This window comes from Prionailurus viverrinus, chromosome E2 (assembly GCF_022837055.1).
Source record: "Prionailurus viverrinus isolate Anna chromosome E2, UM_Priviv_1.0, whole genome shotgun sequence".
NCBI classification, from domain to species: Eukaryota; Metazoa; Chordata; class Mammalia; order Carnivora; family Felidae; genus Prionailurus; species Prionailurus viverrinus.
In genome coordinates, this window is record NC_062575.1 from 23,912,200 (window position 1) to 24,056,378 (window position 144,179).

The following is a 144,179-nucleotide window of genomic DNA, read 5'->3' on the forward strand; positions in this document are numbered from 1 at the left end:
AGGTAATTGACCAGAGACTCAACAGGGCATCAATAGTCAGTATAAACACCAATAGGCCTGTTTCCATTCATGCTCTACCTGGTGGGCTGCTCTTCCTCTTCCTGGGAACTCTCCCAGACAGGTTCTGTTGCATGGCAAAGGGATTCTCTTACTCAAAATGCACTCTTTGGGAAGGCCACCGTAGGAAGAAACTTGAATTTGAGAGATGGAGCATTAATTTTCTGGTCCTGAAAAAGAATGATACCTGCAGGATGGAAAAGGTACTGAGAATCTGGTAGTACATGTCACCAGGATAGCCATTACCTCTTCTTCCTTGTCAGATCATCTTTCCTCTTTTTTTGCCTCTAAGATTTGTGTTGGGATGCACATAGTTGAGCCATGAAATCATCTCATCACCACTGTTAAAAGAGGAACTGATGCATAGTAAAAATTTTGAGTTTGAGCAAAAATCAGTTTGAACTGGGCAGCACCATACCAGGAGTAATTAGGAGTGCTCCACCAACAGCAGCTGGAGGAAAGGGTGAAAGCAAAACAAGGGAATTATTTGATTGGCTATAACTTCAGTGTTTGCCATATTTGGAAAAAACTAGTTGGTTATGATTGGTTGCTCTTACGTTTGATTTCTTAACCTTGAGGCATTTACAGGTTTAGGTTTTTGATTGCTTATGTGGGCTACTAAGATATTAGAATCACCTTTAATGGCCTCCTTGTTAATTAATTTAACACCACTATAAAACACTTTTAAGATTCATAGCATGATAGTGATTTTGATGAGTAAAATAATCTAAAAACTGGGAGGACTATCAGATATAATCTATTCTGAAAGACGAGCTCTATTAGATTCACTTGGAGAAGCTGTAAAATAAATGAATACTTACCTACCTCCTTACCTATCTACATTCATACACACGTACGTATCCTAAGACACATCATTATCTCAGCTATGCTGGAAAGTGGGACCAGGAGACTATTTTTAACAAGTCTCTCTGGTGATTTGATGCCCTGACAGGTTATAGAACTACTGATATAATCAAAGATACTCATTTTACAGATGGGATGAGTGAAACCCAGAATAAGATAACTCCCTAATTATTGGCAAAGACTATATTCTGTGTATTATTCTGGTAACATTTCTATGACACAAAGCAATATCTGTATAATTGTGTCAGCCTTCTTTCATTTTTTTGGCATGGTTAAGTTTTAAGGACCCCAAGTCCCTCATCTTCTCGTCAAACTTTACTTTCCAACAAGTTATGGTATTTAAATTTCTACACAATTCATACAGTAATAATTTTAGGGATATGCATGCTTTATCTAAAACAACATCTTTCAAACAAGAAAAGATCAGAGGATTGCGTAGAAATAGGATTTAGAGACAATCGGGAAGATGGAATGAATATAAATGGTTCTTAGTAGTATAAACCATGACAATATAATTTTTCCTTGAAGTGATGCTATTCAGAAGCAATAAATTACTGCATAGTGTTCTTATGGTTCATACAATATTTAAAATTAACAAAGTCCCATTGAACATGGGGGTCATTGCTACTTAAAGTTTGTGAAGTACTATGTGCATTTAAGTGAAACAATAGAGAATCCATATAAAACTTTTATTAATGGGTGTTTTTGGTACATTTTGGCAAGAAGCAGATACCAGTGGGGGGTTGGTAGCAATAGCTGATGGGTGCCCTGACTATTCTGTGCATCTGGAGAGATGCCCAGGAGAGTCAAAGTCCAAGGGGGAAGTTTTAGATATGTTATATGGAGTTCAGATGTTCCTTCATTTGCAATTTCAGGTTCCTCTTTACTAGTTCAGAGATCTTAAGGAGACTGTTAAACACTAATAACCCTACCTTTTCCATTCTGTACTATTTCACATTGGTGTTACAAAGTTTGAGGTGCTACATGCAAAATGTTTTAGCATGATGTTTACCACCCAGTAAATGCTTGTTAATGTCATTACTATTGCTGTTATTGTCATTAGATTAAGTTAAACTGAAAGAGCAAATCCACCTAGTTGAAGAAACTTGAGCATCTGTTCCTAGTGATTGACTTACAAAGTTGGCAAATTCTCCTGCCATTTTCATCATTGGACTTTAATCTTACCAGCATTTCTCAGCTTGAAGATATGTGGATGGGTGTCCATCTGATGGATCAGCCTTTTTGATGCTCTCAAATAGAGTCACATGTGTATACATGTGTATATTCCTTCATTTATCTATTTTTCTTAGTTGAGACCAGATTCTACATATTATGCTGACAGGTTTTTATTTAAATTATACATATATAGTTCAGGGTCAGCCCCCAATTCATCATTTTCAACCCTCAATAAAACTAAATTTATGTGTATATTAATATATGTTAATATATATTAGATTATATATTATATGTTATATATAGATAGAGAGAGACTATACTCTTTATAAAATTAGCTCAAAATGTATAACATACCTAAATCTAATACATGAAAATATAAGGCACCTTTAAAATAGCATAGGAGAAAAATCTAGATGACTTTGGGTTTGGCAATGATATTTTAGATGCAACACTGAGACACGATACATGAAAGAAAGAATTAATAAGCTGGACTTCCTTAAAATTAAACATTTTTAGGGGCGCCTGGGTGGCGCAGTCAGGTTAAGCGTCCGACTTCAGCCAGGTCACGATCTCGCGGTCCGTGAGTTCGAGCCCCGCGTTGGGCTCTGGGCTGATGGCTCAGAGCCTGGAGCCTGTTTCCGATTCTGTGTCTCCCTCTCTCTCTGCCCCTCCCCCGTTCATGCTCTGTCTCTCTCTGTCCCAAAAATAAATAAACGTTAAAACAAATTTTTTTTAATTAAGCATTTTTGTTCTACAAAAATACTCTCTGGGAATGAAAAAACCAAGCCACAAAATAAGAGAAAATATTTGTGAAAGATATCTGAGATAGGACTTTTATCCAAAATATACAAAGAACTCTTAAAACTCAGCAATAAAGGGGCACCTAGGTGGCTCAGTTGGTTGAGTGTCCAACTTTTGCTCAGGTTACAATCTCGTGAGTTTATGCCCCACATAAGGCTCTCTGCTGTCAGTGCAAAGCCTGCTTTGGATCCTCTGTCCCCACCTCTCTCTGCTCCTCCCCTGCTTCCACTCTCTCTCTCTCTCAAAATAAATAAATATAACAACAACAACAACAAAACCTCAACAATAAAAAGTCAATGAACACCTGACTGTGATATTGTGATACAATAAATTAGCAAAGCCTCTGTAATTTCCTAAGCAATAAAGGGGCTAGGAACATTTTCTGTTATAATATTTGAACTTTGACCCTAGCTCCTGACCCAGAACTCTGTGTCAGGAGCTCTTAAATCCCTTGGAATTTCTTGAGCAATAGGAGCATCTTTTGTTCCAGTAAGGCAGTTCTCTAGTGGCGTTCTAGATAGCTTCATTCAGGATGGGGCTATTTACCAGAAAGACCAATCATGATTAGAGGCTTGAGCTGTTAGCTCCACCCTTCATTCTCCAGAGAAAGGAGAGAAGCTGGAGATTGAGTGAGTAACTGACCATGCCTGCATGATGAAACCTCTATAAAAATTTCTGAACCAAGGGATTTGGATCACTTCCAGGTTGGTGAGCACTTGGAGTGCTGGAGAGGGCATGGAAGCTCTGCTGCCTTCTCACATCCTTTGCCTCAGGCATCTCTTTCATCTAGCTGTTCTTTTCATAATAAACCCCTATCTGGTAAGTAAACTGTTTTCCTGAGTTCTGTGAATTATTCTAGCAAGTTATCAAACATAAGAAGTGGGTTGTGGGAATCTAATTTGTAGCCAAGTTGGACAGAAGGTTGTAGCTAACCTGGGGACCCACTACTTGCGTTTGATGTCTGAAGTGGGGAGCAGTCTTGTTGGAGTGCACCCTAAGTCTGTGGGGTCTGTCTTAACTCTAGTTACTGTCAGAACTCAATCGAATTGAACTGAACTGAATTGAAGCGAAGTGAAGTGCACTCACTACTGTCAGAGAATTGGTTGGTGTGTGAAAAACATCCACACATCTCATGTCAGCATATTGTGAGTATGAGTGAAGGAGAAACAAAAATTTTTGTTTTGTTTTTTTTTTCTCTTACACCAACTAAAAATTGGGCCAAAGACTATAACAGACACCTCACCAAATAAGATATACAGATGGCAAATAAACATATGAAAAGATATTACACATCTTATGTCATCAGAGAAATGCAAATTAAAACAACAATGGGATACCACTACCCCCTGATTGGAATGGCCAAAATGCAGAACACCAATTACTGATGAATATGTATATCAACAAGAATTTACATTCTTTGCTGGTGGGAATGCAAAATGGTACAGCTACTTTGGAATACAGTTGAGCAGTTTCCTACAAAACTAAGCACAGTCTTTCTCTATAATCCAGCAACCATGCTGGTATTTACCTAAAGGAGTTATAAACTTATATGCATACAAATAAATGCACACAGATGCTTATAGCAGCTTTATTCATAATAACCAAAACTTGGAAGCAGCCAAGATGTCCTTTAGTAAGCCTGGATGTTATATCCAGGCAATGGACTACTCTTCAGTGCTAAAAAGAAATGAGCTATCAAATCGTGAAAAGACATGGAGGAAACTTAAATGCATATTGCTAAGTGAAAGAAGCCAATCTGGAAAGTCTACATATTGTATGATTCCAACTGCATTACATTCTGGAAAAGGCAAACCTATGGAGACAGGAAAAAGATCAGTGGTTGCCAGGCTTTAGGGGGAAGGGAAATGGAAGGATGAATAAGTAGAGCACACAGAACATTTTCAGGGCAGTGAAACTAATCTGTATAATACTATAATGGTGGATACAGGTCATATCATATATGTCATGTCATATGTCCAAACCCATAGAACATACAACACCAAGACTGAACTCTGATGTAAACTATGGACTTTGCATGAATAATAACATGTTAATATAGGTTCATTAAGTGTAACAAACATACAACTCTGATGAGGCATGTTGATACTGGGGGAATCAATGTGCATGTTGGGCCAGTGGGTATATAGGAAATTCCTGTACACTCTTTTTTAATATTTATTTATTTATTTTGAGAGAGGGAATGCAAACGGGGGGGAGGAGCAGAGAGAGGGAGAGAGAGAAATCCCAAGTAGGCTCCACGCTGTCAGCACAGAGCTGGACACGGGGCTTGAACCCACAAACTGTGAGATAATGACCTGAGCCCAAATCAAGAGTCGGACAATTAACTGACTGAGCCACCTGGGTGCCCCAGAAACTTCTTCTCAGTTTTGTTGTAAATCTAAAATTGCGCTGAAAATACAGTACATTAAAAAAAAAGCACTAAATTTCCTCTTGCTGTCAGTCACTGTCTTTTATCTCTTCAGTCATAAGAAGGATCTATCATCTTTTTGTTTTCTTACTCATCTTTTCTTTGAAGGCAATAACTCCAAGCTTTGGAAGGACAACAGAAACCCAAACTTGAATACTCTAGACAGTTAAAAAACGGCTGTCACAGTTCTCTTGGGAGGAAAGGAGATCACAAGGAGTACAGTGTTTTCTTTCAATATCAGACAATTAAAATTAGACATGATCAACGGTGAAAGCTATAAAATGAGAAAGGTATGCCTTTCAAGAAATAATCGGAGTCCAAAATGTAGACCACAATGTTTAGAAACTGAATTCTTCATTTCTGTGAAATTTCAAGAAAGCCTAGCATTAACATGATTACTTCTGGGTGATGGAAAGTGAGAGCAGCTATTTATTTCCTTCCTTTCTCCTTCATTTCTCTCTTCCCGTTTCTTTCTTCCTTTCCTTTTCTTTCTTTTTCTTTCTTTCTTCTCTCATTCTTTCTTCTCTCTCTTCTCTCTCTCTCCTTTCCTTTCTTTTTTATTTGTTCCAATTTTTTATAGTTAAAAAAAGCTATTTAACATAATTTCTAAAAAACTAAAATGTGCATGAGTTACTGAGGGGAATGATGGAAGACAGTGCCAGCATCTTGAGCTATTGGAGCAGATGACATCAATGTCCCTGCCAATCCTGTGATTTTAAAGACCTCCTGACTCCCAGCCCCAACTCTCTCCTCTGTATCTCCCTGCTTCTTCAGATGACACAGGGAAGTTAAAATCTATTCTTGGCCCTATTTGGACTTCAATAAAGCAGGTTGGACTAGAAAAAGAGACAACTGTGCAACTATTCAAAAAGTGTGATGTCAGATTCCTTAAATAGGTGGGAAACAGACATAGTATTCAGATAGAAATGATCAAATATAACCAAAAAAAATCTTTTCATTTTTAAGTTTTGTGGCTGAAAGTCAAGCTGCGTCTCTAAAATGAAATGGCTTCAAATGTAGTGTACAGCACCATTAACCTAACCTCCTAAAATGAAAACCAGGGTCCTCTGATCAAGGGCATTATTCTTTTATTCAGAAAGTCACCATGGGAACAATCAGTAAGCAAAATATAATGCTATCAGAAATTTAGAACTGTGATTTGAGAAGCAGTAAAGTCCTGTCAACTGTACTGATGAGGGAGATAAGACAGAAAAATCTTCTAAGCTAACTTAAATTATGACAGATGAGACAAGATACATCTTGCATTTGGAAGTGATAAATATATTGGTCAGTGGCATTTGAAGATAGCAATTGATAATCATTTTGATTCTATAACAGTTAAACATAATTCACGTATGCTCAATTTATTCAAATCCTCTTGGCTAAGGAAGATATAATTTGTAACATACTAGACTTAGTATGAAATCTGACTTTTGTGGATTATTTTTTATTATCTTAATATGAATTTAGGCCAAGGGTCCCTGTTAGATAACCTCACTTTGGAGACCAAATGACTGGCCTTTAATCTTGTAGTTAGAAATCCAATCCTCTCATTGCTCTAGAGTTGACTGGGTCTGAGGACGTCATGTCAAGGTAACAAAAGTCACTGCAGATTGACCTATACAAACAGAAATGCAAATATATCCATTCAATTTTTATTCAAGTAACAGCTACTGAGCACCTATCCTATTCTCTATAATGAAGCATAAGATACTCTTCGTATGCAATGTATTTGCCAATCATGTAAGTCTCACCTCAGGGAAAATATGTGGGAAGCAAATTATCAAAGTTGCTTGGTGAGCATAAAATTTGCATGCAAAAATAGTTATATGATTTTAATGTTTAAAGAGAACAGGTTAGGATAACCTGAAGCTTTCATTCTCTAAACAGTCACAGTTTTACTGGTCAAACCAGCGATTGCAATCGTGGCTCCTTCTGTCTTGTTCATGTGCCATATTCCCAAGGCAATACCTCATATATCTTTTAGTCTCATCATGGTGTGAGCCAGAGATGTGTGAATAATGCCTTCAGGTTGACAATTTTGCCATAACATCCAATGATTAGGTTGTTCTATGTGTTTTTACTGAATTTTTCTAGATGAAAGATGGACTGGAAAATGATGATAGTCTTGAGAAATTCATTTCTGTTCCATTCTCACAGCCTCTGTGTCTGGGCACTTGACTGGGTTTCTGCCTCTAACACAAAGAATAGAGGCATTTGTATAACAATGTGGGCCTTTGAAATGCCTATTCCAGCTGCATTTCAGAGAAAGCTTGCCCCAGCTGTAGAATGAATGCCTCAATCAAAGCTTCAGCTGGGGTCCTCTCATGAAGAATGGAGTCTTTCTGGAAAAAGGAAGGCCAGGAGGAAGGTGCTTCATGGGACCAAGAAATACTCTTGCATTTTGTTAACAGTGAGGCCAAATGGCCAAGAATCTACCAAAAGTCATTGAGGAAAACATGTATTAAGGTACAGTTCATTTTCACATGAATTATAGAAGCATTCTGTTAACATCCAAGTAAATAACAGAAATTCCTGCTGGCAATTTGTTTTGAAACAAAGGGGAATTTTCATTTTCCATAAATTTATGTATTTATAGACAAAAATCAGTAGGTTCATTCATTTTGATGAAATTATGGTCTCTTCCGTAGGTTTAATCCCAGGTGGTGTATATCTCTTTTTGTTTATGAGATAATAGAAAGTAGATTCAAATCAGAACATAAAACAGGAATAACACTTAGGCACATAGGAAGCAAAAGAAAAAAAAAGTAATTGATTAAGAAAACATATGACAATATATAGATTCAGAAATATACACCAAGTATTCATTTTCATCAAATGAGAGAATGATTGGACTTGGAACACTTTCACCTGAAAACTTGAATTTAAACACTAGCTTGGCAGACACAGCTTCTCTTCTGCTGTCCTGTCTGCTGCTCCCGTGTGGTATATTCAATTAACTTCCGTCTCCTTTGAATGAATGAATGAATGAATGAATGAATGAATGAATGAATACTAGCTTAATAAAAATAAAATTTATTGGGGCGCCTGGGTGGCGCAGCCGGTTAAGCGTCCAACTTCAGCCAGGTCACGATCTCGCGGTCCGTGAGTTCGAGCCCCGTGTCAGGCTCTGGGCTGATGGCTCGGAGCCTGGAGCCTGTTTCCGATTCTGTGTCTCCCTCTCTCTCTGCCCCTCCCCCGTTCATGCTCTGTCTCTCTCTGTCCCAAAAATAAATAAAAATGTTGAAGAAAAAAAAAATTAAAAAAAAAATTTATTTTCATTTGAGATGAGTACTGAGTTCTCTTAACTTGCCAACATTTAGGCATTAATTCCTGAATTGCTATTGAGGGAAGGGTCAGATTCATGATGTCATAGATGACATAGCAAAGACTCTTGAGTTGACTGAACTAATTTTCTATTTTAATTATCTACAAAAGCACTTCTCAGATTTTAATGTGCAAAGGATTATGTGAGAATCTTGTTAAAACAGATTCTGACTTATCATCAGGCCTGAAGTAAGACCTGAGTTACTGCATTTCTAACAAGCACCCAAGTAAGGTTGACTGTGCTGACCCACAAACCATACTTTGAATTGCAAGGAACTAGAAGACGCCTCTCTCCTTTAAATTATAATATAAACATAAAATAATTCAACTTTCAGAAATAAATCTATAAAATATTAGAAAAAGATATATGTAAAACTTATCAGCCTCAAATCATATACTTAGAAGAAAAGTTATGTTTGTGGACATAAATTAAGATGTATTGATGTTGAATAAAGTCAAATTCGAAGTTTTTAATTTCCACTTACATTAGAATTTGTAGCTACTAAGGATTTTTTTTTCCTTTCCAAATTTAAAAATGTATCAACTTGTGTGTCAGAATGTAATGAGTGTGCTTAAAATATCAAGCTAATTAAATTAGTGAGGATTTTTATTTATTATTTATGTATCTGAGGCTTTGTACATGCTCTACCCTTGCTTCTCATCATTGTTGCATGCAGCATATCCAAATTTTTCTAAGCTAAAATCAAGTAAACTCTTCCCTTATGTTCCCTGGCAGAGTCATAATCATTTCTACCCTGCTTCTTTAATTCCCTATCATGGCATAGCTATTTCTCTAGTTATCTGGTATCTCCCTGATTTTTTTTTTTTTTTTACATATTCCTTTGACACAGATTTCCTCATTGGCCAAACTCTACTCAGGCATCCCTGGACTCTTTCCATTATGCCTGACTTTTTAACTTTGTGTGTGTCTCTGCATTTTTCAATTTTTGCACTGATCCTGCAAAGTCTATTGAACGTGACTGTCCCACCTCCACCCCCAACTTTGATATGTGATTAGCTTTGGTATCTGATCAGGTACCTTAAACTGCACCACTCCCTGGGTGATGTCTGATGACTCTGGCCTATCTTCAGCGAGAATATTCTTAACAATCTTCGACCCACTGATCCCCAGCCTATTTTTTGACTATAAATCCCCACTTGCTCATTCAGAGTTGAGTCTGATTTCTCTCTCCCACCTCAAGACCCCATTGAAGTGGTCCCTACAGTGTATTGCCATGTCCCCTTTGAATAAAGTCTCCCTTACCATTTTCAAGAAGTGTCGTGAATATATATATATATATATATATATATATATATATACACACACACATATATATATATACACACACGCATATACATATATACATATATATTCAATATGTATATATGTATTCATATATATGTATTCAATATATATATGTATGTATATACATGTATATACATACATATATATATTCTAATGTTCTTTCTGACTGGATAGTAAGCTCTGGATGGCAGACTATGTGGAATGGTTAAGAAGTCATCTGTTGTCCTAGGTTTACATTCTGTTTCTATGTTGCCATGATGTCTAGTCTCAAAAATGTATCATCTTGGACAATACTTTGTGATGTGGATTCTGGTACTGTAACTCCATTGGTGAATTCTGCAACTACTGAAAAGGGCAAAGAAGCTCAGACCTTTACCACTCAAAGCCAAATGCTCACTCATCAATAAGAAGATAGAATAGAGGAAAACAGGGGCGCCTGGGTGGCTCAGTCGGTTGAGCGGCCGACTTTGGCTCAGGTCATAATCTCGTGGTCCGTGAGTTCGAGCACTGCATCAGGCTCTGTGCTGACAGCTCAGAGCCTGGAGTCTGTTTCAGATTCTGTGTCTCCCTCTCTCTGACCCTCCCCTGTTCATGCTCTGTCTCTCCCTGTCTCAAAAAAAAAAAAAAGTTAAAAAAATTAAAAAAAAAGAATGGAGGAAAACATAAATATTTCTTTGTTGTTCCCCTGTGATGGTTTGCAGTGCCAATTTTACATCCACTGGAGGCCAGAAATCATTCCTGGCATATTTAAATAATTCACATTTAATTTAAACATTGGTATCTTAGGCTTAAGTATGCTTCTTTTTTGGTTTCTGTTTGTTCTCTTGATTTTTTATTTCTCTTTTTTGTCCTGCCTTTCTTTAGATGACTTAAACATTTTTACAATGTCTTTTTATTTTTCTCTAGTGTTTATGAGTTTATCTCTTTATATAGTCATTTTCTTTATACACACACACATATACTCACACACATGTACACACACATATGTGTGTGTGTATGTGTGTGTATACATAATCTCAAGGCTATTGGAGTCATCATTTACCACTTCACATCATTTTGCCTTGTTTACATTTCTTAGCTTTCCAGTGTTTATAACATAATTATCCTGAATATTTCTTTTACATACATTGTGAACCATATCAGACAGTATTATAACTCTTAAGTCAACCATCAGACATAATGTAGAAACTCAAGAGAAAGATAATTTTGCTGTGTATATAGAATTCTGGGTTAATGTCTTTTCTTTCAGCATTAAAAATGTGCTACTCCCTTCTGGCTTCCATTGTTTCTTTTCTTTTTTTTTTTTTTTAATTTCTTTTTTTTTTAATTTCTTTTTTTTTTATGAAATTTATTGACAAATTGGTTTCCCATACAACATGCTAAGTGAAATAAGCCATACAGAGAAAGACAGATACCATATGGTTTCACTCTTATGTGGATCCTGAGAAACCTAACAGGAACCCATGGGGGAGGGGAAGGAAAAAAAAAAAAAAAGAGGTTAGAATGGGAGAGAGCCAAAGCATAAGAGACTGTTAAAAACTGAGAACCATTGTTTCTGATAGTACATCTGTTGTCATTCAAATTGTTTTCCCACCATTTTTCTGTTATCATGTTTTTTCTTTGTCTTTGGTTTTCTTCCTTTTTTTATTTTTCCTTTTCTTTCTTTCTTTCTTTCTTTCTTTCTTTCTTTCTTTCTTTCTTTCTTTCCTTCCTTCCTTCCTTCCTTCCTTCCTTCTTTCCTTCTTTCTTTCTTTCTTTCTTTCTTTCTTTCTTTCTTTCTTTCTTTCATGTTTCTTTATTTTTGAGAGAGAGAGACACACACACAGAGTGCAAGCAGGAGAGGGGCAGAGAGAGAGGGAGACACAGAATCTGAAGCAGGCTCCAGGCTCTGAGCTGTCAGCACAGAGCCCGACGTGAGGCTCAAACTCAGGAACAGTGAGATCATGACCTGAGCTTAAAGTCAGGCACTTAAATGACTGAGTCACTCAGGCATCTCTATTTATTTATTTATTTTAATTTATATCCATGTTAGTTAACATATAGTGCAATAATGATTTCAAGAGTAGAATTCAATGATTCATCACCTACATATAACACCCAGTGCTCATCCCAACAAATGTCCTTTTTAATGGCCCTTACTCATTTAACCCATCCCCCAAATCAAAACCCCTCCAGTAACCCTCATTTTGTTCTCTGTATTTAAGAGTCTCTTATGTTTTGTCCCCTTTCCTGTTCTTGTATTATTTTTGCTTCCCTTCACTTATGTTCATCTGTTTTGTATCTTAAATTCCACATATGAGTGAAGTCATATTTGTCTTTCTCTGACTAATTTTGCTTAGCTTAATACACTCTAGTTCCATCCATGTTGTTGTAAATGGCAAGATTTCATTGTTTCTGAAACTGCCAAGTAATGTTCCATTTTATATGTATACCACATCTTTATTTATTAGTCGATGGACATTTGGGTTCTTTCCATATTTTGGCTATAGTTGATAGTGTTGCTATAAACATTGGTGTGCATATGCCCCTTTGAAACAGCACACCTGTATCCCTTGGATAAATACCTAGTAGTGCAATTACTGGGTTGTAAGGTAGTTCTATTTTTAATTTTTTGAGGAAACTCCATACTGTTTTTCAGAGTAGCTGTACCAGTTTGCTTTCCCACCAGCAGTGTAAAAGGGTTCTCCTTTCTCTGAATCCTCACTAACATCTGTTGTTGCCTGAGTTGTTAATTTCAGCCATTCTTACTGGTGTGAGGTGGTATCTCATTGTGGTTTCGATTTGTATTTCCCTGATGATGAGTGATGTTGAGCATTTTTTCATGGTTCTGTTAGCCATCTGGGTGTCTTCTTTGGAGAAGTGTCTATTCATGTCTTTTGCCCATTTCTTCACTGGATTGTTTTTTGGGTATTGAGTTTGATAAGTTCTTTATAGATTTTGGATACTAAGCCTTTATCAGCTATGTCATTTGTAAACATCTTCTCCCATTCTGTCGGTTGCCTTTTAGTTTTGCTGATTTTTTCCTTTGCTGTGCAGAAGCCTTTTATCTTGATGATAGTTCATTTTTGCTTTTGTTTCCCTTGCCTCTGGAGATGTGTTGAGTAAGAAGTTGCTGTGGCCAAGGTCAAAAAGGTTTTTGCTTGCTTTCTTCTCTAGAATTTTGATGGCTTCCTGTCTAGTTGTTAATCCATTTTGAGTTTATTTTTGTGTATTGTGTAAGAATGTGGTCCAGGTTCATTTTTTTGCATGTCACTGTCCAATTTTCTCAACACTATTTGCTGAAGAGACCGTCTTTGTTCCATTGGATATTCTTTCTTGCTTTGTCAAAAATTAGTTGTCCATATGTTTGTGGGTCCATTTCTGGGTTCTCTATTCTTTTTTTTTTCAACGTTTGTTTATTTTGGGGACAGAGAGAGACAGAGCATGAACGGGGGAGGGGCAGAGAGAGAGGGAGACACAGAATCGGAAACAGGCTCCAGGCTCTGAGCCATCAGCCCAGAGCCTGACGCGGGGCTCGAACTCACGGACCACGAGATCGTGACCTGGCTGAAGTCGGACGCTTAACCGACTGCGCCACCCAGGCGCCCCTGGGTTCTCTATTCTGTTCCATTGATCAGAGTGTCTCTTTCTGTGCCAGTACTATACTGTCTTAATGATTACAGCTTTGTAATACAGCTTGAAGTCCGGGATTGTGATGCCTCTAGCTTTAGTTTTCTTTTTCTTGATTGCTTTGGCTAAATGGGATCTTCTCTCATTTTGGATTGTTTATTCCAGTTCTGTGAAGAATGCTGCTGTTATTTTGATAGGGACTGCATTGAATATGTAGATTGCTTTGGGTAGTATTGACATTTTAACAATATTTGTTGTTCCAATCCATGAGAATGGAATGTTTTTCCATTTTTTTTGTGTGTGTCTTCTTCAATTTCTTTCATAAGCTTTTTATCGTTTTCAGTGTAAAGATTTTTCACTCCTTTAGTTAGGTTTATTCCTAGGTATTTTATGGTTTGGGGCACAATTGTAAATGGGATCGCTTCTTTGATTTCTCTTTCTGCTGCTTCTTTATTAGTATATAGAAATTCAACCAATTTATGTACATTGATTTTATATCCTGTGACTTTGCTGAATTCATGGATGACTCTAACAGTTTCTTGCTGGAATCTTTTGGGTTTTCCACATAGAGTATCATGTTGTCTGCAAATAGTGAAAGTTTGACTTCCTCCTTGCTGATTTGGATGTCTTTTATTTCTTTGTTCTCCTCTGATGCCTGAGGCTGGGACTTCCAACACTATGTTGAATAATAGTTGTGAGAGCGGACATCTTGTCGTGTTCCTGACCTTAGGGAGAAAGCTCTCAGTTTTCCCCATTGAGTATGATATTAGCATTGGATCTTTCATATATGGCTTTTATGATCTTGAGGTATGAGCCTTCTATCTGTACTCTCTTAAGGGTTTTTGTTTTTTGTTTTTTGTTTTTTTTTTATCAAGAAAGGATGCTGTAGTCAAATGCTTTTCATGCATCTATTGAGAGGATTATGTGGTTCTTATTCTTTCTTTTATCAATGTGATGCATCACATTTATTGAACCAGCCCTGCATCCCAGGAATAAATTGCATTTGATCATGGTGATAATTCTTTTAATGTATTGTTGGATCCAGTTGGCTAGTATCTTGTTGAGAATTTTTGCATGCATGTTCATCAGCAAAATTGATCTCTGGTTCTACTTTTTAGTGGAATCTTTGTCTGGTTTTGGAACCAAGGTAATGCTGGCCTCATAGAATAAGTTTGGAAGTTTTCCTTCCATTTATATTGTTTGGAACAGCTTCAAAAGAATAGGTGTCAACTCTTCTTTAAATGTTTGGTAGATCACGCCAGTCAGAGTGACCAAAATGAACAAATCAGGAGACTATAGATGCTGGAGAGGATGCGGAGAAACGGGGACCCTCTTGCACTGTTGGTGGGACTGCAAACTGGTGCAGCCACTCTGGAAAACAGTGTGAAGGTTCCTCAAAAAATTAAAAATAGACCTACCCTATGACCCAGCAATAGCACTGCTAGGAATTTACCCAAGGGATACAGGAGTACTGATGCATAGGGGCACTTGTACCCTAATGTTTATAGCAGCACTCTCAACAATAGCCAAATTATGGAAAGAACCTAAATGTCCATCAACTGATGAATGGATAAAGAAATTGTGGTTTATATACACAATGGAGTACTATGTGGCAATGAGAAAGAATGAAATATGGCCCTTTGTAGCAACGTGGATGGAACTGGAGAGTGTTATGCTAAGTGAAACAAGCCATACAGAGAAAGATGGATACCATATGGTTTCACTCTTATGTGGATCCTGAGAAACTTAACAGAAACCCATGGTGGGGGGGGGGGGAAGAAACAAAAAAGAGGTTAGAGTGGAAGAGAGCCAAAGCATAAGACACTCTTCAAAACTGAGAACAAACTGAGGGTTGATGGGGGGGTGGGGTGGGAGGGAGGGGAGGGTGGGTGATGGGTATTGAGGAGGGCACCTTTTGGGATGAGCACTGGGTGTTGTATGGAAACCAATTTGACAATAAACTTCATATATTGAAAAAAAATGGTAGAATTCGCCTGGAAAGCCATCTGGCCCTGGGCTCTTGTTTTTCAGGAGATTTTTTATTAATGAATCAATTTCTTTGCTGGTTATGGGGCTGTTCAAATTTTCCATTTCTTCCTATTTTATTTTGGTAGTTTATATGTTTCTAGGAATTTGTTCATTTCTTCCAGATTGCCCAGTTTATTGACTTATAATTGCTCATAATATTATCTTACTATGATTTGTATTTCTACAGTGTTGGTTGTGATCTCTCCTCTTTCATTCTTTATTTTATTAATTTGGGTCCTTTCCTTTTTAATTTTGATCAAACTGGCCAAGGGTTTATCAATTTTGTTAATTCCTTCAAAGAACCAGGCCCTGGTTTCATTGATCTGTTCTACTTTTTTTTTAATGTATTTTGACAGCATTGATTTCTGCTCTAATCTTTATTATTTCCCGTCTTCTGCTGGTTTTGCATTATATTTCATGTTCTTTTTCCAGCGCTTTAAGATATGAGGTTAACTTGTGCATCTGAGACCTTTCTTCCTTCTTTAGGAAGGCCTAGTGTGCTATATATTTCCCTCTTATGACTGCCTTTGCTGCATTCCAGAGTTTTTAACTGTTGTGTTGTTATTTTCATTGGCTTCCATGTACTTTTTAAATTCCTTAATTTCTTGGTTAACCCAATCATTCTTTAGTAGGATGTTCTTTAATCTCCAAGTATTTGTTGTCTTTCCAAATTTTTTCTTGTGTTTGATTTCGTGTTTCATAAGGTTGTAGTCTGAAAATATGCACGATATGTTCTCGATCTTTTTGTACTTGTTGAGGACTGATTTGTTTCCTAATGTGTGATCTATTCTGGAGAATGTTCCCTGTGCACTCAAGAAGAATGTGTATTCTGCTGCTTTAGGATGAGATGTTCTGAATATATCTGTTAAGTCCATCTGATCTAGTGTGTCATTCAAAGCCACTGCTTCCTTGTCTGCTTAGATGATATGTCCATTGCTATAAGTGGGGTATTAAAGTCTCCTACTATTATGGTATTATTATCAGTGATTTTCTGTATATTTGTGATTAATTGATTTATATATTTGGGTACTTCCACGTTTGGAGAATAAATGTTTACAGTTGTTAGATCTTTTTGGTGGATAGACCCCTTAATAATGATATAATGACCTTCTTCATATCTTGTTGCAGTCTTTATATTAAAATCTAGATTGTCTGATATAAGTATGGCTACTCTGTCTTCCTTTTGATGATCATTAGCATAATAGATGGTTCTCCATCCCCTCACTTGCAATCTGAAGGTAACTTGAAGTCTAAAATGGGTCTCTTATAAAGATCATATAGATGGATTTTGTTTTCTCGTCCATTCCATTACCCTGTGTCTTTTGATTGGAGAGTTTAGTCCATTGACCTTTAGGATGAGTACTAAAAGATATGAGTTTATTGCTATTGTGTTGCCTATAGAGTTGGTGTTTCTGGTGATGTTCTCTGGTCCTTTCTAGTCTTTGTTGCTTCTGTTTTTGTTTTTTTTGTTTTTTTGTTTGTTTTGTTTTGTCTTTTCTTCCCTCAGAGAGTCCCCCTTAAAATTTCTTGGAGTGCTGGTTCACTGGTCACAAACTCCTTTAGTTTCTGTTTGTCCGTGAAACTCTTTATCTTTCCTTCTATTTTGAATGAAAGACTTGCTGGATAAAGAATTCTTGGCTGCATATTTTTACAATTCAGGATATTGAATATATCCTGCCACTCCTTTCTGGCCTGCCAAGTTTCTGTGGATAGGTCTGCTGTGAGCCTGATTTGTCTCCCCTTGTAGGTTAAGGACTTTTTTTCCTTTGCTGCTTTCATAATTCTTTTCTTGTCTATTTTGTGAGTTTGAATATGATACACCTTGTTGATGGTTGTTTTTTATTGAATCTAATGGAAGTACTCTGTGCTTCTTGGATTTTGATGTCTTTATCTTTCCCCAGATTAGGTAAGTTTTCTGCTATAATTTGCTCACATAAACCTTCTGCTCCTTTTTCTCTCTCTCTTCATCTTCTGGGACTCCTATGATTTGGATGTTATTCCTTTTTAATAAGTCACTGAGTTCTCTAATGCTTGTATCGTGCTCTTTTGCCTTAGTTTCCCTCTTTCTTCTGCTTCATTTTTCTCCATAATTTTTTCTTCTCTATTGCTGATTCTCTGCTCTGCTTCGTCCATCCTTGTCACCTTGGCCTCCTTTTGAGATTGCATCTCAGTTATAGCATTTTTAATTTTGTCCTGACTAGATTTTACTTCTTTTCTTCTCTGCAGAAAGGGATTCTATGCTTTTTTCAACCACAGCTAGTTTTCCTATTATTGTGGTTCTAAATTCTAGTTCAGACATCTTGCTTATATCTGTGTTGATTAAGCCCCTGGCTGTCATTTCTTCTACTTCTATCTTTTGGGGTGAATTCCTTCATTTTTTCATTTTGGAAGAAGAAAGAGAGCTAATAAAATAAAAAATTAAAATTCAAAAATTTAAAACAAAACAAAAAGTCAAATAAAGGAAGTTAGATCCTAGATGTGTTTTGGTCTGGTTGTTGAAAGAAGCTTATTAGAATAGAGAAAAAAAGGGATAGAAAAGAAAGAAATGAAGAAAAAGAAAAAGTCTAAAAATTAAAAAGTATGTAATAAAATAGAATAAAATCAAATTTAAAAATGAAATAGAATAAAAAAATTACAAAAAATAAAAAAACATAGTAAAAAGATTTTAAAATGTTTTTTTTAAAGCAAATGAAAATGAAGTTTTCTCTTTCTGTATCTACGAAAAAGGGGGAAAAAAGGAGAAAAAAAACCACACAAAATGAATAGATGACCCAACCAGCAGGCAGAATGAAACCTGAATGAAGTTACATGGTTTCCTCTAGAACTCAAACTATGAAGCACTGTGTAGTTTTACACTAATTAGGTGGAGTGACTTGTGCTGTTATTCCAGAGGGATGTGCTTGGAGGGATCAGCTGGGCAGGCCTTGGTGTATGGGCTCTTTTCTCCAGTAGGTGGTACTGCTTAACTCCCTGGGGTGGATGCCTGTGGTGCGGTGTGGTGTGCATGTATGTGCTTGGGAGCAGTGGAGATGGCTTTAACCAGCTTCCTAGTCTCTGGAACAGGAACTTTGCACTCTCACTGACCTTCGATCAAGCATCCTTCCTTTGTCTCAGGCTTCTGTTCACTCCCCACTTTTACCCTGTCCTTTTCCAAGCCATCAGGCTTCCAGGCAACACCTCCCTCCCGATTTTATCTGAGATGAGTCATTGTTTCCACACCCCTGACATTAGAGAATCCTGCAGCTTTGACCTAATTTGACCCTCTGGGGGAGAGTCTCACCGAGCAATTGCCAGGTGCCAGCTTGCCCCAGAAAATGTTCATGCAATTGAACAGTGGCAAAGGTTCAGAGATTATGGCAAATAATAACAAAACACATAGCTGGCTCCAGATTTCACTGCATACTGGTGTCTTTGTCCCACTAGTAGCAAACGTGGCTGCTCTCTAGGGTCTTCTGGGACCTTTGCCTGTGGGGAGGCCGTATGGCCTCTACCAAATATATTCCAAGCAGGGGAACGTCTCTCCCCATGTGGCCCACAGACCCCTTGGTCATGCTGCCTGCTCCTCACCAGAGCAATGCTAGGTATTGAGCTCTGGGATTTCTGACTCTGCACTCCCTGTTTATAGTATCCTAATGGTATTGAAACCCTCTCCTTTGTCCCCATCACTGGTTTTGGGGAACAGATTTCTTGTTCAATGCCTTGTGAGTATTTCCACTCTTGTTCTTTCTCTCCAGCTACTTTCTGCATGAGTACTTTTCCTGCATGATCCCAGTGTGCTGCACTCTCCCCCTTTTACTTTTTCTGTCCTCTCTCTGCAGAAACAGCTTCCTACCCTCCATAGCTTTTTCTCCCCTAGTTCACCTCTCCACATCATGTACCTGCTGAATTCTATGGGTTAAGTATGCAGCTTGTTGTGTTAATCCTCTGATCAATTTCCTAGGTGTGCAAGATGGTTTGGTGCTGATCTAGTTGTGTTTCAGGGACAAGTTGAGAACTTCTATGCTGTTCCACCATCTTGGAAAAACCTGTCTTTAGTTTTCAAAAGTTTGATTACAATATTCTTGGTCTCAAGCTTTTGAGGTGTATCCAGTTTGGAGTTTATTCACTTTCTTGAATCTATAGATTTGTGTCCTTTAGAAAACTTCAGAAGTTTTCAGACATTATTTTTCTGAGTACTTCTTTAGCTTCGTTCTATTTCTTCTTTCTTTCTAGAATGCTGATAACATAAATGTCAGATCTCTTGTTGTGTTGTTATTTGTCTCCAAGTCTGCTATTATTTTCTTTTCTTTTTAATCTTAAATCTCTTTGTTTTTTCAGATTAGTTGTTCTGTCTCCCAATTTGCCAAATCTGTCCTCTGTCCCTTTAATTCTGCTTTTGAGCTCATTCATTGTGTTTTTATATTCTTTTATTAGTTGTTTTTTTCTTCAGTTATGGAATTTCCATTTAATTCTTCTATATACTTTGTGGTTTTTTTCCTGAGTTAGTCTATTTCTCTGATGAGACAGTGTATTTTTTGGAATTTTTTAAGTGGCATAATTACCTTTGAAGTACTTTTATTTCTAGATAGTTTTAATATTCTGTTCTCATTTGTGTTGATCTCTAGAGATTATCTTTTTCATTTAGATTGAGACTTTTTTGGTTTTTGGAATAATGAATGGTTTTGTATTGAAATATTCACTGAAATATTCACTTTTGGGGTACTAAGTTATCAGACTGTCGGGGCCCCTCAGTGGCTCAGTTCGTTAAGCATCAAACTCTCGGTTTTGCCTCAGACTGTGATCTCACAGCGCTGTGAGTTTGAGCCACACATCCAGCTCAGCACTGACAGTGCAGAGCCTGCTTGGGATTTTCTGTCTCCTTCTCTCTCTGCCCCTCCCCAACTTGTGTTGTCTCTGTCTCTATCAAAATAAATAAATAAACTTAAAAATGAAAAAATTAAATTATTAGACACTGAATTTTATTAATTAAAATTTATTTAAAAAATTTATTTAAAAAATTTATTAATTTTTTTAGCTGGTTTTGTCTGATGCCACTATGGCTTCAGAAGAGGGGACACGCCAGGTAGAAGTAAAAGTCCAGATTCCTTCTTCAGCTTCTGTTGATTCCACAGGAAGGATGTGATTCCATATACTTATGTCAAGTCTTAGACAAAAATTCTGACCATATTTAAGTCATATGCATGTGTGTATGTGTGTCTCTGTGTGTGTATATGTAAATGTGCACACACATACCTTCATGTGCAGGATAAGCATGGGTAAGAGAGTTGATCTGGTAAGCACATATTATGCCAAACATATCTGAAGTGCTGTGCCTAACTAATGTTCTACATATCTTTTGTGACACATGGTTTAGAATTCATTTGGCTACTTATATTTTAAACAAATCTAGCTCTATCCCTCAAATGGCCTATGTAGGCACCTTTCCCAAATCTGTGCCCCCTTCAGAATTTAGAGCAGATTGGATTACCCCAATAAATTTTGATGATAAACTAAATATACTTTATAATTTTGTCTACCTGAAAGTTTAACAGCATGCACCTTTTATTTTGGTTATTTAGTAATAGCTTATTCCAATATATTTTACATAACAAGGCTTTATAAGTAGAGCCTCCTATAAGGTCAACTATTGAAGGCTAATTAAGAATGGCTCACATTCCAAAAGGGCTTTCCAAGTGTAAGACACTATGCTCAGTGATTTCACATAGGAATACGTCACTGTCATGTCTCACAGCATCCTTAAACTACATATATTCTCCTCCTATATAGTTGATTCTTTCCAAACCATCAACAAAAACTGTTGACTCTATTTTGAAAACTTACGTGCATGAAATTTTTCCTTCCCTCACTATAGCTAATGCCATAGTTCATTGCACTCAAATGCATATAAGATCTGGAGAGTTTTGCACTTTGGAGAGAGCTAGCTTTTCAGTTATTTAGTGGAAAGTCACAAAAGACCATCACTCTCTCGATTTCATCAATGGAAAAAACAGATAAAGAAACAATCATACTTTTTTTTTACAAAGCTATCTAAGAAGAGTGGATGCAAAGAACTCTTAATGGAATAAATTCCAGAGAGGGATGGGCCATTCATAGACGTTTGCAACAAGAAATGCTAAAGCAAGAACTTTACTTGAAAGGGAACTGATACCAGATATAAACTCAATTTCCCCAGGAAAAAATGAAGAGTGGACATTTTAAATATGTAGATAAATATCTAAAAATATGTCTTTTTTCTTATTTTGCTTTAAGGAAAATTACTTGGTTGATGCAAAAATAAATGCAATGTATTTTGGAGTTTATAATGTATATAAAATAGATATATATGAATAATAATAGCATAAAGGAGATAGTGCATATAAGAATACCATCATAAATTTTTTACTTCACACATGAAATAATGTAGTTTAACGTAGATTTTACTGTGTTATCTTAGGGGGATCATTTTGTAATTCCTGTAGCAAAGCACTAAAAACAATAACTAACCAAATTTTTAAAAAGACTTATAGCTAAAAAGTCAAAAATAGAAAACAGAAAAATTTAAAAAAATGTCAAATGCTGGCCATTTTGTCAAGAATAGAGACTCATATTTCTGCTGGGAATTTAGACTAGTACTATGACCCAGAAAACTGGCAATTTCTTGTGAAGATAAACATACTGTTATACTATGGCCTAGCATTCTGAATCCAAGAATTGAATACATTTGTCCAAAAGACTCATACATGAATGTTCACAAAAGCCTTAGCTCAAAATTAGAACAGCCCCAAATTGTCATTAATAGGTTGATAAACTTTTTAAAAGTTGTGATATTTTTTTTTACTTAATAGACCATTATTCAACAATAAAAAATAAATACACCACATGGATAAATCTGGAAACATCACTTTGAGCAAGAGAAGCTAGACACAAATGTATACATATAGTGGAATACTTGTGTATTTTAGCAATAAACAAAGTTCCTCTAGGCTGATTTGTATCCGTAGAAACCAGAAGAGTGTTTGCCTCCTAGTGGGCAAGGAGGAAGTCGTAGGAGTGTCACTTGAAAAGAACCGGATATGAAGGAATATTCTTGGATGATAGAAATGTTTTATATGTTTCCATACTAATTTGGGGTTTAATTACATGGGTATAAACATTTCTCAAAACTTATTAAGATTTATATATCTTTGCTATGGATAGATTATAATTCTCCATATAGACTATATATAGATTAATATATACCTATATATTTTTTAATAAGTAGTTAAAAGTAAGAAACCTTTCCTTGACTCTCAGTCTCATCTCAATCCACTCCCCCCTTCAACTCCTGTACTCTAGCCTCTACTCTTTCAGGACTTTTACACATGCTCATGTTTCTTTTGGATACTCTTAGGACAACTGTTCACATGGCTGGCTCTTTTCCATTCTTCAAACTTTAGATTAATTTTCACTATTCCATAGAGTTCTTTTCCAATCAGAAAAAAATAGCAGTATGGAATTCTGTATGAATTCTTCAATAAACCTATACATTTAAAATTATATATATGTGTATATATATATATATATATATATGCACACATGTGCACATATTGCTGGATTTTTAATTCAGTTCTGCAATGATCATGTCTGTTTTGTTCTCCATCATAGAGCACACTCCTTGTTCAATACCTTTCACCTCAGAAAGATTCAAACAAGCTTAAAAGCTAAGAGGACTACATTCATCAACTTTGAATGGTTTACTCTAATCTACAGGCAGTGGAAACATACTCCCTAATATTTTAGATCTCCTGGTAAGGATGTTGGATGTAGACTTTTACCAAATTGAGAGCTTTGGATAACAGGTTTTAGTGTGTGTTTCTTTTTACACTGAGGTAGTTGCAAGGTAAATGAAATCATATGTCCACATAAAGACCTGTAAAGGAATGTTCATAACAACTTTATTCACAATAGCTGAAAACTGGGGGTGGGGGGACAAACAAACAGAAGGTCATGCACAGGTAACTGAATAAACCATGAAATAACCATACAGTACAAATGCTACTCCAAAATGAAAAGCTAATGAGCATTTTTTTAAAAAAATATTTTGTTTTTAAGTAATCTCTACACTCATGTGGGACTCCAACTCACAACCTGTAAATCAGGGGTTGCATGCTCTACTGACTGAGCCAGCCAGGTGCCCCAAAGCTATTGAGCTTTTAATACAGTCAAGAACATGAATGAATCTCAAAAATATTATGTTAAACAAAATAAGTCAAATACAATAGAAAATGTAGTGCAAGGTACTATTTATATGAAACTTTAGAAAAGACTGATCTGATTTAAAGTGAAAAGAAAAAAAAAATAATCGATGGCTCTTTTGGCCAGGAGTGGGTGGTATTTGGCCAGGAGTGGGGAAGGGACACAAGGAACACTGATGTAGTGATGGTAATTTCCTATAGCATGATTTTGATGCTTACACAGTGTATACTTTGTCAAAATTCATACAACTCTTACTATACTAAAATTGAATGCATGTATATTATATGTAAATTATACCTCAATAGAATTGATTTTTAAAAAATGAAAAGATTGGAGTCTATGAGCTCTAGATAGCTTTCAACTCCATCATTTGGTTCTATTACACAAGGCAATAATGTGTGGGAAAGCACTTAAAGAGCTTAAAAATGCTGAATACATATTAAGGATAATTATTAGCAATCATGGTGGTATTCATTCAGTAGTTTTGAAATGAATGTATTTATTAAGAGGAACAACACACTTTCCCAAAGTTCAAACCTCTGTTTAACTTTGGATAGATTAAGGACAAAGATATATTTGTATGTTGAAATACTATGTGAGAATTTGTGCATATTCTTGTTTGTTTTGGCACACACTGGGAATCTGGGGTATTGATAAGATGTACAACATTGGTGGCTTTCTGTAAATATGAATGAATTGGAATCTTCTGCAATTTCTCTTAACATTCAAATCGTTTTCCTAATTAGAGAAGAAAAATGTTTGACAAACTGTATTTGGGGCTTCATGAAATTTGCAATGTTTGAAGAACAGATCAAGATGTTTGATGAAAATAAAAAGCAGCTGGATTTGCCCTTCCCTGCCATACACATGGAATTTGCTGGGAATAGCTTGTAAATCCTTGCTGCTAACTGGTTCTAAGAACAGATGGCTCTTGGAGGCCACATTGATGGCCAAGAACTCATTGGATCTTCTACTCTTCATTTATGTGAATCGTGTAGTGGAATTTCAATCGAAAAAGGTGCAAATTAAAATGGAAAGTCTTTTTTTTTTTTTTAATTAAATCTTGATGAGAATCAAAGCATCAACCAGACTCTAAGATTTCCAATTCCCCCTTTGGAGACACTTGATTTTTATCTCCAATTTTAAATTCTTAATCTGAAACTAGACATGTTGGCCCCCATCTGTCATCTGACCTTCCAAACATCCATCACCAACCATATCACAGATGCTAGAGAAAAAATGGGAGAGGAACTAGCTCTATTGAGTACAAGATGATTTATATGCATTATTACATCTTTTTTTACATAAAGATGGAAATGCTTTGGCAATCGTGAGTGTATGCAAGCTTTAAGATGAGTTTCAAACTAATTTAAAACTAGTTCTGAAAATTTACTTTCCTTTAAAAATAACCAAGACAATCTGGCTTAATGGAATATAAATGGACTTTGGAATCCAACTGACCTGGGTTCAATTCATGATTCCACCCTTACTACTTTGTTTTTAACCATGGGAAAAGCCCTTATCTTTTGAAAACATCAACTTTTTTATCTTTACAGTGAGGAAAATAATATATTTCTAGTGTTATAAAACTTTAATGAGCAAGCATGTATGTAAATGTGTAGCAAATTTATCGTACACATAACTGGTGTTTATTGATACTTTGTATCCTTTTGTTTAAGACCTTGTCACTAATCAAATCAACTAGCAAAGTAGCAAGTTATAATATTAACAGGTTGATTTGAAATCCCAGTTATGTTGGCTAATTTCAGCAAGTTCATAAAGGATTGCATGGGGAAAAAGAATATGATTTGAGAAATTCTGTGTGACAAAAGTCTTGGGTTCAAGAGGCACATTGCAGGGTAATTAATGATGCTAAAATGATAAATGGAGATAAGACTGTGAAGAGCTCTGTGTATCACATTAACACTCAGACTCTATGTATAATGAGATCAGTATTAATAATCTTCATAATTGCCTTATTAATTATATAGAAGGTAGTATTTTATTGGGCAGATGTTATCAAAACCAAACATACAGTCATCATTTTTGTAGATTGAGGACAATAAAGTTATAAACTCTCTTACCATTAATTCCAGGCTTGGTGTGATCCAAACATTTCTCTAAAACTCAGTTGTTAATATCATTAACTTTGAAACTGGATACACAGGTTCAAAATTCAACACTTAAATAGTTTATAAACGGGAACAAGTTGCTTATCCCTGATAAGTTTTTTAAAATCATTTTTTTGTATTTGTACAAAATACAAAATGATATATTTACCTACTATCATTGATGTAAATTTTAATAGTTCAGTAAAGTATCTAGAATCAAGCAAGCTCTTTTTTTTTAAATCACTTTACAAAGTATCATTATATTCCAAATCGGTTCTTGAAAGCAGTATTTGAATGTGATAACTTGAATTCAGATTTTTTAACTTAGAGCTTGGTCAAGCTAGCTCATCCAAGCTGTAGCCTCCTTCCACTTAAAAACAGGGAAGATTAACACTCTCTCTAGAGAATTATGTACTTTTTCTATTATGTAATGTTCTCTTTTATATTATTTAAATTTTATTTAGTTAACATACAGCGCAATATTGGTTTCAGGAGTAGAATTCAGTGATTTGTTACTTAGATACAACACCCAGTGCTCATCACAAGTGCCTTCTTTAGTACCCATCACCCATCTAGCCCATCTCCCTCTGTCAACCAGGAATATATTCTCTATTATTAAGAGTCTCTTGTGGTTTGTTTCTCTCTCTTCTGCTCCCCACCCCTTACCGTGTGTTCATCTTTTTTGTTTCTTAAATTAATTCCACATATGAGTGAAATCATATGGTCTTTGTCTTTCTCTGATTAACTTATTTCACTTAGCATAACATATTCTAACTCCATCCATATCCCTGCACATGGCAAGGTTTCCTTCTTTTTGATAGCTGAATAATATACCATTGCATATATATGTATGTATGTATATATATATGTATGTATACATATGTATATGTATGTATGTACATATGTATGTAAATGTATGTATATATGTATGTACATATATATGTATATATGCATACATATATATGTACATACACACACATATATATATATATATATATATATATATATATATATACACATACACACACACAGTGGATGGGAGTTTGGGCTCTCCATAGTTTGGCTATTGTTGATAATTCTGCTATAGACATTGGGGTGTATGTACCTCTTAGAATCTGTATTTTTGTATTCTTTGACTAAATACCTAATAGTGCAATTGCTGGATCATAGGGTAGTTCTATTTTTAGTGTTTTGAGGAACCTCCATACTGTTCTCCAGAGTGCCTGCACCAATTTGCATCCCCACCAACAGTTCAAGAGAGTCCCCCTTTCTCTGTATCCTTGCCAACAGCAGTTTCTTGTGTTGTTAAGTTTAGCCATTCTGACAGGTATGAAGTAATGTCTCATCATGGTTCTGATTTGTATTTCCAGATGATGTTGAGCATCTTTTCATGTGTCTGGTAGCCATCTGGATGTTTTCTCTGGGATGGTGTCTATTCATATATTTTGCCCATTTATTAACTGGGTTGTTTTTGGGTGTTGAGTTTGATAAGTTCTTTATAGATTTTAGATACTAACCCTTTATCAAATATTTCATTTGCATATATCTTCTCCCATTCCATAGCCTGCCTTTTAGTTTTGTTGATTGTTTTCTTCACTGTGCAGAAGCTTTTTATCTTGATGAAGTCCCAGTAGTTCAGGTTTCCTGTTGTTTCCCTTGTCTCTGGAGACCCGTCTAGTAAGAAGTTGTTCCAGCAAAGGCCAGAGATTGCTGCCTGTGTTCTCCTCTAGGATTTTGATGATTTCTTATCTCAAATTCAGATATTTCATCTGTTTTGAATTTATTTTTGTGTATGGAAGAAGTAAGTGGTCTAGTTTTATTCTTCTGTATGTCGCCATCCAGTTTCACCAATGCCATTTGTTGAAGAGACTGCATTTTTTTTCCATCAGAGATTCTTTTATGCTTTGTCAAAGATTAGTTGACCATATAGTTGTGTGCCTTGTTTTCTTAAAGGCATTCTGTTAGCACATGTTCTTCAGGCTGGAACACTCTTAATTCCATGCTTTGCTTGTTTAATTCAATTCCCAATTCTTCAAATTTCAGTTTAAAAGCAATTAGGTTCTTAAGAAATATTGTCTGAAAACTTGCAGAATTGATTCAGCACTCATCATTCCGCTGTCTCACGTCTTATCATTGTTTGTAACTTCCAGTGGGACAATTATTATCCTCATTTTTGTCTCCTTGTATCCTGTAAACCTAGGACTAGTGCGCCCATGGAAACAAATTGCTGTTTTATTCTTTGGATATATAAATATAAAGAAAGAAATAGTCTAAATCTACACTTTAAATATATGGCAATTTATTTGTTAATTGTATCTCCATAAGGCTTAAAAAAATGAAAAGTAGTGAAAAATAAGTATATATTGATAAAACAATTAAGAGTTAAAAATAATAGGCAGACAAAAATGAATGAGAAACAGATGTGAGACTTTGAAATATTTAGTGGTTCTATGTCTTAGAGAAGCTATCAGTTTATCTAATACGCAGTTTAATTATTTTCTATGTGTGATATATATTAAAATTAAAGGCATTATCATCTTTACCTCCACCAACTGATATTGGTTGATTCATCTATCCACCCATGGATCAATATAACAAATCTTACTTCCTATAAATGTGCCTGGCACTGGGATGAGCTATAGAGCTACGAGAAAAATGAGATGCCTTTTTTTTTTGTTGAAAGATGAGATGAAGTTTTAACCTATGTAATAACGATCACAGTATATTAGAATACCCTACATTCTCCCATTGAAATACTTTGAGGGCTAGAGGTAAAGGAAAGAATTTCTCATGCTTATTTGCTATTTTTTTAAAAATCCTTGGGTCTTATCTTAAATAAGTGGATGCCCATCTCTGTCATAAAATATCAATATATGTTTTATTATAAAATGTTTCTAATTATCATCAGCAAAGTTGTTATCAGATGCCGAAATGTTTTTGTTTTTGTTTTTTTTTCCTATTTATTCAAGTTCTCTGAGGAGACATGACAGACAATGGCCACATTTGGAGAAGAAGTTCTTGTTGTACTGTAACTATCATGCTCTTAGGTCATGATTTTCTGCACTTCTCTATATAGCTGTCTGCTTCGGTAGATTTTAATTTAAATTTAATTTAGTTCAGTTTGCCAAACAGTTATTGTGCCATACTTATGAACCAGGCACTTTTTGGGGGGGAAATAGTAAAATTAATGGGACACACTTCTTGCCCTAAATGAATGTACAGCAAAATGATGGAGATAAATATAAATATGAATAAATAAATTATCCGAGCTGATTTGTGCTATCTGATAGAAATGTCAAATAAGTCAAACACAGGAACACTTGAACATATGTTCTTTCTTTTTTCTCATGTCTTATAAGCTTCCACAAATATTTAAAAGATATAATAAAAAGATGATAGCAAACATACTCCTTAACAAAACAAATCAAAGTATTCACAGATGAGGCGGTTTTCAAGTCCCCAAGTCAATACGTTCCCAAATTATAATTTTCATTAATTCATTTATCTCTTTTTACTTTAAACATGCTGCCTTTATGACTTCCTAGTATCTTATATCACTTAAGAATTGGAAGGATTACTTATTCCTAATTGGTTTTCAAATATAGATGCTTTTGAAAATATAGGTCAGGGAGTTTGTCTTTAATCTATTTCCACATAAGAAAACATCAAAACTAAAAATTGTAATCTCAACAGAATATTTTTAGAGTCAGAAGCTGACTGCCTAACTGACATGATGATTTTGTAGTGTATCACATGACATAGTAATATTTATGTCAACTACACTTCAATTAAGAAGAAAGTCACGGCATGCCTGGCTGGCTCTTTGCAATACATCTTTCCTGTTCTATCAATCAGGAGCTGCTGTGTAACAAGCCTCTCCAAATATTCAGTGGCACACACCTTTTTTTTCTTCTCATTCATCTTTGAGGTTCAGCTGGAACAGCCATGGGGCACTCAGCATTTCCTAGTCTTGCTTAAATTTCTGTGCATCTGTTAAGCTGCACATGCATCTGTGGGCTGACTGATTGCTGTGCTTCACATGTCTCTCATTTTCTTTCTCAGACCAGCAGGTCAGCCTTCGGTATGTTCTTCTTATGGTGGTGGCAGTGTCCTCACAATAAGAGCGAGAGCTAAAGTGGGGCCATTTGAAGCCTTTGCTATGCCACATCTATTAACATCTATTGGCCAAAGTATGTCACATGGCCAGGCCCAGAGCCAGATTGGACTGCAAAGTGATAAATCAAAGTGACTGCATATAGGAAGTAATGAAAAATTAGAACGTTTTTACAATCTGTCAAACTCTTTCTCCCAGTAAACTCACTGACAGATGATTTCAGGTGGCCACAGTCCTGAAGTAACAATGCAGTATAATTTATAATGTATAAAATTGAATAAAAGACTAATATTGAAACTGAAATAAAATAATAAAGTATTTTAGATTTAGGGGGCCTCACATTATCAACACACCTATCTTCTCATTTTATGGGTGGGTTACCCATTGAGATTGTACTTTCCTGAGTATTGTAGAAGGGTGGGCAAGTCCAAACCACAAGTGTGTCTCCAATTAAGGTGTGATGAATCATACATCCACTCATTCATTCTTTCACTCAGCTATAATTAACCACTTCTGCCTCAATACCAGTGTTAGACCTTTCTAATTCCACTTTCATAAAAAAGCAAAGGCAAACATAAGCAAAATCAAACATGAACAAAATATCTTTTCAAACATGACTAACCCTGTGTATTATTAAAGAATTATGACTTCTGAAGTACAAAGAAAAATTCATATCTTCTATATATTGATGTATTGGCCTAAATGCTTTTGGTACTCATATGGATCTTGAAATTGATCCCATACCTATGCTAACTGGCTTTCTCCCTCTCCTCCTTTTTCTCTTCCTCCCACAAAAGAGTTTATTGCTTCCCATGCTTGTTCCAGACTCTATGATAGGCTTCTGGGGAGGAGAGAGTGAATATAAAGGACACAGTCCCTGATTTTTGGAGTTTATATTCTATTGGTTAGGAAAGATAAAAACAGTGAATAGTGTAAAGTATAAATAATCTACACAGGAAAAAGGAAAAGCATGGACGTAGAAAAGAAAGAATTCATTTTGAAGGGTACTTTTAGAAGGTGATAATTAACCTCACAAATAGGGGAAAGGGGCCAGAATGTGGAGTGGAATAGAAGGGCCATTCTAGGCAAAAGAAACCTCAAGGACAAAAACCCTGTGTAAAGAAAGACATGATCTATTTAAGTAACAGGAAGAAGACAAACATGGCTAGACTGTAATCGATAAGCAGAAGGTAGAGCATATATGTGATACAAAATGACTTTTTAAAAGTTTGTTTGTTTCTTTCTTTCTCTATATTTAATTACTCTCTACACCCATTGTGAAGCTTGAACTCACAACCCTGATATCAAAAGTCACATGCTTTTCCAACTGAGCCAGCCAGGTACCCCGTGACTTTCTTCTTAATTGAAGTATAGTTGACATAAATATTAAATTAGCTTCACATGTACAGCATAGTGATTTGACATTTATATACGCTACAGAATGCTCACCATGAGAAGTGTATTACCATCTGTCATCTACATGCTTACAAAACTATTACAATATTATTGACCAAATCCCTACACTGTATTTTTCATCCTTGTGACTTACTTATTTTATAACTGGAAGTTTGTATCTCTTAATCCTCTTTACCTATTTTGCCCATTTTTCCACCCCTTCTCCTCTGGAAAACACAGCTTGTTCTGCTTTGTTTCTATTTTTGTTTTGTTTGTCCATTTGTTTGTTTTGTTTTTCAGATTCTATATATAAGTGAAACCATATGGCAGTTGACTTTTTCTGTCTGACTTACTTCGCTTAGCATAATACACTGTAGGCCCAACCATATTGTTGCAAATAGCAAGATTTCATTAAAAAAATTTTTTTAATGTTTTTATTTTATTTTTGAGAGAAAGAGACAAAGTGTGAGCAGGAAAAGGGAAGAGAGAGAGGGAGACACAGAATCCGAAGCATGCTATAGGCTCTGAGCTGTCAGCATAGAGCCCGAGGCAGGGCTCAAACTCACGAGCTGTGAGATCACGGCCTGAGCTAAAGTCGAAACCTTAACTGACTGAGCCACCCAGTTGCCCCCTCAAGATTTCATTTTTTTAATGGCTGAGTAATATTCCAGTGTGTGTGTGTGTGTGTGTGTACCACATCTTCATGTGTTCATCTATTGACGGACACTTAGGTTGCTTCCATTTCTTGGCTGTTGTAAATAATGTTGCAATAAACATAGAGGTACATATATTGTTTTTCATATTAGCATCTTTGTTTTATTCGGATAAACACCCAGAAGTGGAATTACTACGTCATGTGGTATTTTCGTTTTTAATTTTTGAAGGAAATTCTATACTCTTTTCTATAGTTGCTGCAACAATTTACATTCTTACCAGGAATGCACAAGGGATTCCTTGTCTCCATATCCTCACCAACAGTTGTTATTTCTTGCGTTTTTTATACTAGCCATTCTTCTGACTGGTAGGGGCTGATATCTTCTTGTGGTTTTGATATGCATTTCTCTGATTAGTGGAGTTGGGCATCTTTTCATATGTGTCTTGACAATCTGTATATCTTATCTGGGGAAATGGCTCCTTGGGTCCTCTGTCCATTTTTAATTGGATTATATGGGGTTTTTTTGGTATTGAGTCGTATGACTTTTTAAAAATATATTTTGCTCATTAATCCCTTAAAAGGGGTTATATCCTTTGCAAATATCATCTCCCATTTGATAAGTTGTCTTTCCATTTTGTTGATGGTTTCCTTTGCTGTGTAAAAGATGACTTTTGACAGAGAATTAAGGACCTATGCAAAACTTACTCACTTATTATTCTAATTCCAGAGCTTCTGAGCTTGTTTTTTTCTGTTTTTGTTTTGTTTTGTTTTGTTTTTCCAGTTAGGAACCCAAGCTTCCTAGGAGAATAAGAACTTAGTATCTCACTTGCCATCTTTGCTTGGGTCTTTTACTACTTCTCTCTTCCCCCTAAAAGTAGGCTCTTAGCCACACCCTACATTGGCATTCACTCTTCATACTGAAGAGAAAGCATATTATCTATTGCCATGTAACAGATTATCCTGATGTTTCATGACTTAAGTAACAGTATTTATTTTCTCAGTTTCCATAGTTTAGAGATTCTAAACTGTAGCTCAGTGGGGCATAGCCCGGGCCACTGATTTAAGGTTCTTATAGGCTATAGTCAAGGTGTTGATGGAGGTGAAGTTATCTCAGTGCTCATCTGGGAAAGGATCTGCTTCCATGATCATTGACATGGTTATTAGGAGGATTCAGGGGCTGCTGAACTGACATCTTGGGGGTTTGTAGGCTATTGGTTTGGATATTAGTTTGTTACATGGGCCTCTCCACAGAGTGGCTCACAGTATAAATGCATGCTCCATCAGTGCTAGCAAGACAGAGTGGGTGAACCAGATGGAAGACAAAATCTTTTATAACTTAATTTTGGAAGTGACAGCCTATCACTTTTGATATATTCTGTTTATTAAAAGCAAGCCACTAGACTTTGCCTAGATACAAAGAGAAAAGATTACATAAGAACATGAATACCAGAAGATAGGAATAACTGGGAGCCATTTTAGAAGCTGTCTACCATAGAATAGTTTTCAAATGCTTCTAATATTAGATATGTCTCAGTTGCTTTAAAATAAATTAAAACAAGTTACAAAGGCTTTGAAATTACAGAGACCATTAAGAATAACATGAACCAGTGTTGTATTTGTGTTGACCACATATATAGCCACTCTAGAAAGCTAGTGGAAAATGTGTTTGCCCTCTATGGATATTCAGGTTTCAAGCAACTTATGTTATATAAATAATAATCTATGGCACATAAGATGCTATGTTTTCCCTAGAGTTCTGTATATCATAAAATCACACATTGACAGAACTGAAAAGAAGCAAGATGTAATTTAGAAAAATGCCCGTATTCCTTATATGTGAGAAACAAATGGGTATCCTCAGAGAGAATTTTAAAATTTGAGGCAGAACCAGCACTAGAACCCAGGTCTGTGTCACTTCCAATGGCCTTTTCTTTCTGCCACATTATAGTACTTTATTATGCTATAAAGACCAAAATGGGGGCACCTGGGTGACTCAGTCAGTTAAGCGTCCAACTTTGGCTCAGGTCATGATCTCGCAGTTTGTGAGTTTGATCCCTGCATCAGGCTCTGTGCTGACAGCTTAGAGCCTGGAGCCTGTTTCAGATTCTGTGTCTCCCTCTCTCTCTGCCCCTCCCCTGCTCACTCTCTGTCTTTCTCTGTCTCAAAAATAAATTAAAAAAACATTAAAAAATAATAAAGACAAAAATGGACACTGAAATCCCAAGAATTTATTTTTATCAGTGCCTACCTATGAAAGAACAGGCAAATATGTAACTTCAAATTCTATGAATAAACAGACTATTTCATTTGCTAGTGTTGTTATTCTGGTATTTTTGTTAGAAATTACTTTCAGTCAGATTACATTCATATTATCTATTCTAAGAAATGCATTAAAGTGAAATGAAAATTTGTGGACCCTTAAGCTGGAATAATGAACTAATTTGGTCTATGCCTAAGAAAACTATGCCATGAATTCTCAAGGTTACTCTCAAGTAGACTTCAGTGTCTTGTCATTTAGACCGAAGATTTCTACACTAAGGAATACTGATAAAACTGTAGGAAAACATGCATATCCACAGACACACAGACCCATGTGATGCACATATGTGTACATGCACCTACACTTTCAGAGCAGCTAAAGTGACCACAATTCTAAATTGCTTTGTCCTAACAAAGATGGCAAACCCAACTGGGTAATCTTCCTCACTTGTAAGTTACTCTTGGCATTTATTTCTTAAATGTTGAAACTGGTGTTTATGTAGGGCGAAGACAAGGCAAGCGAGATTATGTGTGAAGTGTTAAGGAAAGGAGGCAAACAGGGATTTGTGTTAGTCCATCCATTCCAGTCCCCGCTTTCCAAAGCACCTTAACATGACTTTGGGTGAATGATGGTAATATTATACTTTAAAGCAGGTACAGATCTCCTTATCATCATTGAACAACGGATTTGGAGTGACAACACAATATATAGTGTTATATTTTATTTATAATTCACAAATGACTCTGAAATTTTTACTTCACCCTCTCTACCAGTTCCTGTCAGTTTCTATTACAGCCGATGTCTGAAGGACCTAGTGGGTTTCTCACTAAAAAAAATAAATAACAGTTTGCTATGACTTGTTTTGATGATGTCACCAGCTGACAAATATGTACTTTTTTGATTATTTTTTTTTAGTTCTAAAGGTCAAATCAAAGAGCTCTGTCCTGTTTGATATTAATGGTGGCTTTATTTGACACCTCTAATTAGCTCTTAATCTATCCTTCTCTTTACCTTTTTACTTTTATTTTTTGAAAATTCTTCTCAGACCTCCAAAATTTGGACACATTCAATTCTGGCCAAATTTAATAAATACTACTATGAGTTTTGGGAAGATAGGGGCAGCAATTTAACATGATGAGAGTTCTTACAGGAAACAGCACACTTGAGAGAAATAACCAAGAGAGTTGAATGAAAGGAGTATATGCAGAGGCATAGACAGAGTTAATGGAAAGCAATAAGATGATTAACACAATGTGTGTAAGCAACAGGAGGTATCTCTTAGTATTTCTAGGCATAAAGGGGCAAGGGGAGGGCTGTGTTATGCACTGAATTGCATCCCTCCAAAAGTGGATATGTTGGAGTCCTAACCCTCATATGTCACAATATGACCTTATTTGGAAATAGGGTCATTGCAGATATAACTAGTTAATATGAAGTTATACTGGAGTAGGGTAAGCTCCTAATCCACTGTGACCGAAGTCCTTAGAATCACATGGCTGTGTGAAGGCAGAGACACAGGAAGAACGCCATGTGGTGATGTAGGCAGTTTGGTGTGGTGCATCTGCAAGCCAAAGTTGGTGATTAGACCAATGTATCTACAAGGCAAGGAATAATATTGGGCCACTAAAGCTGGAAGAGGCAAGAAGGATTCTTTCCTTCTGGTTTCAGAGGTAGCAGAGCGTTGCTGATGTCTTGATTTCAGATTTCTAGACTCCAGAGCTGTGAGATGATAAATTTCTGTTTTAAGTAGCCCAAATGTTGGTATTTTGTTATGGTAGCCCTAAGGCACGGATACAGTTTGGTTATTGTAACTGAGTTTGTAGTACTTCTGTGAGGTAGGGAGGTTTTTGACAGGAGCAGTGGCTTTTCATATTGGAACACATGCCCTACTGGGCAAGAAGAGAGCGGAGTAAATACTCTGACTAAACTCTCTATCATTTTCACATTACCTGTCAGTGGCTCCCCTTGGCTGAATCTCACGGGAAGCCAGGGGGAAGAATACTGAGTCAATATAGTCTAACAAGTTAGCTTCCTCATTGTTCAAAGATGGTTGGAGAAGGACTGAAGAGGGTCTGGAAAAAGTGGGGTTAAGTGTATGAAAAGTAGATGGCTCCTAAATGGGTCAATGGTATCAGTAATACCAAAAACAAAGTCCCTCGAATATTTTAGAAAATTTTTTCATATACACATTGCTTCTCTTAAACTATGTGAAGATAAACTAAATGTCAGCTATTGCTTTTGGTACTGGAATGAAAACATATACATGGTGGTCCAGGTACTTGTCGTCATGAAACTTACAGGCTAGTGAGAAACAAATTAAAAAATATATCAACAAATACTTATACTGGCAATTAATTAAAATTATTATCAGTGCCACAAAAGAGGAGTTCAGCAAAGTATGAAGACTTGTGGATAGGCCTGTAGATTTAAGAATCAGTGACATTGCCTACAATAGTTTTCTTGAACATGACTTCATTGGAGACATAAACAAGAACAGAGTAGAAGCATAAACTTTGAGCTGTAAGAGCATAGGATTTAAGTCAGAGAGACATGGATTTGCATCCAGGCTTCACCACTTTGTGACTTTGTGGCTTTTCACTTTGTGAAAGCTTTGTGACTTCCTCCAACCATTTCACCTTATTTATTTTTCTTCAATGGAAGTGGGGAAAAATCTCTACACTAAAATTTAGTTGAAAAGAATATATGAAATAATAAATTTTAAAAGTTCAGCACAATTGTTGTTTTAGAGGAAGTGCAGATGAGAAGTAGCCATTTAGTGTATTTCCCAGAAAAGTTGGTTGCTCTGGAGTCTAGAGATGATGTCCATGGCTCAGAGCTAAAGGTAAGTCCCAGAGGAAGGAATCAGATGGAGTACAGGAAATAAAATGAGAGAAAAGAACATAAACACGTTTCAGAGGTTAAAACTCGTGAGAAACTCAGTTGAGAATTCTCAAATCATTATCATTTTTCTGATTAATTGTGTGTAGAACAGAAAAGGGATTGGAGTGAGGAAAACTTGATTTTAAAATTGTTTTTAATTTAAGTTAATTTATTTTATTTATTATTATTTTTTTTAGAGAGCAAGAGAGCATGGGCAGGGGAGAGGGGCAGAGGTAGATACAGAGAGAGAGAGACAGAGACAGAGACAGAGAGACAGAGAGAGAAAGAGAATCTTAAGAAGGCTCCAAGCTTAGCATGGAGCCCTATGCCAGGGCTCGATCCCACAACCCTGGCGTCATGATGTGAGCCAAAACCAAGAGTCAGATGGTCAACCAACTGAACCACCCAGGTGCCCCTATTTTTAATGTTTATTTATTTTTGAGAGAGAAAGAGACAGAACATGAGCAGGGGAGGGGCAGAGAGAGAGAGAAACACAGGGTCTGAAGTCTCTAAGCTCTGAGCTGTCAGCACAGAGTCCGTCTTGAGGCTTGAATCCACGAGCTGTGAGATCATGACCTGAGCCAAAGTCGAACACTTAACCGACTGAGACACCCAGGTGCCCCAGGAGCCCCATTTTTAAATCTTAATTCACAGTTTCTGCCTAAGTGAACTTGGGTTATCATGAACTTCTGTGAGCCTCAGTATCCTCAAGTGTAGAACGTGGCAGTCTTACTTGGGTGAATTATCCTGCTGGAGCACTGAAACTTTGAGCTGTGGTAGTGAGGGAACGCATGAAGCCTCATCATGTTAAACAGTGAGAGGAAGTGACACATATTAGCCTTAAGTACAGGGAGCCTGTTTTCCCCTCTCAGCTAAAAAGGAAGTTAGTCTTGGGGCAACAGAAATGCAGCTAAGTGCAATGGTCAGAGAATACCCCGTCTGGCTTTCACTGCTCAGCTCACCTGTCTATTCTGTCCTTTTGTTCCTGCAGCCCAGAATCTTTCCCCAATTCTCTCAGCACACTGACTCCACTTATCATCATTCCAGATTATTTTTTTTTCCCCAATCTTGTGCCATGTGGCTGTGCATTGGGCTTGGTCTGACTGGTCTCTTCTTTCTTGGTAGTCCCAAAGGAAAACCTATGTGTTACTTTACTGCTGTTTCCTCCCTTTTTATGATAGTGGAAAAACTGGAAAGATGAAAACAAACTTGGGAAAGTTCTTTATCAAATCTGAAATGTGACATGTTACAAAGTACCTTAATGTTTGGTTCTTAGTACATTTGTACCAAGTCTGTTCTCAGGATAGTCTCTGGTGATACTGTTCTCTCTTTTAATTTTGAAGTTCATACTTATTCAACCTCTCTCATCACTCTGCCCTTACCAAAATGAAAACGACATGGAGCCTACCTTCATGGGTCCTCTCATCTAGGCGAAAGAGGAAGATGAAGACAATTCATATTACAAATAAAAATTATGTGCTTTTAAGGCCCTCAAGATTGTCTAAGTATTTTATGGGGAGAAGGATTATTTTTGGCATGTTATGAAAGAAAGATTCTATAGATTTTTGAAGTACTTATGAAGAGAAAAATATCCTTGGTAGTTTCATTGGTAAAATTTTTTTGTTTGTTTTTTGTTTTGTTTGTTTTCGTTTATTGATTGCCTTTACAATTTGGAGTTGTGGCAATTAGACTGTATTAAATTTTTTTCTTTTTTTTTCTCTTTTCTTTTTTTCCCTTTCTCCCTCCCTCCATTCCTTCCTTCTTTCTTTCTTTCTTTCTTTTTTTCTTTCTTTCTTTCTTTCTTTCTTTCTTTCTTTCTTTCAATTGTGATATAATTGGTGTATAACATTATATTAGTCTGAGGTGTACAACATAATGATTCAATATTTGTATATGTAAGTTTTTTAATGAATTTAAATTTGTTTAAATAACCCGACTATGACATTTCCAAAAATAATGACAATAATATGTGCACACACACACACACACACACACACACACACACACACAAATGAAAGAAAAGAGTAGAATCAAAGAGATTAAAGAAGATCAGAAGGAACTAAATACCACAAGAAGTGAATACATATATTAAACGCAGAGATATTTCCTTCTTTTCAGCAAGTGTTACTGACAATGTTCATCAATCCTATGGAGGAAATTATAAGTTCATACACCTCACAGTAGTATTGGGTAGCTTGCAGTACATGATGATGTTGAGGGTAGAAAGCGACCTTCATAGTGCTCACACTGGTGTGTGAGTGCAGTTACTTTCAACTTACCCTTCATTGGCTCATAACCCTGACCTGGATTTACTATCCTCACAATTGTCCCCTCAAAAATTGTTGATTTCAGGGGCACCTGGATGGCTTAGTTGGGTAAGCATCTGACTTTGGCTCAGGTCATGATCTTGCTGTTGGTGAGTTGGAGCCCCTCATCGGGCTCTGTGCTGACACCTCAGAGCTTGGAGCCTGCTTCAGATTCTATGTCTCCCTCTCTCTCTGCCCCTCCCCTGCTTGCACGCTGTGTGTGTGTGTGTGTCTCTCTCTAAAAAATAAATAAAAACATACTAAAAAATTAAAAAAAAACAACTATTGATTTCAAATTCCTTGTTAGTGGACCCGTTTCAGCAGCTCCTTTATTGAATTTTTGGTTTTGAATTATTTATTTTGAAAGGTGTATTTCTGTCGAGCATGCCCCTGTTACAAAAGCACAGAGTAGGTTCTCAGCTAATGTTGTGTGACACTGGGTCTGATAAAAGAAAATACAAGAATCTACATGGAACATAAGAAAAATATATGTTTTTAGCTTTTGTCAACAGCTGTTTCCCTTTTCATCTAGTTTTGAAGAACTAATTTAAGGTCCCTTTGTGCATAATCCGTGATAAAATAATACCAACAGTCAAGAAAAAAGTTCACAAAAAGAATGTGGTATAATAAAAATAAAGCCAATTACATAACTACAAGAAATGGTATAAATATGTCAATTCGACCAGTAACTAGTGTGAGTAATGCACAGCTTCAATAACCTAATACAAATAAGACAAAATCGATACTGCTGAAATCAACATATGTTATAAAAATAATCAGATTTTATTACTAATGCTAATAACTACTATATATTTATTTGGAAGTTTAGTGCACTGTGTTTAATAAAATATTGGGCTTCATGAACTTTATGAAGCATTCCATCGTGTTAATATTATACCCCTTTCATATAACTTGAAATAATTACCAATATATCCAAACTACATTTATGTGAATATATTCATCAGCTTTGTGGGTCTGAAAGCTTTGCCACATTTTCTACCACATTTGAAATGTTAGCTTTCTTATTTAATTTGTTAATTCATTGGAAAAACATCATAGGATATGAAAGGTGAAACAGTTTTTCCTGTTCTTTTGATAACTGTATTTTATCCAGTCCATTTACTTGCAAAACACTCCGTGTAGTCATTTTTCTTTTTCTTGACCACTAATCCCACCTTAAGGCAGATTCTTTTTTTCCAGACATCTGAATTACTTCAATAGTCTCCTAACTTCATTTTCTGGGTTCAGGAAATAGCTACTAAAATCCAGTCTTCATATGGTCACCAGATTTATCTTTGACTATGTCACTCCATTTTCAAACAGTATAAAAAAAATATCTCATTACCTGGAGAATGGAATCAAATCCCATTAGAATGCAGTCAAGAACATAATTTGATACTGATCTCTGTTGTCATTAAGGTTTTTATAATCACTGTACCAAACCCTTAGTTAAGGTGAAACATCTGGCAAGATTGTCCAGTGTTGTGTCAAAACCCTAGACCGGACACTTATTTGCTGGTCAGTCTTATCAAATACCATTGTTTCATTCATAAAGTATAGACAACCATGTCCCTTTTCCCTTTTTGTGAATATTAATGGAGATAAACGTGGTACATATCCAATAAATCTTACTTCCTTTTCTTATTTTTATCTTCACATTCCTATTCGTGGTGTTTTATCTAGTTTAGTGTCTTTCAATATTCCTTCTTGCTACAATATTGCCCACTTTTTAAGTCTTACATATGGTTCTTTCTTCTCAAAGAAGAATATCCTGACAAAACTCTGAATTCATTATTTGAATTTTTTTCTAAAATTTTGTTCATGCTCTTAGTCCCCAAATATATTTGTATCACAGTAACTCTTAAGGAGGTGATTTACTTTTCTTTAATATACTTTCATGTTGCTTTATATGTCATAAAGAAATATTACTTGGTAATTTAAGATATATATGCAAATAAAGTACATATATTAAGAAACATAAATTATATATACATGGAAAATTAACTAATTTCTCTCAGTCTTAGTTTTCTTATATGTGAGAAGGGGATAAAAGACTACATTCTAAGGCTAATTTCAAGGATGATAAAAGGGAATATGCTCTGTGCAGGGGCAATCTCTGTGCTCTGTTTATAGTATGTATTCAGCAAACAGCAGTTCACCCTTTTTCCTCTGTTGGGAACACAACTATCATAAAAAAAATTTAAATCTTTATCAATTCACTATTTCATCAGTTACCTATTGTGTGGCAAATGTTGTCTTAAACAAAGCCAAATATCTGTAAATGATACCACAGAGACACTTAGCCCCTGTTGTTGACAAGACTGCCCATTGAATTCAGGGTTATAGCTGACACTTCTTTTTTCACTTTATGTTAGATAATTTCTGTCAACATGGGGACATTAGAAAATGATGGAGTTTAGACTCCCCCTCACCAAAACCTGGGTTATGTGCTGCACATTTGTCATTCACAAGCTATTACTGCTCAGATTCTTCAGTGATAGAATAAAGTATGTGGGGTCTGCTATTAAATTATTTCTGATAATATGAAAGGCAAAGTGGGGAATGGAAGAAGTGGTCTCTGGATGCAACTAAAAATAAAGAAAGGCATTTTCCAGTGACAAATTTTAAAGAAAGACATGGTAGGATGGGTCTATATTCATCATGTTAATTTTAGCTTACAAGAGAATGATCAAAACGATACATAAAAATGCCATCAAATAAAATTGAATGAACTATTTCTGAAGTACTTATTTTATAGAAAAATAAGTGACTGCATTTTAACAAATTGATAAATACATAAAACACAGCCTATTTCACCTTGTAAAAATCCTCTGAACTAAAGGTTTCTTCTGAGTGGAGACTCCTGTTAAAATTTGATATTCTTTTTCCAGCAAGATGCATATGTGTGTTTGTGTGTGTGTGTGTGTGTGTGTGTGTGTGTGTGTGTAAAATGATAGTTTACAACAAGATGTCACAAAAACTTGAACTTGTTATCATTCTTATCACTGCATTTTTCTTCTTTTAAAATAAAATTAAGCAAAAAACAAAAAACAAAATCTTGGCTGGGTCACCATCCATCTTTAAGCTTTATTTCAACTATGGTTATTACAGCTAATTTTCTTCTACTTGATTCTAGAAATCAATATTCCAAATGCAACTTCCAATAAATTCAAATCCAGATTTCATTTGTGTCTACATGTGTGTACTTGGAGAGGAAGGAAGTGGTTCTTGTTCAGTTATATAGACTACAGGGCTTATCAGATACAAGCTACATCCATTAAGTTCTTTAAAAGATTGGCTTATGCATCAGACCTTTATCATTATATTAGTTCAACTCACCTGGGGATTAAAAAAAAATGTCTCCTTAAATCCACAGCTTGCTGTTTTCATATTCAAGAGTAAGGAACAAAATTGTGATATGATTTCTCAAAAGCCTACTTTCTTCTTATTTCAGACGATTACAGGGGGAAATAAAGATTAACCCTTATCCATCAGAGAAACTGGCTTAGTACAATTCAGGTGATGTTTTTTACTCAAAGAACCTAATCAAGTATAAGACTGAGGCCAAAAAGAATCAGTGCGTATGAAGAAATGATACCAACAAGTCAAAACATATGGGTGCTAAACTTAGAGTTTTTCTTTTTTTTTTTTTTTTAATTTTTTTTTTCAACGTTTATTTATTTTTGGGACAGAGAGAGACAGAGCATGAACGGCGGAGGGACAGAGAGAGAGGGAGACACAGAATCATAAACAAGCTCCAGGCTCTGAGCCATCAGCCCAGAGCCTGACGCGGGGCTCGAACTCCCAGACCGCGAGATCGTGACCTGGCTGAAGTCGGACGCTTAACCAACTGCGCCACCCAGGCGCCCCAAAACTTAGAGTTTTTCTACAAAAGCAATGACACGGATAGAGTAGTTATGCTTCCTGGTAGATTAGCTAAGCATACTTTTCCCTATTCTTTCCACTAAATGCAACTAAAAACTCTGGACATAAACAGAGTAACACATTGAAAGGTGGAGAGAGGAAGGCAAACCAGTTAGGGGTCTTCAAGACCCAACAATGATGTGGTGATGAATTCCCTGGATTTTGACTTGCTGTTTGGTTAATGTATCCAAGATTTGGAGCTGAAGAAGCCAGTCATCTAAAATGCCAACATATGGAGATGACAAAAACAAGCAAAATAAACAAAACAAAAATCCAGTTCACTCTACACAAAGGATCAGGAGGGACAGAGCCTGGAAAGAAAAGAAAACTTATGGAAAATAATTGCTGCACTGTAACCACATAGCACAGAAAAATCTGTAGCCCTAATCTCCACCCACTTCAGAAAAGAATAAGTAGAAAGCTAAACTTTCATCCTCTCCAGGGTGTAATGAAGTGCTCTCATCTTTTCACCCACCAAAGTGATGTCAGAAATGGCCAAGGGAGGCATCAGGACTTTTAACCTTGCTGGGTACTAGTGAGGAATTCAAAGAAATGAGGAAAATGAAAATAGATAAAAAAAAATAGTAAGTTTCTGCCACGAAAGAGAAGATATAAAGTAAAACCAAATGAAGAACTTGAAGCAAGTGCAATAATCACAACAAAGTAAAACAAAACCCTGAAGATGGGCCCAAAATCCCTGAGGATGGGACAGAGAATCAGTAAAGTTGAAAGTAAAAAAAAAAAAAAAGAAAAGAAATTATCCAATATAAACAGCAGGGAAACTGTGGATTAAAATACACCAGTGTGTGTGTGTGTGTGTGTGTGTGTGTGTGTGTGTGTGTGTGTACACATATATATATTGAGTACAGGACATCATCAGTGACTTGTGAGATGATAGTAAAAAACTAACGTTCTTGTCATTGAAGTCACAGAAGGAGAGGATAAAAAAGAATGGGGTTAAAAATACTCAAATAAATAGTCTCTGAAACTTTCCAAATTTGACAAAAGATATAAGCTTAAAGAATCAAGAGGGTGAGCAGATCCTATGGAGTATAAACACAAAGAAATCCACAGTAAGAAACACCACAGTCAAACTTATGAATAATAATAAGAAAATGGAAGGGAAAGGGAAGGAAAGGAAATTGTGAAAATAACAAGAAACACCTGACACTTTACCATAGAGGGGAGAAACACTTCAAGTGATGGAGGATTTTTCATTACAAACGATGGAAGCCAGAAGGAAGAGACACAATGCTTTTGGAACTATCAACCCAGAAGCCTATGTGTAGCCAAAGTGTCCTCCTAGAATTAAAGGCAAGTTGAGACCTTAGCAGCTGTTGGAAAGCTAAGAGTGTTTGTTACTAGCAGACACTAAAAGAATGCATGAAGTTCTCTTAATAAGAGGGAAATAAAGAAGAAACCTCAGAACACCAATAAGGAAGAAGAATTTGATAAGCAGAAATACCTATAAATAGAAGAGATACTTCTTAGCATCTTGAATTTTCTAGATTATTTTTGGAAATTGAAGTAAAATTTATAACACATTCTGGTGTGGTTCTAAATGTATGTGAAGAAATATTTAAGAAAATTGCATTACAAACAAGAAGGGTAAAGAGGCATAAAGGGAGGTAAAGTTTGTACACTTTACTTGAATTGATAAAATTGTGACAATAACAGGCTATGATAAAATGTCTGTGTATATGTAAAACCTTCAGCAACCACTTAAAAGGCTTTACTAAGTAACTCATAAACACTATAGAAAAATCAAAGTGGATTTCCAAAATTCGTCCACATAACCATAAAAAAACAGGAAAAAAGAAAACGGAAAAACAAAACAAACAGAACACACAGACTTCAAAAGTAAAATGGCAGACTTAGGCCCTCTAGATCAATAATTAGATTAAATGAAAATCGTCTAAATACGCTAATTAGAAGACAAAGATTGGCACAGTGGATAAAAATACAAGACCTAACTATCTGCTGTGTACAAGAAACTCACTTCACATGTATCATACTAGGCATCTGAAAGTGAAAGGATGGAAAGAGATATATCATGCAGATATTAATCCAGTGGAAGTTGGAGTAGGTATATTAATGTCTGATGAAATGGACTTAATAGCAAAGATAATTACCAGAGCAGACAGTGATATTACGTAATGACCGTGGGGCAACCTATCAAGAAGACATAGCAATTCTAAATTTGGATGCACCAAACAACAGAGCAGCAAAATAGGTTAAGCAAAGACTGATAGATCTGAAGGGGAAAATAGGCAAATCCATAATTATATTTTGAGATTTCAGTAGCCCTAACTCACCAACTAATGAAGTAACTAGACAGAGAAGCAACATGGTTGTAAAAAAAAACTCCATATTATCAACTAACAGAATCTGATTGACGTTTACAAAACATACCATTCAGTAACAGGAGAACACACATTCTTTTCAAGTTCTCAGAGAATACATACCAAGATAAACCATATTCCAAGCCATAAAATAAATCACAGATCTAAAAGAATAGAAATCCTGAAGAGTGTGTTCTTGAATTACAGTGGAATCAGACTAGAAGTCAATAACATAAAAATAACAGGAAAATATCCAAATATTTGGATACTAAATAACAAACTTTTAAACTATTCTTGGGTCAAAGTGGATTAAAGGAAATGCAAACACATACAAATAAATTGTAAAAGTTGGACTGAATTAATAGGAAAACACAACATATTAAAATATGTGGGATACAGCTAAAGCATCATGGAGAGCGGTATTTATAGGATTAACTCATACATTATGAAGAGAAAGAATCTTAAATTAATAATCTGGCTCACATCTTAAGATCCAAGAAAAAGAAGAGCAAACAAAACCAAAACCTAGTAGAGGACCATGCTCTATTGTATTTACCCAAATGAATTGAAAACTTCTGTCCACATAAAGCCTGTACACATATGCTTATAGCTGCTTTATTCATAATTACCCCAACGTAGGAATACTCAAGATGTTCTTGAATAAGTGACTAGATAAACATACTGTGGTACATCTGGAAAATAGAATATTATTCAATAATAAAAAGAAATGAACTCTTAAACCATGAAGACATGAAGGAACCTTAAATAAATATTGTCATACATAAAATAAATCAGTAAAAAATAAACCAGTCTAGAAACACCAGATAATGTGTGATCCCAACTATACGAGCCTCTGCAAAGGGCAAAACCATAGACAGTAAAAAGATTGCTGTTTTCTGGGATTTGGTGGAAATGAAGGATGAATAGGTGGAGCACAGGGGATTTTTAGGGGAATGAGGAATCCTGTATTGATGGATACATATCCTTATATAAATAGATGATAGATAGATAGATAGATAGATAGATAACTCAATACAATAGAATGCATAACACAAAGAATGAACCCTGGTATAAACTAGGCACTTTAGTTAATAATAATATATTGATATTGGCTTATCAGTTTTAACAAATGTACCACACTAATGTAAGATGTTAGTAATGGTGTAAACTTTATGGAAAGTGAGGTATATGGGAACTATCCATTCAATTGTTTTGTAACATCTTCTAGATGTTAAATATTAAATATATTTCAATTAATAAAATGCAAGTCACATTAGTTAGCATTGTATTCCTGAGAAGCACTGAATGAAAGGTAGGAGAGTTGCTGGGTAAATCTTCCCCCATAGTAAGAGCTAGGCTGCAGTAAGGAACAGTCAATATTGTGTAAGGGAGGGGAGGGGACACGGAGCTCGATTTTGAAGTCAAGATATTGAATACTTGTCAGGGGCACTCTGTTACTTTGCTAATTTGTAAAAAAAATATATAGCACAAATGGAGAAAGGCTCCTTGTTTCAGATATTAACTAAAAATTAATTAACTTCTCTGACTAGCTCATAAACAATGACCTGCACATAAGGAATTAATTTAAGAACTTGGGCAGGGGGGAGACCATAAATGCTGGAGGTGCAAATTAGCAGATAGAAGACTTGGATGCTAAAAAACTCAAGAGTCTAAAATCAAGTTCACCTATGAGGCCTCTTAAGTCATTTAAAGTTTTGGGATCATAAAATAAAAACTTCATATAGAATTTGCATTTTGCAAATGTTTCACCCCTAAAGATCTTTTACTACCTTTTTAAACTTATGTTTTATTTTTGTCTCACAAATGCACTGTATTTTAAATTGGTGTCTATTTTTATCCATTCTTATTTTTTCAAAAACATGTACATATATCATTCAGAACATTTAATTGCCATGAGATAGATAACCAGAATTTCCATATTGCATTGATTTAATTTCTTCCCCTAAATTTGAAAGATGCTATTTTATTTAACCCAGGTAACTATATTGAGGTTCTCCTCTAGGCTTTTAGAAATACTGACAATTTGTCCTGGGAATTGCATTTCCTTTATTGGATTTTTATGAAGATTAATGAACAGTGAGTAGCCTTGCAAACCATCTAACACAGTCATTGAAGCCAATGGGAAATTTAGATGTTGGGAATTTTGTTAACACCATCCTCATCATCATCCTCATCCTCATCATCATTTATTATTTTCCTCTAGTTCTGTTTCATACATACTTAGCCGTAGAACAAGTTTCACACAGCTATACATGCTGCTCTCTCTTTTAGAACCAGATCACCTTTCCTTCTACATGTAGTTAGTATTTAGTTACTGCTCAAGACTGAGCTAAGAGTCACCATCTTTGAATAATGTCATGTTATCGTGCACAAATCACTCCAAGATTGTCATTCTCATATCTTTTAGTGATTGAGTTCAAGAAATATGTGTGAGTACTCTCAAGCTTGTGCTAGGCACTGAGACAACAATGATGCCATTATGGTTGTATATGTGCTTTAAAGAGTTCATGGGCCAATATCAATATCTCATGCATGTGAACATTTTGTCGGTCCCCAAATGATCTGTTTTTGCAACCGGAATTAGAACATTACCTTCTGTCTGTGCCTTGCTGTCTTCCTCCTGTGTTTACCATGCAGTAGACACTCAGACATACTATGGCCTTTCCTTCATAAACATAGTTCCCTTAATGAAGGTAAAAGAAAGTAGTTTCTTATGCTCGGAATGTCGGTACACTCCCTGCCTCTCCCGTATATAATCTGTTACAGAAAGTAATATCCTGGGGATCATCCTATGTTGAGTGTGTGTCCTCAAGCCCTCACTAAAGAGGGCTCTGCCATTTGTTTCTATTTCCTCTATTTTTGCTATTAAAAGTACAACCTCTGGGGTCGCCATGAGATTAGCAGGGGCTCCTTGTCCAACTTTTGATTGTGAAAAGCAGCTTTGTTTCCAGCCTTCCCTCGTCTGATTTCCTCCTGTGTTTTTTCCTCTTGGCTTTTTAAATTAAAGTGCTGATCCCTGGGGTTGTATCTCCTTCCTGAAGCTGTCATCCTGTCCAAAGATAACAACACTGTATTTACCATCACAAAAAATGAGAAAATAACATGAGAATGAGAGTGTTTGACCTATTAGTGATAGTGTCTTTTCATTACAAAATAATAAATTGTTTAACTGATAGATTGTGCCACAGATTTTACAGTTTATAAGCCCATCTCAGCTTTCAGTTCATTTTGCTGAAGTTTCAAAAATAAAAGGACATTTTAATCAACATGAAGAGATTAAGTCTTGGTTAAATGGAAGTTCCATACTGACCACAAAAAAGTGTATGTATGGTTGGATCTATATTTTTAGAGAGAAATAGTTTAAAAAAGCAGATGACAAAAATGCATCCGTTATTTTTTTAAACTCTGTTTGCCAAAGCTCTAATATGTTAAATTAAAGGGCATATTTTATGAACTGTGACAATATATAGAAACTATTTGTAATTGTAGACCCTCAGGGGGTAAAAAAAACTAAATGAATACCTAATCATAGGCAATAAAAATTCTACCAATTACATTTCTTTTCTTTTTTTTAATTGGATGCAAAAGTGTGCTAGGTATATTTAGAATTATTTTAATTGCAAACAAAGTGCCAAAGACATTTTTACATGTAGTCATTTGATATCTGCATACTTCTTTTGTTTAATTTCACATTCCAAATATTTCTGAATGCTTAACAAGCCACATTGCCAACTGCCAGCTTAGAAGATAGAGCTGTAATCTATATTATACATTAGGATAATAATGTCTAAGAATATATATTGCAATTGAGATACTAGAAGCATAGAGAGAGAGTCCTAATAGGGCTTATAATGAAGAAAGAAAACTTGCAAATAACCTGGCAGATATATTATCTTTCATACACAAGATAAATACTTAGAAAAGAATACCTTTACTAAATGTCTCTGAAACCACTCTTATCTCTGCATTTTGTCTCATCTCTATACTGGGTTAATATTGGGTTACTTAACAAAGGTCCTACTTAACAATATTAAGTAGCACTGTAACAATATAATGGTATACTTAACCATAGTACAGTAAAGAACATTTTGGATATATGATGAAAAAACCATGACACTTTTTTTTTAACGTTTATTTATTTTTGAGACAGAGAGAGACAGAGCACGAAGGGGGAAGGGGCAGAGAGAGAAGGAGACACAGAATCAGAAGCAGGCTCCAGGCTCTGAGCCATCAGCCCAGAGCCTGACGCGGGGCTCGAACTCACGGACCGCGAGATCGTGACCTGAGCTGAAGTCGCACACTTAACCGACTGAGCCACCCAGGCGCCCCCCCCCCCCAAAAAAACATGACACTTTTGAGAGTGAAAAGCTTTCATACTGATGAACAGGAATAATTATTTAGGGATAAAAAAAAAAAACACCTAGAATATTCCAGGCAAGAGTGAATGGTAATGTCCGGCTATGATGATAGCTAACAGGAATAAAATATTTGTCTAAAATTAGTAATAAGTTAGCATTACCTGGAACCTTGAAGCATTATGTATCTGTGCTTCTTTATTGGGCACAATTTCAGTTATTTTCCCAACATGTAACATTAGGCAAAAACACTTGGGCAATATTATCATTGGCTAATTGGACTTAACAAAAGAATAAGCAGAAGAAATGACCTTGTCCATGAACGGTGAGAGGGGTGTCTGTGTGTGTGTGTGTGTGTGTGTGTGTGTGTGTGTTTGCGTGTGTCCCATGACATCTGAGTTGGGGAAAAATGGAAGAACATTATTTTTCCAACCCTACTTCAACAGAAAATTAGAAAATATAGAAACACATAGTCATTTTTTCTTATTGCCACCAAAACAGCACCAGACTTGAAGACATTCAACTTTCTAAGCAGACTAATTTAAACCTGTCAACAGCAACAGCATAGCCGCCATTACCACCATCATCTTCAAAAATAACTATCTGTGCCACGGTTCTATATGTTCACACTGTATTGATGCTTGCAGTAGTATGCCACATTAATCGAAATAATTCTGTGTCCCTTAGAATCTTGTCATTTCATAAGACAATCATGGTGAAAGTGCCAAACAAAAGGAGTCCATGAGGTATGACATCAGTGCTGGTATCACATGAAGTTTGGAGAACTGGTTTTAAGTACCAACTTTATTCCATATTAGTTGTGTGAATTTGGAAAATCCACTTAACCTCCTTGGGATACAGTGGTCCATCTAAAATGGAGATGATAATAACTAGCCTCACCAGAGTGTCCAATGGATGACATGAGATAAGATATGTAGCTTAGAGTATGTTGAAGCTGGTGAGTTCCCATACATCTTAGTGTAAATACCATTTTATGAGTGGATTTATGGCCAGGGTAGTAATTAGCCATTCTGTATTCCTCCAGAGTATCCAACAACCTCATGGGCACAATGAAATACAATGTAACAACATAACTTCAAGAAATCAGTTAACATGGCAATGTGGAGGGACCTGGATTGAAGTCAACAGCTGTGGATTGGAATCTTTGCTAGGTTTTCCTATGATATGTATCCATCTGTCTACTCTCATACCAGCCTTCTAACCTATAGCCAGCAGCTAATCAGAGCAAAATCTAGGTAATACAATCTTATTCATGACCTAATTCTTATATACTCTGGAATACTCTGAAATTGCATTTGTCTTTATACTTCGGTGCTGTGTCACTAGGATTCTGTGATACCATTCCCCCCTCTTAAATAGTGTAGGTAATAAGCGCAGCAAATTAAGAGCTGACATTATATATGAAAAAAACAGAATACTGTACAGGGTGCTACAGTGTTTTTATCATTTGCTTGTTTTGAATTGGTTGATATGCGTAGAGTTCAAGGCAACATTGTAACACTACCTGTCTGCTAAAAATAAGAATCAAGGTGGAGGTGATGTTTGAAAGACAGATGTTGACAAGATATTTACTTTCTTGCTTTTTCACTTTGTCATCCCAGTTTCAGTCAGTTGGGAGTCAGTCTCTCTCTTTCTCTTCCCTGCCCTACAATGTTCAGTGAAACTGGTATGATAGGTAGGGTTTTAACAGAAATAGTTTTCTATCTCTTTTAGACTAAATATGGATATTGACTTAGGATGAAGAGCTTATTGGTGACATGATCACAAAGAATTCTAACTCCAGCCAACACCCACTCCCTGCCTCTGTGATGGTGCCCCATTGATCATGAGTTTATTACTTGTGTTTCGATGTAATTGCCCAGATTATCATTTTTGCCTTGCCACCATGAAATGCACAACCTTAAAAGTTACATGGACCTATATCTGATTTCCAGCTATGCCACTTTATGCAACAATATTCCCTAGATGCTTGATGTGTCATTCTTTTAAGATAGATACTCGGTTTGTCATATATGATAAGGCATTTTTCCTGCCTTCAATGGATTGGTATCTAGTGGATTAAATCAGGAAATAAACTATTTTTTTTATAAATTTGAAGATGAGCATGCAAAGTGTTACAGAAATACAGAGGCCATACATCTATGTCATACTGAATGTGGAGGTTATGGATGTCTATCCTAAGAAGTTCTATTTAAATTCCATTTGGAAGGATAAATAAAAAGAACCTATAAAGATAAAGAATTGGAAAAAACTCATTCTAGGCACAGAGAATGATGCTTTCTACACAGATGACCTTAGGCATGTGCTCTAATTTCCTTTGTTTTTTTTCACATGGGAAATAGAACATCTAACTCACACTATTTTCTTAGTTTTGAGTAGAATATAAAGTTCCTGGTTCTGTGTATGAAATCTGGGATTGAATCAAAGAATACCAGATGTCTTCCTTCTCTCTCTCTCTCTCTCTCTCTCTCTCTCTCTCTGGTAACAAATTATTTTTGCATTATGTCTTACCATTGACCATTACTAACCCTTACAATGTCTACATTAGACTCTTAAATCATATGCCAACATATTTTCCCCAGGACAAGAGCGACACATTTAAAGCTAGATTTAAGAAACTTTATCTGAGAATTAACTAAGAGTGATAGATGTAAAGCAAATGTCTATTACAATTTCATTGCTGAGATTTGGAATTTAATATGCTTGAAAATTTCTCAAAGATGTCAAATAGCCACCATTTTCAGAGACAAATTCATTTTTTACTTCTTTCTACATTCAATGAAAGCTATGGCCTTGTACTTTCCTTAGATCATAATTTAGATGTCAATCTTTACTACTCTAAAATAGTGGCCCTGGAGTTTTAGCTCTACTTAAGACCAGCTTCCAAATATAATAAAAAATAGCTATGAAATCAGAAACCTCTTAGTAATTCTACTGGCTCACGGCAGGACCACTTGAAAAGTCACTCAATATGGGAAAGAAATAAAATGTGCAAGGTTCAGAAGGCAGTGCCAGAAATGAAGTTGAAATGGTTGGAAATATTGTTTTATACCACTTCATCCTTAACCCTTTTGTGACATTTCAAAGAAAAGTTGTATTTTAAGCTCTGGATAATACTGCACAGAATATTGCAATTAACTTTCAGAATATTTCTCTTAAATGAGCAACTTTTCTATGGATTTGTAGACCATGAGCTAGAACAGAGATTTGCTCACACAAGTGTGATTGATTTGATATAATGGGGCTCTTCCCGTTTTGAATCTTGAGCGTTGAAGAATGAGATAGTTTCATCTCCTCATTTTAATCACAAGAAGCAGTGATACGGTACATCCATCAAGCCAAAACTATGTCCAGCACTATCCTGCCACTTTGAAAGTGGAGAGAAGATGGAGACTATGAGTCAGAGCAAGAGAGTACTTACCCAACCCCTCCTGCAGTTAAGGGCAGAGTCTAAATAAGAATAAAGTCAGTACCTTTTCCTTCACAACTTGAGAATTTTAGCATAATTAAACAGTAAATGTCAGTTGAGGTAATATTAAATGATTAATGTACTGGAAAATAAATACTGTTAATAAAGGTATTTTAAGATATTTCAGTCATAATTATGACAATTAATTGTATGTTATTCTATAGTAAGCTCATAGCCTGTGATGGTCAATTTTTACCTAGACCATTTAAGTCCAAATAAAGAAGTAGACATATTGAATTTTCTTGGGATTCTTTTTTTTTTTCTGGTAGGGAGTCTTTGTTTATTTATTTACTTATTTACTTGGTTTTGTTCTGTCTTCTTTATGACCAGTTTGCGTCATGTCATGTCTTGATCCTGAGCCCAGTGTTTCTCTTTTTGAAATCTTTCTGGTTTTGAAATCTTTTTTCCTTCTTTTAATATCCTTCTCATTAAAAATCAAGAAATCTTTTTATACATTTCTGAAGTAGGACTAAGTAGCTTCTAAGTAAAATCCTGGATGTGTTTCTTATTAGTAATTGATGAAGTTGGTTGCATTTATAGCTATTTAGGTAAGTCGTAGATCTTGATTTTGGATTTTTTATGATCCTTCAACATATAAAAGTGGCCAGTAGAATTGAGTACTAGAAATTATGAAATGAATAATTTGTAGTTTTTATCTTAGGAAGCTCACAATCAACTGAAGGAAAAAGGCAATTGTGTTTACTTGCTAAGGAATACAATAGAGTAAGCATTCAAGACTCTGGGTCCTGAGAGGAGGAATATCTAACACTTAGAGAGGTTACAGGGAATGATTTAGGAGAGGCAATATCTAAGCTGATATGTAATGGAAGAAAAGGGATTAATCAAAAAGCAAAAGAGAACAGCGCTTCTTAGGTAGACAGAGTAACACAGAAATATGGTCCTTCCTGTACCATGAGCTGCTTGATGTGAGTAGAGGGCTCATTGCAAGAAAGGGCCATTTTTGGTAATGGCCAGAAAGTAAACTGGATAACTTAACTAGGTCCATATCCTGAAGGGCTTTGTAAAATATGGTGAAAAATTTGCTCTTATCCTAAGGATAATCTGCCAGGTCCTTCACCTTCAGGAAAGTGCGGAGTTCTTGGTTTTGTTCTACCTCTTCCTTCCGTCTGCATTGTTGTGTGAGTTCATGTTGATCTATCATTAATAAAATAGTAATTGAGAACATAGATGAGGCTGAAGTGAGTGTGTGTGTGTGTGTGTGTGTGTGTGTGTGTGTGTAGTGATAAGAGTGAAAACATATTCCATGGGGACTCAGTAGAAAAACAACATGTTGAGTGTTGCACCAAAGGCTCAAAACATTATATTAATGTAGCAAGAAACTAATCTATCAAGGTTTGGGATATAAAATGGATGCATTTAGTCTATGAGCTTGAGAATTTTTTAGGCACAAAGTACCGTCTATTTTTTTTTTCTTTTGGAATACCCCCCCCCCCCACACTTTCTTTTGGAGAGTAAGAGAATTTATGATCATTCTGTCTTGCATGCCCTCCATATTTGTATCACTGAATGATGTCACTCCAGTCACTCTCTTGACAAATTAATATATAGACTCACTATTAAATGTGGAAGTTTGAATTATCAGTAGATTTCTCTGCTCTTTGTTGTTTCCACAAAGGCTCTCAGCCATCCAGAGGGAAGAGATATGAGTTCATAGATAAGGGGACAAATGTGGGACAGTATATTCTTAATCAGAGAGCCTCAAGCATAGGCTGTCACTAAAGTAATTATGGAGGGCTATATTGGCAGACACATGTTAGCAATTACTTCAAACATTCATGGTATACACGGATGGCAAACAAAACAAAAATGGAAGAACTTGGCATGGGAAAAAGGAGAATTTACTGTCAAATGTTTTTAAGTTTTCTAGAACAAGCAAAAATAAGCATATATTTTTCTCTTACAATATTGCTTTTGCATACAAGACTTTTCTGAACAAAGTAGTCATGTAGCCCTATATTCAGACTGTAGTTTGGTTGCTAAATTGTGATTGACACTTTTGGCAGGGGGTTGGAGATTACATTTTAAGCTATCCTGGTTTTGAGATATAACAGAGCTAGGATCCTAAGATAATACAGTTTAACCAATGGATTTATCATGTACTGTAGATACACCTTTTAAAGAAAGAAAATAAAATCTGTAGCTATTAATACCAGCCAGATTGAAGTTACTCCAAGATGGGAATCAAATTTGTCTACTATAAGTGGTTCAGCTCATTGTTGAAACATTGCTAAAAGTTTATTAAATATGAAGTTTTATGTACATTAGGTGGTGTACAGTTAAATTAAAACATAAAAAAATCAAACACAACAGTATTTAATTTGAAAATTGCTTTTAGAGGATACACACACACACACACACACACACATGCGTGACATAATACCTCTTCTCAAAGATTCACTCAAGACATAAGGCATAAATATATGGCATGTTAAGTATTAATACTTAAATAATATGAAGATATCACAAATTGTTATTATTAGATAGGTTGCCAAAAATATGTGATATATAAAGTAATGTCACACACACCAACACCATCTCAGCCCAGAAGAGAAATCCAATATAAGTTGCCTCAACATGATATACAGATTTAAACATTTATAGGTCTCACCTAACTGTAAATGTGTCCTCAGAGATTTCCAGAGGATTTTCACATTTTTTGTAATTATGTATTAATCAGTTAATCTTTCTACTGGATTTTGGCTCCTGAGGGTAAGGATTGTGACTTAACTTCTCTTGGTGTTTCAAATTCCTAACCATGTGCTTGACATATAAAAGGCCTTAAGCAGAAGATCTGAGAAGTGAATGGATGACACACAAGCAGAGGGAGGTGGACCATATTATATTAATTACCCATTGCCTTTGTCTAAAACCAGGCAAAATGGGATATCAGGTATTGACAGTGGCCTGGGTAACAGGCTAATCTTGCAGTTCTCTCTCAAAACGAAATGAGAAGGGCATTTCAGGTAAGGAAAATAGTGTGAAGAAAGCATGGCTCTGAAAAAGACTGGCTAAGTATTATGGTGTGAAGAATGGTAGGTATCATAGTTCCCCAGACTATATGGTTAAACATGGAATTACCTGGAGCCCTGGAATATCTCAGATTTTTGTGCAGATTGTAAAGAATCCTGATCTTTTTTTTAATGTTTATTTATTTTTGAGAGAGCACAGGCAGGGGAGCAGCAGCACAAGGGGGACAAACGATCCGAAGCAGGCTCTGTGCTGACATCAGCAAGCCTGATTGATGTGGGGCTTGAGCTCATGAACCATGAGATCATGACCTGAGCCAAGGTCAGATGTTCAAGTGACTGAGCCACTCAGGTGCCCCAAGAATACTGATCTTCTTAGCACATCAAAGGGTGGCAGGTGGTGTGAGTGTTGGTGATTCCACTGTGGAATCAGTAAACCAGTTTCAAGGTCTCCATCAGGTTCCTGGCAATCCTTAGCTCTGGATATGTCAGAGATGGAGAGCCAAAGGCAGAGCTCATTTCCAGGAAAGCCAGAGGCAGCCTAGTTTTTGAAAAAAGAGCACTTGATGAAGAGTGAGGAGATTCGATTTCTAGACTTAATTCTGCCTTTAGCAAGCTGTGTTTGTGACTCTGTTTCCTTGTATGTAGAAAGGGAGGTGGTGGGTCCCGTTGTCCCTTTTAGATATAGATATATCACAATCCCTCCATGATTCTGGACTGAAGTGATCCCTATGTCCTGGGGAAGGACAGAAATGAAAGTCGCTGAGGTGGACTGGTCAATCTGCTCTGTCCCAGATGCACCGTCATGTCATTAAACTGTAGAAGGCAATAACTGGCAGATGAAATGTGGGGAACTGGTTAATAGCATTGGTTTTGGAATAAAAAGAATCTGGGTTCTGGGCACTAATGCTCCATCCACTCTTATTCGCTGCCAAATCCGTAAAACGAAGGTAGAAAAATCTGCCTCTCTGGATTGAGTGTTAAAGGGGTCCCAGTGTAAAGTGCCTATCACAGCAGGGGAGACACAGTGAGGGCACTGACATCACTGGTCCCTTTATTCTCCCCTGAGATGACCACTTTTCTCTCATTCTTCATCTTCCTAACCATCTCCTGGCTGTTTCGGGATGGAAAAATATCTAATTCTGATCCTCTTAAAATATGGAAAGAAAATATTGCAAAGAGTGTGGGTTAGAGACAGAAGAGTTATTTTCTTGCTGGAAACAGTTATATTAAGAACTCAGAAAAGGGACTGATTACTTGGAATGCATGTTTTGGGATTCCCTCATATGCTTTTTGTCTCTCAAGGAACTATTAGAGGGAATAGATAGGGCAGAAAAAGGTGACTTTCTGATTATGTTGTAAAATAACAACTAAAACCAAATCCCTGAAGATCAGGCACAAACTCTTAAGATTATAACCATCTCTTTCTCTGTTATTACTGGGAAGTGTGAATCCACCCCTTAGAGTCTCTTTCTCTTACCTCTGTTCAAAGTTGTTATGATGTCTTCCTCTAAATCAAAACCTGAAACCATTTCTCGTTAAAAACTAGGACAAAATTCAGACACCTACCATAACTGGAAAGGCTTTGCCGTATGTGCCTCCGGATTTTGCTTGGTCCTGTCTTCCCCACTTTCCCCTCTGCTGCCTGACTCCAGCCTCACTAATCTGTGAAGTTCTTTCTGTAATATACTAAGCCAGATCTTATTTCAGGTATGTTTAGTTGTGTCTCCAGCCAGGAAGACTTCTCTCAGATCTTTGATCGATAGGCTCCTGCGCATCATTAAGGTTGCAGCTTTAATGTTGTTCTGCTAACGTACCAACTTGATTCTCTTCTCTATAGCAGCCCCACATTCTGGATATTCCCCATGGTCACGAACCTGTTGTATTCCATTCACAGCACTTTCTACTTTCTGAAGGTGATTTGACCGATTGATTCCTCAGTTTGTTTGTTCACTAGTTTACTTTCTCTTTCCCACCAGATGGCGAGCTCTCTGAAAACAGGATCCTTGTCTACTCAGTTCACTGCTGTGTTGCCTAGAACAGTACAGGGTACCTGGTATGTATTCAATTAATATTTCCTAAACAAACACATGAGTGGATGGATGGATGGATGGATTTTATTTTAGCACTGTCCTACCTTGTTTCAGAAGTGAAGAACCCATCCCTCTTTAGCATAGCCTTATACCCACTTAGGTACGTATGGAAATTAATCCCTTTGCTTAAAAATGTTTGTCTCTACCTGTCTGCAAAATACCATTATTTGTGGAGTTTTTAGATGCCATTGCTCCATTCGCTAATTAAATCAGAATCTCTGTGGGTGGGGCTTGAGCACTGATGAAAACAAACACAATCAACAAGCACATTAAATCCCCCGCGTGTTGCTAACGTGCAGATAGATTTTGACACACTGCTGGAATACCTTACTCATCCCAAAGAGAGCTGTCAAGTAATCTGCTTTTCAGATTCTATGAACCGATGTTAGGAAATAAAGTTTTAAAGTTTACAATTTGTATCATATGGGAATCTGCAAAGAATAACAGCGTGGAAAAGACACTATCCTTAACCAAAACAAGAGAGAAGTTTTCAGAAAAGTGAGTCTGAAATCTGAGCTCCATTGGATCGGATTGTTGACTGTAGAGATTAGTCTTGATATCTTGATTTTGGTACACCATTCAGTAAGCATTCCGTTTTTTTGCAGCTGGTCCTTGTCCTGTTTGTTCTGGTTCCATCTTCCTCAAAGGATTGCTAGGGGTTCCTTTACAAAGCACGGTATGATAATTAGAGCTCCTTGGATGACAGTGGCATGGCACTGATGGCGTTGCCACATATTTCAGGCAGATAAACATTGATACGATTTGAATGTGGTTGTGTGACATCACTGAGAGAGTTGAGATGTTCGGAGCTGCTGCGGCAGAGACTAATGGAAGAGTAAAGTGCAGTTGAATGAAAGAAGCCCATTTATGCAGAAATTGAAAGATATGTGTTTATTATCTCAATATCAGGTTCTCCCTTAAAGTTCCCAAACACATGAATCCTGTTCCACGTGAATGTATGCATGTTGCTTTATATTGACTTTTGAAAACAGGATCAGTTGCATTTACATTTTAATCAATCCAGATGCAATGGGCCCACTGTAATTACCAAACATTGGGAATCCAAATTTTGCTGATTAGAATTCTGAAATGACAATTTATTAGAAGAGCATAACGATTCCAAACGATTTCCTCAGGAGAATCCTCCCATTATTAATTATTAGCAAGAGCTGCTCCCTAAGAGTTCCCCAAAGGAGGTTAGAAAGAAAAAAAAGTCAAAAACTGCATAAAGAGCCAGAGAAAGATATATTGATGTAATTGTAGCTAATGTGCTATGCATCATGACCAAAGAGTGCTTTTTATATCTCTTATTAAAAACGAAAAGTGCTAATTTAATTTTAAATATCTGTGAGAAAAATTACAGAGCCGAAAACTGCAAACAGACACTGCTAGGCACGAAACTTTGGCTCTTTTGTGACATGAACCTGTTTAGAGGCTGGCTTTCTACAGGCCCCTGCTATGACTTTTCCCCAATGGTTCCTTGACCATGCTACTTAAAACTAGACAGATAGGATTAATTTGTCTCTTCCCTGCTCTGAAAAGACACACTGCATAGGAGCTTTGATCTGATCACACAGGGAGGTCTCCTTGTGGTCCAGCCATACTGGGTTGGAATCAGAGCAAAGGCTCATATGATTATATGTGTCATTGTTAATTGAGCGCTAATGTCAGTGTTCATTAGGAACAAAGGAACATGTGGCATTGCAGCTAGAGCTTAATTTTCTCATTAACTCTGTAACATTAAGTGGTACCTATGATACCCAAATCACTGTGTAACTTCATCGAAAGGAGCATATTGTGTTTTCATGTGGTTATGTTCTTTCAAAGGGCTGAAAAAATTACTATAAATCCATCTGGTATTATTAGGTAGTCATTTGAATATAATTGGTTTAGGATCGTGCCTTTTGTAAGAAGGACACCTGCAATAGACACGATTCACATCATACTTAGTGATTTCCTTTTCCTCCCACAGATGATCATGGACTGGTTTTCTTGGCATTTGTGACTGTCACTCTCACATACACGAGCCTCCCCCACCCCAATTCGCCTCCCAGAGGTTTTGTGACAGATTTCTAAGCCTTTCTCTTCCAACTGTACCTATCCCTGCTACTTACCCTCATCCTTAGTATTAATGGCAGCAATGCACTATCAGCTGCTTTGAAGTGTTGCCCACCAAGCCTATGATCTGGCAAATTTGAAGGAAGTCCTCTTTCTAATGACAGCAGTGAGTGATACAGGCACCTAAGTACAGGGATATGCCAGAGCTCTCAGGTGAAATCTATCTTCCCTGGAACAACTCGGAGCAGGACTGTGCTGAGCTCCTTGTAAGATGCTTTTATGTTGAATGATCTAGTTTGGGTTATAAAAATAAAAACAAATATCACATTCAGTTGTGACCTCAACTTGAAGTCTCAGAAATGAAATGAATAGGTTCTTGGGTGGTAGGAGGAGGTGGGACATAAAGATCCATTGCTCTGGAGGGGAAAAATTGTCAAGAAATATTTTGTCTATGAAGAGACATGAAACTAGATGTTTTTAAAATTGTCTTGGAATTCCTGAATATTAAAAATGGAAAAAGGAAGGGTAAAAGAAAGGCTTTCTTGTAACTCAGATTAAATAATGATTAGAAGTAGATAACCTTTGTACAGTTTTGTCCCTTTGTACAGGGACAAATTAAGATGGCTGAAGCTTGGGGTGAGGTTTGGGAGTGAAAAGGGTGAAGCATGATACATCAAGTAAAGAGATAGGAATGGGTGACTGTGCTGAATATCTAAGCTGGCAGAAGTAGTTTTAGGAATGGTTGCCTACCCCCATCCCCAAAAGAAAGGAGAGAAATTAGATGTAGAAAAATAGCAGGTAGTCTATGGATTACTAATTTCTGGTTTGCTTGAAGGAATAGAAGTAATAGAAGAGAGGGTGGATTCATTGGAATTAGAGAAGAGAATGGAAGGAATAAGAAAAGAGAGGAAAGGAGAGAAAATTAAAAAAGAGAGGGGAGGGGAGGAGAGGGGAAGGGAGGGAAGTGAGGGGAGGAGAGGGGAAAGGAGGAGAGGAGAGGGGAAGGGAGGGGAGGGGAGGAGAGAAGAGGGGAGGGGAGGTAGGGGAGGGGAGGGGATGGGAGGGGAGGAGAGAAAAAGGGAGGAGAGGGGAGGGAGGGGAGGAGAGAAGAAGGGAGGAGAGGGGAGGGGAGGAGAGGAGATGAGAGGAGAGGAGAGGAGAGGAGAGGAGAGGAGAGGAGAGGAGAGGGGAGGAGAGGAGAGAAGAGAGGCGAGGGGAGGAGAGAAGAGGGGAGGAGAGGGGAGGAGAGGGGAGGAGAGGAGAAAACAGTCCAGGTTCTCCAGCTTACCCTGAAGTAGAGTTGCTTACTGTCTTAGTAAATCTTTCTATCTCCAGATCCATATATTTAGGTGGTACTATTTTGGCCGCCATGCACCCTGCACAATGTGTTCAGTCCACCATATTGAAGGGACAACTGGTCAAGTCTGGCTAGGTATGGGTGCAGATCTCAGAGATGAGATATGGGTTAGAATCATCAGTGGGAGTGTGGAGGCTATTTGATGAGTAAGAGTTTGAAAGAGTGAAATTGAAAGGGCGGGTGTCACACTGAACACTGAGAGATGAGTTGTATGATGTGTGTGAGGAGATGATCTGGAAGGGAAACAGAGACAGAGAAGGTGGGGATGCAGAAGGAAAACCATAAGCAAATAGTATACAAAAGACGGAAAATAGTAGTTACCTATCTGAGAGATTATTGAGAGGTTAACTACATTGAGGTTTTCCAAATACTAACTGTATTTTATAATATGGTGTATCATTGTGGATTTCTTGTTTTTGGACCTTAGCTTACCTCTGTGGAAAAAAAAAAGAATTGATTGTTTTCAAGATGGTGGAATGGAATAAAAATGTAGGACTTCAGTAAAGTCAACATCAATGTAATTTCATCACTTTGATTAGTTTTTGGAAACAACATTGAATTAGGATATTTAAATATGTGCCTGTTTGAAATATAATGATATCAATGATATCAATAATAATGATATAACAGTTATTACTGTTTGCCATGTTTTATTTAGCATAAAATGGATGTTGAGAGGATTTGCACCTACTCAGAATAGTCCTAGATGCTTGGCTCTGTATTTATGCCACTCAGTATTGGCCTAGAAGCTGTTGGCTAACAGTGAAGGGTCTGGGGAAGAATTGCTATGGTTTGAATGCTGACTCTACCTGGCACTAACTGTGTTACCTTATGGTGTTCTCTCAGGAATGACAAAGAGAGGACGATCTGGTAATGTAGACAAAAAGGGAGCAAGTCGTAATAAAGTGACTCCCCCATCGAGTTTTTGTGAGGATTAAAGTAGATATTACTTAGAAAATAGTTCTTGACACACCAGTAATCCCTCAATATATGTTGGCTGTCATTATTAAGACTACTCAGTTATTATAACAATTCTGTGAAACAAACATACAAACAAATAGAAAACAACTCTCCCTATTGATGTTCTGTAAAGAAGATAAAGAAGACCCTGGATTTTAGAAAAAGATACTCGTGTAAAGTAAACATGTTTTGGGGGATGGTGGCAGGTCTGCAGTTCTAATCACTTAGACTCTGAAATCCATGCTTCTCCCAGCATACTGGACATTTCCACACTCTGCTCCGAGGTGCCTTGTTAGAGCATGCACCCAAGGGATCTTCCGTGTGTGGATTCAGGAGCAGGGAGGTGAGATAATTTAAGAGAGCTGAGACAAAGAGCCTCTTGTTTCACTGATGGGAAGCTTCCATTTTCTCTGTTAGGTAAATTAGGTCTCCAGGCAAGACATCCTATGAAAAACACTCTGCTGCTGAGAATAATAACAGTGTGACTTGAGAAACACACTAAACTATAATCCCAAAGCCTTTCCCTGTCTCCTACTATCATAATCCAGAGTTCAAGTTGAACATACTGACAGTGTTTCAAGAAGCTGATGAACAGTGTCAAGGTTCTTAGATTTAAAAACATGTAAGACTTTCTACAATTCCATATTCTCTGGGCCACTTGAGGACTTCTCTTAAGAAAAAAGGCAACTCTCAGCTCTTCAGAGTCTTGTTTTCAAGTATATGCTATGTCCTAGGTTAGACCCTGGAGGTCTAAACAAAGCAAACCTTTTTGAAAATTCGGCCAAACAGTAGCATCACCAATTTATCTCAGATTAGCCAGTCTGGAAATCATATCGCGTTGTTTTTACAAAGCTTCTGAGAAAAAACAATCAAGCTAGATATATCCTTTTCATTTCAATCCCTGTCCACAGGAAGTTAGCAACTGTTATACAAATTAGTATGGTGCTCCTTTGTTCTCTTGAGCATAGTATTCCTTTCATAATAAGCCTCTTTGTGACAACTTTTATTTGCCAGGTCCTCTGCTGCCCAATGAGGTAGGTATTTTAATCCATATTTTGCAAGATTGGAAAATTTAAGTAACTTGCATTAAACATCAAAGGGCTGATATGTGAGAGACGTGGCATTCAAAACCAGATCTTCCCTATCTGAAGGTCATGGCTAATAACCTCTATACTGTTCCAGCACTTCTTTCCAGAACTCTCTCTGCTTTCCCTCTGTAACATTGCATGTAGTGAAAGTAGGAAAACAGTATGTTTAAGCAATTCTCAATTTGAACTGTAAAGTTTTGAGAGTGTGTAGGTTCATGCAATTATCCTACATATTTTTTTAAGTTTATTTTTGAGACAGAGAGAAAGAGAGCACATGCATGTGTGCGGGGGGAGGGGCAGAGAGAGAGAGAGGGAGGCAGAGGATCCCAAGCAGGCTCTGCGCTATCAGTGTGGAGCCCAATTTAGGGCTCAAACTTATGAACCATGGCATCATGACCTGAGTTGAGATCCAGAGTCAGACACTTAAATGACTGAGACGCCCAGGCACCCCCAAGGTTTCCTATATTTTAAGCCTCTCTATCAATCCCAAGTGTTAATGGGATGTTTATGCATTGGGTGACAGGACTGGCAACATAAGTTATGATGAGAAAGCTACGTATGTGCAGCTCTGTGCTGCCACTTTGCTTGTGTTGATTCTGTATCCCTGTTGAAAACAAGCGAACCACAACAAAAGTAAAATCTTAACCTGTATCTGTTGTATCTTCCTCAAATTCTATAGCCCACCTAAAAGCATTTTAGGAAGACAGATAAGTAATGAGGCCATCACAAAATACCATGATGGAGATGATAGAAATATTTACAAAGCTTTTTTGAAATAGGAGAAAAAGGAGTAACTATGTGGGTACTCAGGAAGGCTCTTTGGGAAAGGTGACACTTGAAACAGGTCTTCAACTGTGAACAAGTATTTTCCAGAAAACAATAAAAAGGAAGTGATTCCAGATGAAGGGAACAGCATATGCAAAACCCAGGAGGTATGCGTTAGCATGTTTTGCTGGGGAGCCCCATGAGCAATTCTGGAAGGAGAGCTTAGCGGGCCTGAAGGGTGGGGGTTATGGCAGGAGACAGCACTGAAAACATAACTGTGAACCAGACTTTGAAGAGTCTTTAGTGCCAAGCTAAAATGTTTGCTCCATTCTGTAGGAAGTGGACACCCATTCTAGGATTTCAAGCTTAAGCCTGCCATGGTTAGAATGATTTGAAAAGGTAAATCCAGTTCCATGTAGAGGAAAGCCAAGAATAGAAAGAGACAAGAAGGGAGTGAAAAATGATCAAGTTCTCCTCTTGAGAGCAAAGTGCTATATTTATTGGGTGAAATGTTGATTTATCTCTTTGAGTTCTGTAGCTCTCAACACCCCTCATGTTAGTTTATGGGTGACTGCTGCTTTCAAAATGAAAGGCTTTTAGCTAGCTTGTTATGTGCCTTAATGAAATAAAACCTAATCTATAAGAACAAACAATCTTTAAAATACTTGAAAATGCAAGCACTTTGATGAGCCTGATGGATAAATTCATAAGTAATATACAGGAAACAAAAATTATTAATATCCATAGAGGGATTTTATAAACATGCTCTTTCATCCTTTAAGGAATGATGTGTGCGGGGCCCCAGTTTTACAGCAAGGTCATTACCTATGCAGTACGATGGGTCAGGCTATTCCTAAATTAGTGGCTAAAGACAGGACAAAGAGTATCAGGAACAGAGTTCATATTTCTAAATAAAAGGATCCATTATAAAATAGCTAACCTTGATTCTGAAAAAGAAGGAAACTTTAAGAAATCCACATGCTATGAGGACATATGAACATATTTTTGTGGTGGATCAGGAAGAAAAAATGATGAATGTTACCCCTTTCTAAGGCTGATTATCTGTCTGATCCACGATTTCCTGTCTCTTTCGGCTTTATGAATATGTGGCTTTATTAGCTTTGCTTTCTTTTCCCTTCTAGTGTTGTTTGTCTCCTGCAGTAGAATTTGTGCTGGCCCCAACAAAAGTGTCAGTAAAATCATCCAATGGCATATTGATAATTTTCAACTCTTCATAAATTTTTTTAATGCTTATTTTATTTTTGAGAGTGAGAGAGAGAAAGAGAGAGAGAGAGAGAGAGAGAGAGAGAGAGAGAGAGAGCTGGGAAGGGGCAGAGAGAGGGAGACACAGAATCTGAAGCAGGCTCCAGGCTCTGAGGTGTCAGCTCAGAGCCCAAGGAGGGGCGTGAACCTGTGAACCATGAGATCATTACCTGATCCAAAGTGGGACACTTAACCAACCAAGCCACCCAGGCACCCCGATAACTTTTACATGTCACATTTCATGTATGGCTCGACATATTCTGGTTCCTCGGTGTTGACCCCTTTGGCTGTCTATTCCATCGGCTCTCTCCATCTTAAGCTCTTGACATCTCTGGCTTGGACTTCTAGATTTCCTCTTAGGTTGATTCTCACCCTCTGCAATGGCTATGCCTTGTCCTGAAGAAAAGTGATCTCTTCAAAATGCAAAGGTAACTTGAAATTATTGGATATCTCATCATTATTCATAGAATAAAGATAAAACCTCTTATTTTAGGTAGGCTTCCTTATCCTTCATCTGTATCTCTCAGGTCTCATTTCAGATCACTTTATCCCTTCCCTGTGATTCCAGTTCTAGAGATCTTCCTTTTTTTTTTTTAACATGGTACCTTCTGTCACAGGGCCTTTGTGCATCTTATTTTTTGTCTTAAATATTCTTTTCTTTCTTATTTGCCTAGATACGTCTTGCTCATCCTTGAGATGTCAGATGGAATGTTATCTTTTTTTCATTAGAAGCCCTGTATAATCTCCTGCAGTTGTTCGAATGTCCCCTGCCCATATATGCCTCTTAGATATGAGTTGTAATTTCTCGAAATGTTATTATTTGCGAAATGTCTGCCTTCCCCAATGGACTGTAAGTTTCACAGAGGTGGCAAGAGGAGTACCTATTTCTGTTCTCATTATTTACCCACCCAAGAGCTAGCACAGTGTCTGGCATAAATTAAACACTCATTAAATCACCTTTGAGGGCTTTGTTTTAATGAATACAATAATGAGTGCTGGGCTACTGGAGGTGAAGTCTTGACTTCATTCTGGCTTTACAACTTATCCGTTGTGTGACTTTGATTAAGTAAGTGGGTTTCTCTGACTTTCACTAGCCCTAAATGTAAAATGGGAATGTAATACCTTCTGTAGTGCAAAAAGACTGCTAGAGAATCAGAGGAAACAAACTAACTGTAGGAGAAAAAAATAGCAACCTAGCACCTGCATCACAGCAGTTACTCAAGATCACAGCTTGGGTTCCCCAGAAGCAGATGATGAGATGCGGCTTGGGGCGCAGGATGTCTCTTAACACATCATTACATGTAAAAAGAAGGCAAAGGACACAGGGTTGGGCAGAGGGAGAGGTTGAGTTGTAAAGCAAGCCCAGGAGAAACGTCCACCAACCCAGTGCTCTCCTGCAACACATTTCAATGGTTTGAATTTCATAGCCTGGTCCATTCAATCCTTGCCTTGGACAAAAGTCTGCCCATTTACACATCTACACTCATACTCAGTGCTTTTCTTCATGGGGGAAGTTAGTCCATCCTTCAGTCACCCTTTTTTTTTTTCAGTTTATTTATTTATTTATTTTGAGAGAGAGGGAGAGAGAGGAGGAGAGAGAATCCCAACATGGGGCAGGTTGTGTGCCACTGGAGCCCCCAACATGGGGCTCAATCTCACAAACTGTGAGGGCATGACCTGAGCCCAAATCGAGAGTTGGACACTTAACCAACCGAGCCACCCAGGCACCCCCATCAATCACCCTTTTATGAAATGCCCAAATGGGCTCCCACAGTCCCTGTCTTTCATAAGGGTTCAAAACGGGCAGTCAAGAATATTGGTATTAAACCTTTCCTGATTAATGACACAGCACACAGGAGACACGGAAGGAAATGATGGATGCTGAGAAGAGGGAATTAGAGAGAAAAGTGCCAATTAATCGCAGGCTGGTGATCCCACAGCATAGTGTGAAGTGAATGGGTCTGTTTTTGAAGAGACTGGGAAGTAAACTTGACTTTACCACTTCAAGTGATTATTTACATTTACCAAGTACTTTTTACTTGCCTGTGTTTCAGAAATTTGAATAATGTGTAAATGAACTTGTTTAAAATGAAGGAAAAAAAAACATAACCCATGCTGATATACATTAATTTTGCTCTAAGATTATTTATGCAATAAACATAAAACTAGTTAGAAAATCCATGGGTTTATCGCTAATAAATAGCCATAAAATCACAAATTTATAATTAAATACAAAAAATATGAACATTAATAAAAATCACATTAAACAAGCATGGATTTTTCTTGACAGGTGATATTGTTTTGCTGAAATTAAGTCCCTGATTGTCTTGTGATTGCCATGGTGCAGGTTGTTTTGCGATTGAAATGTCAATTCTGTCATACACAATGGGGCAGTCAAACCTGTGATCATTTTTCTCTATTCAAATCAGTATAAAACTGTTGTTCCTACTGTGTGGTGTAATGTGACTTGACCTTCATTTGGCATGCGTTTATCATTCATGTAGTAGAATTGCCACAATTCTTTCATTACTTCCCAGCAATTAAAATGGTGCTATTTGTGACTGACATTTTTTAAAGTCCTTAGTTTATTCATCCTCTCTTGAAAAATCTGTATAATCACCACAGATAAAGTCACTGCAGGATCTTTACTCCTTCTGTTATCCAATCTCTAGCTGAATTTTCGCTAGCACTAGTAATGACTTTTGCAGTTCCCTTGACTTTCTTCATTCTGTTCTTATGTTCCTTTCACTGTTTTGTTGAATCTCTTCCTTCTTTCTTAAAAAAAATTTCAGTGTTTATTTATTTTTGAGAGAGAGATAGAGTGCAAGTGGGGGAGAGGCAGAGAGGGAGACATAGAATCTGAAGCAAACTCCAGGCTCTGAGCTGCCAGCGCAGAGCCCGATGTGGGGTTAGAACCCATAAACTGTGAGATCATGACCTAAGCCAAAGTCAGATGATTAATCAACTGAGCCACCCAGCGGCCCCTCTTGAATCTTTTTTTCCTCATACATGCCATGTCTTGCAAGTCTCTTTTTGGCTTCATTTTTCTTTACATAATCCAAGGAATCATAAATCAGGCCAAAGTCAATTGTCTTGCCACCACCAAAATGGTTCTGAACCCAAATACAAAGATGATATTTGGTGCCACCTGCTACATTTTGGCTAGTTTTTTCCAAATATCTGCTTAGGTCCTCTTGCCTTTCCAGGCTGAAGAACATCAGTGACCATTTGTTGCCACTGAAGTATTTGGTTGGTCGTGACCTTCCTGGTTGGGACAATTACTGTGTCATTCATGATGGTGGCTGAGCTTCAAGAAGCCAGTGAGGAAAAGCTGTAACTGACAATTTTTTAAATGGGAATACAACTCTGAGCCCTGAAATCTTTTGGAAATATTTTTTGTACACAAAGTGGTTATCCAGATTATCCCTTATACAGAAACATTAATATTTTCTGTTATTTTTTAAAATGAAAAATTTGGATTATTTTTGGAGGATTTAGATTTTGTGGTATCTATTGCTGAGAGTTTCCAATATCCATTCTCCTTCTCATCTTTAGTTACATAATCATATTTTCCTACTGGGAACATTGCTGCCCGCATAATAGGGAATATTCCCCAATGTTTCTTGAAGCTAGATGAGGACACGCGCCACCAAGAAAGACATCGCTGGAAATTTTATGAGGTGCAGCCATCAAAGATATTACAAAAGATGATGTTTCCTTCTTTGCTCCACCCTGAAATCTTAAGTATGGATCTACTGGCTGGACTGCTCAAATTATGTTGGGTTGTAAGGACAAGAGGACTAAATTAGGGATGTTGGAGTAGAAAGCCAAGATTCTCATGATGTCTTTTGACCATGCAGCCACCATACAAGTCTTGGCTTTGCTCCACCCTGAAATCTTAAGTATGAATCTACTGGCTGGACTGCTCAAATTATGTTGGGTTGTAAGGACAAGAGGACTAAATTAGGGATGTTGGAGTAGAAAGCCAAGATTCTCATGATGTCTTTTGACCATGCAGCCACCATACAAGTCTTGGCTTTGATTTACATGAAAGACAAATGCCATCTTATTTCTGAAGTTCTGTAAAATTAGTTATTCGGATACAAAACTATGATATAGACTTATTCAACTTTGACAATATTATCCATAAAATTTCTCAAAATGTGCATTCTCTTCGCTTATTCACATGAGATATAGACAAGAACCTATGCTACAGAGTCAGGATCAAAAATCAGTCTCCTACATCTATTAGCTGTGTGACTTGAGGAAGCTACTTAATCTCTGTAACCTTCTGACCTGTGTGATGGGGATAGAAACATGGTGGAGCTCTGAAGATTAAATAGCATCATGCACCTAACAGGGTTACCAAGCCAGATGGCATAAATTAAGTAATTCATGACTTGACATTGATGATGATGGTGATGATATCTGCCTAAACACGGACAGTAACCTCTCCTCACACTTCCTCCTAACCCAAGGATGGACAAAATGTGAAAGGAACAAAGTTGATGATCTTTCTGAAGATATCTAAAGAGATGCCTGAAAAACTCTACATGCAGCTCAAGAATAAGCTGTGTATCTTAAACTACAATCCTTCCAATTGTGTGAGAGAGGATGCAGTGCCCTCTCTCAGACTATGATTTTTCACATATATTCCCCCTTGAGCGCACATGTGCTATGAAGCCAGCCAACACATATGTTGCTGATAGCCTGGCATGTCCTTAACAAGCATGTGAGCCCCTCTCACTGTGCCTTGTGGAATTTAGCATATGGTCATCAGCATCTCTGGATTGTCCAGAGTGCAATTCAACATGAATCTCTGTTAAAATGCCACTGATGAAATGGTACATGGCCTAATATTGCATCCTAATGGAATTAAATTTTTTTTTTAATTTTATGGACTTGCATCTGTCCATAGTCACCAGATGAGGTTTTTCTCAAAACAAAACAAACAAATAAAAAACCTGGAAAAAAAACAATCAAAAAAAGTCTGTCATTCATTCCTGATGATATGGCAGGTTTAGGAAGACAATCAGACTTGCAACAGACCTCATTAGGCTTTCGATACATATCTGAAAGGGAAAACACATTGTAAACATTATTGAATCTCAGCATTTTGCTGGTCTTTTAGCAAATGTGTATTATAGCATAAGCTTACTCAAGGTGTTTACAAGTTAACATATAGAGATGAGGTGATTCCACTTATTACCACAAAATATGCTTGTGACAAACTCATCGTTTTTGTGGTTGTAAATTTTTTTAATTGGAGGTAAAGAGAGCTACCAGTTTTTACATGTGTTAATGTGCCAGATGCAGTGCTAAGTGATTTACAAATAAAACGTTGCTCCTTTTACTATTTAAAATAATTATGAGAAAGGCACTATTTTGCCAGCTTTGGAAGAAAGTTTCTTCAAGGCTTATTGCTATTAATTGGCCATGGTCTCACATGCAGTAGATGATGCAGGTAGAATTCTAATATGTGTTTATTTGAATTCAAAGATTTTATTTCATGTGTACCATGCTGTGAGTAGCAACTGAGAGATAACAAGAGATTACACTGAAGTTTTGTATTTATTACATCGAATGCAAAACTGTTATTAAAGTAATAGAGAGGTAGATGGGTCTAAGTCATTTCCACAGGTGATTCCCAAAACAGTCCTCTAGTGACATTATTGGTGAAGAAACTGAGATGACATTGGGTGGTACCTAGCACGCCTATTAGCAGATATGTCAACCTTCTAAAAATTGTGGGACTAAGTATTCCCCGTGCTAGGAAATTTATCTTTTTTTTATATTGTCAGACAGCCCATTGCCATCTCTTGTCTTCTTATGCCTCTGCCATCATCATGAAAAGCCTATGCCCCAGGTAGCTCACAGTCCCAGAGACACAAAGCCCAAACTGTAGTCAAACTTCATCTTGGGACTGACTCAGGCAAACCTAGTGTAGATATGCGGACCCTCAGCTGGTCAGCTGGCCTCAACTAGGTTAGATTACAACAGAAAAGTGAAAAGTAAGAAAGGATTGTAATGAGTATGCTTACAGTTGTGTGTGTGTGTGTGTGTGTGTGTGTGTGTGTGTGTGTTTACATTTCTGGAATTGGGCTAGAATTCCCCACTTCAAAGAAATTTTAGTAATTTAGTATTTAAAAGTTTGGGAGAAGATACAGTATTTAATATTGCTTCTTTCTAGAGGACATGCCTTTCTGGAGATAGGGATGGATTTAGTCTTATGAGAGAGAACAAATTGCATCTTGAAACCAAGGCATTGAGTTGTCAAGAGGAGTCTTGAGAAATCTTTCATTGTTTCATTTACTAAGGAGAAAGCCAAAGGCTACAGAGTTCAGGCCACAACGATCAATTTATTGAAAGTAATGTAATCACTTTTTTTCTTAGAAAATATATTCAATCCCTTTGTGAACCAAGTAAACTCAAAAATTGTTTTGTTGTTATGTTGCCAAATTACCTGTTCTTTTGCTGCTTGTGTTTTTAAAATACATACTTATACACATAGCTGAAATAATCAATAATAATAAAAAAAAAGCCTTATCCTCTGTAGTAGTCAAAAAGACTTGATGAAACACGGCAGTATTTTAAAAGTCTCCTGCCAGCTTTTGTTGTTAAAAAGCTTTAAGAAAATGGTATTTAATTTTTGCCCTCTCAGGAAAGCAGTTACATGCTGAGTGCCTCTTTGGTCGGGTCACTGTTTCTTGTGCTGGCAAAGGTGTAGAGACTATTAGACTTTGTTTTGTAGTTTTGTGTGTGAAATTATCAACAGTAGTAATCCAAGTTTTGGATTCTAGTACTTCAAAGGACCAGTTGATGTAGTACATGGGGAAAAGGAAATTGGGCACATATGTGTGCTTGGATCAGTGGAAATGAGTGTCCAGTCATTCTGCATCCCAAGCACAGAGAATGAGACCTCTGTAAATTTCTGGAGATGTGTCAATCGGTTAACTGGTTGGTTTTTATATTTGTTAAGTTACTCTTTCTCAAGCATGCCTTATGTATTACTGGAAGATCTTATTAAAAATGCCAATTTTGGGGTACCTGGAAGGTTCAGATGGTTAAGGGCCTGACTCTTGATTTTGGCTTAGGTCATGATCCCAGGGTCGTGGAATCAAGCCCCAAGTCAGACTCAGCACTGAGTGTGGCATCTGCTTGGTATTCTCTCTCTTTCTCCCTCTGCTTCTCTCCCCCACTCATACTCCTTTGCTATTTCTAAAATAGGAAGGGAAAAAAAATTAATATGTGAAAAAAATGCCAATCAACGGTGTTGGGGGAGGGGCTGAGGTTCTGCATTTCTGACACTTTTTGAGATGATATCACTGTGGCCTGCCCATGGTCCAAACTTTGACAACGGGGCATTAGGCAACCCCTGCCAGTGAGAATTCAATAGTTAGTTTACATCTTAGAGTTTCTGCCTCTTGCTCCTGTTATTTGCTATCTTGTTTATCCAACAAATATTTGTTGGGCTGCTAATATAAACCAAGAACAGTCCAGCTGTCCAGAAGGGCAGTCAGGAACCACAATCTGTGTCCTCCCAACACTGAGAAACTTTGGAGGCCAGGAAGAAAGAAAATAAACAAGTATCATAGGCAGAATAATGCCCCCCCCTCTTTTCAGTTATGCTAACATTCCAACCCTGGAGACTGTGAATACATCAAGTTATATGGCAAAGGGGAATTAAGGTTAAAAATGGAAATAAGTTGGTTGATCAACTGACCTAAGATTGGGAGACCATCTTGGATTATCACAAGGGTCCTTTAATGTGGAATAAGGAGGCAGAACTTCCAGAGTCAGAACTGTGTGATGTGTGAACATCTCAAGCAGACATTACTGGCTTTGAAAATGATAGCAGGCCATGAGCCAAGGAATACAGGCAGCCTTGAGAAGCTGGAAAAAGTAAGGAAACAGATTTTCCCTTCAAGACTCCAGAAGAAAATTCTAGCCCTGCCAACATCTTGATTTCAGCATAAACCCCATGTCAGATTTCTGACCTACAGAATTGTCAGATAATAAATTTGTGTTTTGAAGCCACTAAGTGTGGTAATTTGTTACAGCAACTGTAGAAAATCAAGACATCAAGCAAACAACCAATTAAATCATATGTTCTTTGATGATAACTGTTATAAGGAAAAAAAATTAAGTAGCATAGAGGAGAGAGAAGTTTGTGGGTTACAATTTTATATAGGGCTTTCTAGAGAGTCATTGTAAGATATGCTTTGATGGTAAATAGAATGAGGGAAAATAATTAATCAGAGTGAAACAGAACAAAAACCCAGATTTGGGTAGAGGATGGCTATAATTTTATATAGGATTTTTGAGATCCCATCTTTAAGAGGATGACATTTCAGCCAAGACCTCAAGGGTTGGAGAGAGCCATGCAGATATGTGGGAGAAGAGCAATCCAAGCAGAGAGAAAAGTGAATCTCAAGTCCTTGAGGTGGAATCTGGCTTTATGTGTTTGAAAGACTAACTAGCAGATTGACCACAGGCAGGGTGGAATTACTTAAGGGCCAGTGATAGAAGATGAGGTTGAAGAAGCAGGGAAGGGCCAGGACATGTGGCCTGAGGTCATTTTAAGGCTGTGGGCTGTGGGCTGTGCAATGTGGGGAAACATTAGAGAGGTTTTTTAAAGGAGCAATATATGCTAAACTAAGGTTAACTAGGATTACTTTGAATAGTTTGTTGAAAATAAATAGCAAAGATGTAAATTTAGACAAATCAGTGAAGAGGTCATTACACTAATCTAGGTGAGAGACATAGTGGTGAACTAAGTGGTGGGAGAGGACTCAGATTTACAACCTAACTCAAAGTTGAAGAATGAGTACTTGGGGTAGAAAGAGAGAGAGAGAGAGAGAGAGAGAGAGAGAGAGAGAGGAGGAGAGGGGAAGGGAGGAGAGGAGAGGACAAGAGGAGAGGAGAGGAGAGGAGAGGAGAGGAGAGGAGAGGAGAGGAGAGGACAAGAGAGGAGAGGAGAGGAGAGGAGAGGAGAGGTAGTTTCCTGGAACTTTCTAAGATTGGCCCTAAGTCAATGATAGTTGCCATTGACGGAGCTGAAACATGACAGAGGACCAGGTTTGGGGACCGGGCCAATCATTAGTCACATTTCCACAAGCTATGTTTAAAATGGCTATGAGGCAGCTAAGTGAAGATGTTCAAGAGACAGTCTGATGTATCCTTCTGGACTTCAGGGCAGATTCTGGTGCTGGAGAAGGAAACTTGTCCATCATTAATACAGTTTTCTTGTGTTTTGTTTTATTTATAAATACAAGATTGGCGGGACCAGCAGCTAGTTACAGGGAATTGAATACAGCCAGAGAGGGGAAGAGGAGGGGAAAGGGAGGAGAGAGTAGAAGGAAGAAGAGAGAAGAAAGGAGAGAAGAGAAAGGGAGAGGAGAAGGAAGAGAAGGTGTCTGAGGACACAGGTAGTATAATGAAAAAAATGCTATTTTTGCTCACACTGTAACAATTTCTTCCACTGCACTTAGGACCACTAAAGTTTTCCAGTCTCCCTTGTAGTTAATATGGACCACTTGACTAAATATGGCTAATGAAATGTGACTGGAAGTGTTTTAGGCTACTTACCCCCTGAGCCATAAAACTCCAGTGTGAACTTCCAGACTTCTGTCCTTCTGGGTTGATCACATTCAGGTTCATTGGACCATGACGTGCACTGCTTTTATTTCATGAAACTTTTACGTTTTGACACACATGTACTTTTTTTTTAACGTTTATTTACTTTTGAGACAGAGAGAGACAGAGCATGAACAGGGGAGGGTCAGAGAGAGAGGGAGACACAGAATCTGAAACGGGCTCCAGGCTCTGAGCTGTCAGCACAGAGCCCTGCGGGCTCGAACTCACGGACCGCGAGATGATGACCTGAGCCGAAGTTGGACGTTTAACCGACTGAGCCACCCAGGCGCCCCGACACACATGTACTTTTAATCTTCACCTATTCCACCCATCTCCCTGCCCCCTCCTCTCTGGTAATCATCAGTTTCTTCTCTATAGTTAAGAGTCTATTTTTGGATTTGTGTGGGTTTTTTTCCTTTGTTTGTTCCTTAAATTCTACACATGAGTGAAATGATATGGTAGTTGCCTTTCTCTTACTGATTTATTTCACTTAGCATTATGCCCTCTAGGTTCACCCTAGAGGTGAACATTGCAACATTGTTGTTGCAAATGGCAAAATTTCATTCTTTTTTTTTTTGTGGATGAGTAGTATTCCATTATATATATATCCATTTTATATATATCCATTATATATATATATCCATTATATATATATATCCATTATATATATATATACATATATATGTGTGTATATATATATATATATATATATATATATATATATATATATATATAAAAAACCTCTTCTTTATCCATTCATCTATTGCTGGACACTTGGGTTGCTTCTATAATTAGGCTATTGTAAATAACACTACAATGAACATTTGTGTGTATGTTTCAAATTTGTGTTTTTGTATTCTTGGGGTAATACCCCAATTACTGGGGTAATTACTAGGTCACATGGTAATTCTATTTTTATTTTTCTGAGAAACCTCCATACTCTTTCCACTGTGGCTCAACCAGTTTGTATTTCCAACAAAGAGAACACAAGGGTTCCTTTTCCTGCACATAGCTGTTGAAATTTCTCATTGTACAGTTTATTTCCTTGCAAGGCTATTGTTGATTTTGTTAACATCCATAGGATAGTAGTTATGACTCATGTGAACTTCATCATGTCTGAAAAGGCAGAAATGATTATTAAAAATCTCTGTGAAAGCATAATTTTCCTCTGTCTCAGAAATCTACATTCCTATAAGTGAAGTGCCTTTATCAGCTTCATAAACCTTATTTTATTCCTCTGAGGTTTTAACCTTTAAGTTTTGCCTAAAAGGACAGAAAAACAGAGAATCAAAAGAAGATAAGTGAGGGACCTTATTTTTCAAGAGAAAAGGTTTTGTTTGGAAGTTTTTCTCCTTCAGAAACTAGCGTAACATCAGAAATTAGGGTAACAAAGATTTTGGAAGATGGTCCGGTGTATTTCAAGATCAATATCCTATTTTGAAGACAGGGGTTAGTGTGCCTTTATTTTCAATCCTTAAATAAGGCTCTACAGATCATTCATGACAAACCACCCTGTCTTATTTTACATTTCAACACTTTTCGCATTGTCTTCCATGATTCTGTGTTCCGATTTTCTTTGAGTTAGGACAGGCTTCCCATGGAACCATCTTCAAGGCCAAAGATGACAGCTTACTGCATTTCTGTTTCTCTACTGCAATACTGATTGTGAGTCCAGTTCCTCTTAATTAACACACCCCTCTTTCTTCATGGGGTCTTGCAGTCCTCAAGCTTAACCCCAGTTTGCATGGTCAGCAGCACACCCTCTGTCACTGGTCATAGACTTAATTTTTTTCTGATTCCATTAATACTCTGTACTTTACTTCCCTAATTACCTTCCCCCACCCCAAGTTTACCATAATTCCTTTTCGTCCTAGGTATGTGTGGCTTTTCATTGATCTTGGTTGGGTTTTGTTCTTTGCACCTGATGCTCTGACCATGATTTGTTTCTCCTTGTAGTTAGTAGGACTCAGCCCAGTTCCTCCTTCACACCTATCTCAGCATAACATCGCTAGGATTGGCATTGCAACTCAATATGCTTTCATGCCGGATGTAACTCCCAGGTATTAGTTGCTGGCAAGTAAAAATAAAATACTTATTCATTAATCAATGCATATACTTAGCACTACTTTTTGTCAAGCACCCATACTTTAATAGCAGCAGGTTCCCTACTCATCTTTAATTGCAAATTCTCTTCTCAGCTCTCAAAAACCTCATGTCAACTTCAGATCAACTCTAAAGTCCTAAAAACATGCCTTTTCACTTATGTATTTTAGATGTTAATACCTAAGGTGTCAGTGTGAATGAATGCCCCTGAGGGCACTAGTGTTTTTCCTATTGGTCTAAACTTGACACTAAAACTTAGCGATGTCTTGTTTATGATCGTGCCTGGTTTTGACACAAGACTTATTATATGTTCAATACAGTTATGGATGTACAAATTATGGGGGCTTATGAAAAATCAATTTACACAAATTGACTGTACACAGTAGAAAACCCTCTTTTTCACTACATGAGTTATTCTGTAATGCATATGCATGTACAAAGACATCTAAAGTTTTTTTTTTCCAACCCCACTTTTCAAGGCACTCAACCATTACACTCTGAGACAGCTAAGCTCCTGGCTTCTTGGGTCTACACAGGTATCGTATTTGTAACCATTAATATGCAGACAGGAGATGATTAAATGCAGGCGTGATAAAATGTGACACCCCATAATAAATGAGAATGAAAAAATGAATTTGTAACCATAAATCATGTATTAAAATTTATGTCACAGGCTTACATTGATGAAGACAATGTAGAAATAAGAAAATATGAGATAGACCTATTTAAAAAATTATAATGAAAGACATTTGAATTTTATGATTTTTTTCAGCTCTTTATCTTACGTAGAAAATTTGACTTCTTGCCCCTGACCATAGAATGCTTGAACTTTGCAGTTTAGAATAAGACATTGGACAGTTACCAGTTTCATTATAATGCAAATTTTTAACTTTAGCATTTTAAACACGACTGCTCTTATGCATCCAAGACAATGAGCGACTACCATCTTTGCAGAAAAGAAGGAATAAAAAGTATATTTTAAAAGACACAAAATTATTGAAGTTTAGTCTTACCACATACGTTAAAAAGAATTTGACTATACTATTGTATCCTGTTGTGTAAAGTTTTACAATAGTCATAAAACTTTAATCATAAAACTTTAACTTTCAACTTGAAGAGCAGAACCTCAGAGGGTCACCCGGTTGGCTCAGTCGGCTAAGTGTCTGGCTCTTGGTTTCGGTTCAGGTCATGATTTCACGGTTCTGTAAGTTCAAGCCTTGCATGGGGCTCTGCACTGACAGTGGGGAGCCTGTTTGGGATTCTCTCTCTCCCTCTCTCTCTCTCCATCTCTCCTGTACTCACACACTCTCTCAAAAAATAAATAAACTTTAAAAACAAATCCTTAGAAAAAAGAGCAGAATCTCAGAAATTAAATGGTATAATCTTCGATTAGAAAAACTAAATGCAAAACTGAAAATTCCTAGGAATTTAAAATATAGTCAGAAATCTCATTTAGAAAGCTACTACATCCAGGGCATCATTATAAAATAACAGGACTTATATTTCAGTAAACCAGCCATAATCTGAATTTCGGATGGATGTTGTCTCTTCAAATATATCCCATTTGGTAGAATGTAAAATGATTTCAGTGCTATTGAAACAGTTTTGGAAGTCAGTACATGCAATACTTGGGCTGTGTTACATTTCGGGAAAAATGATTGCCTTGCAATTTTGGGAAAGTAAAGAAATTACTCCTACCACCCATTAATACCTTGCTACATTGTCATTTTTTTCCTATATTTCCCACATTCACAGGCTGTCTTGTACAATGGAATTAATTTGTGGTCCTTCCAAGGAGTTTTCTTAATACAGGATGTTTTTCTGAAGTTGTATTTATTATCTCCTGTTATGAATAGAATTGTGTCCCCTCTTAATTATGTTGGAGTCCTACCACCCAGTAGTACTTCAGGATGTGACCTTATTTGGAGATAAGGTATTTACAGAAGTGACCAAATTAAAATGAGGTCATTAAAATAGGCATAATCCAAGATGACTGATGTCCTTTTTAAGGGGAATTTTGGACACAAAGATACACATAGAAGGAAGATGAGGTGAAAACACAGAGAGAAGAAAACAATCTTTGCCTCATGTACAAGATATCTACACACCAAGCATAGAGGCCTGGAGTAGATTCCTCCATCACAGCTCTCAGAAGGAACCAACACTGCGGACATCTTGATTTTGAACCTCTAGCCTCTACAACTGAGACAATACGTTTCTGTTATTTAAGCCATATGTGGTACTTTGCTATGACAGTGCTAGCAAACTAATACTCCCACTATAATGAAATTATAAACTCCATTGTCCTTATTTTGCTGAAATAGTCACAAGGTTAAATGGTATCTTTGCTTAGTGGAGATCTCTCTGTGTTATGAAAGCTCCTTGAAAGGTCCCCAGATTTGCCCAGTCAGTCTAATGTCACTGTGCTAGGGAAATAGTAGTATTCAAGAAACATCCGTTAAACTCAAATGTCAACTAAGTGCCATGCCTTTAGAAAGTGAAATTAATTCTATGGAACACAGATGTAAACTGCAAGTCCTCTTACAAACCCCCAAAGATTTAGGGTTTAGGGAAAGGAGAATGGGACCTATTCTAATTCTCCTTCTATTCCTGAGCTCCTGCTTCTGCTAAGTGGATACACAGTTTGCCTTGTTGTCTTCACAGTTAGATCTTATCGTGCTTGACATTGCCAACAACATAACCCCTTTCCCTAGAGTATTCCCCATGATATCACCAGATAAGGCAATCTTCAAGTTTGAGGCAAAAGAAAAGAATTATAACACCCACCATAAAAAGTCAGGAGTCTCAAACTCAGGCATCCCATCTTTAACAGACTTCTGTTCATTTCAGCCAAGGGAATTTTCTTAATTTGCCCCTCCCATTTTTAAAAATAGAGGGACGCCTGGGTGGCTCAGTCATTTAAGTGTCCGACTTCGGTTCAGGTCATGATCTCGCAGTCCCTGAGTTCGAGCCCCATGTTAGGCTCTGTGCTGACAGCTCAGAGCCTGGAGCCTGTTTCAGATTCTGTGTTTCCCTCTCTCTCTGAACCCCCACTCCCGTTCATGCTCTGAACTCTTTCTGTCTCAAAAATAAATAAACATTAAAAAAATTTTGTAAATGGATTTGTTTCCCACCATCTTGTTTGTCTCTCTAATTTTCCCTATAATTCTATGATCCCTCTGTATTTTTCCCGTTGGTCCTTCTTGCTGTGGACTGAATTTTGTTCCCCTCACAAATCAATACATTGAAGCCCTAACCCCAATGTGATGGTGTTTGGAGATGGGGCTTTAGTGAGATAATCAGGTTTGGCTGAGGTAATGAAGGTGGGGCCCTCATGATGGGGTTAGTGACCTTAGAAGGAGAGACACCAGACAGTTTGTTCTCTCTCTTTCTTCCTCCTTGCATGCACTCATCTAAGAAAAGCCCCACCCAGAGAGAGATGCCAGCTGTCCACAGCCAGGGAGAGAGCTCTTACCTATACCTAACCATACTGCGGCTGTGATCTGGGATGTTCACCCTCAAGAACTGTGAGCAAAAAAATGCCTATTATTTACATCACCCCGTCTATTGTATTTTGTTAGGGCAGCTCAAGCTGTGACAACTCTCTTCTGAGTTTCCTGGAAATTCCATTCCTTTTACTGCATTTTGCTAAGAAACTTAGTTCTGGACTTGTCATTATACCTGCCTGTGCAAATTCAAAGGCCCAATAAGGAGCTATACTAAACAATGGTCATCTATATATATATTTCTCAGCCAAATAGGGGAAAAAAAAGACTTCCAACTTTCTGTATTCACTTATTTTGTTTTTAAGTTTATTTACTTATTTTTGAGGTGGGGGAAGGGCCGAAAAAGAGGGGGAGGGGGAGAGAGAGAGAGAGAGAGAGAGAATCCCAAGCAGGTTCCTCACCGTCAGCACAGAGCCTGATGTGGGGCTCATACTCACAAATTGTGATGTCATGACTTGAGCCAAAACCAAGCGTCAGATGCTTAACTGACTGATCCAACCAGGTGCTCCTCACTTCTTCTAATTCTCTGCAGGGAACATAACTTGGGACCATCATTTTTTTATGTAAATTATGCCACTCTGCTTAGAAGTCATGAGTGACTAGAGTTAATTTGGGTTTTAAATAAAAACACTTCATATGTTTAACAGATATACAATGCACTACCTGAATAAATGAATTAGCAAATAAATATAAATAATGATAAAAAATGTAGATAACTGATGCAGACAGACCTGAATTCAAATTTGAAACATGGCTGTTTATTCATTATGTAACTTTTGAGTAACTTTCATTAACCATTTTTCTCATTTGTAAAATGAAGTTAAAAATGTTCCTCTCAAAGTGTTGCTGGGAGTTAAATAAGATGTCATGCTTACTGCTGTTGTCTGACTAGTTATAGATGCTCAAAAACAAACACAAAAGAATTGTTACTTGTCATGGAAAGTCTAATTCTTACCTTCCTCATTTAGTTTTACTTTTAGTGCTTATGATTTAAAATAGCATAAATATGTATATATACAAATATATAATATACATGTATGTGTATATGTACATATACACTTATATATGCATACAAGTATACATATATATCTATATATACACACTATTGTCTATCACTGTTTTTATTTGTTATGTTGGACAAAATTAAGAGAGATGAAAATTTTTATTCTATTTATTTTATTTTTTAATGTTTTTGTTTATTTTTGAGAGAAGGAGAGAGAGACAGAGAAAGAGACAGAGCATGAGTGGGGGAAGGGCAGAGAAAGAGGGAGACACAGAATCCAAAGCAGGCTCCAGGTTCTGAGCTGTCAGCACAGAGCCCAGTGGGGGCTCGAACCCACAAACCATGAAATCAGGACCTAAGCTGAAGTTGGACACTTAACCAACTGAGCCAGCCAGGTGCCCCGAGATGAAGAAAAAATTTTAAATAATTCAGAACCATGGGCTCATGCGTCAGACTTGTGTGACGGTGTAGGTGTGCACACATGCGTGGGGTGGGGGTATAAAATAAAAATAAAAAAAGAAAAAAGGAAAGAGATGATGTCTTGGTCTACTGTGTTTACATTTATACTTCTAAAAACATGATGCTAAAGGTGATATTAGTTGAGCAGAACACTGTTATTTCAGCTACTCTGAAAGCTCGTTGACAATAACTAGTCCCTTGAGGCAAGGTTCTTCCCAGCAGCATTGTTCACTACAATATTTGTTCAAAACTGAGGAGTGATTTGTAAGATCTGTCCCTTCAGGAAAAAAGTGATATTGATGCCATGTAGCTAATGGAGAATCAAACGCAAACAAACAAAAAAACCCAAACCCTCAAACCAGCAAACTGATGAACATATCACCACTCTCCATTTTTCCTTTGAGTGAAAGATTTGTGTGGCAACATGTGAAGTAATCCCCAGTTGAAATATAATAGGAAAAAAAGTGGATTTTCATAGAAAGAGGTCTAGAGTCTTCATGTGCTTTAATTACCATTTCAGCATTTTGAATGTCAGACAATGAAGGAGTCCTGTCCAACATTGCTTTCTGGGCATCCACTATAAGCCGTTTTCCCTGCTACCCACAAGTAGAGCATTCCCGTGAAACCTTTTGTAAGATAAAATAGTGTCGTGTGAAGAAGCAATTACCATTAATTTATATGGAAGATTTTTTTAGCATTCCCAGACCCCCAAAAATAACCCATCTTTGGCTTTACTGATAATATCTTGGGATGCATCTTCCTAAAGGATGCGCTAAAGCAATCCAGATAAAGCTCAGTTGCTTACAGACATAGTTCCCAGGTAAGATGCTGAGTGTGATTCCCGGAGGAGCTTGGAGGTGCCACTCTGGCTCCCAGAGGTGGGTTCTGCCTCTGGAATAGCTCGCTGCAGTACCAGCACTGAACACTAGTTTTGCTTTTGCTTTTTTTTCATAAGGGTGAAAATCCCCTTTGGAATTCTTTTGGTTAGCAAAATGAAGTCTTTTGTAAAAGTGGAGGGGTGAAACTCCAACTTTTGAAAAGCGGGTAATAACTCTACCATGCCTCTCAATCACCTTGTTATTGTTGCCATTATTCCTACGTTAAAGAGGAGAAACCAAGGGTCAGATAGATAATTGAAATAATGTCCCCATGGTAAAACCTCTCATTAGGTAAAGGCCTGAAGCTTCCTGAGTGACTCTGAAGATCCCAGGGAAATAATTCCACACATGTCCTACCTACCTTTTCTTAACCGTCTAGTAGCACTGATACTCTTTTTCTTTGTTTTTTTTCTACTTACACTTAAAGGAGTCAACTATTTAATTGCATAACTTAGGAAACGAAATTGATAGTAATAACCAAGGGTCAAGCTGTATGATTTGATTATGAGAAGTTTCAAAGTGGCGTTAAATTTTTTAAAGTGATTTAAACAAAAAGTGATTTGTGTGTGTGATTTAACAAGAAGTCTGTTGGTAGATAATTGGTGACAGCAGTTGAGTTGTTTATTGATGTACAGGCTGGCAATTCTTATACTCTTGGACTTCCTTTGTGTTTGTACTTCACAGAGTCATAATATGACTGTTAGAGTTGATGTTCGATGCTAAATACACTGAGGAGATGTGTTAGTGAAAGAAGATGGCCTTCCAGAAACCCTCATGGGCTTCTCTTTACATCTCATTGGTCAGGACTGTGTCCTGTGGCCTCTCTCATTTCTATGAGGGAACCTGGAAACTTAATCTCTCTTCTGGGGCTTCATGTATCATTTTTTGAGCTAAAGGGATTTCTCTTTTCAAGAAAGAAGGCAGTAGTGGTAGGTGATTAGGCACCTGACTATGTCTATTATGATAGTAGAATTTTGTGTAAGAACTTACATTTGGCATAAGTTTACAGCTCAAGTGGTCAAATTTGCAATAACGACCAAAAACATGATAGAACTTTCAGAAGGAATTCATTTGTGATAACTGAATTGTACAGCAAAAGCTGTACTTTAAGACTCTTAAAAACTGAGAACAAACTGAGGGTTGATGGGGGGTGGAAGGGAGGGAAAAGTGGGTGATGGGCATTGAGGAGGGCACCTGTTGGGATGAGTACCGGGTGTTGTATGGAAACCAATTTGACAAGAAATTTCATATTTTAAAAAAAGCTGTACTTTAAAAGTTAAACTTACATGAATCTATACAAGTAATAGAGTTGTATAGAAAATGTATGTGTGTGCATGTACACACACTCGCACATACACACACCCCTTATGTGCCATTACTCATCAATGTTTTCATGTGTATTCTGAGGCTTTCCTTAGACTCAGAGAGAAAGGGTATTGTGATTCATTACTGGTGGCAATCATTGGTGAGGGAGTGATGAGGGATAGATGTTGGTATTATATATATGTAACTAGGGGGTTTTACCTCTTGTTCAACTGGGACTCTATTGGCAATGCACTGACACAATATTTAGAGCAATTTGACCTCCAAGGACCACTATGAAAAATATGAGGCAATGCAATATAACATAATACAATTATTTTGCTCTGGATTCATCTTCTTGATTTTGAAAATACTGAACATTTTATCTTCAGACACATATTCAAAGAAAACTGCTTTATTCCTGACTGTGGACATGACAGAAAAGGGACTAGCAGCATTAGCAACTAAAATTTGCTATGTGTAGCCTCATAAATGGTTTTGGAAGACACGCCCTGGCATTCTAAGAAGAGGAGAGAAAGAAGAAATTAGTGTGGTAACTCGAGTAATTGCAGTTCTCAAATGCTTCTCCTCCGAATTCCACCATCAAATTTGGACAGATGCTAACTAACCAAGTGCTTCTCTCTTTGCTGCAGTGATGTTGTAGCCCCAAAGTCTTGTTGCATAATATTGTTCTTTACCAGATATGTTAGCTGTGGTTGTCACTAGGTCTGTCCATTGCAGTCACACAGGCTTCCTCCAAGGCAGGGACACTGCAGAAACAGCCACAAAACTTGGGTTATGCTGCTGCTATTTTCAGTTTGAGGAAATTTTTATTTAGCATCCAAGAGGTCTTAGTCTATTCAGGCTGCTCTAGCAGAATATCAGAGTCTAGATGCCTTAAAAGCAACAGACATTTATTCTTACAGTTCTGGGGGTTGAGATGTCCAACATCAAGTCTGTAGCAGAAATGGTGTTACCTGAGGGCCCACCTCCTGATTCATAGATGGCCATCTTCTTTCTGTGTCCTCACAGAAAGGTTGCTCTCTGAGGTCTCTTTTATGTGGGCACGAGAACCCCATTCATAAAGCTTTGTGCTTGTGACAATCATCTCCTGAAGGTCCCACCTCCTAATGTAATCACACTGGGGATTAGGTTTCAACATATGAATTTTAGGGGGATGCATTCAGTCTGTAGCACAAGGTACACCAAGCTCTGTGCTGCACACTTCCGAAGGTTTCACATGATGATATACTCAAGTAGCAATTTCAGTCTGGAATTCTCTGAATCCAAAGCATTTTCTCTTTCTGTTTGACGTGAGATTTCAAAACCACACTTTACATCACACACACACACACACACACACACACACACACACACACACACATTACTTAACTATTTATATCTAAGTCTTATCTTCATCTCAATTGTAAACTTTTTGATGTCACACAAGAGTTTTGTTCATGTTTTTATGTCTCAAAATGCCTAACAACATGCTCAATAAACGAGCAGTCTCAATAAATAATTCAGTTCTAGTGTGTTCCAATGTGCAGTGTAAAAAATCCACATTCTATCTGGTTACATAAGTATGTTCAATTTGTAAAAATTCATGATACTATGCAACTCATGGGCTGTGTATATAGAGTATGTTTATTAAATGTTGATCAGTAATTTTAAAGGTATTCACTTTCTGAAGTAATTTGCATATTAACAATAAGCGTATAACACACCACACAAAAAGACCAAATTCAGGTTAAGAAACAAACTTCATATCTACAATGACATGTGTGGAGAAAATGACATTAACTGTGGAGTTCTTAAAATAACAAGCTATGAAGCATAACCAAATCTGTAAAGTTAGGGGAAATTTACATTCTATAAAAACTGTTGGAGTTGTTTTTGCCATAAATATCTATGAATATCTTCAGTAAGACTGATATAAATGTGTCAATTTGTCTATTTTGGATTTATATGCCATATACTGCCTTGGAGAACTTGAAACAGTTTACAGTATTAACAATGCATCTCTGAGAATCTTCATTGTACTTAGCTTGCGCATTAAATCAGCATATTTCAATTTTTTTACTATGACCCACAGTAAGAAAATATTCTGTATTTGAACCCAACACGCACACATGCATGCGCACACGCACACACACACATACACACCACTCTCAACGGAAACAAATGTTTTACAAAAATAATAACTATTATTATCTCATCTCTTCTATTTGTTTCATGTCTTTTCTCATTTCTCTTTAATTCTTTTCTCCATTTTGTAAGAATGCTGGTCCAACCCCTCAAAATTAATTTCATGGCTCACAGAATCAACAGTTGGCAAACATTATTCTCTAAATGGTCAGTGAGTAAATATTATAGGTTTTGCAAGCCATACTAATTTTTGTCATAACTACTCAACTTTGCTGGAACTATTCAACTCTACTATTGTAATGTGGAAGCAGTCATAAGCAATATGCGAATAATTGAACATATTTGTGTTCCAATAAAACTTTATTTACAAAAGCAGACTGTTGCTTAGATCTGGCCAGCAAACATTTTTCCCACTGTGGGATGAGAGTGATTAAGGGATCATGGGGCTCAGTTTGAAAAATATTGCTCAAAAAGAAGCTATTCTCAAACATTTGGTCTCAGGACCTCTTTGTGCTCTTAAAATTATTGAAGTGAACAGATTTTTCTGTGGGTTATATCCATTACTATTTATCATATTAGAAATTAAAACTGAGAAATGTAAAAATATATGAATTCATTTAAAAATAATTAAATTTAGTGTTCATGTAGTGACATATTTGTGAATAAATAATTGTTTCACAAAATGAGAAAATTGCAGATAAGAGCATTATGCTTTTATGTTTCAACAAAGCTCTTTAATGTCTGTATTAAAAGAATAGAGCTGAATTCTTATTGCTATCTTTGTATTCAATATGGTGAAGCACAGAATATTATTTTGGTTAAATTATGTGAAGAGTTGCAAACCTCATACTGATAGGTACTGAAAAAGGGAAGAATATTTTAATAGACTTATCAGACAATTATTGATATTCTTTTATGATATGATACCAAAACTTGGTAAGTGGTAGTTTCTTAAATGTTAGTTGTAAGATTCTGAAAACTGTATCAATGAACATTCATTAAATTCATTACTGATCTCTCCTGAAAAGTCTCTAAATATTGGGAAACTATCAAACTCTTGGTAGTAGATCCATATTTTCAAAAGTCTAATGTTTCCTTGAAACTTGTAGTTTTCTTCGGTAACACATACAGTTTCCTTGAAGTGACAGGATGGCTTTATTCATACTTGAGAAAAGATCTGGCAAATAACCAAGCCAGAAATACCATAGTTTATTTATGTGTATGAGAAATTTTAGCGTTGCCCCAAAAGTGGTTTGACCTACGTCCTTAAGTTCTTGGAGGTAATATCCAATCCCTTGGAATGTCATGTCTATAGGAGTGCCTTTGTTTATCTTTGGGCCTTAAAGACTGCCATATATTAGCAATGTGCTTTAGAGTTGGGGCTTTGGACTACACAAACAATGTGGTTTAGGGGGATTTGAGTCATACCATGTAAGATTGACCTTCAGAGGGCTGGAGGTTGAGTTTATCCATGTGAACAGTCAACCATGTTTGTGTGACCAAGGCCAAATAAAGACTGGATGTTAAGGCTAGGGTGAGTTTCCCTGGTTGGAAATATTCCATTCATGTCACCACAAATTGATTTCAGAAAGGACTGCTGTTCCTGACTTTGCAGAGAGAAGCTTTGTATATGGAATTTTCCTGAACTCTGCTATAAAGCCTCTTCTCTTGGATGATTTTAATCTGTACACCTTAGCTCTAACAAATTTTAACCATGAGCATAACAGCTTTCAGTGAGTTATTTGAGTTTGTCTATAGCAAATTATTGTACCTAAGAGTGGTCTTGGGGATCTTTGAATGTGAAACTTGTCTCAGAAGCTGTGTGGTCTTGGGAACATTGTTCTTCCTAACGTGGCAATTTATTAGTCATTCTTTCAAGTGAAAACAATGTTCCATGACAAAAACTGCTGCTAGCACAACTCACAGACAATTGCCCAAGAGTTTTTCTTTGGGGCAATCATCATACTTCAGGATGCAGTAGAAGTGCTTTATGTATCACACAATATATTTTAAAAGACCTATGTCCGGTGCTATTCTTAGGTGAAACTAGCTTTTTAAACACTGGGTGACTGGCAATAAAGGATACATTGGCTGCTGGTAAAGCTTGATATCACCACCTTTGTTTGTGCTAAGGTTCTAGTAGTGTTACCCATTATTGCTTTTGTACCATCAATGCAAGTGTCAAGACAGTAAAAATAGAGACTAATGTCTTATTTTATTAGGAATAGAAGTGTCAATTCGCAGACCCCTTTTAGTAAGGTCAGCACCCCTCAAAATCTGTGTACCTTACTTTGAAAACTATTTCTATAAAAACAATGCTACATATATCTTAAGAATTCTCTTCTTACTAGCCAGGACTCCACTTAATTATAAATAAGAGAGAAGCCTAATTGGAAGCACTTCCATTAATTTCATGTTTCTGAACTTCTGTCGGTCTGGGTCTTTCATTTTCTGAAATTTTCTTAACCTGCCTCAACACTTTGCACCTCTACCTGCGATGTTCTTTTACCTCCTACAACACTGTATATTCACTCATGCATGTATGACCTCATGTGTATATACACCCAGTCATTCCCCAACACACTTCACATGACTCCTTTCCATTCATTCTTCACATTTCTTCATCCTTCAAGTCACTTTTTAAATACCTCCTCCTGAAGGAGGACTTCTATGATTATTCTACTCTCTTTGTCTTTGTTTCTTGCTCTGTTTCCCAGTTCCGAGCATGGTGCCTGGTTATAGGCCGCATAACATGTAAGGAGCTGAGAAAAACTAGTGATTGATATGAAGAACACAGTAAATTTGGTTGTCACCTATCATTTTGCAGCCAGGTGAGGTGTTCTAAAATCCAGCATACCACAGTCTGATTGAAGCTGTATGTCTTCAGTTATTTATGCATAGATAGATAGATAGGTAGATACAGACAGACATAGAGACATACATACATACATACATATACCTACTCGTGGGCACAAAGTGAACATTTATTACAAAATCGCTAAATGTATTCATAAAGAAATCATGGTCATATATTAAAGCATATTCAACTTTATGCCTCAACAGAGTCATCAAATATACATCTAGAAGATTCTCAGGTGTTTCTTGATCTTCTGCCTTATAGAATTACACTATTCTTAATACATTTTTCCCTTTAAAATAATTAAACAATTAGGTCCCACCTTCTTGGATGGGCTGCAGACTTCTTTGAACTTGAGAATTAATTCCTAGTTAGTTAGTCAAATTCTTGCCTTCAGTCTTTCTTTCTTGGAATGGGTCTGAAGGGGAGGAGGTATGGGAAAGCATGGACTATTGGAGTTGAAGGCGCAAGTGAATAGAGTGGTCAAACATCAGACATCATCAAGTCTGTGAAAATGAAAGGCAAAATCAAAAGGGGGAATCACAGAACATATAAAGGTGGGGATACCGTTACAGATGATCTAATCCAAGTCCATAATTTTATAGCTGAGGCTATTGAGGCTCAAGAGAAAGTAAGTCCACCCAGGAAGAGCTAAAGCCAATTTTCTTTCTTTTTTTATTTTTTCTGTATTTTATTTTTTTATCATATGTATTTTTTAATTTAAATCCAAGTTAGTTAACATATAGTGTAACAATGATTCCAGGAATAGAATTTAGTGATTCATCACTTATGTGTAATACCCAGTGCTCATCCCAACAAGTGTCCTCCTTAATGCCCCTTGCACATCTAACCCATGCTCCCACCCAACATCCCTCTAGCAATCCTCAGTTTGTTCTCTATATTTAAAGTTTCTTATGGTTGGTCTCCCTCTCTGTGTTTATCTTATTTTTGCTTCCCTTCCCCTACATTCATTCGTTGTTTCTTAAATTCCACATATGAGTGAAATTGTATGATACTTGTTTTTCTCTGACTGACTTATTTTGCTTTCCATAATACACTCTACCTCCATCCACACCATGGCAAATGTCAAGATTTCATTCTTTTTGATTGCTGAGTAATATTTCATTGTATAAATATACCACATCTTCTTTATCCATTCATCAGTTGTTGGAAATTTGGGCTCTTTCCATACTTTGGCTATTCTCGATAGTGCTGCTATAAATATTGGGGTGCATGTGCTCCTTCAATTCAGTAATTTTGTATCCTTTGGATAAATACCTAGTAGTGCAATTGCTGGGCCGTAGGGTAGTTCTAGTTTTAGCATTCTGAGGAAACGTCATACTGTTTTCCAGAGTGGCTGCACCAGTTTGCATTCCCACCAACAGTGCAAAATAGATCTCTTTCTCCGCATCCTTGCCAACATCTGTTGTTGCCTGAGTTGTTAATGTTAGTAAAACCAATTTTCTTTTTTTCTTCAATGTTTTTATTTATTTTTGAGAGAGAGAGAGAGAGAGGGAGAGAGAAAGAGAGAGTGCAAGTGGGGGAGGGGCAGAGAGCGAGAGGGAGACAGAATCTGAAGCGGGCTCCAGGCCCTGAGCTGTCAGCACAGAGCCAGATGCGTGGCTCAAACTCGTGAACCACAAGATCATGACCTGAGCTGATGCTCAACTGACTGAGCCCCCCTGGTGCCGCAGTAAAGCCAATTTTCTTGATGTCTTGTCAGAGCTAGTATTTAGTACTAATGGTCTGTGCTGCATTTGTTAACTAACTGCATTTCTACATTAATTTTGTACCTTTGTGTGATTTTTTTTTTCTGATGCTCCGAGTCCTGGATACCTTAGAGGAAGTTACAGTGCAGGAGGTAAAGACATGTGCTATCCATCCTCTAAACTTCCCCTTCAGCTGACTGTAGTGGAGAGAACCATCTCTCAGCATGCCTAGCATGAGATATGAGGTTACCATTGGCCCTTTATTTTTCCATGTGAGGAAGATACCAGGGAGTCAGGTTGGGATGAGACACAAGACACAGAATAATCAAAATGTGAAGGCTAGGTACTTCTGACTCTCGATTTACCCTTGGGATGTCTTGCCATTAAAAGAAAATAGAGATCGCCTGTTACAAAGTAGCAGGAAAGAGGGACACCTGGGTGGCTCAATCCATTGAGCCTCTGACTCTGGCTCAGATCATGATCTCACTGTTCATGAGTTCAAGCCCCTCACTGGGCTTGCTACCCTCAGCACAGAGCCTGCTTTGGTCCTCCTTCCCCACCTCTCCCTCTGCCCCTCCCCCATTCACACTTTCTCAAAAATAAATTAAAAGAAAACATTAAAAAAACCAAAATGGCAGGAAAGAGGGAAAGGTGGGAGGAATTTCCAAGAATCTTGTATACAGTTAGAAAGCTTTTTTGTTGTCCAGTTTTATTTTATCTGCTGGCAGATAAGTAACCTAAAGCCCAATATTATACAGCCAAACAAGCACCCAGATTTTTTTTATTCCTAGAAGAGTGCTCTTTTCACATCCCCCAACACACCATTATCTGTCGGTATTTGGTCAAAGACTTGAACTTTCTTCTGCTGAAGAAGGGTATTCCTCAAGTTCTTTTCTACTTTGTAATCTCTCAATGCTTTTCTTAGCCATAAAGGCAGAACCCTACATTTTGGATAAGAATATTTTAAGTTTCAGTAAAGTTTTTGGGGGCACCTAGGTGTCTCAGTTACCTAAGTGTCCAACTCTTGATTTCAGCTCATGTCACGATCTTATGGTCCTGAGATCGAGCCGTGTATCAGGCTCCATGCTGAGGAGGGAGCCTGCTTAAGGTTCTCTCCCTCTTCCTCTCCCTCTGCCTTTCCCCTACTTGTTCTCTCTCTCTCAAAAAACAAAGTAAAGTTTTTATTCCCATCTCAATTTAAAAATCAAAAAGTCAAAATATTTAGATTATAATCTACACACTTTTGCTTTGAAATTTTATTTATTTATTTATTTATTTACTTACTTACTTATTTTGCTTTGAATATTATTATCCTGATTAAATTTGTTATTATGTGTTATGGAACTTAGTTATGGACAAATAAGGCAAGTACATGGACATGTTTGCAACATTTTTTTCATATTTTGTATCATGATTTCCTCATCATTTTACTCGTTTGTGACACTTCCCTTTCAATATACTTTCCCAGTAGCACCTACATATCCTGAGTTTCACCCCTCAGAAACAAAAAACCTAGTACAACTTTAAATCCTGCTTCTTGACTGTTCTATAAACTCAAAAGGAGTCTCAAAGTTTATTTGTCTCTTCTAAGAAAGAATAATGCAAATGACCCTCAGGTCTAGGGAAACCAGTGCTACAAGTAGATATTCTGCTTTGATATAGGAAGTCTCCCTCTCATTTTAGTTAGCTCTATTCTTGTCAAATGACCTCTTATGTAATTTCTTCTTGGGTGATAAGCACTCTTTCTATGAATTGTGAGAAGTGGGGATTTTCAGCTTAAATATCTGCAAATACCTTTTTAAGACTAATGTCTGGAAAGATAGTTATTTTATTTATGCCCTCTATTATACAGCTCAGCCAGGTTATCAGATGTGAATGAATCAAATGGTCTTGCTAACATTTAACAGGATTTTATTTTTCCCTCTGTTGGCACATTTGTGAATTATCCTTATAAATTTGCTGTTACAACATAGAAATTATTAAGGATTTAAAGAAGGTTGTGATTCCAGCCAAATATATCTATAATTCATTACTGTAAATATTCTTAAGTTTATATTACATGAATAATCATGTCTGGTGGTTATTGCCAAAATTGTGTGGTCAATAGGAGTGCTGTCCATGGTGCTCTGGTTGAGATGTCGGAGGTCTCAAGACCTGAAGAGAATAATGTAGTGTGTGTGTATATGAGCGTGTGTGTATATCAGTGTGTATGTATGTATGGGTGTGTGTTCGCATGTGTCTGTATGATAATATGTGTATACATCCCCAAGAAAGCCTGATGTAGCAGGAAAGCCTAGGTTATAAAGAAGTATAAAGAATATTTGCAAGAAGACATTCTAAACACCATGCTTCCTTTCAATCCAGTTGCAGGATTTACTGAGAAGCGGGAGAGCATGAGGTAGAAGAAATCATATAGGGACAGTGGTTCAGAACTAAATGGAGGGTTGGTGTTTCCCTTTTTATTTACTGCCTGAAAAGAGGCCCAGAGTATTATGTAGGACAACTGAAAACCACCCAATCTGCCTGGACAAGTATATCTGTGAAGCAGTGTTTGTGACAAATTGTCAAGAAAATTTTAAAAGGATCTCTGGTTTCTATGAACTTGCAGTTATCAATACAGAAAAGAATAAAAGTGTATCATCTTGGTACCTCTGTTCCTTGCTAAGTGGCTTCAGCTTTATTTATTTTATTTTTCCAACATTGAGCAGCAATTTCACGTGGGCTCCATTTGGCTTAAGATCATTTCCTTGGCTGTTGGCCCATGGATGGACTATGTCACCGGAACAGCTTCTAAACTCGTCATTTCTAAGTGCTGCCCTACTCTGGTGGGATATAATTCTCATCATTCCTGTTAGGGTACTTCAGGGCCTCCCCAAAGATGTCTACCAATGTGAGCTCTGTGTATCATGGTTTTAGATTGCTGGGAAAGGATAGCTCCTTCAGCAGGCAGACAATAATGTAATATACTGAAATGGAGCTTTGGGGTAGAGAAATTTCCATAACTGTTGAAGTGATCAAACAGGGAACAATAAACTGAGCTGTTTAAGCTGTATGGTGTGCTGTATTGGATGATCTATTCCCTGTTCTCACACCATGCCTGCCCCATTAGCTGTGGCCATGAAAGGGCAGGGAGCCCTCAGGAGTTTTATGGTTTTGCATTTATTGCAGCTTGTCTTTATGAATTGTATTTTGTTTGTTAAAAGTGAAAACAAACAAAATAGATCCTACATGTAAACAAGGCTTACAGTGATTGATTCTGGCTGGTAGTGTTATCATTATTTTTATATTTATATGTTATATGCTTTCCAAGGTTTCTAAAATGAAAATGCATTACTCTTGTGCCCAAGAGTAAAATGAATAAAATTAAAAACAAAATTATACAAGACAAAACTTCAAAACAGAATTTTGGTGTTTGAGTAGTTGTCATTGTTGTCTTGTTCCCCACTCCCAAAATGAATATACCCGTGCAGAAGACTGGTCTGTTAAACTGATTTTCAGTCATTAACTGAAACACTGTCTGAAACTTTTGTTGGGGGGGCGGGTAAGTTTTGTTGTGTTGACGTCTATCTATTAGATAAATCCTTCCTCATTTTTGAGAGAGATGACTCTCCTTTTCAATGATGTTTAAAAGAATACTCTACAGCAGTCTAGGGTGCATTAAGATCAGGCTGGTTAGTGGATGGCTAGGGAATGTCTAAAGGGCTGTACATCAGCACACTATCCTTTGTCTTGAACTTCTCTTTCTAGACTCATCCCTTCATTTTACTTGTTAACCCTGTGATTTTTAGAAAGCTTCTTAATATCCATCTCAAATGTATTATTTAAAATGATAAAAAGTGGGGCGCCTGGGTGGCTCAGTCGGTTAAGCGTCCGACTTCAGCTCAGGTCACGATCTCACAGTCCGTGAGTTCGAGCCCCGTGTCGGGCTCTGGGCTGATGGCTCGGAGCCTGGAGCCTGTTTCCGATTCTGTGTCTCCCTCTCTCTCTGACCTTCCCCCGTTCATGCTCTGTCTCTCTCTGTCTCAAAAATAAATAAACATTGGGGCGCCTGGGTGGCGCAGTCGGTTAAGCGTCCGACTTCAGCCCGGTCACGATCTCGCGGTCCGTGAGTTCGAGCCCCGCGTCGGGCTCTGGGCTGATGGCCCAGAGCCTGGAGCCTGCTTCCAATTCTGTGTCTCCCTCTCTCTCTGCTCCTCCCCCGTTCATGCTCTGTCTCTCTGTCTCAAAAATAAATAAACGTTAAGTAAAAAACTTTTAAAAAATGATAAGTATTTGTAATATGTATAGCAAAGAATTAATACATTATCATATGCATGTATGTACATGTGTGTGCATGTATGAATATATTTGGATACATAATTATTTTTTTAAATATAACATTCATTACCAGACAAGAGTGCAAAAATTTTGCATAAGCAATTTATAGAAAAAAAAGCAAAGATCAGTAAAATGAAAGGGTGTTGACTTTCCTGGTATCATAAATTTGTACATCGAAAGAGTCCCCTTTGCTTTGCTGAGATGTTGAGTAGATTGCAAATTTGTGGTAACATTTAGATGATTCATTTCTACGATAGGCGTAAAAGAATACCTAACACAAGAAAGTGTTTTGAGAAATGATTTCTGCCTTTCACAAGCATTTGGGAAGAGGAGATATATGGTCCAATCAGTATTTATGGGCCAAGAGCTGGGGTCTGACTCCTGCGAAGAAGAGAATTGGTTGTTGGCAGGGGAATGAGGGAGTGGGATGTGACATATTCTGGTTTTCGGTACAAGCCCGGTGGGGGCTACTAATACTCTGAAACCAAGACAGAAGGGTAGTTTATACAATGATTTATCAGAGTATAAGTTCACCTTCTAGTACATTGATAGTCATCTTTTTTTTAATTTTTTTTTTTTTTTGAGAGAGAGGTAGGGGAGGTGCAGAGAGAGTGTGAGACAGAGGATCCGAAGTGGGCTCTGTGCTGACAGCGGCGAGCCTGGTGTGGGACTCGAACTCATGAACCTTGAGATCATGACCTGAGCCAAAGTCAGATGCTTAACTTACTGAGCTGCCCAGGCACCCCAATATTCATCTTTTTCCCCACCTCCTTTCTTTTCCTCCTTTCCTTTGTTCCTCCCTCCTCCCTTCCTCTCATTGTCATCAATATATTTTCTTTATAATTACCTTTAATTGTGTACTTTATTCTTTGACTTGTACTGCATTAGATCCTAGTTAGGTCTAGCTAGCTAGCTATATCAGCTATCTTGCAAGAAATATAACAATATGCTAATTTGGGGTAGATAATAACATTACAGTCCAGAGTGGTTAATCAGGCTTGTTGAAGTCACCCAGTAAAAACATAGTAAGGCTGTGATTAAAACCTTAATACTTCTGGTACCAAAACAGTTCATTTTAGGTTGGAGAAAAAATGTGGCTCACCCCAGGGACCCTACATTGCTATGATGTAACAGTGGGACTCATTGCAGAAACCAGCCATAGGTGAGAAGGGACATTTCGATTGCACAGCAAGCTTATTTCAGGAGTACGATACATCAAGGGCAGTCTCGGGGCCAGAGGCAAGGAGTGATGTAGCCTCTTCCGGCACGCCAGAAATCTCAGCCCTCTGCCAGCTGCAGACTCTCTAGACTTCTGGGGGGAAGGTGCTATTTTATTATGTTCTTTCCAGGAATTTACCAAATCTTTGTATTCTTCCTTGGACATGTGTAAACCAGTTCTTCAAGCCTGTAAGCGAGCTGGGTAAATACTGACAGAGTAGCAAGCAGAAAGTAAAGAAAAGGGGAAAATGTCAATCCCTTACATATGAAAAATAAATTTTCAAAAAGCTTTTAAGACATTCTAAAATGTTGCCATATTAGCAGCTCTCAAAACTGGAGTTCTGTTAACCTATGCACGCAGTACCAAAAACATATTTCCTGTGGTGCCTCCCTGCTGTTCAATGGCAGGAGGAAAGGGGAGAAAGCATCTCACTTACAAGTTTGCAGTGGGAATTATTTTTAACTTAAAAAAGTATGCTATTGATAAAATTCTAAATTTTCTTTCATTTTTATGCACGTCCCCCACGTACCCTCTGCTCGAGCCACAGACTATTTCTTACCATTCCCCAAACATGCCAGACTCTTTCATATTCCATGATTTTGCACATGTTGTTTTTTTTTCTAACAGAGATACCCTTAAAGTTCTGCCTACTCCAAATTTAAAAGGCAGATAAAATGTCACTTCCTCTGTCAGACCTTCCCAAATGGCCTCAGGACATTGGGCATCCTCGCTTTACTTTGTTTCCTACCTCTGTGACAGCACATATCTGTTCATCTTCATGCCAGACATAGTTCCATTAAATTGCATTCATTAGTCTGTGTTTCCCAAGCCTAAGGATTCTGTCTCCTACAGTATCTGTCTTCTGGGATTGACATTCGTGTAAACTCAGTATATGTATACACACATACACATACACACAGATATATCCTGACAAACGAATCTCATCCCCCCCCCCCCCCCCCGGACCTTCCTTGCTTTCTATTCAGGAAACAATCACATTTTATAAGGTTTTCATTGTGACATAAGCTTCTTTATAGAAAGTGGGTGGACCTCAAAGTAAAGAAAGGAAAAAAAAAAAGTCCTTCCAGTATGTCTGAAATCCCAGAAAGAGGGGGCCAGTTGGCACCCATGAAATATGATGATTCCACCCTGATTCTATACATTATTTTTATTACTCATAGCTGTGAGTTCCAATCCTATCTCTGGTCCTAGAAGCTATAATAACATGGCTGATTTACCTCCATACTCTGACATCTAAGAGCTTCATCTATAAATTGGGAATGATTATACTTATATTGTAGAGGTTTTGTGAGGAGAAAGGAGTGCTTGATACATGGCAGTAGCCAAATACATTGCAGCCAACAGTTGCATATGCAACCCTTGATTTCACCAGTACGTCCTGGAACTGGACATTTGCTGATGAATTCACTGATTAGTGCTCCTGGAGAAGAGCCGTACTGCCAACCAAGTTGCACAGTGCTATAATCTAAGGAGCCCTGGATTAAAGGCAGGTGCCTCCTCTGACAACAAGTGGGAAAGGGTCTTACACGAAGCTTTGCTCATATGAACATTTAGATTCTAGACCAGCCTCTTCAGAAATTATACTGTGATCTTGTGCAAATGATCTCTTTTTAATGGGCCTATTTCCCCACTTGTTAAATGAGAATCATAATATGTAACTCCCAGCAATTTTTTTTGGTCATTAGATAATATTATAATAGTTCTGTTTACTGATTGTTTTCTGCATGTCAGGCGCTGGGTTAAGCACTGGGCGTGAATCATCCTATTTAATAGTATAAAAATTCTCTGAAGCAGATGCTACTATCTATTTACCATGAGGAAATTAGGCTTTCAAGGGATGTCAGTGATATGTTCAAGGAAACATGGCCAGGGTACCTGCATGCAAAGCCGATGCTTGAAGCTGCTAAGCTGTATTGTTTCCTCTTAAATTTCATTTACTCCAGGCTTACTCAGGGCAGGATTTGGAAGTTAACAGGACAAGCAAAGTCTCTGCTTTCATGAAAGTTGCATTCTAATGGAAAGAAACAGATAAGGGGTGCTTGGGTGGCTCAGTTGGTTGAGTGTCCAACTTTAGCTCAGGTCATGATCTCATGGTTCCTAAGTTCAAGCCCCACATCAGACTCACAGCTGTCAGCACAGAGCCTGTTTCAGATCCTCTGTCCGTCTCTCTCTCTCTCTCTCTCTCTGCCCCTTCCCTACTTGTGCTCTCTAAAAAATAAACAAAACATTAAAAAAGAGAGAAACAAATGAAATAACAGTTTCAATTAGTGATAATATATTTGAAAAAAAAGAAAAACACAGCGGGAGGATATGATGGCTAGATAAGACAGGAGGAGCCCTTTAGATATCCTGGACAAGGAAGGCCTTTCTGGTTAGTAACATTTACTACTGGACCTAAATACTGAGAGGACTGTGTGTGCTAAAGAGACTCGGTAACATCTGGGCACAGCTCAACAAATGTATGCTCAGTGTAAGCAGAAATCAATCAATGAATCAATACACTCGTCTGCCAATCAGCCGGCCTACACCTAGACTCAGCCACTCTGCTAATTGACGATGAGATCTAGCAGTGATTCTTGACTCTCCCTGCATGAGAGAACTTGTAAAAGCAGTGATGTCCCAGGAGTTCTGATTCAGTTGGTCTGGGATGGGGCTTGGATATTTTGAGGTCCAAAAACTCCTCAGGGGATTCTAATCAACAGCCCTGGTTAAGAATCCCTCATCTAAGGAAACATGTTTCCTATATTTGGACCTCATTTTCCTCATCTGAAAGATGAGAAGGGGAAAAAAAATGAGCAGTCTCCAGTAGAGTGGAGTCCCTGGCTATTTCTAGAATAAGTAATGTCCACATCATTTGTCAGAAATTCAGACTGTGGGACTCGCACCAGACCTTGTGAACCACAGTCTGGATTTTGACTTGAATCCCAAGTGATTTCTCAGCAAAGTGAGGTTTGAGATGTGCTGGACTAGATTATGCCATGAATTAAAGCTGTCAGATCACCAGTGAAAGAGGGAAAGTCCACAAATCTCGGCCTTAAACTGAGGATAAGCATGGACCACCTCTTTATTATTAACATGGAGTTCCCCCATATTAAAGTAAGGATGGTTTCTCCAAGTTGTTCTGAGACTATAAAAGTCCTTTTTGGGTTTCAGAATTTATTCTAAAATGTCTCCAAGAAAAGCATGGTATAGATTTTATTTTCATGCTTCAAGATACCACTTTGAACTTTAACCAAAACTTTCCTAACTTAAAGAATAAATTATGAATAAGGTCATAAATCTCATTAAAATCTAATATTCAGCAAAGCTGCCTGGTGTGTATACTATGGAAAATTGGATTCTACTGTAACTGGAGCCCTATGTGTAATATTGCAAGTTAATTACAGAGGTTAGTTTTTCACCGTGTAATGATAGCTTATACAGGCTCAGTCTCTGTGCTACCATCAGAATTTAAGTACTCTTAAGAGACCAAATTTAATAATTGTTCACCTATTCAGGTTCACAAGACTAAATATTTCCTGAGTAAATAACAATTTACATCTTTTTGGTACAGATAAAATTAACAGATTAATAAAGTCTTTATACACACGCACACACAAAAGAACCCGTTCTTCTTACAACATATGTTGAGTTTCACTCTGTTTAAATTCTCTCACATTATGCTTAGCCATTTATCTAAAGGGTTGGAAAAATTGCTGTTATTTGTTACTCAGGTAGTCCCTTAGGGTGTCTGTACACCTTTGACTTGTAAATGGTTACTAAATCTGTATTATTTGAATTGATGGCATAATCACAATAATTTTATTGTTTATGTAGAGTACAACCAGAATGTAAAGAGCCATGTAGCAAGCATTAACTGAATGTGCTTCTTTAGTCTGTTTCTGAAGGGAACTGCATGGTGTTTTCCTCTTAAAAAAAACAGCACCTGTAATGCCATGAACTTGCAGAGAAAGGCCCTCACACATGTACGTATGCTCACTCACACACATACATGTTCCTCAACGCCTACATTCTTTCCTCAGTAGTGAAAGAGTACCAAAGCGACAGAGTGCTGTATCTATGTTTTGTCTCCTTAGCTAAATAAGTTTTTGGTTCCTGCTAAATCAATATAGTAAAGGATAATTTAATGAAAAGAAGACACAAATTACGTTTTCTTGTTTCTCTGAAATAAATTAATTCACAGGGTGCTTTATCTTGTTTAGAAGTTGTCTTAACCCAGGAGATATCGCCGAATAATCTTTAATGTAGAAAAATAAACTCGGCACAGTGCAGATATACATTTAAATAGCATTGATAAATCAAATTTAAACATCAATACTTGTTAGCATTTCTTTAAATGTGCTCTCCTTCCAGCTAATGAAAACCGAGGAGAGATTCAGCATGCCCCACCGTTATTGATTACTGAGAGTTGTAATTTCCCTCCTGAGATTGCACTTGGGCCAAAACTTTCACATTCATATTTTCCAACTAAAGAAAGTAATAATTATAAATTAATGATATCAATTCTATTGAAATGCAATTACTCCAGTCTCACCGAGAGGAGGTTAAAAAAAAAAATCTCAGCGTTAGCAAAGTTTCAGTCAACATCTTGATTCCACAAAGCCATTTGTATGCATGGCAAAATGGACTGGGAGCTATCGGAAATGTGCACCTGGCTTTTCCAGTTCATCCCACTAGCTTCGCTTACCGGTGGTAGAAATAGTAATGGGTTCCTTCTGAAGTCATAATGAGAGATTAGGCAGTCGCTGGTTTAAATAATAAGTAAAGAGGCTAATTTAATATCATGTCCTTAGGCAATTGTGCAAAAAGGCGCCATTAACGTGTGTGTGTGTGAGTGTGCGTGTTGTCTAAGATAAGAGGCAGCCGGCTTTGACATAAGAGTCCAGCATCACTTAGTTTTCTGTTGGAATCCTGGCTCTGCACATTCTGACTCTGTCCATGCAAGATGTCCTTTCAGGGGAAACTGTATGCAGTTCTCCAGTGTTTCTAGATCTTTCACACGTGCATTCTAAACGGACATTCTGAAAAGTCAAAACTATTATTTTCAAATCCGAAAATTCATCTGCTGTGCTCTTCAGGTACAATCAAAGTTCCCTCAAGCATTTTCAATCTACAAAGACATTCAGCCTTATTTAGCCTCAAATCCAATTTTTAAGGATCCTCTAAAGTCAATATGAATATGTTAATTTAGTTTTATCATCATAACCACATAAGTGCTTATAAATATCTGCAGGATCCACGTGTAAGCATACATATTTTAACATTATCGAAAGCCTTCTGAAGTTGTTGAGTTTTTAGAATTGATTATAGTTTCCAAAGAACTCTGAATTATGCACAGAAAAAAACACAATCTATTAGAATCCAACATTCTCCAAACTATATTTATTATGCTATTAGTAGCAGCTTATGTATTTAATGTGAAACTAATAATTCTATTAAAACAATGCCATAGATTATTATAGTATTGAAGATTGCAAATGTTTTATTTGGTAGCATTTTTTTTTCCTGAGCATCACCAATTCTGTGAGCCCACTTAAAAATAATTTAGATTTTTGGATGCATCCATCATTCCAAGTTTATCTTCTAACAACTTTCCTCATGGAAATAATCAATGCCTTTAAAAATTAAAAGATACGTTAAAAACCATCCCAGAATCCCTTTGCTTTTAAGCAACCCTAACGAAAATTGAACTAAGAAAGCCCAACTTTTGTATTCCACTTACACTTTAAAGCAGTATGACTTTTCATAACATATGTTTACACTTTAAGACTCCATAGCATATCAATTAGCAAACATGCTTATGAAAATGTGCATTTAAAGGAACATTCTTACAATGTACATAGTCTTGTAAAGCCCAAGATGCTGACAACATGATATGCCAGCTGCAGACAGAGAAACTGATGAAATGCAGTAATTCTGAATTTTAATATAATATAAACCATGTCAGCAACATTTTGAAAAGCAGCTGCCAAGATTTCAATCCAACTGAATGGATAATGTTATTTTTATATTCTGTTCTCTTCTGGCAAATTAGACTCCCCCCCCCTTTTCCTTATGATAAGCTTCAACTTATCAACAACAACAAAACTTCCGACTGAATATCAGGCAAGGAATTATCACTGTGTTTAAGATGAAAGACTAATTATAGGGATGAAAAAGAGAGAGACCACAACACTGCCAAGGAGAAAAACTGAAACAAAATATTATTTGTTATTTGGAATTTGATATATTCCACTGCAAGGATGAGTAACATTTACTAAAAAAAAATCTGTTTTCTGTTCAAATTCAAATTGCAATGCATGGCATCTTGCTTACTAACTCAGTTTCTTGTAAACCCAAGTGAAAAATAAATTTGACAGAATTTGTGTTGAGTCAGATTTCCCCAGTGTTAAGCCGGTCTCCTGGGAATGTCTAAAAATGAAAAATAAATGGACTGTGGCACCACAGAGCTGGCCCAAGTGATTTGCCACAGCTATCAGGATATCAGGGGTGCTGTGGCTCAGGGACCCCACCCACAAGCTGACCTGGACTTCAGCCATTCAGCACCCTTCCTCTACCTGCAAGGGGAGCCCACAAGCCCTGCTGGGTGGTGATCACAACGACTTTGTTCATCCTCACCCCTCCACTTTGGACCTCCACAGAGATGCTGCCGTGATCTTCCCAAATCACAGGCAGGTGCAACATACCTGTTTAAAGCCATTCAATAAACTTCATAGACTTTGTAAAAAAAAAAAAATCAAAATCCCTTAGTTCTTCGTAACCTGGCCTCTGCCTACCTTTCATCTCATTTCTGGTTGCTCTCCCTGAATTAGCAACAGCTATACTCTTACCATAAGGAACACTTTTCAATTTCTAAAATTCACTTTTTTCTCCTGCATCTCTACATCCTTCTGCAAACCTCTTTTGTGAAAAAAAAAATCCTTCTGTATTGTAAATTTTTAAAGCTTTGTATTTTCCTGATGCAACATCCCCACAAACAAGCTGTGAGTATGAAGCCCAGGGGGCCAGGTGCACCAGTGTGATAAAGCTGGCCCTTACCACAAGTGCTTCTTGCCCTCCCGTGACTATGATGCAGTGACATTCAAAAACACCAGTGAAATCCCCACATGCCTTGGGCTTGTGTATTCTACCCTGATCTTCAATAAATGCACTTGCCTCGGGCTACCCATCTGCTTGGTTGATTGGGTTTCCTTGGTGCTCCTCCATTATGGTCCCCTGCATGGAGTGTCATGCCTCCCTCTTCTAGGACTCATGCGTGTAAACACCCTATAATTCCATATGCCTCTCTGAGTATAACTTCCAAGGTCACATTGGAGTGATTCTTAAAGACACCACAAGGGAATTTACTCTCGCATTTATAACGTACTTTCCCTTGACTTCCTAGAATCCGCTCCTCAAGTAAGCCTCTCTGGAATCCAAAGCTGGATCCATTCTGTGTACCAAAGAATCCAACTGTCTCCTCTGTTAAGGTACCTTTCACATTCCGCTGCTCATATTGATTACTATGTGGGAGTTCTGTGGTTAAGAGCATAGGGTAGACCTCCAATGTCTTTGCCATTTACCAGCCTGTTAGCCTTGGAAAAACCATTTAAGCTCTCTAAACTACGGTTTTCATATCAGATATATATAAAAAAAGAGGTTAAAACTAATTTCCTGTTTAATATAGTTATTGGAAACAAAGATTGAGACAGTCCCTATAAAGCCCATGCCAACTGGCATAATAAATTATTCCATAATTTGGGCTCAAGCTATTACCGATTTCAGTAAACCCTGAAATTCTATCTAACAAATGTGTTCAGAGAACCTGGGTGGCTCAGTTGGTTGAGTGTCCGACTTCGGCTCAGGTCATGATCTCGCGGTCTGTGAGTTCAAGGCCCGTGTCAGGCTCTGTGCTGACAGCTCAGAGCCTGGAGCCTGCTTCAGATTCTGTTTCTCCCTCTCTCTCTGCTCATCCCCTGCTCACATGTTCTCTCTCTCAAAAATAAATAAAAATTAAAAAAAAAGTTTTAAATAAATAAAAAATGTGTTCAGAGTGCCTGGGTGGCTCAGTCGGTTGAGCATCGACTCTTGATTTTCACCCAGGTTGTGATCTCACACCTGTGAGATCGAGCTCTGCATTGGGCTCTGTGCTGGGCACAGAGCCTGCTTAAGATTCTTTCTGTCCCTCTCCCCCTACCCAATTCTGCTCACACTCTCTTTTTCTAAACAATAAAATAAAATTTAATAATTAAAAAAATAAAATAAAATAAAATGTGTTCATGCTTTTTAAAAAATCAGATTGTTCCTAGGGACTGCTTTTCTAGAAAGTGGCATGAGTTGATAAAAGAAAGCATAATTACATGTGGTGGACGTAGATGTATACATACTCAAACACATGAACAAAAACAAAACTAACATGGAGTCCCAGTAATGACAAATAGAGAGTCATGTTGAGCAAATTACTTTATGGACTTTAATTTCCTAGTCTATAAAGTAATGGTCAGTCTAAAGATAACTTGTCTATAGTTCAACTGTCATGAGACCAGAATCATGAATTCAGTATCAAAGTATAGGCCTTCCAGTTACTAATCTGGAAAACTTTCAATTCCTTCCTATTTAGTTTATGATAATTTGCAGAGGGTAACAATCACTGCTCTTTTTTATTTTTGCCATGGGAAATTTTGATTTAACAAAAAATATAGCATTATTTTCATCCTTTAGAAGGGTATATTTTAGTAGAGTGGCAAAATCTGTTCAAGTTTCCTCATGTTGAGAATAGCAATGTGTTGGGTCTGGAGGTGGGCAGTTTTAAGAATCATAGAATCGTGTATCTCGACAGCTTTCATTCTGACTCTTTTGCCCTTCAGCCAGAAGGGCAGAAGAAAACTGGTTTCAAATGTAATTTAAGACAACTTAGAATAACAGATTGGTGGTTTTGAAGGACATTTATTGTGCTTGTAGCACTGAGCAAGAAAGCCAGTCACAAAGAGCCTGTATGATGCTCCGTTACTAAGTGCTCTTAAAGAGACGGAGCCTCCTCTCTGTGTCCCCACATTAAACCTAAGAAATGAATCATTCCAAATTGCATTTTAAAATGCAGAAGGGCTTCTGCTGATAGATGCTTTTCCTTTGGAGCCCACAGTCTCTAATTTCACTCTCAGATGTTCACTCATACATCAATCACTTACAACAAGCGACTTCCACAAGACTGGCCTTGAGTCTCCTTCAACCTGTGGGGTTGCCTCTGTGTCTATTCCAAGTTCAGACGCAGCCTTTCAATTAGTGGGTTAGGTAGATATTCAAAGTTCTTGAGTTGAGATATTTTTATTTGGTTAATAAAATGAAGGGACAGATTGTAGGGCACTTCCCTCTGTTTGCAGAACTGGATGGTCATTTCCCTGGTTTGGTTCAATTTGAATTGAGCGAACTCTGGTTTGTTATGATCAGCTAGTCTGGTATCAACTACAAATAATTGAGGAAATACACACTTCCCACAAACAAAAAAAAATATAAACACATTACATTTTGATCACAATATCATATCTCTGTATATAGTTTATGTAATTAGTGCTACAAGAAGACATAGAGATGAGTTTTTGATGTAAACTGACAGTGTCATATATTCAGATCGGGATTAAAGCATGTGGGGTTTACTTTGGTAAAGATGTTACTACATGGGTCCTGACTACCTCTTTATCCCCCTCTTCACCTTCCCTTGCACTCTGTGCTATAGTCTCAGTGAACATTTAGAGTTCCCTGAAATTGCCATATTTTTAATGTCATTAAGTCTTTATATGTGTCCCTCTTTTACTGGATTACACATTCTTAGTCATCCGTTAGACACACTCCTACCCAAACTCTAAAATCCTGGTTTAAATACTGTTTTTGTTTTTAAATGTTTATTTATTTTTGAGAGGGAGAGAGAGCGCAAGCAGGGGAGGGGCAGCGAGAGAGGGAGACATAAAATCTGAAGCAGGCTCCAGGCTCCTAGCTGTCAGCACAGAGCCCGAAGCAGGGCTCGAATCCATGAACTGTGGGCTCATGACCTGAGCTGAAGTCAGACACTCAACTGACTAAGCCACCCAGGTGCCCCAAATACTTTCTTAATTCACATAGAGATCTGCTTCCCATTAAACATGAGAATGAGAGTCATATTATATTCATTAATATGAGTCTACCGCCATGTTACTGCCTAGGAGAAAGTATGCATGCAATGATAACTTTTTTTTTTAATTTTTTTTTTCAACGTTTATTTATTTTTGGGACAGAGAGAGACAGAGCATGAACGGGGGAGGGGCAGAGAGAGAGGGAGACACAGAATTGGAAACAGGCTCCAGGCTCTGAGCCATCAGCCCAGAGCCTGACGCGGGGCTCGAACTCACGGACCGCAAGATCGTGACCTGGCTGAAGTCGGACGCTTAACCGACTGCGCCACCCAGGCGCCCCCAATGATAACTTTTTAAATGAATAAGTAGATGAATGGATGATTGAATAAATGAAGGGCATTGATTGAAGGGAAGAAGGCAAGGACACTCAGAAGTGGGAGAGTGGGGGGAAATGATGTGAGGACCCTCTGACCTCTTGTACAGAAATGTATGGGGGCATAACTGACAGAATTAGCGTGCAAGGCTGACACACAGAGGGAGACAAGTTTGTATGGGTCTTGGAGGCAATGAAATTGCATTTAGGATTAATGTATTACATTCTAGATAGTCAAAGAAGATTCTTGAGCAGATAAAAGAAAATGAATGAAACATTATTTGGGGGGATCTCCTTTTTCTGCTTTAATAAAGACTTTGAAACTACAAAGAAAATCAGACTTGTTTAATAAAATCTGAAATGGGACAATAAGAAAATAGTAGGGTTGATATCACATGACACTCACCTCAGTCCTGTTGCATATAGATGGTGACTCCTGCTTTGAAGTGGTAATTTATAAAATGTTAACCTTAAGACCTGGATAAGTGAATGTCATTTGCAGGGCATAGAGGCTGCACTCTGAAACTCTGTCTCATTATGGCAAATAACAGAGCAATGAAGGAAGTACAGAAATATTCGACTACTGGAAGTCAGAGTTCATAAGCAAAGAGCCTTCATGAGTTTGTCACTGCACATTTGCATTTTATATATCATTTTATTTTCCACTGTGCTTTAATAATCATTTTAGTTATTTACCTTTACACATGCAAAATTCACAATTTGCATCTGCAAATATCTGCTCCTAGATACATCTGCCCACCTGCAGCATAATTAACTAACTGAAATTCTTTGACATTCTAAGATGTAAACAGTTTCCTAGCCTTGATGTTGGTGAGTCTGCAAATATTAAAAGTTGATGCTTGATCCTTTCCCTTCCTTTGTTACTTCTGTTTGGTCCATCCTTCCTTCTTCCTTCCTTCCTTCTTCCTTCCTTCCTCCTTCCTCCCCTCCCATAGTTCCTTTTTTCTTTCTCCTTCTCCTTCTCTCCCTCTCTTAAAGCATTACCTCTGCCACTTGGACATTTAAGAACAAGTCTTCTGGTTGTGGTCGCAAATCTGAAAATATTTTGAAAGTGCGATAGGTATTCTAACTTATAGTCTAGACCTTTCCCCTATCGTTGAAGCTCTCATTCCACCAGCTGATGGCAATGTTGCTGACTGACAGCCTGTAGCTAAATCTCTTCAAAAAATCACTCCCAAGGGCACCTGGGTGGCTTAATAGGTTTAGTGTCCGACCTCAGCTCAAGTCATGATCTCAGGGTTTGATTCATGGGTTTGGGCCCCACATCAAGCTCGCTGCTGTCAGCACAGAACCCCCTTTTGATCCACTGTCCCCCTCTCTGCCCCTCCCTGGCTTGTGATCTCTCTCTCTCTCTCTCTCTCTCTCTCTCTCTCAAAAATAAGCATTAAAAAAATTGCTCCCAGATGACTTACCCAAGTTTATGGGATCTTCCCAAAGTCACACTTTTCCTCCAGGGTCACCCAGTATCTAATGACTGGGGGTGCAGTATATTAAATGTTTGCTCCCTGTCTTAGCTCGTGTTGCTATAACAGAATACTATAGTGGATGGCTCAAACACAGACATTTGTTTCTCACAGCTTTCAAGACTGGGAAATCCAAGATGAAGGTGTAGGCAGATTGGGCATCTGGTGAAGGCCTGCTTCCTGGCTCACAGAACTCGTCTTCTCTGTGTGTCCTCACATGGCAGCAAGAGAGCTGGAGAGCTCTCTGGGGTCTCTTTCATAAGGGCGCCAGTCCCATTCATGAGGGCTTTACCCTTATGACTCAATGACCTCCGAAGGGCCCCATCTCCTGTAATCTGATTACATTGGGAGTTAGGATTTCAACATATGGGTTTTATAGGGACACATTCAGTCCACTGTGCTCCTTTTACCCCCATTCAGGAAAATTCTGCAGGAATACCCCAGCACCACAGCTTTTCACAGAACAGACTAAGACCTTTTCTAAGTTGGTGTTACCACCCAACTTCTTGTTCTGCCCCCTGCTCCTGGTTACTTTACTTTCCACATTTGTGGGGGAGTGAGAAAATACTACCTTACAAGTCTTGCATACTAATCACCATGTCAGAGTCTGGCTCCAGGGGACCTTGACCTTCTATAGGAAATAAGTAAGGATATGTCAAATCAAACCTAAGGGCTTTGAATTTTTAGAAAGCCTGCATGCTAACTTAATACATTAAAAGTCTCACATAAAGGCTGTCCGTCCCTCCACAGGGGTAATCAAAGTAAGTCAAATTGTCATTGTTAGCGGCTTTAAAAGAACTCTGAGGAACGCCTTATGGCACAGCCTTAATGGTCATATTTTTTTGTCCCTATTCCCACTTCGGGCATTTATTTTAGGAGACACTGAACAATGTGACAAGTTTTATCACCCCTGGGTTTTGCATCACAGTGCAATCAAAACTGTTAAAAATTACACAACTATCTTTAAAAAAATTTTAATGTATATATGTTTTTAAGAGAGAGAGAGAGAGAGAGAGAGAGAGAGAGACAAAGCAAGAGTGGGTGAAGGGCAGAGAGAGAGGGAGACACAGAATTTGAAGCAGGCTGCAGGCTCTGAGCTGTCAGCACAGAGCCCGACAGGCGGCTCGAGCCCATGAAACATGCGAGATTATGACCTGAGCCGAAGTCATGTTTAACTGACTGAGCCACCCAGGCGCCCACACAAGTATCTTTTTAAAAATTGATAGACATTTTGACAGATTAGACAACTAACTAGATTATCTTTTTTCACATCTGTATGCCAGTTTATTTTTCAAAATACCTTCTTCTTATGTGACATCCCACTTGATCCATAACTGTGAGATGTAGGCAAAATGAATGTCCCTCTCCATTGTACTGATTCGCAGAAACATTCACAAAAATAAATGATTTCCCCCAGGTGACTGGGTGAGTAAATGCTAAGCTGTGGTAATTCAAACCTGTAGTGATATGAGTTGATATATAAATAGATCAGTTATAATTCAAGGAACATAACAAGTCTCAAATGAAAGACTTCTGCTTCCTGCCCCGGTGATATCATTTACCTATCTTCCCATATTTGAAATAATCCCTTTTTTTTTAAGGTGGTGCTCTGCACACCAAAAACCTAGAGCCAGAAAAGGGCCATTTCTAATCCCACAGCCAGGGAGTAAAGAGTACAGCAGAACCCAAGATGCCTTTCTTTGTGAATGTGAGTATCTCATTAAAATGCAAAAGGGAAGCTGACTAATTTCTTTTAAAAAAATTTTTTTTAATGTTTCTTTTTGAGAGAGACAGACACAGAATGCAAGTGGGTTAGGGGCAGAGAGAGGGAAACACAGAATCCGAAGCAGGCTCCAGGCTCCGAGCTGTCAGCACAGAGCCCGACGCGGGGCTTGAACTCACAAGCTGTGAGATCATGACCTGAGCCGAAGTCGGACACTCAACCGACTGAGCCACCCAGGCACTCCAGAAACTGACTAATTTTAAAATGAGTTTTATAAAGACTGAGCATCGCCCTCATCTATAACTATTTTTGCCTCCAAGACCTCCAAACCTATTTAGCTAACTGGAAGGATAAACTGTTTCTGGATCAAATGTCTCAGTGGTTAGAATGGCTAGAATCTGATCTGGGTAAACCTCACTTCACTCACAGGCAGTGAGAAATCTATGTATTCTTTTTTCTCTAAATTTAGAGACATCACAGTTAGGCTAATTCCCTCCTGTAGTGATCATCAGCGTATCTAGTATTGCTTTTTGTTTTTAAAGGCATTTCTTCACAGAGGTATCAGTATTCACATATCATACAAAGAAGAGTAGAGAAAGAAAGAAAAAGAAAGCAAGGAGAGAAAAAAGGAAAGGAAAGGAAAGGAAAGGAAAGGAAAGGAAAGGAAAGGAAAGGAAAGAAAAGAAAAGGAAGCTGGTTAAGCATGAGGTGGAGAACTTTATTCTGATTTAACTGCTCTTTCCCAAAGACCAAGAAGGCATCCGACATCTTTGAAAACTATTCATCTCCAAATCAGGAAATATAATAGACTGACTCCGTCTTCCCACTTACTAGCTTTCCTTTTCCTGATTTGGTTAATTATTAAATTGTTTTTCTATAAATAATAGTACATATTAGTTCAGTCAGGCAGGGTCAGTCAGGAAGAGACAAACCATTCTAAGTGTTTCAAATAGAGGAACTTAATCCCAAGACAAGAGTAACAAAAGAAAGCCCAGGATTGTGAGAAACCCACACTTGCGGAGCTTTGGATGACCCTCCTCACCCGCCGCACCCCCGCCTTTTTCCCCCTTCTATATAGTGTGTTATTATGTATATGTGAGTTTATAAAATATGTTTTCTTCCTTTTGGACTTGTTAGTTAAACCCTAAACAAGTGTTATTTAGGGTTTTTTACATTGTAAATTATACTGTGAATTTTTGCTGCCACGGCAAACAATAACGACATCTCAATGGCATACAACAATAACCACTTCCTTCTCACTCTAGTGTGTGGATTGGCCAGGTCTCTGACTCAGGCCAAAGGTCCAGACTGTGTCCGTGCACCTGTCCCATTCTGAGGCTTACCTTGGAGAGGAAGCAGCTACATGGAGGCACATTACTCTCATGACAGGGGTGAATGGCACCCAGCGGTGCAAACAAAAACACAGGATGCCTCTTAATGTCTCAATGTGAACCCAGTACACCATTGCTTCCACCTTCATTTTGCTGGCAAAACTCACCTGCTTAGTCCCAGCTAACCAGGAGAAGTATATTCTGCCCACAGGGGGAGTGAAAGTTTACGGAAAAGTAATCTAGTCTACTACAAAAGACACAGAACAAACACAGATGTTTAAAAAAGGTTGCCCATAGAGAAAAGAGAAAAAAAAATATGAGATAAAAGTAATTATGGCACCTGGGTGGCTGACTCGATTAAGCTTCGGACTCTTGATCTCCGCTCGGGTCATGCATGATCTGACAGTTCTTGAGATCGAGCCCTACATTGGGTTCTGCACTGACAGTGTGGAGCCTGCTTGGGATTCTCTCTCTCCCTCTCTCTGTCCTCCCCCGCTTACACTCTCTCTCTCAAAGTAAATAAACATTAAAAAAAGTAATCATAAAAAGTGGAACATATTTTAATGATAGGAATTTTGTTCAAGATGCACTGCAGCTAAAGTATTTGTAGGCACTCTTTGGCAGCTGGCGTTCAGACAGCCGTGCTCTGGTGTCTGGCTGACACCACGAGAGAGCTCATTGTTGTCTGGCTTATGCAGTGTTGCCACTACACATTTCTTCTTATCCTCCTGGTCTCCATCCCATCATTCGGGTGCATCCGTGGCTTCTACATGCTAATGACTTGTGCTGTCTCAGAATTTACTACCACATGGCTTCTACTCACTGCTTTCCCTCTGTAGGTCATTTTATTCATTCTCTTGATTGACTTTCTTGGAGATATATATATATATATATATATATATATATATATATATATTTGTGGAAACTCCCTAGAAAGGAGAATACTATTGGTTCAGCTTATTGTCACTATCATCACTCTTGGGCAAAGATCAGAGACTGCTAACCAACTGAGACTAATCTGCCCTTATGTCACATGCTTTTTTCTGGTCCAGTCAGCTGTGTCTTGGGGGCTACATGATCTGAAGGACATTTACAATGCCTCACTAATCATCATAGGTGACTCACATTTTGAAGTTTCAGATGTGACACTTTCTTTGAGAAGGAGGCTGTGGGCTTGTTGAGGAATTCTCAGACATCTCAGAAAGGAGTGCTTTAACCGACAAAGCCTTGGCTTGGTCTTAAGGGTGGAGACAGGGTACTGCTAGAAGGAAAGAGGAAAGGAAGGAATGGAGGGAGATTGTAAGTCTTGAACAGGGGGCTGAAAATGTCTCCCACGGTTTACTTTCCTTACTTGTGTGTCACTTCACTCTTTCTCCTTCTCCCTCTTTCTCTCTCTCCCTGTTCCCCTTTCTCCTCTCCCTCTCTCTCCTTTTCTCTTGAGCACTTATGAACATAAAATACATTTATTTGGGGGGCCCTTCCTATATTTGAGCAACCTCAATGAGAGAAAGGCTGGAACCTCAAAATATCCAATGTGTTTACACAAAACATCATCAATGGAGCATCTGGAATCCTCAGTCTGGAACTTTCTCCAGACAATGGCTGCCTGTTAGCTCTCTGATGTTTCCAACAATTCCTTTTGGTTCTTAACTGACAACACACTTACTGCTTCTCTCAGTGACTGTTTGCCTCTGTAATTTTGATTCCTGGTCCAACATTGGTCTCTCTTTTTATCTATATTCTCATAATACTCTAGCTGCTTTTCAGAACTACCCAGATGTCACAGAAGCAACTAGTAGTCTCCAGATGCTACCTTGTAGGACTTAAGATGAACACCATAAACGAAAATAAACAAAACCAAAATTATTGCTATTGAACAATAAGCAAAATGTTTGTGAATTCCGTATCTCATTTATTTGAAAATTCTAAGAGAATTATCTGCAATAAAGAAATTGCCAAATTTCAAAGTGCTGAAATATAAACTATTTAAACACATCTTGCTTGTAAATTAGTAAGATTATGCTCAATTGCAATAATAAAGACAGTAAGGACTCTGCATTCTTGGGAGATTTATGTGTGCCAGGAACTATGCTTACCTTCTGGTACGTGATCCTATTTAGTCCTCACATGACAGGTAGTGGTAACCGTAATTCTCATTGTAAAGATACTGTAACTGAAACAAAGTTAAGTTAAAAAGTATGTCCTGTCTTCTAGGTGTCAAAGCTAGGAACATATGGGTGTTTAATTATCACTTTTATTTAATAGATGATTGAATAAGTGAAATTCTTGAGTATGCCTGAAATATACGGTTTGAAGGGGCAAGTGTTAGCGTGTATCCCTGAGAAAATTCTGGGGGTCCTGAATGCTACACGATTGAATCTTTTCTAATCGTCAGATGGTGTATTTACAAGGTTTTCAAGCAATAAAGTGACACTCTCAACATTTTTTAATGGATAACCGGAGAGCAACATAGTGTATGTCCTGAAACAAAGAGAAACTTAAGAGTCAACTGGGAAAATTTTGCAAAAATCAACATGACAGTAAAAGGTCTGAACGGCACTGGCAGCAGCAAGACTAGAAAGGGTAAGATTAATGTGAGAATCTTGCACAGCGGTGTTCATTTCCAGAGCTGGATAACCCTTTAGACACATCAACTAAGGGAGACGAAGGGGTTAACAGCACTAAAGCTGCCTTTTGTGTAAAACGCATTTCAAGATATTCCTTTGCTTTAGGGCCACAGTTTTGAATATTAATTGTATTTGTTCTACTGTAAGGCATTTACTTATCTGGCAAGAAAATACTCAAATGCCTGTAAACTCTTGATTTGGCTGGGGCCAACTTACTTTTTTACATTAACTTATAATTTAAAATATTATCTTTTGCAGAAATAAGTCTTTATAATTATAGTGCTACACAGATATTAGCTATTACTTTTGCCACAATATAGTCCTGGCCCGGTGAATATTCTCACAAAATTCACTCAATAAAGAACCGTTAAAATGAACAAGAGAGGGAATCTCATCAGGTATGCAAAGTAACTCTCTGAGAAAGGCAGACGCTTGAGTTTTCTTTTATTCCTGGGAAGCAGTTTGAACAAGTCGCTTCCATTTTCCTGCTCAGCATGTGACCCACCAGAAGTGCATTATGTTGTTTGGGTAATATGAAGGATATTTGCACCAACCCACTAATAGACGTTAACTATATTTGAAAATTGAGTCGGGTAAAATGGGGAAGGAAGGAAAAAAAAAGAGGCAGTTCTTTAGTGGCTCAAGATTGCAAGGATTTGTCTTATGTAGGTGCAAAATCTGCTTTATCTCACTCTCTTTCGTTGGAATGAGAACAGTAGGAGGTGCGTCCCCCTCCGCTCTGACATATCGTGGCAGATGTTCACCTGAGTGCACTCCAGGTGAGAAACTTAACCACCTGCAGCCTGGGTAAGTGGCAGAACACCCAGCTGAGAATTACAACTGCTTCTCTGTCTGAGGGGACCACTGCCTACATATCAATTCTGAAGCAGATTTGCTAAACAGAAGCCTGGGTCTAAACAGAAGCCTGTGTCCAATAGGTAGCTATCCAAATTAAAGAATCTTTTTTTTTTTTCTGGAAATAATAAAATTCTGTAATCCACAGCCTGAACTCAGATTCTTTGTGTTTAAGTGCTGTGCTTTTTTTATTAAAAAAAAATCTGTGTTTCTAGACCCATGGTGATGCTGTGGGGCAGGAAGAGGATGCAAGGCTTCTAGAGCTGATTGCTTCTGGAGCTGATTGCTTCTAGAGCGAATTGCTCCTTAGAGCTAATTGTTTTTGCCTTCCATCGACAGCTCTGTGCTTTTAGTTATACCTTAATATTTGTGAGCTGTAAACTGAGGAAAGCAAAACAAGATTATTTATAGTCATTTTGTTTGTAAGATGCTCTGATTCTGACTTACGTATTAACTAATTATTTGCTGTTATCTTATTGAGGGCTTGGCACTTAATGCAAGATGGAAAAGGATGCTAGACACAGAAAAGGTGCTAATTATATAATCGTGGAATTACAACAATTGAATGAGTATTATACAAGGTTAGCAAGGGATTAAAAAGGTGTTACTTCCTGAAATATCCCGTTTTCTCCCTGCCCCTACCCAGTAGTCACACACAGACACACAGACACACACTCACTTGCCATGGCTCTATCTTGATCAGAAGAGGGATAAGTCTTAAGAGCAACAATACCACTATAAAGCCATAAAATCATCTTATTCTAAGGTATGAACAATTAATTATTTATTGCAAAGCCTGGAGGAATACCAACAGAATCCAGACACAATTACTACCCTCAAGGTGCTTCCAGACCAGAAAGACAAAAATATGTGAATAATGCCAGAGAGGATAAGTTATGCCATGAAATCATGTCTTTTAAAAAATCTATTTCATTATGTTACAGTATCAGAATAAATGAGTTCCATTGCCTTGTCAAATACAATTGTTCTTTTGTAGTTAGTTGGTATTCAGTGGATTCTAATTTACTTGCAAATGAGTCAACGTGGCCATATTTGCCAGAAAAAGGAATAGAAGAAATCAGAGAATTTTGGTTACTTGTGCAGTTTATAAGTGACTGAGCCCAACTTTAAACTCTATGCCTGTAACCCCTCCACACGTGGTCTCAGACCCAGCTGTACCAAGAGTTAGCATATATCACAGAGCATATCTGCCATTATTACTTTCAAATACTTCCAATTACTACTCCACATATTCAAACATGAAAACAACATGGCATTTGCTGAAATCTTTTTTTTTAATTTTTTTAATGTTTATTTTTGAGACAGAGAGAGACAGAGCATGAACGGGGGAGGGTCAGAGAGAGGGAGACACAGAATCTGAAGCAGGCTCCAGGCTCTGAGCTGTCAGCACAGAGCCCGACGTGGGGCTTGAACTCACGGACCGTGAGGTCATGACCTGAGCCGAAGTCAGACGCTTACCCAACTGAGCCACCCAGGCGCCCCAAAATCTTCTAATAGACTACCAGCAATACTTACTTAGATTGTTGTTCCTTTAGAAAATGTAGGCCATTAAGCAGACAGACTAGTCCAAGTAGCCAACCACCCTGAGTGCTTCTCCTATTGAGTTTATAATAAAATCAGAATCACTTAACTAAACTCCAACATGCTTGGACATTTTTACATAAAGAAAATGTAATTAGGACAGACTTCCTAACAGCCTGTTAGATAAACGATTTGAGAGTATAGACCTTCTATACAATCTTTAGTGCATATCAATTTTTTTTTCTTATTTACCATCTGGTGAACTGTAAAGAAGAGGAAAAAATGAAAATTTTAATGAACCCAACAAGCGCTTGACTTCTGTAATGTTGCATAGGTGGAATCTATCGGTTGGTATTAAGCTGGGACACTTTCTGAAACATAATCCTTTGAATATGCATGAGTTTCACAAAGGAGGATAAAGGCTTTGTTAGAAACAATACACCTTGAAAATTTATCTAATTGTGATTTTAATAAACACAAAAGAGTTTAAGCAATTAATTTAGGTATAATAGTGAGTCTGCTGTAAGAAAATAACTGGTAGTTTAAAAGACTTTACCTAAGGTTACCCGGTTCTAAGCATTGCATAATGAATCACACACCTTTAAAGGAAAACTGTGATTTCCAAACTAAAAACTAAGGCATCTTCAGCTTGGACTGAAACTATAATAAAGAAAATTTGGAATAAAATTTAACAGAAGATCGAGGGATAAAAGTATAGAATATTATAAGGCAAACAAATATTCAGACTGCTAACTTCATTCATCTATATCTATATACACACACACACACACACACACACACATATATATACACATATATATACATACACATATATGTACATACACATATACATATATACATACACATATACATATACATACACATATATACATATATATACATATATATATATACACATACATACACATACACATACATATATATGATATAGGCAGCACAGCTATCTTCTCAAGAGTTCCAATGGACTGTTTTCCAAATACTGTAAAAATAACTGTACTGTAAAAATAACACTATTTTTGGCAGTAATAATGCTAAATGCTACTTTCTGCACTTATTGAGCATTTACTATATGTCAGGCAATGTGCTCAGAGATGTGAGCACATTAAATCTAAATGACACCATAGGGCAGATATTCTGATGTTATAGCTTTATAGGTTGCAGAGATTTAATTTCTCAAAGTATTAAACCAGTAGATGGTGACACCAGTAACTGAGATTGGTTCTGACCTACTCCAAATAACATGCTGTTATTCACAATACTGCCTATCACAGCCTTATTATTAGATTGTGTTTTGGGTTTCCCTGCTGGAAGGAATTACTTGGTGTTGGCCTCTACCATCAGGGGAAGCTCAACTTGTTTTTCTGACCTACTAAATCACCTTGTAAATGGAGGAATGAGGGAGATAAAGATCCACCCAAATCCCCCAGTGTATCTTCAGGCCATTCTTGAACTCCCTGGGGCTCTGAGATAAAGACCTCCTTGTCCACTCTGCCCTTGTATCCGCTTGTCCAACACTTAGACTTTCTTTAATGGGGTAATGTAAAGAATGAGACTGAAAATACAAACCTTCTGCGTGGAATAGGCTCTGGTTTAAAATTCAGGTCACCGGAGTTCTAATCCCAGAATAATAAACATGTGATCTTGAATATGTCAGTGCTTTCTCAGTCTTCAGTAGTGTTCTGCAGAAGGCTTTCCGGAGCTCTTTTGTGTGGTTTGTGTCATCTGTTCCCAACTCTGCATCATTGATTCATGTGGGTGGCTCAGGATCTTCCATCTTGGGAGTGTTTGCATTGCAGAAATTGCCGAGCGATACAAATTAGAGTCTACCTTCCCCTGTTCAACCAGTTGATAAATGTTTGTAGGCAGGTCTCTTGTCAATTTCCTTGTTAGAAAGGGATTTGCATAATATTAGAGGTGGTAATCAATTTACAAGTCTAAGGTAAACTCAGTTTTCTTGGTATTGGCCACCAGATTCAAATAAGAAATGCAATTAAATTATAAAATCTGCTAAAAGAGGAGACGTGTCTTCTCCATCTCCCACGATTGAGGTTTGCTTTAAAGGCCTTCATTGCTCTTATAGCCGGGAGGTAGTTATCATAAAGCTAATGATACAACCATAGTTCTATGGTAAAAACATTTTCTGCATATTGTTCTGTTGCTGCTAAAATCATTGGCATGATTTTCTGCTGATGTGTAACCAAAATGAGGTTCCTTCCCTTCTTCTTCTCAAGAGTATAAGAAGCTGACCCGAATTACCATTTAAACATCTATATGTATTCTGTACTTAAACAAATTTGTCAAATGGTAAAAGTGTCCATTATCTACCCCCTGTAGTCTGTAAACTGCTACCCAAACACAGTCCCATCACGGCAACATCAGAGAAACTTCAGTTCAGATTCTGACTCATACCACTTACTATTGGTTTGGTTTTGGAGAAGTTAATTAACATCTATAAACCTCAGTTTATTACTTATCCACAGCATAAAAATGGTGATATCGACTCCCCATGTATTTGGGGAATATTAACTAAGTCATTTCCTAAAGATACTTAGCAAAATCTGCTATGCTAAAACTGTTTATTATTATTACCATTGCTATTAGTATTAATTTATTTGTTAGGAAATGCTTCTTTTTAACATTTCATCAAAATATATTAATAGTAAAGGAGGATTTATGGGGGTGGAAATGGCCAAGGGAGTTTACAACATACATGGTTAATATCCAATGTCAGATTTTTACCTGGTTGTATTTTCTCTTCTAATCTCAATATTACACCAAACCTTCAGTAAAAAAAATTAATCTACAACAATTTGTATTAATACTGCCTTGGAAAATAAGGGAAGATGTTTTTGTTTGTGTGGTTTTGTTCATGTGTATATGTGTGTGTGTGTGTGTGTGTGTGTGTGTGTGTGTGTGGTGTTGTGGGCAGAAAGTGGATAGCAGCCACTACAAGGTGAGCCAATGATCATGGTCATATAAGAAGATACTTTGAAAATACACTATCCGCATGGAGCGATCCTTAGAAACCTTCATTACCAGGTAGACTTCTAACTGTAAACAGCATGGAATTTTGAGCCATTTTAATCGAACATTAAAGCAAATAATGATTCCAGAGAGCTGGAATACTTGGGGTTACCGAAGCAAGGCCACGTTGGTTAAAAATCTGTCCATACACAAATATGTTAGAATCTTACAGTCAATACAGCTGACACCCCACCTCATGTGAATTAGACAGCATAGATTCTTTTCATATTATAGACTTCAAACTGGGGAAAGAAGGAAGGGAAGTTAGAGCAATCAAGGACTGACTTCATAATTTTGCTGAGTTCAATCACCCTGTTCTTTTTCTTAATATTGTTTGACCATTTGCTATTTTCTTTTTTCTCCCAGTCCTGAAGTGGGGCAACATTTCTTGATTATTTATTTCTCTGGCAAATGTCAAAGGGACATAATGACCTAGATGACCACAGTGGGCCTAGGTAGGAGGTTGGGTGCTTTTGGGTAAGGCAAAGATAATTATAGAAGCTTAATGATTTGTTCAGGCTGTAAATGTGGGGGATGCACTTCGTTGACCTTGCTATTTTATTTTGGATTTGAAAATAATGAATAATTTGTTTTAGGCCATTCAAAGGGTTTAAATGTCAGATCCAAGACTTTGACCCTGTCATTTTTAAGTGCCTGGTTAGATAGAATAATCATTGCTAAGGCCAATGGGCACTTTTCTTAAATTAAAAGGGTTTCAAAATATGTTCAAACTTGATAATATTTCCATAATTGTTGTGTGAAAAAATTTTAAATAATTATTGCTTTAATAAATGTTAAAGATGAAATTGAAATGTGTATTCTTATGCAAAATGAACACTATGGCAAATTTTGTCTTATAAATGTCACTTTTAATGGAGTCCTCTGTTGAAAAAAATGTAACTGTGATTACATAAATACTCTGGTTGCAAAGGTATTGCATTTATCCATATTTGTTTCATGTCATTGGATTAAAATATTTCCTTACTGTTAATTTTTTTTTATTATTCATTCAGTCCACTTAAAGAAAGGATTTGAAGTGACTCAAAATGTAAAAGAAAAAAAAAAGTAAAATCAGGCCTTTGAAATAATGATAAAAGAGGTTAAAGAATACGATTGGAAAGCAGGGAAACTGAGGGCCATAATTATACCAGAAACTTTTTCTAAGGATGATTACAGCTAAGAAATTAACACAATATTTATGACAGCCAAAGCAAAAAGGGAAATGGGATGATTCTTGTATTTTATTCTTATATTAAGCAAAACAAAACAAAGACCAGCTTTTCAAATAAGATTTCCATGTTCTTAGCTCTAAGACTTTATATTACACATATTCTTATATAAGGTATATGGCAGTTAATGTTAACATCCCATCAAAATCCCTTTTATCAAGCTGGCACACCCATCCCAGAGCTTCTGATACCTGCATTTGTCTGAGAGACTTCCTTTGGCTGGTAAGAATCATGTAGCCCAGAAAGTCATGGGAGGTGTTATGGTAACTTCTTCTTGGAATCTTCCATAAAAAATAACAGGCTGATATAATATGTAATATTCCAGCCCCCTGCTTCTTAGTGGGGATTTGGTGGAACAATTCATGACCCACAATCCCCTGTGAGACCAGTCTGAGGCTCACCTTATGCTGAAACTCCATGTTTGCCCACCTTTTTCCCCTTGCCCAGTCCTACTTCCCTTACTTTCCCGACAGGTTCCTCTTGAGAATATTCCCTCAACAAGTCATTTGTTAAAGAACCCTCCTAAGACAAGGCAAAATAAATTAAAAAAAAAAAATACAGGTAAGTCATTTTCAATAAAATGTTGCTTACAAAATTGAGAGAAGGATTTTCTTTCAATTGTTATTTCTCAAGTCTTCCCTTAATAAAACCTGAGGAGATAATATTAATTCATAATTTATCAAAGTCCTGGTACCAAATATCCTTCATCTTGTTTCTAATGCTTTCTTAGATTTGCTTTACTTGCATTTATTTATTTATTTATTTATTTATTTATTCATTCATTCATTCATTTATTCATTCATTCATTCATTCATTCACTTACTTATTGTAGTCCTCACATGATATTTTCTGGCTTTGACCAAAGAGAAGATTGATTAGCATTTAATCAGAATGAAGATAGTCTGAATATAGAAATCCAATAAACCTGAAAAAGAACCAGGGTAAGACAGTTTATTAGTCAGAGTTTGAAGCAGACAGGGGATTTTGAGGGAAAATAAGTACAAGGAGATCTCTAGACCTGTGTTTAATCTCAGGAATCCCCTCCAGATGGCACATGACTTTCAGCAAGGAAAATAATCTCGGTGTATTTCATTTTCTCCATCATTAAACCAGGTGATAATAACACTTGCCTGCTTGGATTGTAGGAAAGATTAAAATATAACATATTTAGGGTCTTTCCTAGTGGTAAAGTGGTAAATGGCTGATTAATAGATATCAGTTTAATTATTTCCTCAAATGCCACGTCTTCAACTAAAGACATGTAATATTCATGAACATAGGGGCCATCACAAAAAGGGTTTCTGAGATAGAAAAATTCTATATGTGTCTCAGAGAAAGAAAAATAACACACGGGGAGGGGAGGGAGAGGGAGGGAGAGAGAAAGAGACATTAGGTAGAGAATGAGTTTGTAATGGTTCTTGATTATATTTAAGGATTCAGAAATAATAGAAGAACTAAACCAATAAGGTAACTATTATCTGGTAAACACGTTCCACACAAAGAGAAGCAACAGTAGGGATGAAGGGAGAAAATCATGTTTTCTACCAATAAAACATAGCACAGGGAACATAGAAACTTCACTCATGTGGTCCTGTAAAATGCATGCTTGTGGTCTTAACAATTAGCTGTTTCCTAAGTTAACAATCAAAACAATTCTCTGATGAGCTATTTTGAGTGAGAGAGTTGGTAAGGTATTTGTTTAGCAAATGAAAATACTTATATCTAGTTCTGAGTAAAAAGGTTAGAATAAAGGAACCTGAGTAGTTTGATATTGAAGGGAAAGCCATTCATTGTCTGGCTTTGAATTTAAGCCATAGCAGTGGCCCAGACAGTGATGTGGGTAAAAAGAACTTCACCAGTAGCTTATCAAGAGCTCAGAAAGAATTAGGGATTCAACGCTTCCCAGAGTGTGTCTCTTGAGATGTTTTTTTAAGAAAAGAGGACTCCCTGATGAAACCCTTGGAAATACACAACACTGTTGATTTGGAGGTTTGCAATACATGTTCAAATGCATGTTAGCATTTTTAAGGCTTTGAAAAAAACAAACAAACCTGTATTAAAGATAAATTTTAATTGGAGTTTTTTGTGTGTTTTAGTTTGTAGTTTGGGGTGAAAATGCATATAACCATCAGTCTCAGAATGATAGTGATAACAGGTTACTTCTTTCTTCACTCCCTTCTTCATTATGTGCCCAAGATTTTTGAGAACTTAGAAAGAATTCAGCCTGGCTCATTTCACTGTTAGGATAGAATGTGTAGGTACATAGGTGCTGAACGGAGCCTTCATGGAAAGTAGAGCTTGAAGGAGGGAAATGGGTAAATCCCCATCTCCCACATCAGCCTGAGTGTTTGTTAGATGTTGGCAGCTACTGTTGTAAAGGCTGGTAGTTCTCTTCACTAAAGTTCAAAAGCCTGGTAACTAACTAGTTAGGCTCTTTCAGTTTCCTCCCTCCACACTAAAGGTGTGTTTGCTGCCTTAGCATAATGACAGTGTCAGGTTTTATATCCGTTGTCCTCAAAATTATGCTAAGGGGATGCTTGTTGCCCCGGATCCATAATTATGAGTGCTGGAACCCTCACTGTGGGATCAGTCCGAGAACCACTGGCAGTGAGTTGAATGTCTCTGGTGGAACATAGGGGACTCCTCAGTCACATGGTGAGGGTTACACTCCCCAGTGGAAGTCATGGTCTATCTACCAAGCTCAGAAGAGCTGAGCATGCCAACAGGGTGACTCCTGAATAGCAGGCTGAAGGTGGTGGCAGAAGCTAAGAGCTTCTTTGCCCTGCCATATTGAAGACCTTTGAGTGACAGTTGAAGGGAAATGTTACCATCGCTCAGAAGGGCTTCATGCACAAAAGGCTAAACTCTAAATATTATAGCTCTTCTTCCTCAGCAATTGGGGTTTGCATATAAAGCTACTTTTTTTATATTAAAAGAAAATTTAATGTTTATTTTTGAGACAGAGACAGAGTGCAAGCAGGGCAGGGGCAGAGAGAGAGAGGGAGACACAGAATCCGAAGCAGGCTCCAGGCTCTGAGCTGTCAGCACAGAGCCCAACGGGGGCTCAAACTCACGAACCGTGAGATCATGACCAGAGATGAAGTGAGACACTTAACCAACTGAGTCTCCCAGGTGCCCCTAACGCTACTTTTTTTTAAGTGCCACCTAGCCTGGAGAGCCCTACCTCAGTCCTCATTTGAAAATCAGCTATCTCCCAGACCCCAAACACCCCCTTCCCAAACACCACACACTTGTCCACACCCCTTTATTGCTCCCTGATGACCAGGTTCTGCAAGGTTAGAATCATCCTTTTGTTTTGTTCTTTGCTTATCACCTAAATATTTTTTTTTGACACTGTTGTCTTAGGTGGGTGAAGACAACTAAACTTGTACTTAAATATCTAAGAAAAGCCAATTACCTTTTTATTTGCAAAAACAGGAAGTCTATTTCAAGGTTATTTTCTGTCCGTGCCCATCTGTGAAGCCTCAACAACTCCTGTAGCTAAAAGAGAGAGAGAAAAAAAAACAATTTAATCTAGCATATCTTCTATTGGGACCCCCCCCCCAGATTAGGGTTTGATTATATTTAAACTACAGTTTTCCAAACTTATTTTGGACCTTTTAATATCCCCTCAAAATGGGGTTCTGCAGAGCATAATCTTTCAAGTGCTTGACTGCAATATGCATTATTTGGTATTTGCATCTTATAAAACTATGTAAAGTAGAAAATGAGTAGCAGATAACTAAACTTTCCCATGCCTCATTTCCTCCATCTCCTAAATTGAATTAATAGAACCTGTCATTTTTCTTTCCGTCTGTGACCTTGGGGAGTTTCAAGTAGAAAAGGCCTGTAAAAAAGTTTTCATATTTTGTATATTTTGTTAGTCTTTCAGACAGGCAAGTAAGGTAAAAGAAACAATGTATTTTATTTATAAAGCTTTCTTTAATCCTTATTGAATCCTGAATGATTGTTCAGACAGCTTTCCATAAGCATGATTTTGTCAGGGAAACTGAGGCGGAGGGTATTTGTATGCTCAATCCAAACTCACAGTCATTAGAGAGTGAGTTGATACAAAAAAAGGTGATAATTTCCTGCCTACTGTTGAATGCCAAGTGCCAGTGTAATTTGAAGTGTCTAAAAATAAAAACAAAAATGAAATAAAACACATTTGTTAAGGAAATGTTTTAAAAAATTGTGTTGCTTATCTAGTTTTACCCATTCAAATAGCAGGATTGTGACAGCAAAACATTTCTTTCTCCACATACCTACAAATCTTAGTGAATCTGAATCTTAAAATCACTCTCTTTTTACCTCAGGTATGAAGGCTTACATCATGGATCTGTGTTGCCTCAGTACACAATCTGACTCTCTGAGTTTCTGGAGGTTTGTAACTACACTCTCCCTAATTCCCTCTCCTTACAGATTCATCAAGTTCTACTCAGAACAATTGTAACCCAGGCGTTAAAGGAAAGGCATGGGTAGACTGGGCTGAATAGACGACCCAGGCTATAGCACTGACTTATTAAGTTTTAGGAATATGCAAACAGTCTGATCCATTTCATTATCTTTTTTTTTAATTTTTTTTACATTTATTTATTTTTGATAGAGAGACAGAGTGCAAGTCAGGAAGGGGCACAGAGAGAAGGAGACACAGAATCTGAAGCAGGCTCCAGGCTCCAAAGCTGTCAGCACAGAGACCAATGTGGGGCTCAAACTCACAAAATGCAAGATCATGACCTGAGCCGAAGTGAGATGCTTAATCGACTGAGCCACCCAGGCACCCCCCCCCCCTTTTTTAAATGCGTTTACTTATTTTTGAGAGACAGAGTATGAGTAGGGTAAGGGCAAAGAGAGAGAGAGGGAGACACAGAATCCGTAGCAGGCTCCAGGCCCTGAGCTGTCAGAACAGAGCCTGACATGGGGCTGGAACACATGAGCCATGAGATCATGACCTGAGCTAATGTTGGATCGTTATCTGACTGAGCCACCCAGACGCCCCCATTTCGTTGTCTTTAATATGGTGATATTAGATTCCTTTCTCGCATGTCTCTATGTATGTGCTCTATTGATCTTGGGAGAACCATGGGAGATCTAAGCAGGGCTCCTCTTCTTGCTTAAGTGTTCAGCAGTAACGTGTTTGGGAGACTTTGATTTGGTCAAAAAAAAAAAAAAAGACCACAGTTTTGTTAGCTATTAAATTAAACAATAATACGAGATCATAGTAAAGAGGTTTGGGTTCAAGTCAGTGCCTGGAGGAGAGAAGGACAAAATGGGTTGCCTGGATTGTGATGATTAAACCAAGCCAAATAAAACTACAGAAGGAGGAAGGTGATGGAGGGTAGGTAGCTGTTAATTTTGCAAACACTCTTTTCAACCAGGAATGTTTTATCTCATCATTAATATAGGGATCCAACCTGCTGATTGTCTGGTCTTGATAAAAAAAAAATATTCAAGTGCTGGGTGGAGGTGAAGTTCGTGGTACCTATAATTATGTAGAATTTAAGCAGTTAGACATTTATTCTTATCGTTATTAGCAGTGAGTTTTGTACTTGCATTCATTGCAATATGTACAACTATCAAAATAGGGTTTGTGAATAAAAGAACTATTTCTTTTCATATTGGATTTTTGCTACTCGATTTTTTAATACTCTGTAAGGCTGTGTTGTTGATAAGGAATAAAGGGTAAGATATTCAAATGATTGATTAAACTGAAGTTTCATTATTGCAAAAGCTTTTTACTTTTTTTTTTTTCATTGTTTTTCTTGGCTCTTTTGTATTGAGGAGCACAAGTTAGTCTGTGTAATCGAAATGAGGCTCTAGGGCGCTTGGCGGCTCAGTTGGTTAAGCGACTGACTTCAGCTCAGGTCATGATCTCATGGCTTGTGGGTTTGAGCCCCATGTCGGGCTGTATGCTGACAGTTTGGAACCTGGAGCCTGCTTCAGATTCTGTGTCTCCCTCTGTCTCTGCCCCTCCCCTGCTTGTGCTCTGTCTCTCTCTGTCTCTCAGAAATAGACATTAAAATTTTTTTAATAATGTAAAAAACAATAAGTGAGGAGCACAAGTAGTTCCCTGTGTCTATTCAAGATATAATGACTACCTTATAGGTAGCTCATGCATTCCAGTTAATAAAGGTCCTAGGATAATACAAGTATCATGTCTTTGGAATTATTAATTTTTAGTCTGTATTTTATTTTTTCTTGTGATGTAAGCTTAAGCACTTATAACTCTCTAGTATTTAAGGCCCCCATGTTAAAGACCTTTGTTTTCCAACATCTCCACAATGAAGTTCCTATTATCACCCACAGTTTACACTTTTCTATTAAAACACAGACATGAGGAGTGCCTGGGTGCCTCAGTCAGTTAAACATCCAACATGGTTTCAGCTCAGGTCACGACCTACCAGTTCATGGGATAGAGCCCCTCATTGGGCTCTGTGTTGACAGTGCAGAGCCTGATTGGGATTCTCTCTCCCTCCCTCTTTCCCTCCCTCCCTCCCTCCCTCTGCCCTCCACTGCTCACAATCTCTCTCTAAAATAAGTGTTTTAAAAAAATAATAAAGTTAAAAAAAACAACAGAGATATGAAAGCCTACACATCAGTATATCTCACTCTGAAATAAGCCTTGCCATTGGGATGTAGGGCCAGGTGGAATACGAGAAATCCTTGAACAGCTGTTTTCATTCCAATTATTACTTTCCTTTTTATTCCCAACATCATGTTGATTAAATCTAACATAACACCTCTTGGTTGAACTTGCTTTATTCTGGTCTATCCTCAGCTATTTTGAACCTGAATCTAAATTTGGACTCATTCCCACAAACTTGACATTAAAAGTGTCTGGAATGAACTCTACATGTCTCCTTTTACCCTTCTTTAGTTGAGATTTTACAAATCTACCTAGATCTTATCCTTTACAAATGAGCCTTACTCTACAGGGCATGAGCCGGAGAAATAAGTAGGGACAAGACTCAGAACATCTTCATACATCTTCCTAATGGAGCACCTCATAAAAAAGTGGTCACAGGGTTTGGATGTCACAATAGACCAAACTACTACTGTGACAAATAAGGGTTGCCCACTGTGAAACAGTTTCAGGAGACATCTGTGTTCCTGCACCCTCAGTGTTCCTCCTAAATGTAGCATGCTTGACACGATATCCCCTTTCCCACCCACTTTTGAGAATCTAGAGGCTTAATCTTAGAATAATTATCTAGACTTATTTTTCAACAAGTGGAATCCTGGTTCCATGAATGGAATAGAGGGATGCTTACTCATCCTTTTTTTTAGTTGTTTTTTTCCTCTCATCAAAGAATCAAGGTCTGTGTCCACTGAGTTTTCCAAGGACACTTCCAAACATGGTCCCGATCTACCACCTTTACCCCAAAACACACCTCTATTCACACTGTTTTGCATATAAATGCGTGTTCCTTGGGCCTAGATCTCTAATGAAATGGAAGAATGTTTGAGAGGAAAGACCACAGGAGGCATATCTTTCTAATTTTCTGCAGCATTATATACATAGTAAACCCTCATCACATTATTATCCAAATGAATTTAAGAAAAAAAATCACTTTTACTTTAGGTTTCCAAATTAGATTTGCAATTGTCACCTAAACTATACTTCCTACTGGAAAACGTTACATTTTCTTTTCTTTTTCAGAAAACAATTAGTCATTAAGAATATCAAACTCCCAAGGGCAGGAAAAAATTATTTAAACCTCACCACATGTGGTTTGAAACAGGATTTTCTAACTGGGGAGACTAATCAAGCACATTGAATGCTCTAAATGTATTTTCTATTAAACAGGGACTGCTGTAAGGCCAACTGCTTCACACCCGTGTCTTTAGACTCATTAATTAACTAGCTGCTGTGAGAAATTCACTCTAAAGAAATAAGTTAATGCAACATAATCCAGAAATGAATCCTGTTAGGACCACAGTCGTGTATTCTCACCACACGTCCACATTGTGAAATGGCCATAGAAGTGTAAAACTAGTGTTTTGTGAAATTAAAAAAAAAAAAAAAAAAAATATATATATATATATATATATATATATATATATATGAGTAAGTATGAGTATCTTTTGTGATGCTTACTTCATCTAACATGGAGTTTACCTTTTTGATTTAATTCAATTCAGTTCTTGGTTCAATCAAATTTTCCAAGTTGTTTTCCTTACTTAAGCAGATGATTAAGTCATTTAAAACATTGGAACCAACTAGGCAATATGAATTTCAGTGAGTGATGTGAAAGAAAAATACTGATTGTGCCTGAGATTGCCTGTATATTTCTTCTTGTGGAATATTTCAGTCCTTGCCTTGTTTCCCTACCTTATAGATCTTACAGATTCATAATTAGCATACGAAATGAACATAGACATACACGTGAAAACCAATTCTTGTGTCAAATAGGGTCAGAATAGAATATTCAGCAATAGTCTCTGCCTTACCATCTAGAACTGGAAACTAAGTCGCTATGCCACGTGCTCGCAGACAGCACTGGGAGACATTGCCTCCGGGCTGGGTCTTCGTGCTTCTCTCTCAAGTCAATAGCACATTTTTCTCTCTTTCCTCGTCTTCCATATGATTATAATCTGTACTGTTCTTGACCCTGGCACCAGTCCCTAACCCAGAGTTCTCTTACCTATAACTTTGGTAGCTGAGATTTTGGTAGCTTTTATTACAATGAGTTTAATCACACTACAGTGTGTGTGGGTGGGGTGGGGAGATGAGTATGGGTGGGTACACATGGAAGTGAGGAGATCAGAGATTTAAATGGACTCTTCTTTGTCTAGCAATTTCTGGATTCCCCCTGTAAGGGAATCGGGACTATGTCCTAGAATTTTTTTTAAATGTTTATTTATTTTTGACAGAGAGAGAGAGAGAGAGAGAGAGAGAGAGAGAATGAGCAGGGGAGGGGCAGAGAGAGAGGGAGACTCAGAATCCGAAGCAGGCTCCAGGCCTGAGCTGTCAGCACAGAGCCTGACGCAGGGCTTGAACTCACGAGCTGTGAGATCATGACCTGAGCCGAAGTCGGACGCTCAACCGACTGAGCCACCCAGGTGCCCTTGTCCTAGAAGTTTCTATTGGCGTATTCAGATGAGACCTCATGGCAATGTAGTATGCTCGATACTATATCCAGAAACTTGCACAGCTGCCAGTTGCATAGCTGCTTTTACTAGGTTTCCACCTTAGAATTTGCATAGGATATATCCATGAGAATAAATGTTGTAGCTAGTCTTGATATCCTGTTTCCTTTCCTTGGATCACTATTTCCAATACCGGGGCTTTTTAAAATCTTACTATTCAAGATGAAGAAAAATAGAGTCATAGCAGAACATATATATGCAATACCAGATGGGATGCACTTTCCAATATGGTAACTTTCTTTTCATTCTTTGTCCTCACACTGGCATTTAAGTCTCCTAGACACAGAGGTGTGAATCACCATCACCATGTGCTATCTGCCTAAGAAAAGTGTAAGCTGCTTCTACATACATTAACTCATTTACAGGAGACTGTACAAAGCATTATGCTAGGTGTTTTTGCATGGATTATCTCATTCATATGTAGACTACAAAGCACTTCTATAAGCAAGATGTCCCTAACTGTAGGAAATCTTGTTGTTCTGCCTCATCCATTCGTATTACATGTGTCTGCATCACTCAGATGCCCCTCTTCTAAGATCAGGAAAAGCTTCTTTGGAAGAATGGAGACTAAGGAATAGGAGTTGGAATGACAGAAGGACAGAAAGTATCTGGGACAGAGCAAAGAGTCAGAAAGCTTGAAAATAAATAGGGCCATAGAGGTGAGTGTTTTTGGCACTAGTATCTGATTTTATCTTAATGCTTTCCCAAATGTGATTTGCAAACTTGAGACTAATGCACTTATCAAAATAAAATGTCTCATTTATATGAGCAAGTCATGACAATTTATTCTTCATTATTGCTCATCTAAGAAGAGAGTATCATAGTCATATGATACATTCCACATGAATATCAGTATAACTCCTGATTTGATAGACATCTATACATACATGTGCATGCATATACACACACACACACACACACCATTTTCTTATTCAGGGATTTTTTTTAAGTTTATCAAAGAAATATTTTTTTAAGTTTATTTATTTTGAGACAGAGAGAGAGCATGAGCAGGGGAGGGGGAGAGAGAGAGAGAGAGAGAGAGAGAGAGACAGAGACAGAGACAGAGGGAGGGAGGATTCCAGGCAGGCTCTGCACTGTTGGTGTAGAGCCGACGTGGGGCTTGAACTCACAAACATGTGATTGTAACCTGAGCTGAAATCAAGAGCCAGTCACTTAACCAACTAAGCCACCCTGGCACCCATTTTATGGAAATATTTTGATAGTAGGTTTTCTATAATTGAAGAGTGATAATGTTCCTTTTATTTGCCCCACATTCTTCAATGGTTCCCTACTGAAAATAGTATTTGAATTTCAAAATCAGGCCTACAGATCCTTCATGATCTCCTACCTTTCATTCATCCAGCCTTTTCTCCTGATTCTACTCCTTTGTCCACATCTCATTTAAAACATTTGTATTAGGCAATGCTGAATACACTTCTATACAATTGAACATGTGAAGGTTTACTCCCTACCTCTACACTTTTTAATAATCTTCCCTGTACCTAAAATAATTTTTCCCTTCTCATCCAAGAAGAAAATTTCTACCTATCCTTCAAAATTCAATTCAAATGCTACATCTACTTTAAATCTAGTGGATACTTTCAAGAAGATCACATGCTCCCATTTTGCAATAGGTCTATTTTAACTAATTACCTAGTATATGCAGTGCTTTTAACATTTGCATATCTGCCTTCCCATTAAAACCTAATCCTGCATAATGGACACTGACTTTTAATCTTTGCATCTCTAGTGTCTGATACTATCTCTGTAATATCATAAGTGATTTATAATTTATTTTTTGTCTAAACAAATGAAGAACGGTTGAAAGGATGAGTGGATAGATGGGTGGATGGATGGATGGATGGATGGATAGATGGATGGGTAGATCATGGCTTTATACATATAAAACAGTGGGCTGGGGCACCTGGATGGCTCAGTAGGCTAAGCATCTGACTAGGCCTCAGGTCATGATATTATGGTTCATGAGTTCAAGCCCTGCTTCGGGCTCTGCACTGACAGTATGGAGCCTGCCTGGGATTCCCTCTCTCCCTCTCTCTCTGCCTCTCTCTCTCTTTCTCAAAATAAATAAATAAACTTTAAAACAGAACAATCAAACAAACAAACAAACAAACAAAAACAAGTGGGCTTGTTTAACAGGAGAGTTTTGTAGATAGACTATGAGACTATTGCATTCATTACCAGGAATGGATAGACCTGTGGTATAGTTATAAATTTCTAAACTTGATTAGATTGTAAAAAATATAGATTTCAACATTATGGAAAAGAAGAAAAGACAGGGATAAGAAGTATGTTCTCTGTCATAGCAATCTCTTGCAACTAAATTTAATGCTAGACAATTCTATCATCCTAAAAAAGAAAGCTATTGGGCACTTATATTTTAACTTAAATTATTTTAAACTATTATTGTTTTTTTCTATATTGGAACTGACAGCATATCTCTTCACTAAAAGTATTTTTTAAACAGCATGGTAAGAAGTGTGAAATAATATGTGGCTCTTTTCTTGGAATTGGTAATCTATCTGAAAATGTAATTAATACTGAAAATTATGGTAGGGATGTTCATGTTAAATAATGATAATGTACACTGCAATCAAGATTTTTTTCTTTTCTTTTTTTCTCTCAACAACAAAATTTTGTCTCATTGCCTCCTTGGGAAAAAAAAAAACAGTGCACAGTGTTCATTTTCCTACAATTCTTAATTAATTTGCTTTGAAAAACCTTTTTTAAAAAAAGCAGTCTTGCTGTTTGCAATAATTATACACAGAAAATGCATGTGAAGGTCATTCTCCAACATCTGGAGATGGAAACAGAGATTCTTGTTAATTAGGATAACTTATATATGAAACAAAATGTACTTTGTAAGCAGGTATTTATTTGATGATAGTGTGGGAGCAGGGGAGGGGTAGAGAGGAGAAATGGGCAGGGTGTAAAAGCATGAGAGAAAAGGGGATGAAGAGGTCCTTAATCTGAATGGCTTACCAAAAAAGGCAATCTTCAATACCGTGGCTATGGACGGAGTGGGGGATGCTTTTTGAAAATGCTATCCTCCCAATGACTTTCCTCCAAGAGAGATGTGCTATGTCTGTGATAATAAGGCAGGTCCAGGAGATTTTTGGTCTGTTGTGGACTGTTGTGTTGACGTACAGAGCATCAGTCATTCCTTTTGCAGAAGATTCAAGGTATAACCTGAACCCACTAGTCGTCCTTCCTCAGTCAGTGAATTTGCTTGAAGAGCCTGAGGCAAGCCCAGATTCCCAGTCACTAACAGAAGTGTTTGTCACTCCGGGGGGTGCACTCTGCCTCCAGCCCAGCAGCTGTTGTTTAGTGATAGATCAGTGAAGCAAAACATTATGCAGTGATGAAAAATAGATCTTCAGCCACCGTTCTCATTTTTACCCCTTTGTTCTACATTAGCAGCCAACCTCTGGGATTCATTTAGCTGTAATCATTTGTTACTGAGGGGCAACTGTCTTTCAGACAATGATGGTGGAGTCACCTTTGAAACAAGTGCAAATGAGGAGAAATCATTTTCCGATATACCCTCTCAGGACTGCTTTTGATAAACCGGTGCTTGCTCAGAGAGGCTGCCCAGAATGTAGATTATATTCATCAATAACAAATGAGAAATTTTGACTTGTTTGCCTTTTTTTTTTTTTTAATTCTCTCTCCCCAGGAAGTTAATTGGTTTATCTTCTGGAATTTCTAATGAGATTTAATTCAGGAGATAAGGGATCTGGAGTAAGACACAAGTGCCTGAAATTTCAAGGGGTTCTCTGTTAGGGAAGTCCTAATATATTTTATGACATCTTATTTTATTTTGCTTTACTATATTTACTTCAGGGGGGAAATCTTGGTTAAAGCTTATGCAGTCTATTGAGAATACAAGCTTTGACTATAGTGTCTTAATTCCCTCAGGTGACTTGTTCGCAAATTTAATAGGAATATTTCCCCTTTGCTCATGCAACTCCATAAAAAGTCCAAGATTTTGGTACCGTCTTTTAGATCTCAGTATGAGTAATTTCCAACTCAGCCTTGGAATGACGATCAATATTTTGTGATTTCTTTCACATAATTTAATCCATTAGATTTATTGGCAATGCCAATGCCAAACATCAACCCTTTAATAAAAATAAAGATTAATATTTAGGCAAGTAACCTCAAATCAACATATGTCTGAAGTACTTGTGTTGCCTGCATTGAACATTGATTTCTTTCTCCTGAAAAACAATCTTGCACAGTGGGGAACACTTACCCAAATCATAACTCCTTTTCCACATGAGTAGGAGGAAGTGCTTTGAAACAGGCATCAGGGAGCAGGGTCTCTTTGGATCTCAGCTCTGCCTCCACCTAACAATGCAAGCCTGGGTTATGAGGATCCTTTATATCTCACAAATGTGATCCATTTTTTAGTCAAAACATCTCATGGGGTTAGTTAGACCAGATGTTATTTTGTCCTAACTTGCTTTACTGTGTTTAAACATAAATATATATGGGTATATGTTTATTTATTAAATATCATTATATTTAATAATTTAATAAATATATTATATATTATATAACATTATTTATTATTAAATAATATATATACACATAGACAATTTTAAGTGTACAATTGGATGACCTTTAACAAATGTATACAGTGGTGTAATGACCACAGCAACCATGATATAGACATTATTTCCATCACCCCGAAACATCTCATCCTCCCCATTTGCCTGATGTCGCATTCTTTCCCCCACCCTCCTGGGCCCTGACAAAGAGTGATCTTCTTTATGTCACTATAGTGTCACCCTCTTTAGAATTTCATGTAAGTGTAATCGTGCAGTATGTAGTATTTGTGTCTGGCTTTGTCCACTTAGTATAAATACTTTTGAGATTCATCCATCTCAGTAGTTTCTTTGTTTTATTGCTAATATACTTTTACATCGATATTCCACTATGTTTTTGTCCATGCATCACTTGATTATACTTAGAGCGGTACCCAGGTTTTAGCAATTACAAGGAAAGCTGTTATGAATATAAGTATTCATAGGTTTTTGTGTCTTTGGGGTAACTACCTAGGCAACGGCACTGCTGGGTCATATGATAAGTAAATATTTCTAACTTTGCAATGAACAACAATACCATATTCTAAAGTTGCTGCACTGTTTTTGTTTTTATTCCTTCCAGTGATGTATGAGAGGCTCAGTTGTTCTGTGGTCTTGCCAAAACTTGATATTATAACTCTTTCATTTTAGACCTTCTAATGGATATACATTACTGCTTCACCTTACTTTTTTTTTGCATTTAACACATGACTAATGATACTTTTCCTCTTTAATGGGTATATTTGCCCTTTAATATATTATGCTTTGATGAAACATTTTTTCAAACCATTTGTCCATTTTTTTTAAAAAATCAGGTGTTTTACTGTTACTGAGTTGTAAGAGTTTTTGTGTATTCTAAATACAACTTCTTTATAGATATATGTCCTGTACTTTTTTCCTTCCTGTTTATGGTTTCAATTTTCATCTTTACTTTAGTGTTTTTTGAAGAACTACACTTTAAAATTTTAATAAAATCAATTGAAGAATGAAGATGGTAGAGAAATAAGAGGACCCTAGGCTTTCTTTGTCCCCAGAACACAGCTGTATTGAGGTCAGGTCACTTGGAACACCCAGGAAATCAATCTGCAGAGTAGCAGAAGGATCTCTATGGTTGGAGGGAGACATTGTGACAGGTGCAAGGTATGTGGAAGTGAATTGTGGGAGAGAAAAATGGTGGTGCCATGGAGGGGACGGAACTGGTTCCATGGAGAGACAAAAGGAAGAGAAAGAGAGAGGGGTTGAGAGAGTGTAGCATCAGGTTCACACAAGAGGAAAACCTCTCTGGACCATGGAGTGGGGAGTTAGAAGTACTGAGTGTCACAGGGTTTTCTGCAAACAGCCTGTGTAGGTCACACTCTGAGGTTTGTATGTGTGTGACTTTCTCCAGAGAAGAGCTGTGTCATGTGCTCCTGGTGAGGAGGGAGCTAGACCCAGAGTGCATAGTGTGGTGTAGGGATCTCAGGGGCACAATGGGAGAAAACATTTCCCTTCCTGTACTACTTTTGGAAGACGGTATATTGCCTCCCCAAGGACAAAAGACCCTGTAGGCACCAGCAAAAGGCCTTTCATCAATAGGGGACAAAGGTGCACCTAGAGGGCATATAACCATATTACTGCTTTTAGTGGTGCTGCTTAGCAAAATAGATTCCGTGCATCATGCTGGTGTCAGACTATTTTTCTGGGACAAAAGACATCAATCCAGTGTGGAGAGGCTCTACTGTGGAGGAAGAGGGCAGGTCCACATGGTGCAGAGTTCTTTAAGGCTTCAAGTTTTGAATCCCAGCTGCACACCAAGGAAAAACACAGGAGAGCCATGGTGCAAGCCAGGCTGCCTGTCCTTGCTATTCTGTGAGGGCTACATACACAGTGGGGGTATGAGATCCCTTGTCCAGGGAGGCGAGATTGGGGTGGCACCATTTTCCCTCAATCACTGAAATGGTGGGACTTCAGAGACCAATACCTCAGCCCCCAGTGGAGGCAGGACCTGTTACACCAAACCCTGCCCCCCTGTGCCTGGCAACTGCTTATTTACTGAGCAAGACTGACTTTGAGCCAATGCAACAGGCCTCTCCTGCAAAAGAACAGCACAGCCAACATCCCACATGCACCAAGTATACTGAAGATCAAGTGCTTCAAAACAACACCTGCAGTTCTGGTGGAAATAGGACTAGGCTTACCTTTAGGGTTTTTTCTTTTCTTTCTTTTCTTTTTTCTTTTTTTTTTTTTCTTTTGGAATCAGGCTCATAGTTTCTTGCTTATTTGTTTCATTTCCTTTTCTCTCTCTCTCTTTCTCTCTCTCGGTCTTTTGGATCAGGCTTCTTTTTTTTCCCCCTTTTCCTCCCCTTTGGAATCAACCTTATAGTTTTTTGATTATCTGTTTGTTTTTTTCATTCCCTTTTCTTTTCTCCTTTTTGGGAATCAGGCTCCCCCCCACCCCAGCCCACACTTTTCTTCGAGGCTAATTTTAACAAACAAATCAAAGCACACCTAATTTAAGGCCCAAACAGTCCCCACTGAAAGCAAGGAGGAGCTCTCTAAACTGAGCACTGGGAAAGAGCAGCCAAAATGCCAACAGCAGAGTGCACACAGCATACACCAGAAACACTTTCAGAAGAACCAGGCCATAGACAGTGTATGACCCCCCCTTTTCTTTTTAAAATTTTTTAACATTTATTTCTTTTTGACAGACAGAGAGAGACAGAGCGTGAGTGGGGAAGGGGCAGAGAGTGAGGGAGACACAGAATCTGCAGCAGGCTCCAGGCTCTGAGCTGTCAGCACAGAGTCTGATGCAGGACTCAAACTCACAAACCGTGAGATCATGACCTGAGCCAATGTTGGATGCTTAACTGAGTGAACCACCCAGGTGCCCCATGACCCCTTTTTAATATAGCATTACTTTCAGGTGCAAGAAACATAACAAGTTTTTAAAACATGCAAAAGACAAAAACTTAGCCAAAATGACAAGATGGAGGAATTCTCCCCAAAAGAAAAGCCAAGAAGAAATCACAGCCAGAGACTTGCTCAAAACAGATATAAGAAATATAGCTGAACAAGAATTTAGAACAACAATCATTGGAGTACCAGCTGGGCTTGAGGAAAGCATAGAAGACACTAGAGAAACCCTTTCTGCAGAGATCAAAGACCTAAAGACTAGTCAGGCTGAAATAAAAAAATACTATAACTGAGATGCAAAACTGACTGGTTACAGTCACAATGAGGATTGAAGAAGGAGAGAAGAGAATAAGTGATATAGAAGATGAAATTATGGAAAATAATGAAGTCTAAAAGAAGAGGGAAAGAAAACTATTAGATCACAATGAGAGACTTAAGGAATTTTGTGATTCCATTAAAACAATATCCATATCATAGGAGTCCCAGAAGAAGAGTGGAAAAAGGGGGAAGAATGTTTATTTTAACAAATTATAGCTGAGAACTTCCCTAATCTTGGGAAGGAAGCAGACATTCAAGTGGAGGCACAGAGATCTCCCCTCAAAATCAACAAAAAGAGGTCAACCCCATGACATATCATAGTGAAACTCGCAAAATAAGATAGAGAGGATTCTGAAAGCTGATAGGAACCAAAGGTTCTTAACCTACAATGGTAGACACATAAGGTTAGCAGCAGACCTGTCCACTGAAACTTGTCAGGCCAGAAGGGAGTGGCAGGAAATATTCAGTATGCTGAATGGGAAAATTATGTAGCCAAGAATTCTTTATCCAGCAAGGTTGTCACTCAGGATAGAAGGAGAGAGAGTTTCCTAAACAGACAGAAACTAAAGGAGTCCATGATGACTAAACCAGCCCTGCAAGAAATTTTAAGGGGAACTCTTTGAATGGAGAGAAGAAGAAGAAGAAGAAGAAGAAGAAGAAGACCAAAGCAACAAAGACTACAAAGGATGAGAGAACATCACCGGAAACACCAACTCTCCAGGTAACATAATGCCACTAAATTCATATCTTTCAATAATCACTCTGAATGTAAATGGACTAAATACTCTAATAAAAAGACATAGGATATCAGAATGGATAAAAAAACAAAATCCATCCACATGCTGCCCACAAGAGATTCATTTTAGACCTGAAGACACCGGCAGATTGAAAGTGAGGGGATGGAGAACCATCTATTATGCTAATGGATGTCAAAAAAAAAAAAGAAAGAAAGAAAGAAAGAAAGAAAGAAAGAAAGAAAGAAAGAAAGAAAACAAGCCAGAGTAGCCATACTTATATCAGACAAATTAAGTTTTAAAACAAAGACTATAAGAAAAGATAAAGAAGGGCATTATATCATAATTAATGGGTCTATCTATCAAGAAGACCTAACAGTTACAAATATTTATGCCCCCAACTTGAAAGACCCAAATATAAATATCAATTAATCGCAAATAAAGAAAGTCATTCATAATAATACAATAATAGTAGGGGACTTTTATATCACACTTACAACAATGGACAGATCATCTAAGCAGAAAATCAACAAGGAAACAAAGGCTATGAATGACACACTGGACTGGATGGACTTAACAGATATATTCAGAACATTTCATCCTAAAGCAGCAGAATACATATTCTTCTCAAGTGCATAAGGAACATTCTCCAGAATATATCAGGTACTGGGTCACAAATCAGCCCTCGATAGGTACAAAATGATCAAAATCATATCATGTATATTTTCAGATTACAATGCTATAAAACTTGAAATCAACCACAAGAAAAAAATTTGGAAAGCCCTCAATACATGGAGGTTAAAGAACATCCTACTAAAGAATGAATAGGTCAACCAAGGAATTAAAGAATAAATAAAAAAAAATACATGGAATAAAAATAAAATGAAAACACAACAGTCCAAAACCTTGGGACAGCAAAGGCAGTCCCAAGAGGAAGGTATATTGTAATTCAGGTCGATCTTAAGAAGCAAGAAAGGTCCCAATTACACAAACTAACTTTACACCTAAATAAGCTAGAAAGGAAACAGCAAATAGAGCCTAAAGCCAGCAGAAGAAGGGAAATAATAAAGATCAGAGCAAAAATAAATAGAGAAACAAAGTAAGAAAAAGCAGTAGAACAGATCAATGAAACTAAGAGCTAGTTCTTTAAAAGAAAAAAAACAAAACTGATAACACCCTAGCCAGACTTATAAAAAAGAAAAGAGCAGAGATCACAACAAACATCGCAAAACAATTATAAGAGAACACCATGAAAAAGTATATACCAACAAATGGGCCAATATGGAAGATATGGACAAATTCAAAAAAAACCCACAAACTACCAAAACTGAAACACGAAGAAATAAAAAATTTAATAGACTCAGAACCAGCAAAGAAACTGAATCAGCAATCAAAAAATCTCCCAATAAACAAGAGTCCTGGGCCTGATGGATTTCCAGGGTTATTCTATCAGACATTTAAAGAAAAGTTAATATCTATTCAGCTCAAACTGTTCCAAAAAATAGAAATGGAAGGAAAGTTTCCAGACTCAATCTATGAAGCCAGCATTGTCTTGATTCCAAAACCAAAGACCCCACTGAAAAGGAGAATTACAGGCCAATATCCCTGATGAATCTGGATGCAAAAATTTTCAACTAGATACCAGAAATTGAATTCAACAGTACATTAAAAAAAATTATTTACCGTGATCAAGTGGGATTTATTCCTGGGCTGCAGGGAAGTTCCAATATTTGCAAATCAATCAACCTGATACACCACATTAATAAAAAAAAAAGGATAAGAACCATATGATCCTGTCAATAGATGCAGAAAAAGCCTTTGCCAAAATACAACATCCATTCTTGATAAAAACCCTCAATAAAGTAGGAATAGATGGAACATATCTCAACATCATAAAGGCCATGTATGAAAGACCCACCGCTAACGGGTCTTTTCCCCCTCAATGGGGAAAAACTGAGAGCATTTCCGGTATAGTCAAGAAAAAGACAAAGATTGCCATTCTCATCACTACTATTTAACGTAGTATTGGAAGTCTTAGCCTCAGCGTTCAGGCAACAAAAAGAAATAAAGGGCATCCAAAAAGGTAGGAAGAAGTCAAACTTTCACTATTTGCCGATGACATGACTTTTAATGAAGTCTTTATTAATACTTCATGCTTTATTTTCTTATTTTAAAATGTTTTCCCTGACCCAGGGTCACTTATGTTTTTTCTCCTGTTTTCATGTTCAAGTTCTGTAGTTCTGACACTAACAGGTTTAAGATTCACTTTTAGATAATTTTCACATGGAGGAGGTAAGGGCTGAGGTTAACATTTTGGCCTATGATGTCCAAATGGGTACAGCACCATTGTCGGAAGTATCCTTTCCCCTTGAATTCTCTTTGCACCCCTGTTGAAAATTAGTTGTCTATAAATGTGAGTCTTTTTTTTAACTCTGTTGGCACTTCATCTCTGTGTTTACTTTAATATTAATAGCATGATGCCTACACTGCTTTAACTTTATATTATGTCAGAAGTGAGATAGTGAAAGTCTAGAAATATTAGAATAAACCTGTTAATTTCTATATAAAATATTTTTGGGGTTCTTGATTGTGATTCAGTTGAATCTATCACTGAATTTAGGAAAAATATATATCTCAAGTATTAAATCTTCTGATCATGAACCTTCTTTTTTTTTTATGTTCATTTTTGAGAAGGAGAGAGACAAACAGTATGAGTGGGGGAAGGGCAGAGAGAGAAGGAGACACAGAATCTGAAGCAGGCTCCAGGCTCTGAGCTATCAGGACAGAGCTGGATGCAGGGCTCGAACCCACAAACTGTGAGATCATGACCTGAGCTGAAGTCAGACACTTAACCAACTGAGCCACCCAGGCGTCCCAATGATCATGAACCTTCTGATTTATTTAGTTCTACTTTCATGTTTCTCAGGGATATTTTCTAGTTGTCACTGCACATGTCTTTTTTTTTTTGTAAAATTTCCTCTCACATTTCATAAATTTTGAAGCCACTGTAGATGGAATTATTTTCATTTTACTTTCCATTTGTTCACTAGTAGTGTAATAAAATAGAATTAACTTTTTGTATTACTTTTTCATCTTTCTTTATGTAGCCTTACTAAATTTATAAGTTCTAGTACAAGTTTTGGATTCTCTAGGATTTTCTACATAAACAAACATGTCATTTATGAATAAGACAATTTTTATCCTTGATTTCAAATATTTGTGCTCTTTATGTTTTTTTTTTTTATTTTTTCCTTATGTTTGGCAGGGTGTTTAGTACAATGTTGAAGAGAAGAGAAAAGAAGGGGTACCCACTAAGGTTCTTGGTTACAGGAGGAACTAATGAAATCTTCCACCATTAAAATGATGTTGGCAGTTGATTTTTCATGATTATCCTTAATCAAGTTGAAGAATTTATCTTTTATTCCTTTGGTAAATTATGTCAGGTTTTTTTTTAACATTAATTGAGATAATCATATTTTTTGAACATGAATCATGAATTACATTGATTTTGAATACTAATTTGTTCTTCCTAGAATAAACTCACCTGTTTATTATTTATCTTTTTTTGTATATTGCTGGATTTTGTTTGTACTTTGTTAAATAATTTTTCTTTTGTATTCTTGAGGAATATTGATCTCAAATTTTCTTGAAATTATTTTTCCTCGCATTGGTATCAGAATGATAATGTTATAAAAGGGTTGAGCAATGAATCTTCTGTATTCTGGAAGAGTTTCTGTACAGTGGATACAATTATTCCTTATATTTGTAGGAGAATTTGCTAATCATGCTATCTTGGCAACAAGTTTGATCTCTGGGAAAGTTGTGGGTAGAAATTTAACTTATTTAACAGATATAGGACTATTTAGGTTATTTCTTCTTTAAACAACTTTGGTAGTTTGTGTCTTTCAAAAAATTTTCCATTTCTTCTAAATTGTTGACTGTATTAACATGCATTTAGTCATAGGATTCTCATGCCAGCCTTTTAATGTCTGTGGGATCTGTCGTCATGTTTTTGTTTTTATTTCACATACTGGTAATTTGTGCCTTCCTTCTTTTATTGTTTTGAATTATGGTTTAAAATACAGTCTATCCTGGTGAATGTTCTATGCACAATTGAGAACAATGTGTATTTTTCTTTTCTGAGGTGCTATGTTTTGAAAATGTCAGTTAGTTAGGTCAATTTGACCAATGCAGTTGGTCAGTGGTCTTTGAGATACTGATTTTCTGTTTATTTCCTTTACCAACTGTTGCCAGAAGAGCACTGAGATCTCCACTTAAAGTAATGGATTTTTCTGCATCTCTTTTCAGCTCCCTCATACTCTGCTTCCTGCCTCTGATGCTCTACTATTAGATGCATACATATTTAGGTTTGTCCTGTTCTCTTGATGAATAAAATCTTTATTTTATCAGTATGAAATATCATTATTTATACTTGATACTATTTCTTGTTCTGAAAAGTATTCTGTCTGATATTAACATAGATACTCCAGCTTGCTCTTATTCATTTTTGTATGGTACAGCTTGTTCATCCTTTTATTTTAACCTATTTGTGTTTAAAGTAGCTTGAAGGAGGTGTTTTTGCAGATATTATATGATATCAAATATCAGATCAAATCAGATATCAAATCTGATCATCTCTGTCTTCATGTGACAGTTTATGTTTCATATTCTTACCAGTGTATTTTTATATCTGTCATTTTGCTTTTTTTCTATCCGTTCTCTCTCTTCTTTCATGTATCCTCCTTCTTCTGTGTGTCTTCTTTCTCCATTGTTTCCAAAAGAAGGAAAGAAA